A 144,179-nucleotide genomic window follows, 5' to 3' on the forward strand; every position below is an offset into this window, starting at 1 on the left:
TCTTTTGGCACCAATATCATGACCATGTGTAACACTACGATCGAGATTCAATAAACCATTGAAGGTGATTATTCAAGCAAATAGAGTAACCATTATTCTCTTTAAATGAATAGTCGTATTGCAATAAACACGATCCAATCATGTTCATGCTTAATGCAAGCACCAAATAAAAATTATTTAGGTTTAAGACCAATCCCGATGGTAGAGGGAGCGTGTTTGATCATATCAACCTTGGAAACACTTCCAACACGTATCGTCACCTCGCCTTTAGCTAGTCTCAGTTTATTCCGTAGCTTTCATTCCGTGTTACTAATCACTTAGCAACCGAACCGGTATCCAATACCCTCGCGCTACTAGGAGTACTAGTAAAGTACACATCAACATCATGTATATCAAATATACTTCTTTCGACTTTGCCAGCCTTCTTATCTACCAAGCATCTAGGGTAGCTCCGCCTCAGTGACCGTTCCCCTTATAACAGAAGCACTTAGCCTCGGGTTTGGGTTTAATCTTGGGTCTCTTCATTAGTGCAGCAACTGTTTTGCCGTTTCATGAAGTATCCCTTCTAGCCCTTGCCTTTCTTGAAACTTAGTGGTTTTGCTAACCATCAGCTATTGATGCTCCTTCTTGATTTCTACTTTCATAGTGTCAAACATCGCGAATTTCTCAAGGATCATTGTATCTATCCTTGATATGTTATAGTTCATCACGAAGCTCTCACAGCTTGGTGGCAGTGACTTTGGAGAACCATCACTATCTCATCTGGAAGATTAACTCCCACCTAATTCAAGCGATTGTCGTACTCAGACAATCTGAGCACACGCTCAACGATTGAGCTTTTCTCCTTTACGTTGTGGACAAAGAATCTTGTCGGAGGTCTCATACCTCTTAACAAGGGCACAAGCATGAAATCACAATTTCATCTCTTTAGAACATCTCTTATGTTCCGTGACGTTTCAAAACGTCTTCGGCGCCTTGCTTCTAAGCCATTAAGTATTTTGCACTGAACTATCGCTTAGTCATCAGAAACGTGTATGTCGGATGTTCACAACATCCACAGACGACGCTCTAGGTGTAGCACACCGAGTGGTGCATTAAGGACATAAGCCTTCTGCGCAGCAACGAGGACAATCCTCAGTTTTACAGACTCAGTCCGCAAAGTTTGCTACTATCAATTTTCTCTAGGAACATATAAAATCAGTAGAGCTAGATCGCAAACTACATCGTAATTCACAAAGACCATTAGACTATGTTCATGAAAATTAGTTCAATTAATCATATTACTTAAGAACTCCCACTCAAAAAGTACATCTCTCTAGTCATTTGAGTGGTACATGATCCAAATCCACTATCTCAAGTCCGATCATCACGTGAGTCGAGAGTAGTTTCAGTGGTAAGCATCTCTATGCTAATCATATCAACTATACGATTCATGGTCGACCTTTCGGTCTCATGTGTTCCGAGGCCATGTCTGCACATGCTAGGCTCGTCAAGCTTAACCCGAGTGTTCCGCGTGTGCAACTGTTTTGCACCCGTTGTATGTGAACGTTGAGTCTATCACACCCGATCATCACGTGGTGTCTCGAAACGACGAACTGTCGCAACGGTGCACAGTCGGGGAGAACACAATTTTGTCTTGAAATTTTAGTGAGAGATCACCTCATAATGCTAGCGTCGTTCTAAGCAAGATAAGGTGCATAAAGGATTAACATCACATGCAATTCATAAGTGACATGATATGGCCATCATCAAGTGCTCCTTGATCTCCTTCACCAAAGCACCGGTATGATCGTCTTGTCACCGGCGCCACACCATGATCCCCATCATCATGATCTCCATCATCGTGCCGCCATCGAGGTTGTCGTGTATGCTATGCTATTACTACTAAAGCTATGTCCTAGCAATATAGTAAACGCATCTGCAAACACAAACGTTAGTTTAAAGACAACCCTATGGCTCCAGCCGGTTGCCGTAGCATCGACATGCAAGTCGATATTAACTATTACAACATGATCATCTCATACATCCAATATATCACATCACGTCGTTGGCCATATCACATCACAAGCATACCCTGCAAAAACAAGTTAGACGTCCTCTAATTGTTGTTGCATGTTTTACGTGGTTGCCATGGGTATCTAGTAGGATCGCATCTTACTTACGCAAACACCACAACGGGGATGTATGAATTAATATTTAACCTCTCTCCAAGGACCTCCTCGGTCAAATCCGATTCAACTAAAGTTGGAGAAACAAACACTCGCCGGTCATCTTTGAGCAACGGGGTTGCTCGTAGTGATGAAACCAGTCTGTCGTAAGCGTACGAGTAATGTCGGTCCCAGCCGCTTCGATCCAACAATAGCGCGGAATCAAGAAAAGACTAAGGTGGGCAACAAATAGCACATCACCTCCGACAAAAACTTTTGTGTTCTACTCGAGATAACATCTATGCATAAACCTAGCTCATGATGCCACTGTTGGGGAAACGTCGCAAGGGAAACAAAAAATTTCCTACGCGCACGAAGACCTATCATGGTGATGTCCATCTACGAGAGGAGATTTGGATCTATGTACACTTGTAGATCGCACAGAAGGAAGCGTTAAGAAATGCGGTTGATGTAGTGGAACGTCCTCATGTCCCTCGATCCGCCCCGCGAACCGTCCCACGAACCGTCCCGCGATCCGCCCCACGATCCGCTCCGATCTAGTGCCGAACGGACGACACCTCCGTGTTCACCACACGTACAGCTCGATGATGATCTCAGCCTTCTTGATCCAGCAAGAGACACGGAGAGGTAGATGAGTTCTCCGGTGGCGTGACGGCGCTCCAGAGGTTGGTGGTGATCTATCCCAGCAGGGCTCCGCCCGAGCTCCGCAGAAATACGATCTAGAGGAAAAACCGTGGAGGTATATGGTCGGGCTGCCATGCAAAGTTGTATCAAATCAGCCCTAATACCTTTGTATATATAGGAGGGAGGGGGAGGGACCTGCCTTGAGGCTCAAGGGAGCCTCAAGGGGTCGGCCGAAAGCGGGGAGGAGGAGTCCTCCTCCAATCCTAGTCCAACTAGGATTGGAAGGTGGAGTCCTTCTCGACTTTACCACTTCCCCTTTTTTCCTTCTCTTTGATTTTTCCTATCTCCTGCGCATTGGGCCTCTTGGGCTGTCCCACCAGCCCAATAAGGGCTGGTGAAGCACCCCTAAGGCCTATGGGCTTCCCCCGGGTGGGCTGGCCGCCCCGGTGAACATCCGGAACCCATTCGTCACCCCCGGTACATTCGAGGTAATGCCGAAAACTTTCCGGTAATCAAATGAGGTCATCCTATATATCAATCTTTGTCTCCGGACCATTCCAGAAACCCTCGTGATGTCCGTGATCTCATCCGGGACTCCGAACAACATTCGGTAACCAACCATATAACTCAAATACGCATAAAACAACGCCGAACCTTAAGTGTGCACACCCTGCGGGTTCGAGAACTATGTAGACATGACCCGAGGGACTCCTCGATCAATATCCAATAGTGAGACCTGGATGCCCATATTGGATCCTACATATTCTACGAAGATCTTATAGATTGAACCTCAGTGTCAAGGATTCATATATTCCCGTATGTCATTCCCTTTGTCCTTCGGTATGTTACTTGCCCGAGATTCCATCGTCAGTATCCGCATACCTATTTCAATCTCGTTTACCGGCAAGTCTCTTTACTCGTTCCGTAATACAAGATCCCGTGATTTACAGTAAGTCACATTGCTTTCAAGGCTTGTGTGTGATGTTGTATTACCGAGTGGGCCCCGAGATACCTCTCCGTCACACGGAGTGACAAATCCTAGTCTTGATCCATACTAACTCAACGGACACCTTCAGAGATACCAGTAGAACATCTTTATAGTCACCCAGTTATGTTGTAACATTTGATACACACAAGGTATTCCTCAGGTGCTAGTGAGTTATATGATCTCATGGTCATAGGAATAAATACTTGACATGCAGAAAACATTAGCAATAAAAATGACACGATCAACATGCTACATTCTTTAGTTTGGGTCTAGTCCATCACATGATTCTCCTAATGATGTGGTCCCGTTATCAAGCGACAACACTTGCCTATGGTCAGGTAACCTTGACCATCTTTGACCAACGAGCTAGTCAACTAGAGGCCTACTAGGGACAGTGTTTTGTCTATGTATCCACACATGTATTGTGTTTCCAATCAATACAATTATAGCATGGATAATAAACGATTATCATGAACATAGAAATATAATAATAACTAATTTATTATTGTCTCTAGGGCATATTTCCAACAGCTTGTACTACTATTGCTACCGTTTAGCGATAAAGTAAAGCATTACATAGCGCTTAATGATTGACACGCAATTCATACAATAATTAAAGACAACCCTATGGCTCCTAACGGTTGCTATAGAATCGACATGCAAGTTGATATAAACTATTACAACATGATCATCTCATATATCAAATATATATCATCATGTCTTTGGCCATATCATATCACAACATACCCTGCAAAAACAAGTTACATGTCCTCTAATTTGTTGTTGCATGTTTTACGTGGCTGCTATGAGTATCTAGCAAGAGCGCTTCTTACCTATGCAAAACCACAACGGTGATATGCAAGTTGCTATTTAACCTTCTAAAAGGACCGCCTTTCTCGAATCCAATTCAACTAAGGTGGGAGAGACAGACACCCGCTAGCCATATTATGCAACACAGTTATATGTTTGTCGATGGAACCGGTCTCTCGTACGTGAACTATTAAAGTTGGTCTGGGCCGCTTCATCCCACAATACCGTTGAATCAGGAAAAGACTAAGGAAGGAAGCCATCTGAATATCAACACCCACAAACTCCTTTGTGTTCGACTCGTGATGTCATCAACGCATAGACCTATATCTCATACCACTGTTGGGGAACATTGCATGGGAATCAAAAAATTTCCTACGCACATACAAGATCTATCCATGGTGGAACACCTACGAGAGGAGTGATCAGATAAATATACCCTTGTAGATCGCTAAGCGGGAAGTGTTATGAAACGCGGTTGATGTAGTCGAACGTATTCGCGATCCAAATCGCAAGCCGTCCCGCGATCCAATCACAATCAAGTGCCGAATGGACCGCATCTCCGCGTTCAGCACACGTACAGCTCGAAGATCTCCACCTCCTTGATCCAGCAAGCGAGGGCAGAGAGGTAGATGAGTTCTCCGGCAGCACAACGGCGTGGTGGTGGTGAACTAATCCGGCAGGGCTTCGCCGAGCTCTACCAAACTAATCTAGAGGAGGAAGACGTTCTAGAGAGGAGAGGGCAGCACGTGGCTTTTCACGTGTGTGTCTGCTCTCAAAACCTCCACTATATATATAGGAGGAAGGGGTGGGAGGAGGCGCCCTAGGGTTTTCCCTAGGGCCTTGGATTCGGCTAAGAGGTGGGGTCCACCTCCAACAAGGAGGTGGGGTATGGGGAGGAGTCCTACTCCAACAAGGACTCCTCCCACCCTCCACCTTTTTCCTCTTGGGCGCATGGGCCCTCATGGGGTAGGCCGCCAAACTCACCAGGGGCTGGTGCACCACCTCTTGGGCCCATGTGCCCCCTCACGATGGGTGGGCCCCCTAGTGGACCCCACAACCCATTTATCACTCCCCATACATTACCTGAGATACACGAAACTTTTCCGGAACCCAAATACCACTTTCTTATATATAAATCTTTACCTCCGGACCATTCCGGAGCTCCTTGTGACATCTGGGATCTCATCCAGGACTCCGAACAACATTTGCTGCCCAACATACATAACTCAATAATACTGAAACGTCACCAAACGTTAAGTGAGTAGACGCTATGGGTTCGAGAACTATGCGTACATGACCAAGACACTCTCCGATAAATAACCAATAGTGGGACCTAGATGCCCATATTGGTTCCTACGTATTCTACGAAGATCTTTATCGGTTGAACCTCTATGTCAAGGACTCAGTTAATCCTGTACACTGTTCCCTTTGTCCATAGGTATGTTACTTGCCCGAGATTCGATCGTCGGTATCTGCATACCTAGTTCAATATCGTTACCGTAAAGTCTCTTTACTCGTTCCATAATACAAGGTCTCGTGACTAACTCTTTAGTCACATTGCTTGCAAGCTTGTTGTGATGCTGTATTACCGAGTGGACCCTGGGATACCTCTCCGTCACACGGAGTGACAAATCCAAGTCTTGATCCATGCCAACCCAACAGACACCCTCGGAGATACCTGTAGAGCACTTTAATCGTCACCTAGTTACATTGTGACGTTTGATACACACAAAGTATTCTCCGGTGTCAGCGAGTTGCATGATATCATGGTCATAGGAACAAACACTTGACATGCAGGAAAACAATATCAATAAACTAACATGATCGTATGCTATGTTCATAGTTTGGGTCTGGTCCATCACATCATTCTCCTAATGATGTGATCTCGTTATCAAATGACAACTCATGTCTATGACCAGGTAACCTTGACCATCTTTGATCAACAAGCCAGTCCTTTACAGGCTCACTAGGGATAGTGTGTTGTCTATGTATCCACACATGTATTTGAGTTTCCAATCAATACAATTCTAACATGGATAAAAACTATTATTATGGACAAGAAAATATAATAATAACCACTTTATTATTGCCCCTAGGGCATATTTCCAACATGTTTTACCACCACATCCTAGTAGTTCATAGCAACAATATTCTTGGATTTTTGATTTTTGTTTCTACTAGTCATGACATGATCCACAGTTGCTAGTTCATGGTCTACTTCGATCGTGGGAGATGTGCCACCACTACAACTGTTACAGAGGTGATAAGAGATCCGAATGCACATGATCAGGTTAATGTTTCTATACCACAATATAATGGACATTTTAGACCTTCTTTATAGATGGAATGTGAGTTTGAAATAAATGATATATTTACTTCCCATAATTTTGCTCAACATAAGAAAGTTAAGGTCGCAGTTGGTTCTTTCACTGGTTATGCTTCAGTTTAGTGGAGCGAATATTGTCCGTTATACCATGATTATATAACTATTACTTGGGATGATATGAAACTTGCCATGAGAAACACATTCGTCCCTCCTTATTGTAGTCGTGACATGATTAAAAAGTTACAAGATTTAAAACAAGGTAGTGACACCGTAACAAAATATTATGATGATTTACAAGCGACCTTGTTGCATTCCTCATTAGAAGAAAGTGAAGAAGATTTTATGGATAGATTTTGGGGGAGGATTAAACCATGATATTCAGGAGACCTAACTCATAAAAGGTGTTATCCTATGGATCATTTGTTTCGTCTTGCTTGCAAACCTGAAGAGGAAACAAAACAATGTGTTGCCCACAAGGAGAACGAGCACAAGGTGCACATTCCAAGAGTTTATAGAGTTGTTCCTTCGACAACTAGGCGTACTATGACAACCACATCAATTGTTGTGACGGCTACATCACCTTCACGATGTGACACATCACCATCTAGAGTGTCTACATCACGTGAGTTCATCATAAGAGGTAATGACAAAGGTACTAATCTTTCACCTCCACATGAGTATGATGCATGCCTTGTCAATTCCAATGTACTGTGTGATGAGATACCCATTACTTTGATCACACCACCTATTTTAGAGGATTATGTTGATGATTTGACTTTCCCATGTGATCCAATAACTACAATATCAACAACTATGAGTGCACCCACTGAATTAGTTATTGATGAGAAAGAACTATGTGAACCAGGGAATAAATCAAATTTGGATCAAATATGTTTGAAAATAATTGTGCCAATGTTTAATCATTTTGATATGACCTCCAATCTTGATGATGATTCTGTGTCAAATGACATTTTGCATGTTTACTTATTTAAGCATGTTGTAGCTTGTAAATTTGAAATAATTCAAGTTTATTTACCGATGTTTGGATGGTTTAATGATGGACATTCTCAATATTTTGATATGAATAAGGCCTTCACTTATATGTGCAGACTGAATTGCAATATTTTCAAGTCTTCTACTTCCCGTGGTAATATTTTGGCTTCATATTTCATAACATATGAAAGTTACTCATGTATACATGTGTCATATGTGCAAAAACCAAGGGAAGTAAAAAAATGATGACATATACATATACAAATGTACGCCTTGTTTCTTTTGTTAGCCACATTTCAGATAAAGAAACATCGTGGATGGCTTTGTTTTCAAGAAGGGGAGGATGATGAGAACATGGCTATCCTAGATACGATCACAAATATTGCATATGCATATTTATTTGAGGTGATTTCTGATAAAAGTTATGCAATAATTTATTTATGTTATACATAACAAAAGTACTTCACCTCTTTTTGTTTAATGCCTAATTGCAGAACTACCGAATATTTATACATTCCACATATGAAGATAAGGGAAAAATATAAGTTTAGGTTCTGTTCAAGAAATTCTCTCACGTCACTTTTAGCCTAAGAAAAAATAGAGTTCAAGTCTTTCACGTTCTGGACTCGGATTCGGACTACACACACATACCTGTCTCAAAACGCCAAGAACTTTGGCATCCGACACCGAATTGGGTGATTCTTTTTTCATTGGGAAGTAGATTTCATGTGTTTTCCAACCCAATTGGATTCACCTTCAAATTCATCCGGAGCGTGGAGATATTGACGAAACAATCTGACGCTCCAATTTTATTTGAGTCAAACTATAAGTCCGAAGGTGTTGTGTCATCTTCACTTGGGCCCATGGGCCTCGTATGACCTGGGGTTAGTTTTAGGCTGCCTTGGGACGTCCTACCACCTTGTTGGCTGCCATCCCTTGCTCATGTATAAGTAGATGAATCTAGTAGTTTTTTTGCTTGAGATTTGTTTACTTAAAAGTTAGCCATTGCAAATTCATGTAAACCGTTTGTGTCCAACAGCCAGACCAAGACCGCTTTTGGATCCCCACCCTTATCAATACTTCATCTATATTCACAATATTTAGATTGCTTTTATCATATTCTTGCTTGTGCTTCGATTGCTTGGAGGAATAGACCTACATGGTCAGGTTGATCGTGCTCCGGTGTGGTCAATAAGCTCCTGGAGTTGGTTTAGCGATATATAAGGCGCAATGTCTTTCACACTTGTAGTCAGATCGTCAAAGCCGCCTCCACCAAATTGATAGTTACCATCTCATCGAAGGATCGAGAACCTCGCCTTTATCAGGCCAATCATGAGGAGGATTTCATTTTCGGTTGAGAAGTATCAAGGCCATACCGCGGTTAGTTCACATACCATGTGTTTAAGCCTATCGAATATGTCAATCACAACTAATCACATTATGTTTTTTCTAATTAGGACCACCCCAAGAACACAGAGTTTCTTGACACATCCATTGAAAACTACTCGTAGATGCAACAAATCTTCTCCTTTGGGCTGGCAACCGACAAATATGCAATGTGTTCCAAGGAACCACTCGGTTTGACTATGCCTCACCGTCCACATACCTAGTAGTCAAAGAACCTTCTTGATGGTCTTGTGGTGATAATTATCGAGGTCAAGAGGGGTGGCTTGATGGACGATGAGATGAACGTCTTCAGTAGCATGTCTAACCATGTCAAGGAGATGGCAACCGCCATTCGCAAGACCAAGCCAGCCGACATCCAACCTGGCCTATACAACATCATCATGGAGCTAGATGGCTTCATTCCCGAAGCTCTAATGGCTTCTATAGGCCACCTGATAGGAAACAAGGCTCATGGTGTTGGGTTCATTGCCATGGGGAATACCCATAGGGTGATGTGCGTAGGTCCTCGCTAGGCAAACACTACTAGTGGTACTATTTTTTGTGATCGTGGTGGTCATAGTGATGGCTGATACGTCTCAAACGTATCTACTTTTCCAAACACTTTTGCTCTTGTTTTGAACTCTCATGTCTACTATGCAACTTTATTGTTGTAGACATTGTTGTGCCTTCAAGGGCACAATTTTGTAGGGAAGCAACAAAATTCCCTCAAGTGGATGACCTAAGGTTTATCAATTCGTGGGAGGTGTAGGATGGAGGTGGTCTCTCTCAAGCAGCCCTGCAATCAAATATAAGAAATCTCTTGTGTCCCCAACACAACTAATACAATGAAAAATTGTATAGGTCCAGTAGTTCAGTGAAGATATGGTGATACAATTGTGGTATGGATAGTAGATATAGATTTTCGTAATCTAAAAATTTAAAAACAGCAAGGTAGCAAGTGGAAAATAGCGAGCAAAATGTTGTATAAATGCTTGGAAATAAGGCCTAGGGTTCATACTTTCACTAGTGCAATCTCTCAACTATGGTAACATGGTAGAATTATATGCTCATCCATCAACGTGCAACAAACAATCACTCCCAAGTTCATAACTAGTGGGGAACATAAGATGAAATTTTTGTAGGCAGCAAACCACCTCAAAGTTATTGTTTTCGATCAATCTTTTGGTCTATTCCTATAAGTCACAAACAACCCTAGAGTTCCTACAAGAATAAAACCCATGATACATATCAATCAACCCTAATATCACCTATATACTCCACTGTCACCTGAAGTATGTGTGAGTTAATTATACGACATGCATAAAAAATAGATTAATCATATTCAAGCCAACACAAAGAACTTCGAAGACTACCCCAAGATTCCTATCGGAGAATGTAGGATGAAAACATGCAATATAACCCCTATGAATAGATCCCCAAGGTCATCCGAATCCACAAGTTGATGCCATAACATATATCAATTGAATTAATAGAATACCCCATTATCACCACGTGCATCTACATGCAAGACATACATCACGTGTTCTCAAATCCAATATTCAATCCAACATAATGAGATCGCAAAGGGAAAGATTCAATTCATCACAACAAGATACTAAGGGAAGAACACCATATGATCCAACTATATTAACAAAGTCCGTGACACATAAAGATCATGACATATCAAGAACACGAGAGCGAGAGAGGGAGAGAGATTGAACACATAGCTACTAGTATATACCCTCAGCCCCGAGGGCGAACTACTCCCTCCCTATCATGACCTATGTCGGGATGATGAAGATGCCCACCGGAGATGATTTCCTCCCTCCGATAGGGCACTCGAAAGGCTCCAGATTGGTTTTTCGTCGATATAGAGAGTTGCGACGATGGAGGCGAAGTTCTCTGTTTATTTCCGAGGGTTTCTCTCTCTATATATAGGATTGTTTGGCGTTGGAATCACGCTAAAAGGAGCTACAAGGGCCCCACAAGCCATCAAGGCACGCCGGGGGGGGGCACCCTGTTGGTTTGTGGCCACCAATTGGCTCCCCTCTAGTGGTTCTTCTCTCCAATATTCCTCATATGTTCCAGAAAAAATCATCAAAAAGTTTTGGGCGATTCCGAGAACTTTCATTTTCTGCACACAAAAAACACCATGGAAATTCTGTTGAAAACAACGTCAGTCCGGGTTAGTTCTAAATAAATCAGAAAATTACATAAAAGCCATATAAAAATATTGTAAACATAAGTGAACATGGCATGAATACTTCATAAATTATCGATACATTGGAGACGTATCATCATCCCCAAGCATAATTCCTACTCGTCGTCGAGTAGGTTAATGATAAAAGAAGTAATTTATGAAGTCTGAATGCTAGCATAGTATATAAGTTTGATCAACGATAATTCCAATCACTTTTTCTAGCATTATAACCAACAACGTTTTTATTAAAATCATCATGGTTGAGTAGCAATAAATTCACATGTCATGGTTCAAACAATGCATTCTCTTGAAACTTAACAACACATGTTCTTAGTGATGAAACAACTTCAATGCATCATCAAGTCTAAGTAAGAGCTCCACATACTCAATTATCATATAGTATTCTATGACTGCTAATATTCAAGGTATATTTTCAGAACAAACAACATTCATCAAACACAGAGAAAGATAGGGGCCTCAAGTTTCACCTCCCAACATACTTATCATAAAGATAATTGTCAACAATAATGAATCATGGTCAAATATATTTGACTGGATTATATGTTTGGATCTTTCCCCGCCACATGGTGCTTGGCAACTAATAAATTGAGGTTGGAATAAGAAGTTGACTCAACATGAAAAGTGAGTAACAGGAAAGTAAATAGATTGTCCCTTCTGAGAGGGAAGAAGGAATTTAGAGAGGTCCTAGAGCTCATTGTTTTAAAAAAGAGATGATTATGTAATTTTGGGTGGTGTGTCTTTCATGTGAACGTCACAACAGAGTTTCCAATATCGTCCATGCTAATCACATTATTGGCGGTTCCCAAACAACAATGAAAATTTACCCCCCTCCACCATTCAAACACATTCCATGGCTAGCCGTATCCACAGGTACAATCCAAACAATCAACTTTCTAGGGGGGTGTTCTTGTATATTTATTTTTGCATTATGCATGACTGGGCATCCTTTTTACGAGCATCTCTCCTGCAATGACAAGTGAATAAACACTCATCTTGAGAATAACTCGCTTAACATGGAAGATAATGACCTCCCCATCGCTCCATGAGCGGTACAAGCACACAAAACGTATGTTTATTTGAATGTTTAGAGGTGGCACATGCAAATTACTTGGAATGACATTGAAATACCGTATATTGGTAGGTAGGGTAGACTATCATGGAAGAAACTTGGATCAAGGATTTGGATGCACAACTAGTAACCCTACTTAGTACGAAGCTTTGGCTAGCAAAAGGTTCTAAACAAGCACCACAAGTTGGAGGATCCGTAACACTATAACTTCTATGCAAATATACCAAAACATAACCATTAGGTTTTATTACTTGTCCAACTTCAACTATTTGATAGAGTTTGAAAATAATTAATGGGTATTCACAATCATAAAAGATGTCCAAGATAATATATTTGGATGTGAAAGTTCTCTTTCTTATACAAATCATTTATGAATTGCCTCTATGACCAATATTCTGGTTGTCAAACTTCAATAGATTTTACTTTCTGAACCAAATTTGAAACTACTACTAAGAATATAGACATTGATAATTTCTGATTTATAATATTTCATTCATTCACAATTTGCTCTCACGATATAAGTGAAGCACAACAGTAAACATCAAACTACTCTCAAAAGATATAAGTGAAGATCAATGAGTAGTCAAGCAATTAAGTAGCTACGTGAGGACTCTCTCTCAATAAAGAGTTTCAGATCTGAGAATTTTATTTAAATAACAAACTAAATAAAAATTCACTCGAAGAATATCGCATATCATGTGAATGAATAAAAACATAGGCTCAGCATAGGTTAACCGATATTTATCGATGAAAAGAGGTGGGATGCATAACATCCCCAAGCTTATATGCTTGGGACTTCTTGAAATATTTACTTAGGGTGCCTTGGGAATCCCAAAGCTTGAGCTTTTGTATCTCGTTCAATCTTCTCATATCCCGGTTTCACCTAAGTCTCAAAACTTGAGCTTTTGTATATTCCGATGACAGGCTTCCTCAAATGAGGAGGTCTTCATGAACAAGGAAGCTGGATGCACACCCACTTAGTTTCAACGGAGCTCTCATACACTTATAACTCTTGTGCATCATTTGCATGGCAATCCCTACTCCTCGCATCAATATCTATTGATGGGCATCTCCATAGCTCGTTGGTACGCCTAGTTGATGTGTGATGACCCACAAGTATAGGGGATCAATTGTAGTCCTTTTGATAAGTAAGAGTGTCGAACCCAATGAGGAGCAGAAGGAAATGACAAGCGGTTTGTAGCTAGATAATTTATGCAAGCACTGAAATAGCGGTAACAAGTTGTTTAATAGCAAGATAACTGAAACAAGTAATGAGTAGAAATAGTAACGATAGGTGCATCAAGGTAGCCCAATCCTTCTGTAGCAATTTCTTATAATAGGAAAAGAGTTCTTGAGGGCGCACGGGAATTTCATCTAGTCACTTTCGTCATGTTGGGTTGATTCACATTCGGTACTTTGATAATTTTATATGTGGGTGGACCGGTGCTTGGGTGTTGTTCTTAATTGAACAAGCTTCCCACTTATGATTAACCCTCCCGGAAGAATCCACAACAACGATAAAAGTATTAAGAATAAATTCTAACCATAGCATTAAACATAGGGATACAAATCAGCCCCTTACGGAATAGCGCATAAACTCGGGTTTAAGTTTGTGTCACTCTCGTAACCCACCATCTAATTACTACTCCATGATGAATCCCCATAGGCCCGAAGATGGTGAAGTGTTATGTAGTCGACATTCACATAACACCACTAAGGGAATCACAACATTCATATCATCAAAATATCGAACGAATATCAACTTCACATGACTACTTGCAACGTGATTTCTCCGGTGGCCTCAAGAACAAAAGTAACTACTCACAAGTGATAAACATGCTCATGATCAGAGTTGTATTAAATAGCATATTGGATCTTAACATATGATGTTCCACCAAATAAACCATAAAGCATCAACTACAAGATGTAATCAACACTACTAGTCACACCCCAGGTACCAATCTGAGGTTTCGTACAAGATTGAGCACAAGAGATGAAATAGGGTTTTGAGAGGAGATGGTGCTGATGAAGATTGGCCTCCCCAAGATGAGAGGATTGTTGGTGATGACGATGGCCTTGATTTCCCCCTTCGGAAGGGAAGTTCCTTCGTCGGAATCGCTCCGCTGGAGGGAAAAGTGCTCCAGCCCAGGTTCCGCCTCGAGACGGCGACGCTTTGTACCGAAAGTCGTCTCTCGATTTTTCCAGGTCAAAATATAGTATATACCACAAGATGGTCGCCAGAGGTGGGTTGGGTGTCTCACAAGCCACGAGGCCATGCGAGGGGGCTGGCTCGCCCTAGTGCCTAGTGGGCACCCGGCAGCCCCCTCTAGTACTTCTTTCCACCTATATTTCTTATATATTCCATAAAAAATCCTCATGGAGTTTCAGCCCATCTGGAGATGTGTAGAATAGTTATCTCCGACGTAGCTTTTTCAGGTCCTGAATTCCATCCGCTGGCATTCTTCCTCTTGGTGTAAACCTTGCATATTACGAAAGAAAATGCATTAGAATTACTCCATAATGTGGTATAATGCATAAAAATACTATAAATAACATTAACCAAACATGATGCAGAATGGACGTATCAACTCCCCCAAGCTTAGACCTCGCTCGTCCTCAAGCGAAAGCCGGTAAAAAAAATCATGATCACATTCTTTGAGAGAGTGGTGTCAATAAAAACAAAATACAAACATAGTAGCATCATGCTCATTATTATAACAACAAGTAGAACTTTATAGAATACTTTATCACGACATTTTCATCATGTAACTTGCATCATAAAGGCTTCTTATAAAGAAGTAAGAATTCATCACAACATTGAAGTATGAAGCATAAACTCTATTGAAAACTAACAAACTATGTTTTTAGTCAACTTTGCAACATAATTCATCTCATTTTCAGGAAGGGCCACATCGGAGCTTTTAAGAAAGTCTACATACTCAACAATCATTTAGTCTTCTATGATTGCTAACACTCACCGCATACATATGAGCAAAAGGTTTCAACCAGACACATAGAAAGATAGGGACTTAAAGTGTTTCCTCCCAATGTATTCACCTCAAGGGTGATGTTAACAATAATAACTCATGACCACCCACATTCAACTTGATATATATGTCTAGATCTTTCCCCACCACGTGATGCTTGCCAAAGGGAAGATAAAGGGGAGTAGAGAAGAATACTTTGACTCTTGCATAAAAGTAAATACATAAAAGTGAAATATAAGCTCTTCGTAGTGGGAAGCACAGGTTGTCATTCGCTTTTTGCTTGTGTGCCAAATCCCTTAGTGCAAGGGAACATTACGTTATATTGCCCCTTATGATGGAAGCCTTTATTATGTGGTTTATTGCTTTTATTATTGTCATCACAATTTCGTACAACGCTTAATTTCCCTTACACTAAATGATCGAACACGTTTAGTGGCAATTTTTATTGCCTTGTGCACCATTGACAACTTACTTGAAGGATTTTACTCAATCCATAGCTAGTTATGTGCACTCTTAAAACATGGATTTGGGTTTAAGGTTTTGGATGCACAAGTAGTATCTCTACTTAGTGCATATATTTGGCTAGCAAAGATATTGGGCAAGCACCACATGTTAGAGGATCTATAACAATATATCCTCTATGTGAATGTGAACAAACATAAATCATACATTGTCTTCCTTGTCCAACATCAACAGTTTTGGCATATTATAATTAATGGGGGGCTCAAAATCCTAAAAGATGTTAAGGATAGTGTATTTGCATGTAAATCTTCTCTTCCCTTATTAGTTATTTCATGTATTGCATCACCGACCAATGCAATGTTTGTCAACCTTCAACAAATTTTACCACTTATACTTTTCCTTATGTGATGTCACTACTTACTATAAGATTAGAATATGATATTTTTCAATATTTTCCTTTATTTTGATTGCGGCGAGAAAGTAAAGAAGCAAAAACTCGAACTAACTTTATTATAGAACTCTCACTCAATTACATAGATAGATAGATAGATATATCACGAAACTAGCACTCAAAAATATTGATCGAACTAAACTTTTATTTGACTAAATCACAAAATAACTAAAGATCGAACTATGATGTATAAAGTTATTAAGAGTGATGGTGATACGTTACCGGGGCATCTCCCCCAAGCTTGGCACAATCCAAGGGGAGTGCCCATACCCGTGTACTCAAGTCTCCTTCTTTGGTGATGAAGATGAAGGTGGTGGTGGTGTACATGATGAGGTAGCGTGGCAATGTAGCCTCAAGAGGTTCTCCAATTTGTGAATAATGCTCGAGAGGCCAATGATTTGGTCCTTTAAAAAAATATTTTCACGATTAAGATATTTATGCTGAACACGAACCGTCTTGAAGACTCTAAAGGCTTCGATTTCAGTAAGGGTGAGAAGCTCATGGTAGAGTTGGAGGTAATCTTCCTCCTCTTTCTTTGCCGGCATGGCCTGCCCTTCTTCTCTAGCTTGACGACCCTTTACTTCCTTGCAATTGTTCTCCTAGGTGTATTCTACTGGTTCCTCCTTCTGCATTTCCATCTTCATTAGCCAAGCATCCTCTTCTCCGCGGTTGGAGGAGGGAAAGACATGATGCCCGACTTGATAGTTCTGGCAGAAAAACAGCACGAAACAAGGGCACAATATTTCTCCGTGGTACTCGGTTCAAATCATTGGGACATATTGATACGTCTCGAACGTATCTATAATTTTTGATGATTTCACTCTGTTATCTTGCCTTCTTTGTATGTTTTATGTACCTTTTTATATCTTTTTGGGACTAACTTATTAATTCAGTGCCAAGTGCCAGTTCCTGTTTTTCCGTGTTTTTGACTCTCTTCAGATCTGATTTTGGAACGGAGTCCAAACGGAAGAAAAACCCCGAAATGATTTTTTCCCGAACGGAAGAAGTCCAGGGGGCTTTTGGGCCAAGCTAGGTGGGCTCCAGGGAGCTCACAAGCCCCCACTCCGCCACCATGGGGGAGGCGGCGGTGGGCAGGCTTGTGGCCTCCGTGGCCGCCCCCCGACCTAGGTCTTTGGCCTATAAATTCCCAAATATTCCGCAAAAAATCAGGGGAGCCTAGAAAATACTTTGCCACCGCCGCAAGCTTCCGTTTCCGCGAGATCTCATCTGGAGACCCTTCCCGGCACCCTGCCGGAGGGGACTTTGGAGTTGGAGGGCTTCTTCATCATCATCATCGCCCTTCCAATGACCCGTGAGTAGTTCACTTCAGACCTACGGGTCCGTAGTTAGTACCTAGATAGCTTCTTCTCTCTCCTGGATCTTCAATACAAAGTTCTCCATGATCTTCATGGAGATCTATCCGATTTAATCTTCTTTGGCGGTGTGTTTGTCGAGATCCGATGAATTGTGGACTTGTGATTAGATTATATATGATATATATTTGAGTCTTTGCTGATTTTTTATATGCATGATTTGATATCCTTGTAAGTCTCTTCGAGTCTTGGGTTTTGTTTGGCCAACTAGATCTATGATTCTTGCAACGGGAGAAGTGCTTGGTTTTGGGTTCTGTCACGTGGTGACCTTTCCCAGTGACAGTAGGGGTAGCAAGGCACACATCAAGCAGTTGCCATCAAGGGTAAAAAGATGGGGTTTTTTATCATTGGTTTGAGATTATCCCTCTACATCATGTCATTTTTCTTAAGGCGTTACTCTGTTCTTATGGACTTAATACACTAGATGCATGCTGGATAGCGGTCGACTTGTGGAGTAATAGTAGTAGATGCAGAAAGTATCGGTCTACTTGTTTCGGTCGTGATGCCTGTAGAAATAATCATTGCATAGATATCGTCACGAATCTGCACAGTTCTATCAATTGCTCGACAGTAATTTGTTCACCCACCGTCTACTTGCTTTCATGAGAGAAGCCACTAGTAAACACTACGGCCCCCGGGTCTATTCACATCCATCGTTTAAAACTCCGCTTTTACTTTGCTTTGTTACTTTGTTGCTTTCAGTTCTCACTTGGCAAACAATCTATAAGGGATTGACAACCCCTTCATAGCGTTGGGTGCAAGCTTTTGTGTTTGTGCAGGATCTTGATATACTCCTTCGCTGGTTTGGTACCTTGGTTCTCAAACTGAGGGAAATACTTACCTCCGCTGTGCTACATCATCCTCTCTGCTTCGAGGAAACACCAACACAGAAGGATTCCTTGTGTCATGAACGTTCCTATTTCTGGCGCCACTTGAAGGTCTTTTGTAATGGACATCAGAAGCATTCCTGACGCCGTTGCCGAGGATACACAACAAACATCAGAAGTATTTCTGGCGCCTTTGCCGGGGAGGAGAAATCAAGATCTATCCAAGTAGGTCTCACAAACTCTTCTCTTGCATTTACTTTTGTTGCCAGTTGCCTCTCGTTTTCCCCTCCCCCACTTCACATTTGCTATTTTCATTCGCCTTTCTCCTTTGCCTTTTTCATTCGCCCTTTTCTCTCGCTTGCTTTCTGTTCGCTTGTGTGGCTTGTGACCTCAATATGCTCGCATCTTCGCATGCTGAAAATCTAGTGATATGGATCCTCATCCACTTGCTAGTCTCTTTAAGAGACCCACTCGTGTGGAACAAATTGCTAGTGCGTTGAGGGCAATTGACTATTTCTTTGGAGTTTTGCGTAAGATACATGAATCTGAAAATTATGAGGAAGAAATTCATGAAGTGATTCACGAGGGCTCCTTGGATGAAAAGCATGATTGCAATGATTTCACTATAAATCCTATTAGTGACAATCATGCTAAAAATATGCAAAACCCTAAGCTTGGGGATGCTGGTCTTGCTATGACCACTACTTGTTGCAATAATCATGATTGGGGTGATGATCTTTCTTATGATCTTGCAAAGTTGTTCAAACCTCATGATGAATATGATATTTGCAACAATACTGAAAGTGGGATTGGAGAAGTCATGACTTTATTTGATGATAATCCCACTATTTTTGAAGAGCGTCAACTTTGCATGCATATGGATCATGAAAAGAATATCCTATGGGATAGTTACATTGTTGAATTCGAATATGATCCCACATGTAATTGCGATGAGAGAGGAAAATATTTTGGTAGAAACTTTCATGTTACCAAATTACCTCTCGTTATGTTGAGATTGCTATTGTCTCTTCCTTCTTCCTTGCATATGACAACTATTGGTTGTATTGACAATCTGTTTTCCTATAAAATGCCTATGCATAGGAAGTATGTTAGACTTAGATGTGGTTTTCACATGCTTTAGGATGTTCTGGTTGTGCTTCAATTCTTGTCTTTTGTGAGGGCATCATTGAATGCCTAGCTAAGGGCGTTAAACAAAAGCGCTTGTTGGGAGGCAACCCAATGAATCTATCTTTTTTTATTTCTGTTTTGTGTTTTCCACAATTTCATAATTCTGTTATGATTGTGTTTTTTGTGTTTCTTTTTGCGTTTGTGCCAAGCAAAACCGTTATGATTAGTCTTGAGGATGATCGTTTGGTCATGCTGGGAAAGACATAAACTTTCTGCTCACGAAAAGAATTTTCATTTTTCTTTCTGTAGGAGCTTTTGAGTTGATTCTTTTTGCTGCTGATTGCTACGCAAATTCTTCAGACTTTCGTAATTTTTCAGAATGTTTGAAGTACCAGAGGTATACGAAACATACATATTTCTACAGACTGGTCTGCTGTTAACAGATTCTGTTTTTGTTGTGGTTGTTGCTTATTTTGATGAAACTATGGATAGTATCGGGGGGTATTAGCCATGGAAGATAGAAAGTACAGTAACTCGACATCAGCACAAGTAGAATTTAAGTTTGCTACAGTACCTAAGGAATTGGTGGTTTGCTTTCTTGTACTAATGTTATCACGAGTTTCTGTTTAAGTTTCGTGTTGTGAAGTTTTCAAGTTTTGGGTGAAGTTCTTATGGACAAAAAGATAAAGAGTGGCAAGAGCTCAAGCTTGGGGATGCCCAAGGCACCCCAAGAGATTCAAGAATGTTGTAAAATCCTAAGCTTGGGGATGCCCCCGGAAGGTATCCGCTCTCTCGTCTTCAATCCATCGGTAACGTTACTTGGGGCTCTATTTTTATTCACCACATGTTATGTGTTTTTGCTTGGAGCGTCTTGTATCATAGGAGTCTTTTATTTTTGTTGTGTCACAATCATCCTTGCTGCACACCTAGAGAGAGAGACATGCACTCACCGTGATTTTGTCGAGTTTCACTTATATCTTTTGGTAGACAATTCAGCTCAGATGTGCTACACTTATATCTTTTGAGCTAGATACTTTTGCTCTATGTGCTTCACTTATATCTTTTAGAGCACATTGGTGCGTGGCTTGGTAGTTGATCTATGCTTTGAAAGTAGTCTCAAAAGGGGTAGTTATCCAAAGGGATACTAAAACTTCCACCTTCATGTGCATTGAATAGTTAGAGAAGTTTGATTCATCTCAATTAGTTTTGAGTTGTGGTTATGGTAATATTGAAGTCATGCTAGTAAGGTGTTGTGGATCTAGAAATACTTGTGTTGAAGTTAGTGATTCCCGTAGCATGCATGTATGGTGAACCGCTATTGATGAAATCTGAGAATGATTAGTATATTGATTGTCATCCTTTGCGTGGCGGTCGGGATCGCGCGATGGTTTATACCTACCAACCCTTCCCCGAGGTGTATGCGTTGAATGCTTTGTTTCGATTACTAATAAAACTTTTGCAACAAGTATATGAGTTCTTCATGACTAATGTTGAGTCCATGGTTTAGATGCACTTTCACCTTCCACCATCACTATCTTCTTAGTGCCGCGCAACTTTCGCCGGTGCACAAAACCCACCATTAGCCTCCCTCAAAACAGCCACCATAACTACCTACTATGGCTTTTTCAAAGTCATTCTGAGATATATTGCCATGCAACTACCAACATGACATGTTCCACCACGTCTACATTGCCTGTGCACGATCTTAAGATAGCTAGCATGATGTTTCCATTGATGTCTATGCCATACTAGATCATTGCCACGGTACACTACCGAAGGCATTCCATATAGAGTCATAGTTGCTCTAAGTTTTCAGTTGAAAGTGTGATGATCATCATTACTGGAGCATTGTCCCATGTGAGGAAATAAAAGAGGCCAAAGAAGCCAAAAAAAAGAGGCCAAAGAGCCCACCAAATTAAAAAAATGAGAGAAAAAGAGAGAAGGGACAATGCTACCACTTTTCCACACTTGTGCATATTAAGCACCATGATCTTCATGATTGAGAGTCTCTCGTTTTGTCACCACCATATATCTAGTGGGAAATTTTCATTATATAACTTGGCTTGTATATTCCAATGATAGGCTTCCTCAAAATTGCCTTAGGTCTTCGTGAGCAAGCAAGTTGGATGCACACCCACTAGTTTTCTTTAAGAGCTTTCACATACTTGTAGCTCTAGTACATCATTTGTATGGCAATCCCTACTCATTCACATTGATATCTATTGATGAGCATCTCCACAGCTCATTGATATGCCTAGTTAATGTGACTATCTTCTCCTTTTTTTGTCTTGCAACCTCCACTACACTCCACACCATCTATAGTGCTATAACCATGGCTCACGCTCATGTATTGCGTGAGAGTTGAAAATGTTTGAGAAAGTAAAGGTGTGAAACAATTACTTGGCCAATACCGAGGTTGTGCATGATTTAAATTTGTTGTGCAATGATGATAGAGCATAGCCAGACTATATGCTTTTGTAGGGATAACTTTCTTTTGGCCTTGTTATTTTGAAAGTTCATGATTACTTTGCTAGTTTGCTTGAATTATTATTGTTTCCACGTCAATAGCAAACTATTGTTTTGAATCTAATGGATCTGAACATTCACGTCACATAAGAGGAATTACAGAGGACACCTATGCTAGGTAGCATGAAAGCATCAAAAATTCATTCTTATCACTTCCCTACTCCAGGACGAGCAGGAGTTAAGCTTGGGGATGCTTGATACGTCTCAAACGTATCTATAATTTTTGATGATTTCACGCTGTTATCTTGCCTTCTTTGTATGTTTTATGTACCTTTTTATATCTTTTTGGGACTAACTTATTAATTCAGTGCCAAGTGCCAGTTCCTATTTTTTCCGTGTTTTTGACTCTTTTCAGATCTGATTTTGGAACGGAGTCCAAACGGAAGAAAAACCCCGAAATGTTTTTTTCCCGAACGGAAGAAGTCTAGGGGGCTTTTGGGCCAAGCCAGGTGTGGAGCCCACAAGCCCCCACTCCGCCACCAGGGTGGAGGCGGCGGTGGGCAGGCTTGTGGCCTCCTTGGCCGCCCCCTGACCTAGGTCTTTGGCCTATAAATTCCCAAATATTCCGCAAAAAAATCAAGGGGAGCCTCGAAAATACTTTTCCACCGCCGCAAGCTTCCGTTTCCGCTAGATCTCATCTGGAGACCCTTCCCGGCACCCTGCCGGAGGGGACTTTGGAGTTGGAGGGCTTCTTCATCATCATCATCGCCCTTCCAATGACTCGTGAGTAGTTCACTTCAGACCTACGGGTCCGTAGTTAGTACCTAGATAGCTTCTTCTCTCTCTTGGATCTTCAATACAAAGTTCTCCATGATCTTCATGGAGATCTATCCGATGTAATCTTCTTTGGCGGTGTGTTTGTCGAGATCCGGTGAATTGTGGACTTGTGATCAGATTATATATGATATATATTTGAGTCTTTGCTGATTTCTTATATGCATGATTTGATATCCTTGTAAGTCTCTCCGAGTCTTGGGTTTTGTTTGGCCAACTAGATCTATGATTCTTGCAATGGGAGAAGTGCTTGGTTTTGGGTTCTGTCATGTGGTGACCTTTCCGAGTGAAAGTAGGGGCAGCAAGGCACACATCAAGCAGTTGCCATCAAGGGTAAAAAGATGGGGGTTTTATCATTGGTTTGAGATTATCCCTCTACATCATGTCATCTTGCTTAAGGCGTTACTCTGTTCTTATGGACTTAATACACTAGATGCATGCTGGATAGCGGTCGACGTGTGGAGTAGTAGTAGTAGATGCAGAAAGTATCGGTCTACTTGTTTTGGACGTGATGCCTATAGAAATAATCATTGCATAGATATCGTCACGACTCTGCACAGTTCTATCAATTGTTCGACAGTAATTTGTTCACCCACCGTCTACTTGCTTTCATGAGAGAAGCCACTAGTAAACACTACGGCCCCCGGGTCTATTCACATCCATCATTTACAACTCCGCTTTTACTTTGCTTTGTTACTTTGTTGCTTTCAGTTCTCACTTGGACAACAATCTATAAGGGATTGACAACCCCTTCGTAGCGTTGGGTGCAAGCTTTTGTGCTTGTGCAGGATCTTGAGATACTCCTCCGTCGGATTGATACCTTGGTTCTCAAACTGAGGGAAATACTTACCTCCGCTGTGCTACATCATCATCTCCGCTTCGAGGGAACACCAACACAGAAGGATTCCTGGTGTCGTCAACGTGCCTATTTCTAGCGCCACTGGAAGGTCTTTTGTGCAGTAGCATAACGGACATGAGAAGCATTCCTGGCGCCGTTGCCGGGGATACACATCAAACATCACATATATATAAATAATTGTTATAAATGGAAATACTTGTCCTACAACAAAACGGAGCCACGAAGGTGCCAGAGGGCCCCACTACCCACCAAGTCTCGCTAGGGGGGCTGGCTCGCCCTGGGGCCAAGTGGGCACCTAGGTTGCCTTCTTGTGTGTTTATCAATTTCTTAAATTTTCAAATAATCCAAACTAGCAGAATATATTTCTGCGGATTTTTCGGAGTCCGTTTACTTACCGTATCACATAGCTCTTCCTTTTAAGGGTTCTGGAGTGTTCTGGAAGGTCTCCTTTATGTGTTCCTCCGGTGTCATGGTTTGAATAATATTTGTTTTAACATTAATAGGTGTACCTGAAATATAATGCTTTATTCTTCGTCCATTGACCACCTTCGGGTTAGTGCCTTCGGGATTATTGATCTTAATGGCTCCAGACCGATAAATTTCTTCGATGATATATGGTCCTTCCCATTTTGAGAGAAGTTTTCCTGCAAAAAGTCTGAGATGAGAGTTGTACAATAGAATATATTCACCGACTTTGAATTCCCGCTTTTGGATTCTTTTGTCATGCCATCTTTTTTTTTGAATAGTTTGGCATTTTCATAAGCTTGGGTTCTCCATTCTTCTAATGAGCTAATATCAAATAACCTATTTTCACCAGCAAGTTTGAAATGATAGTAGAGTTCTTTAATTGCCCAATAAGCTTTATGTTCTAACTCAAGACGTAAACGACATGCTTTTCCATAAACCATTTTATAATAATACACACACATAGGATTTTTATAAGCTGTTCTGTAGGCCGACAATGCATCGTCTAATTTCTTGGACCAATTCTTTGGGACCTATTGATAGTCTTTTGCAATATTAATTATATTTCTCTATGGTTAATTCTACTTGACCACTAGATTGAGGATGGTATGGAGATGCAATTATATGGTTAACATCATATCTAGCAAGCAACTTACAAAAAGCACCATGAATAAAATGTGAACCACCATCAGTCATTAAGTACCCAGGGACTCCAAAATGTGGGAAAATATCGTCCTTAAGCATTTTAATAGAGGTGTTATGATCAGCACTATTGGTTGGAATAGCTTCTACCCATTTAGTGACATAATCAAGAGCAACCAAAATATGTGTATACCCATTAGAGGAAGGAAAAGGTCCCATATAATCAAATCACCAAACATCAAATGGTTCAATAACAAGTGAATAATTCATAGGCATTTCTTGACGTCTACTTATATTAACAATTCTTTAACATTCATCACAGAAGAGGACAAACTTACGAGCATATTTGAAAACAGTAGGCCAATATAATCCAGACTATAATACCTTGTGTGAAGTTCTATCTCCCGCATGGTGTCCTCCATAAGCCTCGGGGTGACACTTCCGAAGGATTTGTTCCTGTTCATGCTCAGGTATACAACATCAAATAATACCATCTACCCCCTCTTTATAAAGATGTGGGTCATCCCAAATGTAATGTCTTAAATCAAAGAAGAATTTTTCTTTTGCTCATAGGTGAAACTAGATGGTATGTATTTAGCAACAAAGTAATTAGCATAATCAACAAACCACTCTGTGTTATGAGAAACATTGAACGTAGCTAGTTGTTCATGAGGGAAGCTATCATCAAGAACATTTTCTCACCTAGACAACTTATCAGCTACGGGGTTCTCACCTCCTTTCCTATCAATGGTATGCAAATCAAATTCTTATAGCAAAAGAACCCACCTAATAAGTCTAGCCTTAGCATCTTTCTTTTCCATAATATATTTAATAGAGGCATGATCTGTGTGAACAATTACTTTAGAATCAATAGTGTAAGATCTGAATTTATCACAAGCAAATACTACTGCTAAGAATTCTTTTTTAGTGGTAGCATAATTTCTCTGTGCACTGTCTAGATTTTTACTAGCATAATGGATAACATCTAATTTCTTATAAAATCTTTGTCCTAGAATAGAACCAACAACATAATCACTAGCATCACACATATTTTAAAAGGCAAGTTCCAATCACGTGGTTGAACAATAGGTTCAGAAGTTAAGGCTTTCTTAAGTGTTTCAAAGATTTCTACACAATCATCATCAAAATCAAAAGGAACACCCTTTTTTAATTAATTAGTAAGAGACCTAGAAATTTTAGAGAAGTCTTTAGTAAACCTCCTAAAGAAACCAACATGACCAAGGAAACTACGGATACCCTTAATATCTTTTAGACATGGCATTTTCTCGATTGCATCAACTTTAGCCTTATCCACCTAAATACCTCATTTGGAAATTTTATGACCCAAGACAATACCTTCATTTACCAAAAAGTGGCACTTCTCCCAATTCAAAACAAGGTTAGTTTGCTCACATCTCTGCAAAACTCGATCAAGGTTGCTTAAGCAATCATCAAAAGAAGTTCCATAAACGAAAAAATCATCCATGAAAACCTAAACAATCATTTCACAAAAATCATAGAATATAGAAGTCATACATCTTTGAAAGGTATCATGTGCATTGCATAGTCGAAAAGGCATACGTCTATAAGCATAGGTTCCAAAAGGGGAAGTAAAGGTGGTTTTCTCTTGATAAGATTGTGACACACGTATCTTAGAAAAACCAGAATAACCATCTAGAAAGCAAAAATGTGTGTGCTTCGATAATATTCCTAGAGTTTGGTCCATGAAAGGTAAAGGATGATATTTTCTAGTATCTTTGTTTAATTTTCTAAAATCAATTACCATTCTATAGCGAGTCACAATTCTTTGTGGAATACGTTCATCTTTATCATTAGGGACAATAGTAAGACCTCCTTTCTTAGGAACATAATGAACATGACTTACCCATCTACTATCATCTATGGGATAAATTATACCAGCTTCCAGAAGCTTGAATATTTCATTTCTTACAACTTCTTTCATTGTGGGATTCAGTCTCCTTTGGTGATCAACAACGGGTTTAGCATGTGGTTCCATATTAACCTTCTGCTCATAGAGAGTATGACTAATGCCCTTAAGATCATCAAGAGTATACCCAATAGCATCTTGGTGCTTCCTTAAAGTTCTTAACAATCTTTCTTCTTCATGCTCTCTAAGGTTAGCACTGATAATAGCAGGATATGTCTTCTTTTTATCAAGATAAGCATATTTCAAAGTGTCACGTGATTGCTTTAATTCAAACACAGGATAACCCTTGGATGGTGGAGGACCTCCTAGAGTTTCAACAGGCAAGTTTTGTTTAAAGATAGGCTTTTTCTCAAAGAACATATTATCGAGTTCATTTCTTTCACGCATATGCATAGCATTTTCATGGTCTAGCAAATATTATTCTAATGGATCAGTCGGAGGAATGGAAATAGAAGCAAGACCAATTAATTCATCTTACTAGGCAATTATTTATCATGGGGTTGCTTATTGAACTTGGAGAAATGAAACTGATGAGACATACCACCAAAATTAACACAGACAGTTTCCCTTTTGCAATCTATTTGAGCATTGACAGTGTTCAAGAAGGGTCTTCCAGATATTATGGGACAAAAATCATCTTGTGGTGATCCAAGTGCTAGAAAATAAGTAGGGTACTTTACTTTTCCACACAAGACTTCAACATCTCTAACAATCCCAAGTCGTGTGATGGTGTGTCTATTAACAAGTTTAATAGTACCATCTATCTCTTCTATTTCAACGGGTGCTATATCATTCATAATTTCTTGATATAAGGTAAAAGGAATAGCACTAACAGTAGAACCCATATCACATAAACCATGATAACAATGATCTTCTATTTTGACTGAGACGACACACATGCCAACAAGAGGTGTATTCTTATCTTTAGTATTAGGTTTGGCAATTCTAGCAACTTCATCACAGAAATAAATAGTATGCCCATCAATATTATCAACCAAGAGATCCTTAACCATAGAAATACTAGGTTCTACCTTGATTTTCTCAAAGGGTTTGGTTTTTCTAACATAACTTTTGTTAACCACAGTTGAAGCTTTAGCATGTTCCTTTATCCTAATACGGAAAGGTGGTTTCTCAATATAAGAAGTAGCACAACTGGGTCAACATTGTAAATCATAGTTTAATCCTCAACTTTAATTGGTTCTTAAACTTTTTCTTTAATAGATGGCTGATATTTAAACCATTTCTCTTTAGGGAGATCAACATGAGCAGAAAAGGTTTCACACAATGAGGCTACTATCTTAGAGTCAAGTCCATATTTAAATCATTGGTATTTATAAAAGATTTAACACAACAAAACTTAAGTTCTATACCTGACTCTTTACCTTCATCGAGTTACCAATCTTCAGAGTTGCGTTTAATTCTTTCCAAAAGATCCCGCCTGAATTCAATAGTCTTCTTCTTAAAAGTACCAGAACAAGAAGTATTGAGCATGGTTTGATCATTACGAGAAATCCGAGCATAAAAATTACGAATAATAATTTTCCTCCAGAGCTCTTGATTGGGTCATGAATATAACATTGAGTTCAGCCTCCCCCGACCTAGAGCGATACTTTCTCCTTCATGAGGCCGAAACTTATAGATAAAATTCCAATCACGCTGAATAAGATGCATAGGATAGAATTTTTGGTGATACTCCAATTGCAATCAATTCCAGTTCCTCGATTCTATATCACCACATAGCCTATACCATGTTAATGCTCCCCCCAAATATAAAGGGAAAACCTTGTTCTTGACTTCATCTCTAGATAAACTTGCAAGATTAAACAATCCGCAAATTTCATCGACATAGATTAGGTGCATATCGTGATATTTTGTTCCATCTCCTGCATAAGGATTATCTAGCGGTTTTGCCATCATACCCGAAGGAATTTCATAATAGAAAAATTCAGTAGGTTCAGAAGGTTGAGGGACAACTCTTGGTTTTCTGGTCGAGTTGAAGATACCCCGAACAAACCCCTCAAAGGATTACTTTCCATAGTGACAAGTAACAGTAAATTTCAGGACGTAATACAAATTTTCCATTACCAAATTCCGCTTAACAAAGGCGCTTCACTCCCCAGCAACTACTCAAGAAAAGAGTCTTGATGACCCACAAGTAAAGGGGATCAATCGTAGTCCTTTCGATAAGTAAGAGTGTCGAACCCAACGAGGAGCAAAAGGAAATGACAAGCGGTTTTAAACAAGGTAATTTCTACAAGCACTGAAATAGTGGTAACAAGTTGTTTGATAGCAAGATAATTGTAACAAGTAATGAGTAGCAACAGTAACAATAGGTGAATCAAGGTAACCCAATATTTTTGTGGCAAAGGACAGGCTGGAACAATTTCTTATAATAGGCAAAGCGTTCTCGAGGGCACACGGGAATTTCATCTAGGCACTTTCATCTTGTTGGGTTGATTCGCGTTCGGTACTTTCATAATTTGATATGTGGGTGGACTAGTGCTTGGGTGTTGTTCTTACTTGAACAATGTTTGCACTTATGATTAACCCTCCCGCAAGCATCCGCAACTACGAGAAAATATTAAGAATAAATTCTAACCATAGCATTAAACATAGGGATCCAAATAAGCCCCTTACGGAATAGCGAATAAACTGGGTTTAAGTTTGTGTCACTCTCGCAACCCATCATCTTGTTACTACTCCACAATGAATCCCGATAGGCCCAAAGATGGTGAAGTGTTATGTAGTCGACATTTACATAACAACACTAAGGGGATCCCAACATTCATATCATCAAAATATCGAACGAATATCAACTTCACATGACTACTTGCAACATGACTTCTCCCGTGGCCTCGAGAACAAAAGTAACTACTCATAAGTGATAAACATGCTCATGATCAGAGAGGTATTAAATAGCATATTGGATCTCAGCATATGATCTTCCACCAAATAAATTATAAAGCATCAACTACAACAACACTACTAGTCACACCCAGGGTACCAATCTAATGTTTCGGTACTAGATTGAGCACAAGAGATGAACTAGGGTTTTGAGAGGAGGTAGTGCTGATGAAGATGTTGGTGAAGATTGGCCTCCCCAAGATGAGAGGGTTGTTGGTGATGACAATGTCCTTGATTTCCCCCTCCGGGAGGGAAGTTCTGTTGGAATTATGCCCTAGAGGCAATAATAAATATAATTATTATTATAATTCCTGTATCAAGATAATCGTTTATTATCCATGCTATAATTGTATTGAATGAAGACTCATTTACATGTGTGGATACATAGACAAAACACCGTCCCTAGCAAGCCTCTAGTTGGCTAGCCAGTTGATCAAAGATAGTCAGTGTCTTCTGATTATGAACAAGGTGTTGTTGCTTGATAACTGGATCACGTCATTAGGAGAATCACGTGATGGACTAGACCCAAACTAATAGACGTAGCATGTTGATCGTGTCATTTTGTTGCTACTGTTTTCTGCGTGTCAAGTATTTATTCCTATGACCATGAGATCATATAACTCACTGACACCGGAGGAATACTTTGTGTGTATCAAACGTCGCAACGTAACTGGGTGACTATAAAGATGCTCTACAGGTATCTCCGAAGGTGTTAGTTGAGTTAGTATGGATCAAGACTGGGATTTGTCACTCCGTGTGACGGAGAGGTATCTCGGGGCCCACTCGGTAATACAACATCACACACGAGCCTTGCAAGCAATGTGACTTATTGTAAGTTGTCGTATCTTGTATTACGGAACGAGTAAAGAGACTTGCCGGTAAACGAGATTGAAATAGGTATGCGGATACTGACGATCAAATCTCGGGCAAGTAACATACCGAAGGACAAAGGGAATGACATACGGGATTATATGAATCCTTGGCACCGAGGTTCAAACGATAAGATCTTCGTAGAATATGTAGGATCCAATATGGGCATCCAGGTCCCGCTGTTGGATATTGACCGAGGAGTCTCTCGGGTCATGTCTACATAGTTCTCGAACCCGCAGGGTCTGCACACTTAAGGTTCGACGTTGTTTTATGCCTATTTGAGTTATATGGTTGGTTACCGAATGTTGTTCGGAGTCCCGGATGAGATCACAGACGTCACGAGGGTTTCCGGAATGGTCCGGAAACGAAGATTGATATATAGGATGACCTCATTTGATTACCGGAAGGTTTTCGGAGTTACCGGGAATGTACCGGGAATGACGAATGGTTTCCGGGAGTTCACCGGGGGGGGGGGGCAACCCACCCCGGGGAAGCCCATAGGCCGTTAGGGTGGCGCACCAGCCCTTAGTGGGCTGGTGGGACAGCCCAAAAGGGACCTATGCGCCATACAAAGGAAAATCAAAGAGAAAGAAAAAAAAAGGAGGTGGGAAGGAAGGGAAGGACTCCCACCCACCAAACCAAGTCCAACTCGGTTTGGGGGGGGAGCCTTCCCCCCTTGGACTCGGCCGACCCCGTTGGGGCTCCTTGAACCCCAAGGCAAGGTCCCCTCCCTCCCACCTATATATACGGAGATATTGGGGCTGATTTGAGACGACTTTTCCACGGCAGCCCGACCACATACCTCCACGGTTTTTCCTCTAGATCGCGTTTCTGCGGAGCTCGGGCGGAGCCCTGCTGAGACAAGGTCATCAGCAACCTCCGGAGCGCCGTCACGCTGCCGGAGAACTCTTCTACCTCTCCGTCTCTCTTGCTGGATCAAGAAGGCCGAGATCATCGTCGAGCTATACGTGTGCTGAACGCGGAGGTGCCGTCCGTTCGGTACTAGATCGTGGGACTGATCGCGGGATTGTTCGCGGGGCGGATCGAGGGACGTGAGGACGTTCCACTACATCAACCGCGTTCACTAACGCTTCTGCTGTACGGTCTACAAGGGTACGTAGATCACTCATCCCCTCTCGTAGATGGACATCACAATGATAGGTCTTCGTGCGCATAGGAAAATTTTTGTTTCCCATGCGACGTTCCCCAACAGTGGCATCATGAGCTAGGTTCATGCGTAGATGTCTTCTCGAGTAGAACACAAAAGTGTTTGTGGGCGGTGATGTGCGTTTTGCTGCCCTCCTTAGTCTTTTCTTGATTCCGCGATATTGTTGGATTGAAGCGGCTTGGACCGACATTACTCGTACGCTTACGAGAGACTCGTTTCATCGTTACAAGTAACCCCGTTGCTCAAAGATGACTGGCAAGTGTCGGTTTCTCCAACTTTAGTTGAATCGTATTTGACCGAGGAGGTCCTTGGATGAGGTTAAATAGCAACTCATATATCTCCGTTGTGGTGTTTGCGTAAGTAAGATGCGATCCTACTAGATACCCTTGGTCACCACGTAAAACATGCAACAACAAAATTAGAGGACGTCTAACTTGTTTTTGCAGGGTATGCTTGTGATGTGATATGGCCAACGATGTGATGTGATATATTGGATGTATGAGATGATCATGTTGTAATAGAAAATATCGACTTGCACGTCGATGGTACGGCAACCGGCAGGAGCCATAGGGTTGTCTTTATACTAACGTTTGTGCTTGCGGATGCGTTTACTAGTTTTGCTAGGATGTAGCTTTAGTAGTAATAGCATGAGTAGCACGACAAACCCGATGGCAACACGTTGATGGAGATCATGGTGTGGCGCCGGTGACAAGAAGATCGTGCCGGTGCTTTGGTGATGGAGATCAAGAAGCACGTGATGATGGCCATATCATGTCACTTATGAATTGCATGTGATGTTAATCCTTTTATGCACCTTATTTTGCTTAGAACGACGGTAGCATTATGAGGTGATCTCTCACTAAAATTTCAAGACGAAATTGTGTTCTCCCCGACTGTGCACCGTTGCTACAGTTCGTCGTTTCGAGACACCACGTGATCGGGTGTGATAGACTCAATGTTCACATACAACGGGTGCAAAACAATTGCGCACGCGGAACACTCGGGTTAAGCTTGACGAGCCTAGCATGTGCAGACATGGCCTCGGAACACATGAGACCGAAAGGTCGATCATGAATCATATAGATGATATAATTAGCATAGGGATGCTTACCACTGAAACTATACTCGACTCACATGATGATCGGACTTTAGCTAGTGTAAGTGGATCATGAACCACTCAAATGACTAGAGAGATGTACTTTTTGAGTGGGAGTTTAGCAAATAATTTGATTAAGTTAAACTCTAATTATCTTGAACATAGTCTAAGTCCACTTTGAATATATTTGTGTTGTAGATCATGGCTCACGCGACAGTCACCCTGAATTTTAATACGTTCCTAGAGAAAGCTAAGTTGAAAGATGATGGAAGCAACTTTGTAAACTGGGCTCGTAATCTTAAGCTAATCTTACAAGCTGGGAAGAAGGATTATGTCCTTAATGCTGCGCTAGGAGATGAACCACCCGCTACGGCTGATCAGGATGTTAAGAACGCTTGGTTAGCACGTAAGGAGGACTACTCAATAGTTCAATGTGCAGTCTTGTATGGCTTAGAACCGGGACTTCAACGTCGCTTTGAGCATCATGGAGCATTTGAGATGTTCCAGGAGTTGAAGTTTATCTTTCAGAAGAACGCCCGGATCGAGAGGTATGATACCTCCGATAAATTCTATGCTTGCAAGATGGAGGAAAACTCGTCTGTCAGTGAACATGTGCTCAAAATGTCTGGGTACTCAAACCGTCTAGCTGAGCTGGGGATTGAACTCCCGCAAGAGGCTATCACTGACAGAATCCTTCAATCACTGCCGCCAAGCTATAAAGGCTTTGTGTTGAACTACAACATGCAAGGGATGAACAAGTCTCCCGGCGAGTTGTTTGCGATGCTGAAAGTCGCAGAGTCTGAACTCCGTAAAGAGCATCAAGTGTTGATGGTGAATAAGACCACTAGTTTCAAGAGAAACGGCAAAGGCAAGAAGGGTAATTCGAAGAAGAGCGGCAAGCCTGTTGCCAATCCGACGAAGAAGCCCAAAGCTGGACCTAAGCCTGAAACGGAGTGTTACTATTGCAAGGGTATGGGTCAATGGAAGCGCAATTGCCCCAAGTATCTGGCAGATAAGAAGGCGGCCAAAGAAAAATCAGGTATATTTGATATACATGTTACTGATGTGTACTTAACCGGCTCTCGTAGTAGTGCCTGGGTATTCGATATCGGTTCTGTTGCTCATATTTGCAACTCGAAACAGGAACTGCGGAATAGACGAAGGCTGGCGAAAGATGAAGTGACGATGCGCGTAGGAAATGGTTCCAAGGTTGATGCAATCGCCGTCGGCATAGTGTCACTTCAGTTACCATCAGGATTAGTGATGAACTTAAATCATTATTATTTAGTGCCTGCATTGAGCATGAACATTATATCTGGATCTTGTTTATTGCGAGACGGTTACTCTTTTAAGTCAGAGAATAATGGTTGTTCTATTTCTATGAGTAACATCTTTTATGGTCATGCACCGAATGTGAGAGGATTGTTCATATTGAATCTTGATAGCGATACGCATATACATAACATTGAGACCAAAAGAGTTAGAGTTAACAATGATAGCGCCATATTTTTGAGGCACTGCTGCTTAGGTCATATTGGTGTAAAGCGCATGAAGAAAGTCCATGCTGATGGACTTTTGGAGTCACTTGACTTTGATTCACTTGACACGTGCGAACCATGCCTCATGGGCAAGATGACCAAGACTCCGTTCTCCGGAACAATGGAGCGTGCAAGTGACTTGTTGGAAATCATAGATACCGATGTGTGTGGTCCGATGAGCGTGGAGGCACGCGGCGGATATCGTTATTTTCCAACCTTCACTGACGATTTGAGTAGATATGGTTATGTCTAATTGATGAAGCACAAGTCTGAAACATTTGAAAAGTTCAAGCAATTTCAGAGTGAAGTGGAAAATCATCGTAACAAGAAGATCAAGTTCCTACGGTCTGATCGTGGGGGTGAATATCTGAGTTTCGAGTTTGGTACTCACTTAAGACAATGTGGAATTATTTCACAGTTAACACCGCCTAGAACACCACAGCGTAATGGTGTGTCCGAACGTCGTAATCGTACTCTATTAGAGATGGTGCGATCTATGATGTCTCTTACTGATTTGCCGTTATCGTTTTGGGGTTATGCATTAGAAACAGCTGCATTCACTTTAAATAGGGCACAATCAAAATCCGTTGAGAGGACACCATACGAACTGTGGTATGGCAAAAGACCAAAGTTGTCGTTTCTTAAATTTGGGGATGTGATGCTTATGTCAAAAAGCTTCAGCCTGAAAAGCTGGAACCCAAAGCGGAAAAGTGCGTCTTCATAGGTTACCCAAAAGAGACAGTTGGGTACACCTTCTATCTCAAATCCGAGGGCAAAGTGTTTGTTGCTAAAAACGGAGCTTTTCTCGAGAAGGAGTTTCTCTCGAGAGAATTGAGTGGGAGGAAGATAGAACTTGACGAGGTTGTCGAACCTCTCATCCCTCTGGATGGTGGCGCAGGGCAAGGGGAAACCTCTGTCGTTGCAACGCCGGTTGAGGAGGAAGTTAATGATGATGATCATGAAACTCCAGTTCAAGTTTCTGTCGAACCACGCAGGTCGACGAGACCACGTGCTGCTCCAGAGTGGTACGGTAATCCCGTCTTATCAATCATGTTGTTAGACAACAATGAACCTGCAAATTATGAAGAAGCAATGGTGGGCCCAGATTCTAACAAATGACTAGAAGCCATGAAGTCCGAGATAGGATCCATGTATGAGAACAAAGTGTGGACTTTGGAGGTACTACCTGAGGGCCGCAAGGCTATTCGGAACTAATGGATCTTTAAGAGGAAGACGGACGCTGACGGCAATGTGACCGTTTATAAAGCTTGACTTGTGGCAATGGGTTTTTCACAAGTTCAAGGAGTTGACTATGATGAGACATTCTCACCCGTAGCGATGCTTAAGTCCGTCAGAATCATGTTAGCAATAGCTGTATTTTTCGATTATGAAATCTGGCAGATGGATGTCAAAACGGCGTTCCTTAACGGTTTCCTTAAGGAAGAGTTGTATATGATACAAGCCGAAGGTTTTGTCGATCCTAAGAATTCTAACAAGGTGTGCAAGCTCCAGCGATCCATTTATGGACTGGTGCAAGCATCTCGGAGTTGGAACAAATGCTTTGATGAGGTGATCAAAGCATTTGGGTTTATACAAGTGGTTGGAGAATCTTGTATTTACAAGAAAGTGAGTGGGAGCTCTGTGGCGTTTCTAATATTATATGTGGATGACATATTACTGATTGGAAACAACGTGGAGTTTTTAGAGAGCATAAAGGATTACTTGAATAAGAGTTTCTCTATGAAGGACCTAGGAGAAGCTGCTTACATTCTAGGCATTAAGATCTATAGGGATAGATCAAAACGCGTGATAGGACTTTCACAAAGCACATACCTTGATAAAGTTTTGAAGAGGTTCAAAATGGAACAGTCCAAGAAAGGGTTCTTGCCAGTTTTACAAGGTACGAGATTGAGTAAGACCCAGTGCCCAGCAACTAATGAAGATAGAGAGCATATGCGCTCCGTCCCCTATGCTTCAGCCATAGGTTCTATCATGTATGCAATGCTGTGCACTAGACCGGATGTTAGCCTGGCCATAAGTATGGCAGGTAGGTTCCAGAGTAATCTAGGAGTGGATCACTGGAAAACAGTCAAGAACATCCTAAAGTACCTGAAAAGGACTAAGGAGATGTTTCTCGTGTATGGAGGTGACGAAGAGCTCGCCGTAAAAGGTTACGTCGATGCAAGCTTTGACACAGATCCGGACGACTCCAAGTTGGAAACCGGATACGTATTTATTCTTAATGGGGGTGCGGTAAGCTGGTGCAGTTCCAAGCAAAGCGTCGTAGCAGATTCTACATGTGAAGCGGAGTACATGGCTGCCTCGGAGGCGGCTAAGGAGGGTGTCTGGATGAAGCAGTTCATGACGGATCTTGGAGTGGTGCCAAGCGCACTGAATCCAATAACCGTGTTCTGTGACAACACGGGTGCCATTGCCTTAGGAAAGGAACCACGGTTTCACAAGAAGACCAGACACATCAAACGACGCTTCAACCTCATTCGCGACTACGTCGAGGGAGAGGACGTAAATATATGCAAAGTGCACACGGATCTGAATGTAGCAGACCCGCTGACTAAACCTCTTCCACGGCCAAAACATGATCAACACCAGAACTGTATGGGTGTTAGATTTATTACAATCTAATCCACATGATGATGTGAGGGCTAGATTATTGACTCTAGTGCAAGTGGGAGACTGTTGGAATTATGCCCTAGAGGCAATAATAAATATAGTTATTATTATAATTCCTGTATCAAGATAATCGTTTATTATCCATGCTATAATTGTATTGAATGAAGACTCATTTACATGTGTGTATACATAGACAAAACACCGTCCCTAGCAAGCCTCTAGTTGGCTAGCCAGTTGATCAAAGATAGTCAGTGTCTTCTGATTATGAACAAGGTGTTGTTGCTTGATAACTGGATCACGTCATTAGGAGAATCACGTGATGGACTAGACCCAAACTAATAGACGTAGCATGTTGATCGTGTCATTTTGTTGCTACTGTTTTCTGCGTGTCAAGTATTTATTCCTATGACCATGAGATCATATAACTCACTGACACCGGAGGAATACTTTGTGTGTATCAAACGTCGCAACGTAACTGGGTGACTATAAAGATGCTCTACAGGTATCTCCGAAGGTGTTAGTTGAGTTAGTATGGATCAAAACTGGGATTTGTCACTCCGTGTGACGGAGAGGTATCTCCGGGCCCACTCGGTAATACAACATCACACACAAGCCTTGCAAGCAATGTGACTTAGTGTAAGTTGCGGGATCTTGTATTACGGAACAAGTAAAGAGACTTGCCGGTAAACGAGGTTGAAATAGGTATGCGGATACTGACGATCAAATCTCGAGCAAGTAACATACCGAAGGACAAAGGGAATGACATACGGGATTATATGAATCCTTGGCACTGAGGTTCAAACGATAAGATCTTCGTAGAATATGTAGGATCCAATATGGGCATCTAGGTCCCGATGTTGGATATTGACCGAGGAGTCTCTCGGGTCATGTCTACATAGTTCTCGAACCCGCAGGGTCTGCACACTTAAGGTTCGACGTTGTTTTATGCGTATTTGAGTTATATGGTTGGTTACCGAATGTTGTTCGGAGTCCCGGATGAGATCACGGACATCACGAGGGTTTCCGGAATGGTCCGGAAACGAAGATTGATATATAGGATGACCTCATTTGATTACCGGAAGGTTTTCGGAGTTACCGGGAATGTACCGGGAATGACGAATGGGTTCCGGGAGTTCACGGGGGGGGGGGGGGGGGGGGGCAACCCACCCCGGGGAAGCCCATAGGCCATTAGGGTGGCGCACCAGCCCTTAGTGGGCTGGTCGGACAGCCCAAAAGGGCCCTATGCGCCATACAATGGAAAATCAAAGAAAAAGAAAAAAAAGGAGGTGGGAAAGAAGGGAAGGACTCCCACCCACCAAACCAAGTCCAACTCGGTTTGGGGGGGAGCCTTCCCCCCTTTGACTCGGCCGACCCCCTTGGGGCTCCTTGAGCCCCAAGGCAAGGTCCCCTCCCTCCCACCTATATATACGGAGATATTGGGGCTGATTTGAGACGACTTTTCCACGGCAGCCCGACCACATACCTCCACGGTTTTTCCTCTAGATCGCGTTTCCGCGGAGCTCGGGCGGAGCCCTGCTGAGACAAGGTCATCACCAAACTACGGAGCACCGTCATGCTGCCGGAGAACTCTTCTACCTCTCTGTCTCTCTTGCTGGATCAAGAAGGCCGAGATCATCGTCGAGTTGTACGTGTGGTGAACGCGGAGGTGCCGTCCGTTCGGTACTAGATCGTGGGACTGATCGCGGGATTGTTCGCGGGGCGGATCGAGGGACGTGAGGACGTTCCACTACATCAACCGCGTTCACTAACGCTCTGCTGTACGGTCTACAAGGGTACGTAGATCACTCATCCCCTCTCGTAGATGGACATCACCATGATAGGTCTTCGTTCGCGTAGGAAATTTTTTGTTTCCCATGCGACGTTCCCCAACAAGTTCCTCCGACGAAATCGCTCCGTCGTAGGGAAAAAGTGCTCATGCCCATGTTCCGCCTCGAGATAGTGGCACTTCTTCCCGGAAGTCCTCTTTGGATTTTTCCAGGTCAAAAGAGAGTATATACTAGAAGATGGTCGCCAGAGGTGGGCTGGGTGGCCCACTAGCCACCAAGCTACGCCAGGGGGTGGCGCGCCCTGGTGCATAGTGGACACCTGGTAGCCCCCCTCCGGTACTTATTTCCTCCAGTATTTCTTATATATTGCATAAAACATCTTCATGAAGTTTCACCCCATTTGTGAGATGTGCAGAATAGGTATCTCTGACATAGCTTTTCCAGGTCCATAATTCTATGTGCCGACATTCTCCCTCTTTGTGTAAACCTTGCATATTATGAGAGAAAAGGCATTATAATTACTCCATAATGTAGTATAATGCATAGAAATACTATAAATAACAGTAACAAAAAAAGATGCAAAATTGACGTATCAATGTGAGACTATCTTCTCCACTTTTACCCCTTCGAACCCTACCACCATATTCTATTCCACCTTTATGCTATGTACAATGGTTCACGCTTATGTATTGCATGAAGAATAAAAAGTTGATCCATATTCAAAAAGTACAATCCAATTGCCTGACTTGGACACCATGGTGCTTGACATTTGTATTAATGTGGTGAAGATGGAGCCATGCCTTGTTAATAAAATAGTTATTATTATATTTCCTATTTCAAGATAATCATTTATTATCCATGTTGTAATTGTATTGAATGGAAACATAGATACATGTCTGGATACATATAAAATCATGTCTGTAGTAAGCCTCTAGTTGACTAGCTCGTGTTGGGGAACGTTGCATGGGAAACAAAAATTTTCCTACGCACACGAAGACCTATCATGGTGATAATCATCTACGAGAGGGAGATCGGATCTACATACCCTTGTTGACCGCTAAGAGGGAAGCGTTAAGAAACGTTGTTGATGTAGTGGAACGTCTTCGTGATTCAAATCACCGTCGTCCCACGATCCGTCCCGATCTAGTACCGAACGGACGACACCTCCGCATTCAGCACACGTACAGATCACTAACGATCTCCGCCTTCTTGATCCAGCAAGAGAGACGGGGAAGTAGATGAGTAATCTGGCAGATTGATGGCATGCCGGTGGTGGAGGTGATCTATTCCTGCAGGGCTTTGCCTAAGCACCACAACAATCTGATCTAGAGGAAGAACTACGAACTAGAGGGGAGCGTTTCACGTGGCTGAAATTGTGTCTCAAAAACCCTAAAACCTCTAGTATATATAGGAGGAGGAATGAGGCAGCCTTGCCCACCAAGGTAAACCCCTTTGCGTCGGCCGAACCAAAGGAGGGAGGAGTAATGCAATCCTACTTGGATTAGAACAACTTCCCAAATTGTCCACCACTTTTGGATTTTGCACCTTTTTCCACATGGGCTTTCTTTGGTGGACAAGAAATCCCACTAAGAGCTATTGCGCCACCATCAAGTCCACGTGGCCCTCTAGGGGAGTGGTGGGCCCACCTGGCGGGCCCCCGGTACCCATTCGTCACTCCCGGTACACTGAGGGCAATGCCCGAAATTCTTACGGAATCCAAATATCAACATCCTATATATTAATCTTCATTTCCGGACCATTCCGGAAATCCTTGTGACGTCTGGGATCTTATCCGGGACTCCGAACATAACTTCGGTCACCAGCACCTATAACTCAACTATACTGAAACATCATCGAACCTTAAGTGTGCATACCGTGCGGGTTCGAGAACTATGCAGACATGACCTGAGATACTTCCCGGTCAATATCCAATAGTGGGACCTGGATGTCCATATTGGATCCTACATAATCTACGAAGATCTTATCGGTTGAACCTATATGCCAAGGATTCATATAATCCCGTATACCATTCCCTTTGTCCTTCGGTATGTTACTTGCCCGAGATTTGATCGTTGGTATCACTATACCTATTTCAATCTCGTTACTGGCAAGTCTCTTTACTCATTCAGTAATACAAGATCCCATGACTAACTCTTTAGTCACATTGCTTGCAAGGCTTATATGTGATGTTGTATTACCAAGTCAGCCCCGAGATACTCTCTGTCACACGGAGCGACAAATCCCAGTCTTGATCCATGCTAACTCAACGGACACCTTCGGAGATGCCTGTAGATTTCCTTTATAGTGATCCAGTAACGTTGCGACGTTTGATACACACAAGGCATTCCTCCGGTGTCAGTGAGTTACATGATCTCATGGTCATAGGAATGAATACTTGACATGTAGAAAACAATAGCAATAAAATGACATGATCATATGCTACGTTCGTAGTTTGCGTCTTTTCCATCACATCATTCTCCTAATGTGTGATCCCATCATCAAGTGACAACACTTGTCCATGGCTAGGAAACCTTAACCATCCTTGATCGACAGGCTAGTCAACTAGAGACTCACTAGGGACACAGTTTTGTCTATATGTCCACACATGCATTTATGTTTCCATTCAGTACAGTTATAACATCGATAATAAGCGATTATCTTGAAATAGGCAATATAATAATAACTATCTTATTATTGCCTCTAGGGCATATTTCCAACAGTCTCCCACTTGCACTAGAGTCAATAATCTAGTTCACATCACTATGTGATTGTAATGAATCGAACACCCATACAGTTCTGGTGTTCCATCATGTCTTGCTTGTGAGAGAGGTTTTAGTGAACGGGCCTGAACCTTTCAGATTCGTGTTTGCTTTACAAATCTCTATGTCATCATATAGATGTTGCTACCACGTGCCATTTGGAACTATTGCAAATGACGGCTCCACTATATGAATCGGGTTTATTTCTCAAAGACATCCGAATTAGTGTCAAAGCTTGCATCGACGTAACCGTTTACGACGAACTCTTTAATCACCTCCATAATCGAGAAAATTCCTTAGTCCACTAGTTACCAAGGATAACTTTTGACCGCTGTTTTAGTGACTCAATCATGGATCACTCTTTGTACCCCTTGACAGACTCATGGCAAGGCACACATCAGGTGCGGTACACAACATGGCATACTTCAGAGCCTACGACTAAGGCCTAGGGGACGACCTTCGTCCTTTCTCTTTCTTCTGTCGTGGTCGGGTTTTTGAGTCTTACTCAAATTTGCTCCTTACAACACAGCCAAGAACTCCTTCTTTGTCGATCAATTTTGAATTCCTTCAAAAACTTGTCAAGGCATGCATTTCATTGAAAGTTTTTATCAAGCGTCTTGATCCATCTCTATAGATCTTGATGTTTAATGTTCAAGTAGCTTAATCCAGGTTTTCCTTTGAAAAACACTTTTCAAACAACCCTATATGCTTTCTAGAAATTATACATCATTTCCGATCAACAATATGTTAACCACATATGCTCATCAGAAATTCTATAGTGATCCCACTCACTTTCTTGTAAATACAAGTTTCTCATAAACTTTGTATAAAACCAAAATCTTTGATCACTTATCAAAGTACTTATTCCAACTCCGAGATGCTTGCTCTAGTCAATAGAAGGATCGCTAGAGCTTGCATACTTGTTAGCATCCTTATGATCGACAAAACCTTTGGTTGTGTCACATACAACCTTTCCTCAAGGAAACCATCGAGGAAACAATATTTTGACATCCTATGTGCAATATTTCATAAATAATGCAGCAACTACTAACATAATTCCAACAGACTTTTGGCATCGCTACGAGTGAGAAATTCTCATCATAGTCAGCTCTTTGAACTTGTCGGAAATAACTTTGCGACAAGTCGAGCTTTCTTAATGGTGACTATTCACCATCATCGTCTGTCTTCCTTTTAAAGATCCATTTGTACTTAACAGTCTTATGACCATCAAGTAGTTCTTCCAAAGTCTACACCTTGGTTTCATACTTGGATCCTCTCTCGGATTTCATGGCCTCCAGCCATTTGTTGGAATCCGGGCCCAACATTGCTTCTCCATAGCTCGTAGGTTCATTGTTGTTCAACAACATGACCTCCAAGACAGGGTTACCATACCACTCTGGAGCAGTACGTGATCTTGTCGACCTATGAGGTTTGTAGTAACTTGATCCCAAGCTTCATGATCACTATCATCAGCTTCCACTTCAATTGGTGTAGGCGCCACGGGAACAACTTCCTGCGCCCTACTACATACTGGTTGAAGTGACGGTTTAATAACCTCATTAAGTTTCCACCATCCTCCCACTCAATTCTTTCGAGAGAAACTTTTCCTCGAGAAAGGACCCATTTCTAGAAACAAACACTTTGATTCCGGATCTGAGACAGGAGGTATACCCAACTGTTTTGGGTGTCCTATGAAGATGCATTTATCCACTTTGGGTTCGAGCTTATCATGCTAAAACTTTTCCACATAAGCATCGCAGCCCCAAACTTTTAAGAAATGACAACTTAGGTTTCTCCATACCATAGTTCATACGGTGTCATCTCAACGGAAATACGTGGTGCCCTATTTAAAGTGAATGTGGTTGTCTCTAATGCATAACCCATAAACGATAGTGGTAATTCGGTAAGAGACATCATAGTATGCACCATATCAACTAGGGCGCGGCTATGACGTTTGGACACACCATCACACTATGGTGTTCTAGGTGGCATGAGATGTGAAACAATTTTTACATTTGTTTTAATTGTGTACCAAACTCGCAACTCAGATATTCATCTCTATGATCATATCGTAGACATGTTACCCTCTTGTCACGGCCATCTTCAACTTCACTCTGAAACTACTTGAACCTTTCAATAATTCAGACGCGTGTTTCATCAAGCAAATACACTAGGATCTACTCAAATCATGTGTGAAGTAAGAACATAATGATATCCACTTCATGCCTCAGCACTCATTGGACTACATACATCCAAATGTATTACTTCCAATAAGCTACTTTCTAGTTCCATCTCACTAGAAAACGAGGCCTTCAGTCATCTTGCCCATGTGGTATGATTTGCATGCCTCAAGTGATTCAAAATCAAGTGAGTCCAAACGATCCATCTGCATGGAGTTTCTTCATGTGTTTATACCAATAGGTATGGTTTGCATGTCTCAAACGTTTCAAAAATGAGTGAGTACAAAGATCCATCAACATGGAGCTTCTTCATGCATTTTATACCAACATGACTCAAGCGATAGTGCCACAAGTAAGTGGTACTATCATTACTACTTTGCATCTTTTGGCATCAATATTATGAACATGTGTAGCACTATGATCGAGATTCAATAAACCATTGAAGGTATTTATTCAAGCAAATATAATAACCATTATTCTCTTTAAATGAAAAATCCTATTGCAATAAACACGATCTAATCATGTCCATGCTCAACGCAAACACCAAATAACAATTATTCAGGTTTAGCACTAATCCTGACGGTAGAGGGAGCGTGCGATGTTTGATCACATCAACCTTAGAATTACTTCTAACGAACATCGTCAACTCACCCTTGTTAGTATCCATATAATCTGTAGCTATAATTTCGAGTTACTAACTGAACGGTATCTAATACCCTCGTGCTACTAGGAGTACTAGTAAGGTACACATCAATATCAGGTATATCCAATATACTTTTGTCGACTTTGCCAGCCTTCTCATCTACCAAGTATCTAGCGTAGTTCCGCCTCAGTGACTGTTCCCCTCATAACAACAACACTTAGTCTCGGGTTTGGGTTCAACCTAGGTTTCTTCACTAGAGCGACTGGTTTGTCGTTTCATGAAGTATCCCTTCTTGCCCTTGCCCTTCTTGAAACTAGTGGTTTTACTAACCATCAAAAATTATTGTTCCTATTTGATTTCTACTTTCGCGATGTCAAACACCGTGAATAGCTTAAGGATCATCATATCTATTCTTGATATGTTATAGTTCATCACGAAGCTCTAATAGCTTGGTGGCAGTGACTTTGGAGAACCATAACTATCTCATATGGAAGATTAACTCCCACTCGATTCAAGCGATTGTAGTACTCAGACAATCTGAGCACATGCTCAACAATTGAGCTTTTCTCCCTTATTTTGTACACAAAGAATCTCGTCGAAGGTCTCATACCTCTCAACAAGGGCACGAGCATGAAATCCCAGTTTCATCTCTTGGAACATCTCGCATGTTCCGTGACATTCAAAACATCTTCGGTGCCTCAGTTCTAAGCCATTTGAGCATTACACACTGAACTATCATGTAGTCATTAAAAAACGTGTATGTCAGATGTTCCCAACATCCACAGACGACGCTCGAGGTTCATCACACCAAGCGGTGCATTAAGGACATAAGCCTTCTGCGCAGCAATGAGGACAATCCTCAGTTTACGGACCCAGTCCGTATAATTGCTACTATCATCTTTCAACTAAATTTTCTCTAGGAACATATCAAAAATAGTAGAGCTACAACGCAAGCTACAACATAATTTACAAAGATCTTTTGACTATGTTCAAGATAATTGAGTATAGCTAATCATATTACTAATAACTCCCACTCAAAATAGACATCCCTCTAGTCATTCGAGTGGCGCATGATCCAAATCCACTAATTCAAGTCCGATCATCACGTGAGTTGAGTATACTTTCAGTGGTGAACATCTCCATGTTGATCATATCAACTATATGATTCATGCTCGACCTTTCGGTGTCTTGTGTTCCGAGGCCATGTCTGTACATGCTAGGCTCGTCAAGTTTAACCTGAGTGTTCCGCGTGTGCAACTGTTTTGCACCCGTTGTATGTGAACGTTGAGTCTATCACACCCGATCATCACGTGGTGTCTCGAAACGACGAACTGTCGCAACGGTGCACAGTCAGGGATAGCACAATTTTATCTTGAAATTTTAGTGAGGGATCACCTTATAATGCTACCGTCGTTCTAAGCAAAATAAGGTGCATAAAAGGATTAACATCACATGCAAATCATAACTGACATGATATGGCCATGATCTTGTGCTTCTTGATCTCCATCACCAAAGCACCGACATGATCTTCATCGTCACTGGCGCGACACCATGATCTCCATCATTGTGCCGCCATCGAGGTTGTCATGATATCTATGATATTACTTCTAAAGCTACTACCTAGCAATATAGTAAACGCATCTGCAAGCACAAACGTTAGTTTAAAGCCAACCCTATGTCTCATGCCGGTTGTCGTAGCATAGACGTGCAAGTCGATATTTAACTATTACAACATGATCATCTCATACATCCAATATATCATATCATGTCTTCGGCCATATCACATGACATGCATACCCTACAAAAACAAGTTAGTCGTCCTCTAATTTGTTGCTGCATGTTTTACGTGGCTGCTATGGGTATGTAGTATGATCGCATCTTACTTACGCAAAGACACAACGGTGATATGCAAATTGATATTTAAACTTCTCCAAGGACCGCCTTGGTCAAATCCGATTCAAATAAAGTTGAAGAAACAGACACCCGCCAGTCATCTTTATGCAACAAGTTGCATGTTAGTCGATGAAACCGGTCTCTCGTAAGCGTACGAGTAAGGTTGGTCTGGGCTGCTTCAATCCAACAATACCGCCGAATCGAGAAAAGACTAAGGAGGACAGCAAATCGAACATCGATGTCCACAAACTCTTTTGTGTTCTACTCGAGATATCATCTACGCATGAACCTAGCTCATGATGCCACTATTGGGGAATGTTGCATGGGAAACAACCTACACACACGAAGACCTATCATGGTGATAATCATCTATGAGAGGGAGATCGGATATACATACCCTTGTAGATCGCTAAGCGGGAAGCGTTAAGAAACGCGGTTGATGTAGTGGAACGTTTTCGAGATTCAAATCACCGTCGTCCCACGATCCGTCCCGATCTAGTACCGAACGGACGACACCTCCGCGTTCAGCACACGTACAACTCGATGACGATCTCCGCCTTCTTGATCCAGCAAGAGATACGGGGAAGTAGATGAGTTCTCCAGTAGTGTGACGGCGCGCCGGCGGCGGCGGTGATCTATTCCTGGAGGGCTTCGCCTAAGCACCGCAGAAATCCGATCTAGAGGAAGAACTAAGAACTAGAGGAGAGGGTTGCACGTGCCTGAAATTGTGTCTCGAAAACACTAAAACCTCTAGTATATATAGGAGGAGGGAGGAGGCAGCCTTTCCCACCAAGGGAAACCCCTTGGCATTGGCCGAACCAAAGGAGAGAGGAGTCCTCCTCCAATCCTACTTGGATTAGGACTCCTTCCCAAATTGTCCACCTCTTTTGGGTTTTCCACCTTTTTCTACATGGGATTTCTTTGGTTGACTAGACAAACCACTAAGAGCTATTGCACCACCATCAACTCCATGTGGCCCTCTTGGGAGTGGTCGGCCCACCTGGCGGGGCCCCGGTACCCATTCATCACTCCCGGTACACTCCGGCAATGCCCGAAATTCATCCGAAATCCAAATATGAACTTCCTATATATGAATTTTAGTTTCCGGACCATTCCGGAACTCCTCGTGACGTGCGGGATCTCATCCGGGACTACGAACATAACTTCGATCACCGGCACCTATAACTCAACTATACCGAAACGTCATCGAACCTTAAGTGAGCAGACCCTGCGGGTTCGAGAACTATGCAGACATGACCTGAGACACTCCCCGGTCAATATCTAATAGCGGGACCTGGATGTCCATATTGGATCCTACATATTATACGAAGATCTGATGGGTTGAACCTCTATGCCAAGGATTCATATAATCCCGTATACCATTCCCTTTGTCCTTCGGTATGTTACTTGCCCGAGATTTGATCGTCGGTATCTCTATACCTATTTCAATATCGTTACCGGCAAGTCTCTTTACTCGTTCTGTAATACAAGATCTCATGACTAACTCTTTAGTCACATTGCTTGCAAGGCTTATATGTGATGTTGTATTGCCGAGTGGGCCCCGAGATACCTCTCCGTCACAGGAGTGACAAATCCCAATCTTGATCCATGCTAACTCAAAGGATACCTTTGGAGATGCCTCTAGAGGACCTTTATAGTCACCCAGGAACGTTGTGACATTTGATACACATAAGGAATTCCTCCAGTGTTTGTGAGTTACATGATCTCATGGTCATAGGAATGAATACTTGACACGCAGAAAACAATAGCAACAAAATGACACGATCATATGCTACGTTCGTAGTTTGGGTCTTGTCCATCACATCATTCTCCTAATGATTTGATCCCGTCATCAAGTGACAACACTTGTCCATGGCTAGGAAACCTTAACCATCTTTGATCAACAGGCTAGTCAACTAGAGGCACACTAGGGACACAGTTTTGTCTATATATCCATACATGCATTTATGTTTCCATTCAATACAGTTATAGCATGGATAATAAACGATTATCTTGAAACAGGAAATATAATAATAACTATTTTATTATTGCATCTAGGGCATATTTCCAATAGCTCGTTGATCCAAGATGGTTAAGGTTTCCTAGCCATAGACAAGTGTTGTCACTTGATAACGGGATCACATCATTAGGAGAATGATGTGATGGACAAGACCCAAACTATAAACGTAGCATGTGATCGTGTTATATTGTTGCTATTGTTTTCTGCATGTCAAGTATACATTCCTATGACCATGAGATCATGTAACTCCCTGATGCCGGAGGAATGCCTTGTGTGTATCAAACGTGAAAATGTTACTGGGTGAGTATAAATGTGCTCTACAGGTATCTCCAAAGGTGTTCGTTGAGTTAGCATGGATCATGACTGGAATTTGTCACTCCGTGTGACGAAGATGTATCTTGGGGCCCACTCGATAATACAACATCACAAACAAACCTTGCAAGCAATGTGACTAAAGAGTTAGCCACATGAATTTGTATTACGGAATGAGTAAAGCAATGTGACTAAATATTGAAATAGGTATGAGGATACCGACGAACGTATCTCGGGCAAGTAACATACTGAAGGACAAAGGGAATGATATATGGAATTAAATGAATCCTTGACATAGAGGTTCACCGATAAGATCTTCATAGAATATGTAGGATCCAATATGGGCATCCAGGTCTTGCTATTGGATATTGACCGGAGAGTGTCTCGATCATGTCTACCTAGTTCTCGAACCCGCAGGGTCTCCACGCTTAAGGTTCGGTGACGTTTTGGTATAGTTGAATTATTGATGTTGGTAACCGAATGTTATTCAGAGTCCCGGATGAGATCCCGGACATCATGAGGGTCTCCGGAATGTTCCAGAAATGAAGATTGATATATAGGATTGTGGCATTTGGCTTCCAGAAAGATTTCGGGCATTGCTGATAAAGTACCCGGAGTGATGAATTGGTTTCGGGGTTTTACCGGGAGGGGCCACCCACCCGGGAGAGGACGTAATAGGCCCATGGATGGCGCATCAGTCCTTAGTGGGCCGGTGAGGCCAGCCCAATAAGCCTATCTCGGCTGAAAGCAAAATAAAATGAAAAAGCGGAAAAAGGAAGGAGGTGGACAAGATGGGACGGAGTCCTCCACCATACCAAATTGGAGAAGGACTCCTCCCTCTTGGGCTCGGCCAAGCCCTCCTACTTGGAGTAGGAGGCAAGCCACCCTTCCTCTTGTTCCTCCTATATATAGTGGAGCTTTGAGAGGCTTTTTGTACCCCAATCCTTTGTGCAACCCTCTCTCCCTCCACTACTTTGTGACACCCCGCAGCTAGTTCTCTACGGCACGGCGAAGCCTTGCCGGAATAGCTCCACCACCATTACCGCCACACCGTCATGCTGCTGGAGAATTCAGCTACCTCTTCGTCTCTCTTGTTGGATCAAGAAGGCGGAGATCGTCATCGAGTTGTACGTGTGCTAAATGCGGAGGTGTTGTCCGTTCGGTCCTAGGTCGGGACGGAGTTCGTGGGATGGATCTTGTTCGGACCACGAAGACGTTCGACTACATCAACCGCATTTCTTAATGCTTCCCACTTAGCGATATACAAGGGTATGTGGATCTAATCTCCCTTTTCGTAGATGATCATCACCATGATAGGTCTTTCGTGAGCGTAGGAAATTTTTTGTTTCCCATGCAACGTTCCCCAACAGTGGCATCATGAGCTAGGTACATGCGTAGATGATATCTCGAGTAGAACAAAAAAGAGTTTGTGGGCATTGATGTTCCATTTGCTGCCCTCCTTAGTGTTTTCTTGATTCGGGGGTATTGTTGGATTGAAGCGGCCTGGACCAACATTGCTCGTACGCTTACGAGAGATCGGTTTCTTCGACTAACATGCAACTTGTGGCATAAAGATGACTCGCGGGTGTCTATTTTTTCAACTTGAGTTGAATTGGATTTGACCAAGGCGGTCCTTGGAGAAGGTTAAATTGCAATTTGCATATCATAGTTGAGGCTTTGCGTAAGTAAGAAGCGATCATTCTAGATACCCATAGCCGCCACGTAAATTTTGCAACAACAAATTAGAGGACGTCTAACATGTTTTTGCAGGGTATGCATGTGATGTGATATGACCAAAGGAATGATATGATATATTGGATGTATGAGATGATCATGTTGTAATAATTAAATACCGACTTGTACGTCGATTCTACGACAACTGGTAGGAGACATAGAGTTGTCTTTAATTATTTTTGCGCTTGGTGATGCCTTGCTTTATCGCTATTAGTAGCTTTAGTAATAACAACATAGTTAGCGCGACAACCTCGATGGCAGCACAATGATGGAGATCATGGTGTGGCGTCGATGACGATGGAGATCATGTTGGTGCTTTGGTGATGGAGATCATTAGGCACAATTTCATGGCCATATCATGTCACTTATGATTTGCATGTGATGTTAATCCTTTTTTGCACCTTATTTTGCTTAGGACAACGGTAGCATTATAACGTGATGTCTCACTAAAATTTCAAGATACAATTGTGTTCTCCCCGACTGTGCACCGTTGCGACAATTCATCGTTTCGAGACACCACGTGATGATGAGGTGTGATAGACTCAACGTTCACATACAACAGATGCAAAACAGTTGCACACGCGGAACACTCGGGTTAAACTTGACGAGCCTAGCATGTACAGACATGGCCTCGGAACACAATAGACCAGAAGGTCGAGCATGAATCACATAGCTGATACGATCAACATAGAGATGTTCACCATTGAAACTATAATCAACTCACGTGATGATCGGACTTTGGATAGTGAATTTGGATCATGCTACACTCGAATGACTAGAGGGATGTCAATTTGAGTGGGAGTTTATTAGTAATATGATTAGCTAAACTCAATTACATTGAACATAGTCTAAGTAGTCTTTGCAAAATTTTATGTTGTAGATCAGTGGCTCGCGTAGTAGCAGCCCTGAATTTTAATGCGTTCCTAGAGAAAGCTAAGTTGAAAGATGATGGAAGCAAATTTGTTGGCTGGGCCCGTAATCTAAGGCTTATCCTTCAGGCCGCCCAAAAGTCATATGTCCTTGATGAACTGCTAGGTGATGAACCACCCCAACCTGTCTTGCCTGATGTTATGAACGTCTGGCTGACGCGCAAGGATGACCACTCGTTAGTTCAATGTGCAGTTTTGTATGGCTTACAACCGGGACTTCAAAGATGTTTTGAATGTCATGAAGCATACGAGATTTTCCAAGAGTTGAAGTTTATCTTTGAGAAGGATGCACGGATTGAGAGGTATGAGACCTCCGATAAGTTCTATTCTTGCAAAATGGAGGAGAACGGGTTTGTCAGTGAACATGTGCTAAGAATGTGTGGGTACTTTAACCGTCTCGCTGAGCTGGGAATTGCTCTCCCTCCGGAGGTTATAACTGACAGAGTTCTTCAGTCACTGCCGCCAAGCTACAAAGGCTTTGTGTTGAACTATAACATGCAAGGGATGAATAAGTCACTCGCCAAGTTGTATGCGATGCTGAAAGTTGCAGAGTCGAAAATCCAGAAGGAGCATCAAGTGCTGATGGTCAATAAGACCACTAGTTTCAAGAAAAACGGCATGGGGAAGAAGGGTAACTCCAAGAAGAGTGGAAAAGCTGTTGCCCCTCCGATGAAGAAACCCAGGAATAGACCCATGTCGGAAACCGAGTGCTACCATTGCAAGGGGACTGGTCACTGGAAGCGGAACTGCCCCAAGTATTTGGCCGATAAGAAGGCGACCAATGCCAACCTAGGTATATTTGATATACATGTTATTGATTTGTACCTCACCAACTCTCGTAGTAGTGCCTGGGCATTTCATACTTGTTCTGTTGCTCACATTTGCAATTCAAAACAGGAACTGCAGAATAAACAAAGGTTGGCGAAGGATGAAGTGACGATGCACGTAAGAAATGCTTCCGAGGTTGATGTGATCGCCGTCGGCACAATCTCACTTCAGTTACCATTTGGATTAGTGATGAACTTAAATAATTGTTATTTAGTGTTTGTGTTGAGCATGAAAATTATATCTGGATCTTGTTTATTGTGATACGGTTACTCATATAAGTCATAGAATAATGATTGTTCTATTTATATGAGTAATATCTTTTATGGTCATGCACCCAGTGTGAGGGGTTTGTTCATATTGAATCTCGATAGTGATGACACTCATGTCCATAACATTGAGACCAAAAGATGTAGAGTTAATAATGATAGCACCACTTTCTTGTGGCACAGGCGCTTAGGTCATATTTCTGTAAAACGCATGGAGAAACTCAATGTTGATGAACTTTTGGAGTCACTTGATTTTTACACATGCGAACTTTTGTCTCATGGGCAATATGACTAAGATTCCTTTCTCCGGAACAATGGAGCGTGCAAGTGACTTGTTCGAGATCATACATACTGATGTGTGCGGATCGATGAGCATAGAGGCGCGTGGTGGATATCGTTATTTTCTCACCTTCACTGACGATTTGAGTAGGTATGGTTATTTACTTGATGAAGCACAAGTATGAAATGTTTGAAAAGTTGAAGGAATTTCAGAGTGAAGTTGAAAATCATTGTAACAAGAAGATCAAATTCCTACGATCTAATCGAGGAGGTGAGTGATACGTCCATTTTGCATCATGCTTTCATGTTGATATTTATTGCTTTATGGGCTGTTATATTACTTTGTGGTACCATATTTATGCCTTTTCTCTCTTATTTTGCAAGGTTTATTTGAAGAGGGAGAATTCAGGCAGCTGGAATTCTCGACTGGAAAAGGAGCAAATCTTAGTCCACTATTCTGCACATCTCCAAATGCTGTGAAAAGTTACGTGGATTTTTTGGGAGTATATAAAAAATACTGGGCTAAAGAAGTACCAGAGGGGGGCTACCAGGGCGCCACAAGCCCTGCCACCGCCACCTCCTGGTGGCGGATGGCAAGCTTGTGGGCTCCCTGACGGCCCACTAGGCCCCCTCTTTTGCTATATGAAGGGTTTCGTTCCAGAAAAAATCAATCAGGATCTTTTTCATGGTTTCGCCTCTGCCACGAGGCGGAACTTGAGCAGATCCAATCTAGAGCTCCTGCAGGACGATCCTGCCGGGGAAACTTCCCTCCCGGAGGGGGAAATCGTCGCCATCGTCATCACCAACACTCCTCTCGTCAGAGGGGAGGCATCTTCATCAACATCTTCATTAGCACCATCTCCTCTCCAATCCCTAGTTCATCTCTTGTAACCAATCTCCGTCTCACGACTCCAATTGGTACTTGTAAGGTTACTAGTAGTGTTGATTACTCTTTGTAGTTGATGCTAGTTGGATTACCTGGTGGAAGATTTTATGTTCAGATCCTTGATGCTATTCATTACAACTCTGATCATGATTATGATTATGGTTTGTGAGTAGTTACTTTTGTTCCTGAGGACATGGGATAAGTCATGCTGATAATAGTCATGTGAATTTGATATCTGTTCGGTATTTTGATATGATGTATGTTGTTTTTCCTCTAGTGGTGTTATGTGAACGTCGACTACATAACACTTCACCATACTTCGGCCTAGAGGAAGGCAATGGGGAATAGTAAGTAGATGATGGGTTGCTGGAGTGACAGAAGCTTAAACCCCAGTCTATCTGTTGCTTCGTAAGGGGCTGATTTGGATCCACTAGTTTAATGCTATGGTTAGACGTTGTCTTAATTCTTATTTCCTAGTTGCGGATGTTTGCGAGAGGGGTTAATCATAAGTGGGATGCTTGTCCAAATAAGGGTAGTACCCAAGCGCCGGTCCACCCACATATCAAACTATCAAAGTAATGAACGTGAATCATATGAACATGATGAAACTAGCATGACAGAAATTCCCGTGTGTCCTCGGGAGCGTTTTTCCTCCTATAAGGCTTTGTTCAGGCTTGTCCCTTCCTACAAAAGGGATTGGTCCACTTGCTACACCGTTGCTACTACGTGTTACTTGTTACTTTTCGCTTGCTACGTTTCACCTCATTACACCATCACTTGTTACCGCTACTTTCAGTGCTTGCAGTTATTACCTTGCTGAAAACCATTTATCACAGCCTTCTGCTCCTCGTTGGGTTCAACACTTTTACTTATCAAAAGGACTACGATTGATCCCCTATACTTGTGGGTCATCAAGACTCTTTTCTGGCGCCGTTGCCGGGGAGTGAAGCACCTTTGGTAAGTGGAAATTGGTAAGGAAACATTTTTATACTGTGCTGGAATTTATTGTCACTTGTCACTATGGAAACTGTTCCTTTGAGGAGTTTGTTCGGGGTATCTTCACCATGAACGGAAGCACGAGGAGTTGTTCCTCAACCTGAGGTACCTACTGAAAATATCTTTTATGAAATTCCTTCGGGTATGCTTGAGAAACTGCTGGCTAATCCTTTCACAGGAGATGGATCTTCACATCCAGACTTGCATCTGATCTATGTAGATGAAGTTTGTGGTTTATTTAAGCTTGCAGGTTTGCCTGAGGATGAGGTAAAGAAGAAAGTCTTTCCTTTATCTTTGAAGGATAAGGCGTTGACATGGTATAGGCTATGTGATGATACTGGATCATGGGGCTACAATCGGTTGAAATTAGAATTTCATCGAAAGTTTTATCCTATGCATTTAGTAGATCATGATCGGAACTTTATTTCTAACTTTTGGCCTCGTGACAGGGAAAGCAAAGCTCAAGCTTGGGGGAGGCTTAAATCAATGCTATATTCATGCCCCAATCATGAGCTCTCGAGAGAAATCATCACTCAAAACTTTTATGATCGGCTTTCTCATGAAGATCGTACCATGCTTGACACTTCTTGTACCGGTTCTTTTATGAAGAAGGATATTGACCACAAGTGGAATTTATTGGAGAGAATCAAACGTAACTCTGAAGATTGGGAGCTGGAGGAAGGTAAGGAGTCAGGTATGAATTTCCAGTTTGATTGCGTTAAATCTTTTGTTGAGACAAACACTTCTAGAGATTTTAGCGCTAAGTATGGACTTGACTCTGAGATAGTAGCTTCTCTATGTGAATCTTTTGCTGCTCATGTTGATCTTCCCAAAGAGAAGTGGTTTAAGTATCATCCTACTGTAGAAAGCAACATAGCCAAAACCAATCTAGTTGAGGAGAAAGTCATTGCTTTTAGTGATCCTGTTGTTCCTTGTGCTTACACTGAGAAACCACCATACCCTGCTAGGATAAAGGATTATTCTAAAGCTCCAACTGTGATACGTAGGGGTTACATTAGACCACTAGCACCCCCTAAGGAGATTAGAGTTGAACCTAGTGTTGCTATTATCAAAGATCTCTTAACCGAAGACGTAGACGGGCATGTTTTCAAATTCTTAGAGGACTCCGCTAGAATTGCTAAACCTCACGCGAAGGACAAATACAGACATGTAGTTGGCCTGCCCGTTGTTTTTCTCAAGATAGGAGATCACTGTTACCATGGTTTATGTGATACGGGAGCTAGTGTTAGTGCAATACCCCATTCCATATATGATGAAATCAAAGATGAGATTGCACCTGCTGAGTTTGAACCCATTGATGTCACTATCATGCTAGATAATAGAGACACTATATGCCCTCTGGGAATTATGAGAGACGTAGAAGTCATGTGTGGTAAGACGAAGTATCCTACTGATTTCCTCGTCCTTGGTACTGCACAAGATAGCTTTTGTCCCATCATATTTGGTAGACCCTTTCTCAACACTGTCAATGCTCACATATATTGCATTAAGCAGACTGTCACTATTAGTTTCGAGGCTGTGTCTCATGAATTTAACTTCTCCAAGTTTGGAAGACAACCCCATCAAAAAGAGTCGTCTGGTAGGGATGAAATTATTGCTCTTGCCTCTATTGTCGTACCTCCTACGGATCCTTTAGAGCAATATCTGCTTGAGCATGAAAATGATATGCATATGGAGGAGAGAGATGAGATAGATAAAATTGTCTTAGAACAATATCCTATTCTCAAGAATTATCTACCTGTTGAACTGCTTGGGGATCCTCCCCCACCGAAGGGTGATCCTGTGTTCGAGCTTAAACAGTTGCCTGATACTCTTAAGTATGCGTATCTTGATGAGAAGGAGATATATCCCGTTATTATTAGTGCTCGCCTCTCAGAGTACGAAGAGAATAAGTTACTAAAAACTGTGAGGAAGCACCGTGCTGCTATTGGATATACTCTTGATGATCTTAAGGGCATTATGCCCACTCTATGTCAGCAGAAGATTAAAACCGATCCTGATTCTAAACAAGTTGCTGATCATCAAAGGAGATTAAATCCTAAGATGAAAGAGGTCATTAGAAAAGAAATATTAAAGCTTCTGGAAGCAGGAATCATTTATCCTGTTGTTCATAGTGATTGGGTAAGTCCAGTACATTGCGTACCTAAGAAGGGAGGTATCACCGTCGTTCCTAATGATAAGGATGAACTAATCCCACAAAGGATTATCACTCGCTATAGGATGGTGATAGACTTTCGGAAACTGAACAAGGCAACCAGGAAAGATCATTATCCTTTGCCATTTATCGACCAAATGCTAGAAAGGCTATCAAAACACACACACTTCTGCTTTCTAGACGGTTATTCAGGTTTCTCGCAAATACCTGTTGCACAATCTGATTAGGAGAAAACTAGTTTCACCTACCCCTTCGGTACCTTTGCTTATAGACGTATGCCTTTTGGCTTATGCAATGCACCTGCCACCTTTCAAAGATGTATGATGGCTATATTCTCTGACGTGAAAAGATTGTCGAGGTTTTCATGGATGACTTCTCCGTTTACGGGTCTTCCTTTGATGATTTCCTCAGCAACCTTGATTGAGTCTTACAGAGATGCGAAGATACCAACCTCGTCTTGAATTGGGAGAAGTGCCACTTTATGGTTAATGAATGTATCGTCTTAGGACACAAAATTTCTGAAAGAGGCATTGAAGTTGATAAGGCTAAGGTTGATCCAATGGAGAAAATGCCTTGCCCCACAGATATCAGAGGTATACGAAGTTTCCTAGGTCATGATGGTTTCTATAGAAGGTTCATTAAAGACTTCTCTAAGATTTCTAGGCCTCTTAGCAACCTCTTGCAGAAGGATGTTCATTTTGTTTTTGATGAGGATTGCGAGGAAGCTTTCGAAATACTTAAGAAGGCTTTGATAACCACACCTATTGTTCAACCACCTGACTGGAACTTGCCCTTTGAAATCATGTGTGATGCTAGTGATTATGTTGTTGGTGCTGTTCTAGGACAAAGAGTTGACAAGAAGTTGAATGTTATTCACTACGTTAGTAAAACTCTAGACAGTGCCCAAAGAAACTATGCCACTACGGAGAAGGAATTTTTAGCAGTCGTGTTTGCATGTGAAAAGTTCAGATCTTATATAGTTGACTCCAAAGTCACTATTCACTCTGATCATGCTGCTACTAAGTACCTTATGGGGAAGAAGGACGCTAAGCCTAGGCTGATCAGATAGGTTCTCCTGCTACAGGAATTTGATTTCATGTCGTTGACCGAAAGGGTGCTGATAACCCTGTAGCAGATAACTTGTCTAGGCTAGAGAATGTCCTTGATGACCCACGACCTATTGATGACAACTTTCCTGATGAGCAATTAAGTGTCATCCGCACTTCACATAGTGCACCGTGGTATGCTGATTACGCAAATTATATCGTAGCCAAATACATACCACCCAGTTTCACCTATCAGCAAAAGAAGAAATTCTTCTTTGATTTGAGACACTACTTTTGGGATGATCCTCACTTTTATAAGGAAGGAGTAGATGGTGTTATTAGACGTTGTGTGCCTGAACATGAACAGGGACAGATCTTGCAGAAGTGTCATTCCGAAGACTACGGAGGACACCACGCTGGAGATAGAACTGCCCATAAGGTATTGCAATCAGGTTTCTATTGGCGCACTCTCTTCAAGGATGCCCGTAAGTTTGTCTTGTCTTGTGACGAATGCCAAAGAATAGGGAATATCAGTAAGCGTCAGGAAATGCCTATGAACTATTGACTTGTCATTGAACCATTCGATGTCTGTGGCTTTGATTATATGGGACCCTTCCCGAGTTCCAATGGGTACACTCACATCTTAGTTGCTGTGGATTATGTCACCAAGTGGGTAGAGGCTATTCCCACTAAAAATGCTGATCACCACACCTCTATTAAGATGCTTAAAGAAGTCATTTTCCCAAGATTTGGAGTCCCTAGATATTTGATGACTGATGGCGGTTCACACTTCATTCATGGTGTTTTCCGCAAGATGCTCGCTATGTATGATGTCAACCATAGAGTTGCATCTCCTTATCATCCTCAGTCTAGTGGTCAAGTGGAGTTGAGTAATAGGGAGATCAAATTGATCCTACAAAAGACCGTCAATAGATCTCGAAAGAATTGGTCTAGCAAACTTGACGATGCGCTATGGGCTTATATGACTGCTTATAAGAATCCCATGGGCATGTCACCGTACAAAATGGTTTACAGTAAGGCCTGTCATTTACCTCTTGAGATGGAACACAAAGCTTATTGGGCAATCAAAGAGCTCAACTTCGATTTCAAACTTGCCGGTGAGAAGCTGTTGTTTGATATCAACTCATTAGATGAATGGAGAGCCCAGGCATATGAGAATGCCAAGTTGTTCAAGGAAAAGGTTAAGAGATGGCACGATAAACGAATACAGAAACGAGAGTTCAATGTAGGTGATTATGTCTTGCTATACAATTCTCGTTTAAGATTCTTCGCATGCAAGCTTCTCTCTAAATGGGAAGGTCCTTACGTTATCGAGGAAGTATATTGTTCCGGTGCCATCAAAATCAATAACACGGAAGGAAATTTTCCTAGAGTGGTAAATGGGCAAAGAATCAAGCATTACATCTCTGGTACTCCCATAAATGTTGAGACCAATATCATCAATGTCATAACTCGAGAGGAGTACATAAGGGATGTTTATCAGCCTGTTTCAGACCCTAAAAACGAAGAGGTATCTGTTTCGGTAAGAAATTGGACTCCGATGCTTTTCCAATAGGAAATTTCCTCCATTTTGGAATTTTTGGAAAATTAGAAAAATAAAAAAGCAGTCCGGAGAGCGCACGAGGCGGCACAAGCTTGGACGCCGCAACCTACCCCCCTGGTGGCGGAGGGAGAGCTTGTGGGCACCTCGTGCGCCACCCGGACTCCGTTTTCTTGCGGAGAACTACTTCTGGTCCAGAAAAAATCAATATATATTCGCCCAAAGGTTTTGATCTCTCTATCACGCAGTTTTCCTCTGTTTTTCGTTTCGAGCTTGTTGTCTGTCGCAGATTTAGAGCAAAGATGTCTCAGGAATCTGTTGGGGAGAATGATCTTCACCAAGTTCATGAAGAAGTAGATGCTGATCTGAAAAGAGTAGAAGTCACGGAAGCTAGGGACCAAGCTAAGGAGAAAACCCAAGCTAGGGAGGAAGTTCAACCTATGTTCAAAATTGAAGACGTTGAAGGAGTAGATTTTCTCCAACCCTTCCTCCGCGTGCTGTCTCCATCCTTGATTGAACTCTTGAGGTTTTGCAAAACAACTCGTGCTCGCAATATTTCCCTTTCTCGTGAAGTTGTCTTGCTGGAAAACCATGTCACAGATCTCAAAGGTATAAATCGAAGATTGATAGCTCTCTTGGAATCAAAGGCAACAACTCCACCACCTTCACCACCAAAGGAAGACAACTAAGCACTGGTATGGGCAATCCCCTTGGCTTCTGCCAAGCTTGAGGGAGTTGCCCTGGTATCGTATCACCTTTATATCTTTTGCTTTTACCCTTGTTTTAGTTCTTTCCTTTTTTAGTTTTTATTTCTTCTCTTAGAGGAATAAGTCTTTAGTGTTTAGTTTGAGTCTTTTGCTTTTGTCTCTCCCCCGATGTATTCGAGCTTACGAATTATATAATAAAGAGTATGTTAGTCAAGGGCTTTGCTTTATGCCATGATCAAAAGTATGAAAAGAACGATAGCATGAAAGATCATGAGACGATCTTATGGAAAGTGATAACTTCACATATGACACGTATGATGATTGAAACTTGTTGGAAATAAATCAACATAGACCTCAGTCATTGTTGCAATTAATAAGAAGTAATAAGGAAAGAGAGGTTCACACATAAATATATCATCTTAGACACTTTTTACAATTGTGAGCACTCACCAAACTATTACATGCTTAGGAGTAGATGTTGGACAAGGAAGACAACATAATGAATTGTGTTTGCTTGGTTCCAAACAATGTTATATGATTAGAGATCCATTAGCATGTGACGATTGCTTCCACCTCATATTAGCCAAAACTCCCGCACCAAGTAGAGATACTACTTGTGCATCCATAAACCTTCAACCCAGTTTTGCCATGAGAGTCCACCATACCTACCTATGGATTGAATAAGATCCTTCTAGTAAGTTGTCGTTGGTGCAAGCAATAAAAATTGCTCTCTAATATGTATGATCTATTAGTGTGTGGAAAATAAGCTTTGTACGAACCTGTGATGAGGAAGACATAAAAGCGACAGACTGCATAATAAAGTTCTTTATCATAGGAGGCAATATAAAGTGACGTTCCTCCGCGCTAAGAGGACACGCATTCAAACCTGAAAAGCGCATGACAACCTCTGCTTCCCTCTGCGAAGGGCCTATCTTGTACCTTTACTTTTTGCGCTTGTAAGAGTCATGGTGATCTTCACCAATTCCCTATTTTTGCCTTTGTCTTGGCTACTCTCACATGCTTGGGAAAGATCTATATTCATATATCAACTTGGAGTTGAGTACTTATGCTTTATTATTGTTCACTTTACCCTTGAGGTAAACCATTGGTAGGCAAAACTATAAGCCTCTATCTTCCTCTGTGTCCAGCTGAAACTTTGACACCATGAGTATCACGTGAGTTGTAACAATTGTGGAAAACAAAAGAGATGATTGAGTATGTGGGTTTGCCTTACAATCTCTTATTTGACTCTTTCTGATGTTATGATAAATTGCAATTGCTTCAATGACTATGGACTATTGTTGGTTACTTCTCGGTAAGGTTTTTGCTTCATGCTTTGCTTTGTGAAGGAATTGTTACTTTCCCATAAGAATCTTTATGACGTATTGCTGTTCTATGTGTGATCATGATGCCCTCATGTCCGTATTATGTTTTATCGACACCTTCGTCCGTGGACATGTTTATGGAACTTGGTTTTCTCTTAAGGACAAGCGATGTCTAAGCTTGGGGGAGTTGATAAGTCCATTTTGCATCATGCTTTCATGTTAATATTTATTGCTTTATGGGCTGTTATATTACTTTGTGGTACCATATTTATGTCTTTTCTCTCTTATTTTTCAAGGTTTATTTGAAGAGGGAGAATTCAGGCAGCTGGAATTTTGGACTGGAAAAGGAGCAAATCTTAGTCCACTATTCTGCACATCTCCAAATGCTCTGAAAAGTTACGTTGAATTTTTTGGGATTATATAAAAAATACTGGGCTAAAGAAGTACCAGAGGGGGGCTACCAGGGCGCCACAAGCCGTGCCACCGCCACCCCCTGGTGGCGGATGGCAAGCTTGTTGGCTCCCTGAGGGCCAACTGGCCCCCTCTTTTGCTATATGAAGGAATTCATTCCAGAAAAAATCAATCGGGAGCTTTTTCGTGTTTTCATCGCCGCCACGAGGCGGAACTTGAGACGATCCAATCTAGAGCTCCGGCAGGACGATCCTACCGGGGAAGCTTCCCTCCCGGAGGGGGAAATCATTGCCATCGTCATCACCAATACTCTTCTCGTCGGAGGGGAGGCATCTTCATCAACATCTTCATCAGCACCATCTCCTCTCCAGTCCCTAGTTCATCTTTTGTAACCAATCTCCGTCTCACGACTCCGATTGGTACTTGTAAGGTTACTAGTAATGTTGATTACTCTTTGTAGTTGATGCTAGTTGGATTACTTGGTGGAGGAGTTTATGTTCAGATCCTTGATGCTATTCATTACACCTCTGATCATGATTATGATTATGCTTTGTGAGTAGTTACTTTTGCTCCTGAGGACATGGGATAAGTCATGTTGATAATAGTCATGTGAATTTGATATCCGTTCGGTATTTTGATATGATGTATGTTGTTTTTTCCTCTAGTGGTGTTATGTAAACGTCGACTACATAAAACTTCACCATACTTGGGCCTAGAGGAAGGCATTGGGGAGTAGTAAGTATATGATGGGTTGCTGGAGTGACAGAAGCTTAAACCCCAGTCTATGTGTTGCTTCGTAAGGGGCTGATTTGGATCCACTAGTTTAATGCTATGGTTAAACATTGTCTTAATTCTTCTTTCATAGTTGCGGATGCTTGCAAGAGGGGTTAATCATAAGTGGGATGCTTTTCCAAGGAAGGGCAGTACCCAAGCGCCGGTCCACCCACATATCAAACTATCAAAGTAATGAACGCGAATCATATGAACATGATGAAACTAGCATGACAGAAATTCCCGTGTGTCCTCAGGAGCGTTTTTCCTCCTATAATACTTTGCTCAGGCTTGTCCCTTGCTACAAAAGGGATTGGGCCACTTGCTGCACCGTTGCTACTACTTGTTACTTGTTACTTTTCGCTTGCTACGTTTCACCTCACTACACCATCACTTGTTACCGCTACTTTCACTGCTTGTAGTTATTACCTTAATGAAAATAGTTTATCAGAGCCTTCTGCTCCTCGTTGGGTTCGACACTCTTACTTATTGAAAGGACTATGATTGATCCCCAATACTAGTGGGTCATCAGTGAGTATCTGAGTTACGAGTTTGGTGCTCACTTAAGACAATGTGGAATTATTTCATAGTTGACACCGCGTGGAACACCACAGTGCAATGGTGTGTCCGAACGTCGTAATCGTACTTTATTAGATATGGTGCGTTCTATGATGTCTCTTACCGATTTGCCGTTATCATTTTGGGGCTATGCATTGGCGACAGCTGCATTCACTTTAAATAGGGCACCATCAAAGTCCATTGAGACGACACCATATGAGCAATGGTATGGCAAGAAGCCAAAGTTATCGTTTCTTAAAGTTTGGGAATGTGATGCTTATGTCAAAAAGCTTCATCGTGAAAAGATAGAACTCAAAGCAGAAAAGTGCGTCTTCATAGGTTACCCAAAAGAGACAGTTGGGTATACCTTCTATCTCAGATCCGAGGGCAAAGTGTTTGTCGCTAAGACCGAAGCTTTTCTTGAGAAAGAGTTTCTCTCGAAAGAGTTTATTAGGAGGAAGATAGAACTTGATGAGGTTTTAGAACCTCTGCTTCAACAAGATGGTGGCGCAGGGAAGAAAGAAATTTCAGTCAAGGCAACACCAGTTGAAGAGGAAGCTAATGATGGTAATCATGAAGCTTCAGATCAAGTTGCTATCGAACCTCGCAGGTCGACAAGGGCACGTACTGCTCTTGAGTGGTACGGGAATCCTGTCTTGTCAATCATGTTGTTAGACAATAATGAACCTACAAATTATGGAGAAGCAATGGTGGGCCAAGATTCCAACAGGTGGTTAGAAGCCATGAAATACGAGATATGATCTATGTATGAAAACAAAGTATGGACTTTGGAAGTATTACGTGAAGGCTGAAAGGCTATTTAGAACAAATGGATCATTAAGCAGAAGACGGACGCAGACAGTAATGTGACCGTTTATACAACTCGATTTGTGGCAAAGGGTTTTTCACAAGTTCAAGGAGTTGACTACGATGAGACATTCTCACCCGTGGCGATGCTTAAGTCCGTCTGATTCATGTTAGCAATAGGTGCATTTTTCGATTATGAAACCTAGAAGATGAATGTCAAAATAGCATTCTTAACGGGTTTCTTAAGGAAAGGTTGCATGTGATGCAACCCGAAGGTTTTGCCGATCCAGAGAATGCTAACAAAGTATGCAAGCTCCATCGATCCATTTATGGACTGGTGCAAGTATCTCGAAGTTGGAATCAGCGTTTTGATGAGGTGATCAAAGTGTTCGGGTTTATACAAGTTTTTGGAGAATCTTGTATTTACAAGAAAGTGAGTGGGAGATCTATAGCGTTGCTAATATTATATGTGGATGACATATTGCTGATTGGAAACAATATAGAATTTTTGGCGAGCACAAAGGATTACTTGAATAAGAGTTTTTCAATGAAGGACCTGGGAGAAGCTGCTTACATATTAGGCATCAAGATCTATTGGGATAGATCAAAGTGCTTAATAGGACTTTCATAAAGCACATACCTTGATAAGGTTTTGAAGAAGTTTAAAATGGAAATATCCAAGAAGGGGTTCTTGCTTGTGTTACAAGGTATAAAGTTGAGTAAGACTCAATTCCCAGTAAGTGCAGAAGATAGAGAAACAATGTGTGTCATCCCCCATGCTTCAGTCATAGGGTCTATCATGTATGCAATGTTGTGCACAAGACTGAATGTCAACCTTGCCATAAGTATGACACGCAGGTTTCAAAGTGATCCAGGAGTGGAGCACTTGATAGAGGTCAAGAATATTCTGAAGTACCTGAAAAGGACTAAGGAAATGTTTCTCGTTTATGGAGGTGACGAAGAGCTCGTCGTAAAGGGTTACGTCGATGCAATCTTCGACACTGATCCGGATCACTCTAAGTCACAAACCAGATACGTATTTATTCTTAACGGGGGTGTGGTAAGTGGTTCTACATGTGATGCGGATTACATAGGTGCCTCAGAGGCAGCTAAGGAGGGTGTGTGGATGAAGCAGTTCATGACAGATCTTGGGGTTGTGCCAAGCACACTGGATCCAACAAATATGTTCTATGACAACACTAGTGCCATTGCTCTAGATAAGGAACCAAGGTTTCACAAGAGGACACACATAAAACGACACTTCAGTGCCATCCGTGAATACATCAAGGAGGAGGGCATAAATATTTGCAAAGTACACACGGATCTGAATGTTGCACATCCGCTGACTAAGCCTCTTCCATGAGCTAATTATGACCAACACCACAACTATATGGGTGTTAAATTTGTTACATTGTGAATCACATAGCGATGTGATGCTAGATTATTGACTCTAGTGCAAGTGGGAGACTATTGGAAATATGCCCTAGAGGCAATAATAAAATAGTTATTATTATATTTCATGTTTCAAGATAATCGTTTATTATCCATGCTATAATTGTATTGAATGGAAACATAGATACATGTGTGGATACATAGACAAAATCCTGTCACTAGTAAGCCTCTAGTTGACTAGCTCGTTGATCAAAGATGGTTAAGGTTTCCTAGCCATAGACAAGTGTTGTCACTTGATAACGGGATCACATCACTAGGAGAATGATGTGATGGACAAGACCCACACTATAAACATAGCATGTGATCGTGTTATTTTGTTGCTATTGTTTTCTGCATGTCAAGTATACATTCCTATGACCATGAGATCATGTAACTCGCTGACACCAGAGGAATGCCTTCTGTGTATCAAATGTCGCAACGTTACTGGGTGCCTATAAATATGCTCTACAGGTATCTCCGAAGGTGTACGTTGAGTTAGCATGGACCAAGACAGGGATTTGTCACTCCGTGTGACAGAGAGGTATCTCGGGGCCCACTCGGTAATACAACATCACAAACAAGGCTTGCAAGCAATGTGACTAAAGTGTTAGCCACGGGATCTTGTATTACGGAATGAGTAAAGAGACTTGCCGGTAACGAGATTGAAATAGGAATGAGGATACCGATAATCGTATCTCGGACAAGTAACATACCGAATGACAAAGGGAATGATATACGGGATTAAATGAATCCTTGACATAGAGGTTCAACCGATAAGATCTTCATAGAATATGTAGGATCCAATATGGGCATCTAGGTCCCGCTATTGGATATTGACCGAAGAGTGTCTTGGTCATGTCTACATAGTTCTCGAACCCGCAAGGTGTGCACACTTACGGTTCGGTGATGTTTCAGTATAGTTGAATTATTGATGTTGGTAACCGAATGTTGTTCGGATTTCCGGATGAGATCCCGGATGCCATGAGGGTCTCCATAATGGTGCGGACACGTAGATTGATATGTAGGATTGTTGCATTTGGCTTCTGGAAAGATTTCGGGCATTGCCGATAAAGTACACGAAGTGACGAATGGTTTCGGGGTTTTACCGGGAGGGGCCACCCACCCGGGAGAGGACCTAATAGGCCCATGGGTGGCGCAACAACCCTTAGTGGGCTGGTGAGGCCAAGCCAATAAGCCTATTTTGTTTGAATGCAAAATAAAATGAAAAGGGAAAAAAGGAAGGAGGTGGACAAGATGGGATGGAGTCCTCCACCAAACCGAATTGGAGGAGGACTCCTCCCTCTTGGGCTCGGCCGAACCCACCTACTTGGAGTAGGAGGCAAGCCACCCTCCCTCTTGTTCCTCCCATATATAGTGGAGGTTTGAGAGGTTTTTTGCACCCCAAGCCTTTGTGCAGCCCTCTCTCCCTCCACTACTTCGTGGCACCCCGTAGTTAGTTCGGTATGGCACAGTGAAGCCCTATCGGAGTAGCTCCACCACCATCACCGCCACGCCGTCGTGCTTCCTGAGAATTCAGCTACCTCTTCGTCTCTCTTGCTGGATCAAGAAGGCGGACATCGTCATCGAGATGTACGTCTGCTGAACGCGGAGGTGCCCTTCATTCGGTACTAGATTGGGACGAAGTTCGTGGGACGGATCGTGATCGGATCGCGAAGACGTTCGACTACATCAACCGTGTTTCTTAATGCTTCCTGATTAGCAATCTACAAGCATCTGTGGATCCGATCTCCCCTCTCGTAGATGATCATCACCATGACAGGTCTTTCGTGTGCATAGCAAATTTTTTGTTTCCCATGCAACGTTCCCCAGCAGATACGTCTCCAACGTATCTATAACTTTGGATTCTTCCATGCTGATATATTATCATTCTAGAATATTTTGGGGGTATTTATTTACCATTTTATATTATTTTTGAGTATTAACCTATTATCCCACGGCCGAGTGCCAATCGTTGTTTTCTGCGTGTTTTTCACTTTTCAGGTTCTCCATACCAAACGAAGTGCAATTGCCCTAAGTCTTTTTGGTGATTTTTTTGGACCAAAAGAATGCCACCGAGCATTGGAAGAAGGCTGGAGGCATCACGAGGGTCCCACAAGCCAATAGCGTGTCGCCTCGGGGCGTGCGCTAATGGCTTGTGCCTCCCTCGTGGTGCTCCCGACTCCGTTCTTTGGCTTATAAATTCTCATCTACCCTGAAAACACCAGAGGGAGTCCCGAAACACTTTTACGCCGTCATAAGTCCTAGTTCAAACGGGAGGCCATCTGGAGCTCCGTTTCGGCACCCTGCCAGAGGGTGGATCGATCACGGAGGGCCTCTTCATCAACCTTGTTGTACTCTAGATGATGTGTGAGTAGTTCACCATAGACCTACGTGTCCATTGCCAGTACCTAGATGGCAATCTCTCTCTTTGATCTTCAATACAATGATCATCGCTTCTTCGCTTTGATGCATATGATATAATTCATTTTCTGCGCTGCATTCATTGGGATCCGATGAATTCTGGGTTTATGTCCATATTATTCATGATAAATATTTGAGTCTCCTGTAAATACTTATACGATTATTATGTGCATGATTATGATAGCTTCGTAATTCTCTCTGATCTATTGAAATAGTTTGGTCAACTAGATAAATATTTCTTCAGTGAGAGAGGTGCGTTGTCGTCGGTTGAACCTGGGGAATTTATATAACCTAGTGACAGAAGGGGACAAAATGCGTATTTGTGTTTCTACTACTAAGGATAAAATGATGGGTTTTATTCATATTGCTTGAGTTTACTTTATCTACATCATGTCATTGTTCTCCATGCACTACTATGTTTTACTTAATACTCTAGATACATGTTGGATAGCTGTCAATGAGTGGAGTAATAGTAATAGGTGCAGGAAGGAGTCTGCCTATTTTTTTATGAACAAGATGCCTATATACACATGATCGTTGCCGTGAATATCGCGTAACTATCCGCTTTTCAGTCAATTGCCCAAAGTAATTTGTTTATCCACCATATGCTATTTTTCATGAGAGATGTCATTAGGGAAAGCTATGGCCCCCGGATCTATTCACAACATATTGATAAAACCTTCATTACCTTGCTTCCATTTACTTGTTTTTATTTTATCTTTCTATCTACAATTATGTACAAACCTCTCTTGCTTGCAAATGACAAGATAAGATGATTGACAACCCTCTTGCCCGCGTTGGGTGCAAGTTGTTTGTTCTTTTGATGCATCCGCTGAAGATGATTGTGGTTGATATTCATATTGTTTTGATAAACCTTGGTTTCATAACTGAGGGAAATACTTACCCACATTATGCTACGATAACCCATTCCTCTTCACGAAAAACCCAACGCAAATCACAAGTATTAGGAAGGATATCTCACGCCGTTGCCGGGGAATATCATCACCAACTACCAAGTAACTCCACAAAAAATTTCATTCATTTGTTCCTCTTTATTTGCTGGTATAATTAATTTTTCTCATAAATAAATTAAAATTATATTTATCTTTGTTTGCTTAGCTTGTCACTAGATTGCATCTTCGTTCTCTACTTTGCTTGTCTTGCTTGTTACTTTGCTTGCTCACCATGTCTCAAGATACTACTAAGTTGTGTGACTTCTCAAATACTAATAACAATGATTTTATTAGTACTCCTATACCAACTACCACTAGTGCGGGTGCGTTTGATATTAATGCTGCATTGCTGAATCTTGTCATGAAAGAGTAATTTACCGGAATTCCTAATGAGGATCCTGATTCACATATCAATAACTTTGTTGAACTTTGTGATATGAAAAAAAGGATATGGATGATGGTATTGTGAAATTAAAATTGTTTTAATTTTTAGTAAGAGAAAAATATAAAGCATGGTTTTCATCTTTACCACGCAACAATATTGGAACATGGGATAAGTGTAAAGATGCTTTTATTGCCAAGTATTTCCCTCCTCCTAAAATCATCTCCCTTAGAAATAAAATAATGAATTTTAAACAGTAATATCATTAACACGTTGCACAAGCTTGGGAGAGGATGAAATTGATGATAAGAAATTGTCCAACGAATGGCTTAAACTTGTGGATGATTATCCAAAAAAATTATGCTGGACTAAACTTTGTGTCTAGAAATCTTCTAGATTCTACCGCATGTGGTACCTTCATGGAGGTGATCTTAAGAGAGGTCGCCAAACTTCTGGACAACATGATGGCGAACTATTCTCAATGTCATACCGAAAAGAGCTCCAACTGGTAAGAAGGTAAATTCTGTTGAGGAAATCGCTCCCTCGAGTGAAAAAGTGGATGCTCTTATGAATTTGGTTGATAATAAAAATACACGTGTTGATCCTAATGATATGCCCTTGTTTACCATGATTGAACAAAATAATGATGTTACTGATGTGAACTTTGTCTCGCGAAATAATTTCAACAATAATGCTTATAGGGGTAACTTCAATGCTAGGCCGTATCCCGATAATTGTCCCAATGGTTATGGAAATTCCTCTACAATTTCTAATAGGATACCCTGTGACCTTGAGAACACAATAAAGTAATGCATTAATTATCAAAAGGTTTTCAATACTATGGTAGAAGAAAAATTGCATGTTGTTGATACATTCGCTAAAAACATGGATAGGGTTTTTCTTGATATAGAAACTCTTTCAAAAGCTTTGCCTCCTAAGCATGATTTTAATGAGACTATTAAATCTTTCCAAGTTTCTATTGATGAAATTATGGAGAGGACCGCTAAGTTGAAAGCTAAGCGGGAATTCCTAGAAAAGTTCTTCCACCCGGTTTTTACCGTAATCATGATGAAGATCTTAAAACAATTGGTACTGCTCCTATTAAATATTTGTTTAATTATCTGAATGTAATGATAAAGGTACTAGAGGCGAGTCAACTCTAGTAATGGAGCATCCCTTTTGCTTGGAGTGTGGTGATTTTAATGCTAAAACTAAAAGAGTGGGTTTGGAGAGGTCAAAACTTTAACTAGTGATGTGCCCACTATTTTTTTTGACCGGCTACTATAGGGAAAACCCCCCACAGCCTTTTTTCTTTTATTCCCATATAAAAGAGCAGTATGTACAAGAAGAAATTAGAATGTACAAAGGGTAAGAGGAGCTAAGGCTACAAACCTCAAGGAGGCAAAAAGGAAACCCATTTAAGGGGATCATCCCTGAAACTAGCCTTAATTCTATGAGCTAACAGGGAAATGTCATGAATGAAGCCAGATCTCCATTTTCTGAACTTTGGCTGCTCCTGGTTGAAGACCTTTGCATTTCTGATAGTCCAGATGTTCCAACATGCAGTGAAGACCACCTCAGCAAAGAAGGGGTTATGGAAGTCTCTTTTAGCAGCAACAGTAGCACTCCACATGGATGGACCCTGCCATGTGATCTGCAGGTAATTCCATACCCTGGTACTGAAAAGACAGGTGAAGAACAAGTGATCTCTGTCTTCCTTGACTCGAGCATGACATAGAACACAGAGATTGGAGTCCGAAACATTCCAGTGGCGCCGTTCAAGCATGTCCTGAGTGTTAAGCCTGTCCATGATGAGCATCCAGGCAAACATCTTAATCCTCATGGTACAACAGCTTTTCCAGATCCAGTTGAGTAAAGGATTTGGTGTAATACTGCTGTGAATGTGAGTATAGTATCTCTTGGCTGTGTATGCCTTAGCATCTTTTCCCCATACCCATTTGTCAGAGGCCTGATGATCAAGATCCAGGTCTTGAAGCAAAGATTGAACTGAAAGCAGCTCCTGGTAAGCTTGAGCAGACAGTGGAAAGTGGAACATAGAGAGCATGCTATCATCAGAAAAGGCTGTAAAGACCTCTTGAGCTGTGCAGAAAGGATCAGCCACAAAAGAAAATAGTCTTTGGAATCTGGCTGCCAGTGGCCTGATGGAGTTTCCAACCAACCAGGAGTCAGACCAAAACAGGAAGGAATCACCCTTGTTAGGCTGAACATATGTAACTGATCTGAATTTGTCAAGCCGTTTACAGATATCCTTCCACCAAAAAGAACCACAAAGGGCAGTTCCCTGCGGTATTGTGTCATGATAGTAAGTGTTCCAAATCAAGTGAACCCATGGGATATCAGCATGATTTAGAAATTTATCAACATGCTTGAGCAGGAGTGCTTCATTCTGGATTGCTAGGTTCATAATTCCTAACCCCCTTTGTTTTTAGGTCTGCATACCAGATGCCAGGCAGCAAGAGGGTGTGCATGATCTTGCCCATTTCTTCTCCATAGACATTGCCTTTGAATTCTTTCAAGCTGCTTCAGTATGACTGGTGGGATATCCAGACTGCATAGGAAGAAAATAGGCACAGAAGACAGTGCTGAGTTTAAATACTGTAGCCTTCCCCCTGAGCTAGAAAATATGAGCTAGCACTAAGTCTTCTTTCCATATTATCAACAAGTGCCATGAGATCAATGATTCTTGGTTTAGTTATCCCAACTGGAAGGCCAAGGTATGTGAAGGGCAAAGATCCCACTTTGCAGCCAAGGGAGTCTGCGAGATCCTGGAGTTGTTGTGGAGGAGTCTTAACAGGTAGAAGGGCAGATTTGTGATAATTCATGTGTAATCCACTGGACTGGGAGAAAAGTAAAAGCATTTTCTTGAACTGCAACAACTGAGGTTTATCAGCAGGTAGGATGATAAGGGTATCATCAGCATATTGCACTATGGGGAAATCCTTATCATGACAAGGTATGGGTAGCTGAATCAGACCCTCCACCAGAAGTTGGTTAACCAGAGTCTGTAAAAAATCAGCAGCAATAGCAAAAAGCAGTGGGGACATGGGATCTCCCTGCCTGACACCTTTCTTGCACATAAACTTCTTTCCAAGCACACCATTGATGAGGATTGAAGATGAGCCAGAAGTTAGTAGCTGCTGGACCCAAAGTATCCATCTGTCATTGAAGCCTTTGTGCTTGAGAATCTGAAAAATGAACTCATGTTCCACACAGTCAAATGCCTTTTCAAAATCCAGCTTGAGAATGACTATAGGTTTCTTGGATTGATGGCATTGGTGCAGGTACTCGAGAGTCCATCCAACACAATCTTGAATGGTTCTAGACTTGATAAAACCATACTGATTCTTGTGAAGACACTTCACAATCTGTACCTGTAGCCTGTTAGCAATCATTTTGGACAGAAATTTGAGACCCATGCCAGTAAGTGATATTGGTCTGTAATCTCCCACTTGTTCAGGCGATCTCTTCTTGGGAATCAGAGTAATATAAGATGATTTCATGTTCTCAAGTTGAGCATGACCAGCATGGAAAGCAGCAGCAAGTTGATAAAACTCAGGGGAAAATAATGGGCCAGCATTTCTTGAAGAAAAGACCATTGAACCCATCAGGACCTGGAGCTTTGTCAATGGGCATTTACTGAACAGTCTTGTCCATTTCAGACTTAGAAAAAGGGTCTGTGAGAATATCTAGGCCCTCCACCTTATGAAGCATGGATTGTAAATCAAATTCCATGTTAATGCCAAGAGAAGTTCCCATTCTAGCCTTAAAAGATGCCCAAAAGCATGCAGCAATTTGATCATGATCAGATATGAGGGAACCATCATTTAACTTGAGAGATGCAATGGAATTCCTCCTATATCTCTCAGTAGCCATAGCATGAAAGAATTTGGTGTTCTCCTCACGAACTTTAACAATCTGATAGTGGCTCTCTTTTTCTAGTACAAGCACTGGAGATGCAAAAGATGCTCCAAATGTAACTTAACTATTTTTCTAAAGTTAGCCTCTGGTCTGAAAAGTGACCTCAACTCCTCAAGCTCATCCAAACACAGCACAACTTGATTACATCTGGAGATGAAAGTTTTTAACTGAGATAGATTTGTCTGCCACTTTTTCAGAGCCTGCCTAAGATGTTTCATCTTATCCATAATGACAGCAGTAATGTGGGTTTTCCTCGAAGGAATGAGCCAGGACTGCTGAACACATTCCATGAAGCCCTCCATTTCAACCCAGTAGTTTTCAAAGCGAAATAGGTTGCACTTAGGGATGGAAGTGTTGATAGTGACCACACAAGGAACATGATCAGAAGCTGTCTTTGCAAGGGGTAGCACTTGTGTAAGAGGATATGAGGAGATCCAGCTGGCTGATGTGAAAAACCAGTCAAGCTGCTCCAGAAGAGGGGAATCTTGCATATTGGACCAAGTGAAAGATCTGCCTTTAATGGGAAGTTCCAGCAATCCCAGATGCCCAATAATTTCATTGAAGATGAACATGTCATTTACATCAGCCCCAGGAAGGTTTCTGTTATCAGGGGATCTAATGAAATTAATATCTCCAAGAAGCAACCAATTAGCCCGAGTGGGTATATGAAGATTATATAGCCATCTAACAAAAAGATCTCTGGCTTCACCTTGACAAGGACCATAGACATTCTCTAAAGTCCAGGATTCACCAGTGTGATTTGAGGTAAGAGAGATGATCAAGCCATAGGGTGTACATTCAACTAACTGACCAGCAAGAATGGAGGAGTTCCAAAGGGTGATAATCCCCCCTGATGCACCCCTGAAGGGAGAGTAAGCAAACTGATCAAAACGTTTGGGACAGAAACATTTGACTGTACGAAACTCAATTGAATGCATTTTGGTTTCCTGCAAGCACACCACAGCAGCTAGGCTCTCATCAATCTTGTTACGGACCGCACGTTGCCTATGGTCCGAATTTAGGCCACGCACATTCCAACACAGCACACGCCAACTTCTCGTAGAACGACTATCCATTGCACAATATATATATAGAGCAAAAGCAGGGCTATGTAATAGCCAGTGCAACCAAGGTTCAGATAACCAAAAGACAGAGCATGCAGAAGTCTTGCAATACATGAAGCCAGTATAGTAACAAATTAACATAGGTGAATTAAACATCAGCAGACGATGGCGCGGAATCAACAGGATCTTCCATAAGTCGATCCACCGTAAGCTTCTCACGGGCAATGCCTAGTGACTGCCCAACCTCCTGAATCACGGGAATAGGAGTGGCAGGAGGTACTTGCACATCATCAGTCTCCTGCGATGGTAAGGGCATTGGCTTGGCCTTGGGCTTCCTCTTCTTGGGGACGTGCGCTGGCAGCTCCTGCAGGATCGGTTTGAAGCCATCGCGCTTGATGGAGCTGCGAGTACATCGACGGATAGAGGAGTCGACGACAGGAGTGGCCTTCTTGCGGGTCCTTTTCTTCGTTGGAACGGGAGAATGGAAATGTAAGTCCTCCGCAGATGAAGACGGACTGAGAGGGATTACCTCCTGCACTGAGAGAGTGCTGTCAGCAGGCTCTGGTGGTGGTAGCGCGGGAGCATCAGTGTCGAAAGCCGCCGCCCATGATCGCTTGGGGATCATAATGGGCTCCAGAATTGGCATATGCAGTTGGCGAGGCACATGCATAGAAGTAGCAGCTCCCATGAGAGCATCAAAAGTGTGTGCCCAGGACAGAACTGGCGGCAGAGGAGGCCCGTAAAAATCCCTTGCAGCCCCAGCAAAGAGGTTGTTAGTCTGAATGTGAGGGGGTTTGTAGAGGACAATTGCCAGAGGATTGTCATCTTGCGCCTCCTCCATTGGAAGCACCTCCTCCTCCGGCTCAGCATCATGACCCTGGGCAGCCGGTGCCATGCCAGCATCTGGGGCAACAGGATTAGCCACTATCACCTCCATGTCAGGGGCCGGGGGTGGTTGATCAGCAGGTTCCGCCTCCATGTGACCCTGCGGTGGAGGGTCGAGGTCCACAAGCTCATGAACCGAGTCCAAAGAAGAAGGACTCGGTTGATTGATCACCATGGATTCTTGATCCTGAACAGGATCAGCAGCAGGTGCTTCCGGGGCCGCTTCAGGTTCCCATCCTCCTCCATCAGCGGCTGCCGGCGGCTGTCCCCAACCACCAGTATCAGCAGCAGGAGCCACTGGATCTTCAGGTGCTAGTGGCACCGCATTCCAACCCAACGCAGGGTACGGGGGCAGAGCAAATTGTAGATTGTCGTTGACGAGATGTCCAGGGAGCGGGTGAGGGTTGCCATTGAGGGGCATGGGATCCTCATCATTAGGCAGTATTTTGGCAGCCGCAGCCCCCAGGATGTATACCGGTGCAGACCAGGAAACCTTGACCCCCTCCAAGCAGCATATTCAGAGAAGTTGATACTGCGAGGGACTAGTCGGTCATCTGGGAACGAAGCAAACACGATGGAGCGAACTAAATAAGGATCATCACTGACCCAATGGTGGAACTCTTCAAAGGTGTTGACAGCAGCCCTCAGATCTTCAGTATTGCGGAAGTCGAGGGGGACCCCCAGAATCATGAGGCAGCCATGGCGAAAACCCTCTTGCCCACGGAAACCAACTCCCTGATCATGTCTCAGGAAGTGCACCACAGAGTTATGAGCGACTTCCTGCGGAACCATGTGGACCGCAACATAACTTTCCGCCGCATCTCTGAGCTCAAACAGTCCAACGCCCTCAATCCATGGCTAGGCAGACCGAACATGCAACCCTCGGTGAAGAAGAAGAGCAGCTACTTCTTGTCGTACCTGGACTACGTTGTCAGCCGGGCGCGCCGGGTGGACGTCAGCGATTACGAAACACTCATGACGTCTGGTGATGGGGACCGCAGGCGTGGTGTAGGTCCGAGGCAGCCGGTCAGGACCTCCGTCGATGATGTTATGGCCAGGCGGGAGGAAGAACTCCGGATCAAGCTCGAAGTTCGCCATTGCAGGAGGCGGTGGCGGAGTGGCAGGTGGCATCTCGGAGGGAGTTCGAGGATGCGACGGCGATGAGACAGGACGGAACTGTGCTACAGGCGTTGCGGTTTCGCCAAGAGTATCAGCAGTTCCCGAGATATCAACGACAAGGGAGGTGGTGGGTCTCTTACAGATCCAAGTAATACAACTATTACGCGTAAAAGAGGCTCCTCTAGATCGTGCGTGGCCCACAGTGCTGTCAGTGAATCCAGGCGAAGCCGTGGAGTTGGCAGCTAGATGGCCCCGAGCGTTGCAAATCGAGCAAGAAAAGATTTCCTCAACCATGCCATTAATGAGTTCATCAAAGGCTAGATGCACTTCCTGCGAGGATGGAATATCCATCCTAGGATTAGGTTCGGGCTGAGAGAAGGAGGTAACCTCAGTAGGCTCATTAATGAGCATGGAAATCGGCCCAGAATCCAAACTGTCCACCGAAAATTGATTCTCATAATTCAAAATACCATGAATCTCGGCGGGATCAGTTGCAGCACCTTGTTGCACGAAAGAAGTTCCGTTTAATTTGGCAATTTTAAATTCAGCTCCCGGAGATCCGGGGCATGAATCTTGGCAAGAAACTGTGCCGAACGTAATATGCGGTGTGGCTGTCGTCCATCGGAGTTCTGCCGGCGGTGGCGCCGAGATGATGACACGTTCAGGAGAAGGCACCGAATAACCAGCATGTTCAAGCGTGAGTAGCTCCTCGTGGGAAACATGACATCTGTAACCCTTGCAAACTTCATATTGCTGGAGGGATGCGAATGTGAGCTTCTTACGAACAGATGATCCAAATTTAAGAGAAGATTTTAGGGGTCTGGAATGCATCACCATCAGACCTAGAGAGGCTCTCCTCTTAGAAGAACTCACAATAATCCATTCAGCATCACATTGCTTCTTCCACAGAGCGAATTCCCTACGCCAATTAGGACCACCATGACCCCATAGATGGAAAAAGCACTTAAAACTTGAGCATTTGAACGAGCGTAAGTCAAGAATATGAAAACTGACTTGCATGAAGGACACTTTGAAGGAGAAAACCGAGTCTGTCACTTGAGAGACACGAAACTCAATAGCCGATCCCCCAATCATAGATTCCAGAGCTGCGGCGACTGTGTCCGTCGAGAGACGGAACGCATGACGACCAAAAGAAACCACCATGATGAAAGAGAGGCGGTACTTCATGGGGTGCATCGTAACACCAGAGTGACGATAAACCTCATCGGCGAAAGCCAAACCATGCGAAAAATCTAGATCCAACGTAGAACCACCCATGCAAGCCATGCACGACCATAGGAGGGGGGTCGGGAGGGTTCACCTGAGCAGAGGAGCGGCGAGGAGGGAGGATACGCCGGCTAGAGCGCCAGATCGCCATTGGGTCGCCGCGGTGGGAGGTGGGAGGTGGGAGTCGCCATTTTGAACATACAGGGTATATCGCATAGCAGTTTTCAAAGTCGTGCCCACTATTTTGGATTACAAGGACTCTAATTATGATAATTGATCTTTAGTGGAATGTACTTCCTTTCTGCAATCCATTATTAGCTCACCAATGCTTATAAACAAAACAAAGCTTTTACTTAACATATAGTGGAAGCTATGGTGAAAGATTATGATGAGAAACTTGAGCTTGAAGTTTCTATTCATAGAAAGTTGCATCATGAGTGTGAAACTAATATCAAAATTAAGATAAATAAATATTAATGCAATGCTTTGTGTGACCTTGGTGCTAGTTTTTCGACTATACCTAAAACTTTATGTGATGTGCTTAGTCTCACTAATGTTGAAGAATGTTCCCTAAACTTGCATCTTGTGGAATCTACCATCATGAAACCCTTGGGTATAATAAATGATGTCCTCATATTTGCATATAAAAATTATGTGCATGTAGATTTCATTGTTCTTGATATTGATTGCGACCCTACTTGTCCAATTATACTTGGAAGACCCTTCCTACGAACTATAGGTGCAATCATTGACATGAAAGAGGGAAATATAAGGTTCCAATTTCCATTAAATAAAGGAATTGAACACTTCCATAGAAATATAATTATGCCACCATATGAATAAATCATGAGGGCCCCTTATGGGGTGAGTGTCAAAGATGAAAACACTTGAATCTGTGCAATATGCCTAGCTAGGGGCGTAAAACAATAACACTTGATTTATTTTATGTTAGTTTGTGATAACATGAGTATTGCCTCGGTAATGCTTGTGTTTTTATGTTTTAGTTAGTGTTTGTGCAATAAAGCCTTTGGGATGATTTGCATGATGAGTAGAATCGATATGGTGCAAAACGAGAAACTTTGACGTCCAATGCAGAATTCCCCTGATTTTACTCGAATGTGTTTTAAGCTGAATTTTTTACACATTATTTCTATACAAATTCCTCATGTAGTCCTAATTGTTCAGAAATTTTGGAGTTACAGAAATATAGCTTCATTACATATTACTACATATTGTTCTCTCTCAGCCAAATTCTGTTTTTGCATGTGTAGTTTGCTTGTTTTGATGATGCTATGGATTGTATCAGGGATATAAGCCATGGAGGAGAGAAAAAGTACCCTATGACAAAATAAAATAATACTCAACTTGTAATGTCACCTTAAAGTATTTGATATGTTTCTTATACTAATAGATCTCACAGAGTTTTGTTGAGTTTTATGTGATTGAAGTTTTCAAGTTTTGGGTATTTCCCCGATGGACAAAGGATTGAGGATCAGCAAAAGCCTAAGTTGGGGATGCCCAAGGAACCCCCATGGTAATATTTTAGGAATACTCAAGCGCCTTAGCTTGGGTATGCCCCGGAAGGCATCCCCTCTTTTCATCTCAATCCATCGGTATGTTACTTGGAGCTATATTTTTATTCATCACATGATAGGAGTTTTGCTTGGAGTGCCATTTGCTTTTGTTTTCTTTTACTTTCAGTTAGACACAATCATTGTTTTCTGGAAACACCTAGTTGAGAGAGATATCACATCATCACAATTTGTTAGCTTAGAAGTTGCTCTATGTGCTTCACTTATATCTTTTGAGCTTAGAAGTTGCTCTAGTTCTTCACTTGTATCTTTTTGAGCACGGTGGCATGTAGATTTTATAGAAATATTATGCTATCGTTCTTCACTTATTTTTTTTGAGATCTGTAAAAATAGTGAAGATAATTTTCATGGGTCATAAGACTAGATAAAAAATAATAAGTATTCAATGAGTGACGATAAAAACCATCATGTAGCACATATAGTGAAATTGTGGGTTAATGATATTGATGTGGTGATATGAAAAAGGTGTGACAACATTATTGTTAATTAAGATAGGTGTCAATATTAAGAGATATTAAACTTATTGTTCATCTAAAAAATTAAAAGGGCATGGTGATGATGTGTGAGCATATATATTCCTCGTTGAAATCCTAGTGTTGCATTAGGTCAGAGTCAAGCGATAGTTAATTCCTACCAACCCTCTCCCTCGGGACATGCGAGTAGTACTTTGAATTGCGATAAAACTGATAGAAACTTTGCAATAAGTATATGAGTTCTTCATAACTAATGTGACACCATGGATATACACACTCTCGCCTCCTCATATTTTCTAGCCTCTTCGACACCGTGCATCGCCCGTTCTCACCTTGAGGATCCATGCAACTTTCGCAGGTGCATCCAACCCCCATGACATGACACACTCTATGGCACATAAAACTTTTTATATCCTCCTAAAAACAGCCACCATATCTACCTATCGTGGCATTTCCATATCCATTTCGAGATATATTGCCATGCAAATGCATCATTACTTCACGTGACTAGTTCGTTCATCATCATAATGCTTTGCATGATCATATAGAGAGGACATAGTATTTGTGGCAAAGCCACCGTTCATCATATTTTTTATACATGTGACGCTAGATCTTTGCACATACTGGTACACTGCCAGAGGCATTCATTAAGAGTCATATCGTCCTATCAACTTTCATATTGAGTTGTAAGTAAATAAAAGTGTGATGATCATCATTATTAGAGCATTGTCTGGGTGAGGAAATAAAAATGGGGAAGGACAAGTGAGCCCACCATAATAATAAAAAATGAATGAGAGAAAAAGAGAGAAGGGACTTTGCTACTATCCTTTGCCAAACTTGTGCCTCAAAGTGGCACCTTGTTTTTCATATAGAGAGTCTCATGTTATATCATTCATATTCTAGTGAGAATCACTTTTTCATAAACTAGGCTTGTATATTCCGATGACGGGCTTCCCCCAATGCCCGTGGTCTTCATAAGCAAGCAAGTTGGATGCATACCCCACTTAGCTTCATATAAACTTTCATACACTTATAGATCTTGTGCATCATTTGCATGGCAATCCCTACTCCTCACATCTATATCTGTGTTACGCCCAACGCAGACTAACGCCGTTTTCAGCAGAATTGCCGTGATACTTGTGATGTGGGTTGGGTTCTCCATGAAGAGGAATGGGTTATCGCAGAACAAAGTGGGTAAATGGAAGCAATGTAATGAAGGTTTTACTAATATTTTGTGAATATACCCTCGGGGCCATAGCTTTCCCTGATGGCATCTCTCATGAAAAATAGCATACGGTGGGTGAACAAATTACTGTTGGGCAATTGAAAGAAAAGAGGATAGTTATGCGATATTCAAGGCAATGATCACGTGTATATAGGCATCACGTCCATAAACAAATAGGCCGACTCCTTCCCACACCTATTATTATTGCTCCACTCATTGGTCTCTATCCAGCATTAATCAAGAGTATTAAGTAAAACCGAGTAATGCATAGAGAACAATGAAATGATGTAGACAAAGTATACTCAAGTAATATGAATAAACCCCATCGTTTTATCCTTATTAGCAGCAACACAAAGTCGCATCTTGCCCCTTCTGTCACTGGGATATAGAAATTCACCAGGTTGAACCTACCACAACGCACCTCTCTCATAGAATAAATATCGATCTAGTTGGCCAGACTATTTCAATAGATCAGAGAGAATTACGAAGCTATCATAATCATGCACATAAGAATCATATAAGTATCTAGAGGTGACTCAAATATTTATAATGAATAATCTGAACATAAACCCACAATTCATCCGATCCCAACAAACGCACCGCACAAAAGGAATTACATCATATGGATCAAAGCGAAGATGTGATTATCATTGTATTAAAGATCAAAGAGAGAGAGATTGCCATCTAGGTACTTACTATGGACCCATACGTCTGTGGTGAACTACTGACACATCATCATGAGGGCAACAAGGTTGATGAAGATGCCCTACATGATCGATCCCCCTCCGGTAGGGTACCGGAACGAAACTCCAGATGACCTCCCATCAAAACAGAGACTTGTGGCGGCATAAAAAGTGTTTCAGGACTCCCTCTGGTGTTTTTAGGGTAGATGAGAATCTGTAAACCAAAGAATGGAGTCGGGAGGACCACGAGGGAGGCACAAGCTATCAGGGCACCCCTGCCCGACCGTGCCCTATTGTCTTGTGAGCCCCTCGTCAGGACTCCAGCCTTCTTCCGATGCTTGTTGGTCTTCTTTTGTTTCAGAAAAAATCACCAATTTTTTTAGGGCAATTGGACCCTGTTTGGTATCAAAAACCTGCAAAGTGAAAAACACACAGAAAACAGCAACGAGCACTGGGCACTAGGTCAATAGGTTAGTAATCAAAAATAATATAAAATGGTAAATAAATACCCCAAAAGTATGATAGAATGATGATATATCAGCTTGGAACAATAAAAAGTATAGATACATTGGAGATGTATGATACACTCATGGGTTTTGGATGAGATTGATCATGTAATCGAGTTAAGTTGATGGGGCTTTATCCCTAGTATCCATTATGTTCTGAGATTGATGTTGCTACAACTTTCATATGCTTAATGCTTTTCACTACGGACAGGGTGCCATGATTTCAGATCTGAACATATTATGTTTTCTCTGAATATGAAAGTGTTTAGTTCCTATCTTGCAAGTTGTATGCACCTATTACGTGTTATGACCCGCATCCCCCAAGGTCATAATAATTGGGATTCTTTTCGGTGATTGTCGTAGTATGAGGAGTTCATGTTTTCACCATGTGTTAATGCTTTGTTCTGGTTCTCTATTAAAAGGATACCTTAATATCCCTTAGTTTCCATTAGGACCCCGCTATCGTAGGAGGGTCAGACAAAATATGTAATACAAGTTCTTATCGCAAGCACGTATGATTATATACGGAATACATGCCTACATTATATTGATGAATTAGAGCTAGTTCAGTGTCGCTCTAGTGTGTAACTGTTACATGGTGAATGTCAACCATATCTATCCATTCCTGGCCCATGTGCCTACACTTTACATACATTGAATCTTGCTAAGGTACTACTACTGCTGCTACTGTCACGACTGCTACAAAATTATTGCTATCACTCTTACTATTAGTACTATTACTTGTCGTGCTACTAAATGTTTGATGCTTAGATATATCCTAGGTGTACTTGAATTGAAAACTCAACTACTAAGGTAGATAAATATTATTTTGCTCCCCTTGCGTCGAATTAATAAATCAGGGTGAAATACTAATAGCAAAGACTGTTGCGATCCCCTACACTTGTGGTTTATCAAGACCCTTTTCTGGCACCATTGTGAGGGAGCATAGCTATATTTGTTGTGTTAATTTGATGATATCTAATTGCTACTATGAAGAATCAGAAAGATACTCGAACCAAGATCATCCCCTCTCGCAAGAGAGGAGGTAAGGAATTGTCATCTGGCTGTGCTTTTGATTCACCTACTGTTTTGAATCAGCTTATTACACCATTGCATGTTGCTCGTTCTGACATATGGCATGAACTCGATGATGCTACTTCTGAAATTAAGGATCATACTACTGCTATATTTTATGAAGCTAAAATTGTGCCACTGAATGAATTACTTGATGCTCGTATTGCTAAAGCTAAGGAACTTGAAAATGATGAAGATTTTGTATCACCTATTACACCTTGCTCTCCCAATAGATATGAATTGCCTTACGTACCTGAGGGTTATGTTATAGATGGGGAAGTAGCTAGGGATTTTCTTGCTTGTGAAAATAGAGATGACTTGGAGAAACTACTATGCAAACTGAAAGAAAAATCTATGATGGAGAAAATAAAATATGATCCTAAATTTGCTACCTCTCCTATATTTGTTATTGATAAGGATTCTGAATTCTCTATAGACCCTGAGTTAATTCCTATAGTAGAATCTGATCCTTTCCATGGTTATGAAACTCAAACTCTTGTTGGACACCTCACTAAATTGAATGATAGAGTTGTTTTGTTTACTCATGAGGAAAAGATGTGTTACTATTATATCCTTAAGCTTTTTTCCTTTCTCGCTAAAAGACGAGGCTAAAGAATGGTTCCTTTATATTTCTCCTAGTTGTGTGTGTAGTCCCCAGGATATGCTTTATCACTTCCCTAAAAAATATTTTCCTGCTCATAAGAAACAAGTTGCTTTACAGGAAATATTTAACTTTCTGCATATTGAAGAAGAGAATCTCCCTCAAGCTTGGGGGAGGCTTGTCCAGCTACTAAGAGATTTGTGTGATCATCCTCTTAAGAAATATGAAATACTTGATATCTTTTATAATGGACTCTCACATGCTTCTACGGACTACCTAGATAGTTGTGTTGGTTGTGTTTTCAAGGAAAGAATGGTTGAACAAGCTGAAGAATTATTGAACAATATATTACAAAATGTTGATAATTGGACACTTCCTGAGCCACTGCCGGAACCTATTCAAAAGAAGAGAGGTATTGTATTTTTCGGTCCTGAATATATGCCAGAAGCCAAAGGATCTATTTAAGAAAAGGTATTAAAGGTGAATATGTTAAGAAATTACCGCCTATCAAAGAAATACATGGACTTGATATCCCGACACAGGTAGCCGAGGTAAATTATCTCTGTGCCTTTAATGAAAATGATATACCTTATACTAAGACTCCTAGTTAGTGCATGGATGAATTTGATAATTACATCGTTAAGAAAGAACATTTGAATAACTATGTTAATGATCAATTAAGATGTAATTCCATGATGATAGACCGCTTGGGTGACTTGATGTTTAGAATTACTAATGATGTTAAGGTTCTAGGTAAACATGCTTCCATGGTTCATACTCAACTAGATCAAGTTGCTAAGTCACAAAAATGATTTACTTCCTGAAATTGTTGAAAATATGAATGATCATGGTCTTAGAGTAATGATTAGAGGGGGGAAGAATGACTCAGTTAACCCCTTTATCCCGAAGGTCATCCTAAAAGAATTGATAGGATTCCTAGAAAATTAATATTAGCGCACCTAGTCCATTTAAGAAGAAAAAGAAAAATTATAGGACTTTGCATGCTTCTAGTGAAACTGTTATAGAAAAACTTGCTGAGGATCATAATGATGTTTTTATTTGTGATGCTGAGACACAATCTGATAGTGAACATTCACCTAGTTATAATGAAAACAATAATGATAATGATGATGTTCAAGTAAATGATCAATCGAACACTAACCAAGAAATTGGTAATTATGTGGAAATAAAATCTATTGAAGATCTTGATAACCCACATCCTAAAAATAAACGATATGAGAAGAAATACTTTGTTGCTAGAAAACATGGTAAGGAAAGGGAGCCATGGGTTCATAAACCATGCCATTCCCTCGTAAGCCTTCTAAGAGGAAGGATAAGGAAGATCTTGAACGATTTGCTGAAATGATTAGACATGTCTTTTTGCACACTCGTTTGATTGATATTTTGAAAATGCCTCCGTATGCTAAGTATATGAAGGATAGTATTACCAATGAAAGAAACATAAATCAAACTAAAATTGCTAATATGCTTGCTAATTACTCTTTTGATGGTGGAGTGCATAAAAATCCAGGTATACCCACACTACCTTGTTCCATTAAAAGAAATAATGTTAGAACTGCTTTACGTGACTTAGGACTCGTGTTAGTGTTATGCCCTTATCTCTATATAAAAGTTTTGATTTGAGTAATCTTACACCTACTGAGATATCCTTGCAAATGGCTAATAAATCCACTCCTTTACCTATTGGAATTTGCGAGGATGTTCCTGTTGTTGTTGCAAATGTTACTATCTTAACACGCTTTGTTATTCTTGATATGCCTGAGGACAACAACATGTCGATCATCCTTAGTAGACCTTTTTAAAGATTACAGGGAATATTCTTGGTTGCAAAAAAGAAAAGTCACTTTTCATGTCAATGGAAAACAACATACAATCCATTTTCTGAAGAAGCAAACTTTGGTTAACAATATTAATGCCATTGAACCAATTGCCATAGTCATCATTGGAGGTTTTAAAATTCCTCTTGCTACTACCAAGAAGAAGTATTATACCCTTATTGTTGGGGATATGCAAACCCCCATTGAGGTAACTTACTGTCATATGAAAATTCTTCGGTTTCATGTCAATGAGAAACGGTTATTAATGAGACTTGATCAACCTTAATAATGGATCCTTTTTGAAAGACATGTGGTTGATGAATTTAATAAGCACAATTATATATATTATTAGCTTACTCTGTGTCATTCTTAATTGAATAAAATAAAATGTCATGATTATCCTGTTTTCTCTGTTTCCCGTGCAATAAAAATGACCCAAAAATAAGAAGTCTCAGATTGCCACCAAATTTTAACATGAAGTTTTCTGGAATATTTAAGAATTTTTTATGCTGAAAACACATCAGGGAGGAGTACCTGTGGGCATAAGCCAACAGGGCGAGCCCACCCCTCCTCGATGCATCCTGATAGGTTATGGGGCCCACAGGGGCCCCCGCATTATCTCTTCACCCCATGTCGTCCCCTACCTCGAGCAATAATTCATTCAAACTCTCTCTCTTCTGTTCTTGCTCTTGAGACTGTAATTTCCGATCTCTCCGTTTTCCGAAAATGTTTTGAGAAATTGCTCCTAGGTTTATGACGCTCCCATTCCTCAAAATAGTTTTTGCTCGAGTGGTTTATATTTTGCACATTTTGCTGCACTTGGTGCTAAAGAAAATGAGCTTGCATGTTGAATTCTTTGGGTTCCAAGTAGTATGAATTCTTTATATGGCCTCTAGGAATCTATATGAGTAGTTGCTACCAATCTTGCAAAGATATATTAACATAATTTTGTGGTCCAAAAATTTTAGAAATTTGTTCACAACAAGATGAGTTTATTTAGGAGGAGCTCTTCGAGAAGACGCTCTTCAGGAGAATCATCGAGCGAGGGATCGGTGTGGCAAGATTACGTCGAAGCCCAAAAAAGCTTGATAGTCATGTCTAACGCTAAATTGTGTTGCTAGCCATGCAAAGAGTTCATGAGAGGTGCACACATTAAAGAAGAGTTTGACCAATACATATATAATACCTACTCCACCGACTTCCTTGCAGATAACTGTGTCCAACACTATAATCTTACTCGTTCATTCACGCATGGGTTTCGATATCATCCTCATACTTCCATAGTGTTACGTAATCTCTATGATAAGTCTTATAGTTTATATCTAGAAGAATTTTGTGATGCATGAAGACTTCCATTTTGGGGCTCCCTAAAAACAACAAAAAACTGATTATAATTTGTTCCTTGAGAGTCTTTGCGTCGGAGAATATAGAGGGGTGATGCAAGCTTGAATAAAAAGTATTCATTTCCCCTCAATTCGCTACTTTGTGTTGTTTAATGGAAAATGTGTAATAGGTAAACAAGATTGCAGTGCACTGTGTGCTTCGGATTTGAGCCTTATTCACATTGCGGTAACTCGTGAAAAACATTATAACCATGGTGCACTTGTTGCTCGGAGGCTGCACCTTAACTCAGGTAGCGGTGACTTATATGGAGGCATTTATGTCCCCCGCGTAGGTGCAAAACTCAAAATTTCATGTTAACTTAATGACCATATGATGCGTAAGAGATACTTAGACTTTGAAGCCATGCGTCGTCATGACTCCATTATAGATAGTGCTAGAGGGTATGAGTACAACTTAATGTTTAATAAATATAAATGTGTTTCTCCTATGTTTCTTGAGCCTGCTCGCTTTGATTTTTGGAATAAACGGAGATACTATGTTCTGGATAGTGAGGCGCAAGAGTACAACGCTCCGGTGGAGGCGGCTCGCTTGGCTGAGAAGGCAGCACGGAGCGCCTCCACGAGTTATCACTCTAATTATTACCCACACCAATCATGGTGGTTACCAAGCTAGACAAAAGCCTAAGCTTGGAGGAGTACGTATTTCCCGTCGACGTTACATTAGTGTTCACACACTTGATATAAATTATCGGTGTTCATCCTATTTCATTGTATATCCATGCTAGCTTTATTTTCTGCTTTATTCCTGTGTGTTTTGAAAAAAAAATCAAAAATATCTCTCGCTTCTTTCTAAGTTTTCTCTCTAGTTTCAATTAGTTTGTAGTATTAAAAGAAAATCCAAATATATTTCATTTGCATGTTGCAAGCTTTCCCGTGTAAACAATTTTTCTCATGTTTGTTGTTCCCTTGTTTATCTGCTTTCTTCGAGGAAAAAAACTCCAAAAATATTTCACTGTGTTTCACTGAATTTATTTTCTTTTCTTTTAGCCATTGAAGGGAGAAGTCCGTGATGAAAATGTTGAGTAGCTCTCATATGCGTTATTGCTGATCTAACAAAAGAGCTAATATTACCTTGCCTTCTCCTTTGTATAAATTGTTTCGTAGATTCTAGCCTAGTCCACGTCGCACTTGCACTATTATCATGTTCACATCATTCAGTCGTGCAAGTGAAAGGCAATAATAACGATATTTGATGAAGTGGTCGTGCTAAAGGAACATGGTATGAACTCTCCTTGTTTTCCATTTTTGTAAATATGTTTAGCTCGTTCGATCCCGATTCAGTATATCATGAGTGAACATGTTTATGATAACAATTAGAGATTATAGCTTCTCATGCCATGCTTAAATAGCTAGGGGTGGATAATGATTTATCTTATGTATCAACATGCATTAAAATGGTTATAACGTGGTATGGTAGTATGGTATTTCCCTCTAAGTAATTCAAGTGGCTTGACTTGTCCCACGTGCAAACACGTAGTTGATTCAAAATCAATGCAGCCTTCATGATGTTTAAATTCAGAGTGTTCACATCCTACCCATGCTAACATCCAATGTTAATTATTCATAATGCATGATTATGACCGTTTTCTCTCTCTGGTTGTTCGCTTCTCAATCTATTGGCAGCCTTCGCATGTACTAAGCGGGAATGCTGCTTGTGCATCCAAACTCCTAAACCCAAGTTATGCCAAATGAGTCCACCATACCTACCTATATGCGGTATTACCATTCCATTCTAAGTAAATTTTCATGTGCCACCTCTAAATATTCTAATAAACACCAGTTTTGTGTGCTCGTACCACTCATGGAGCGATGGGGCAGTCGGTATCTTCCATGATAAGCGGGTTATTCTCAAGATAGGCGTTTACTCGCTTGTCATTGCATGAGAGAGGCTGATAAAAAGGATGCCCAGTCGTGCATACTCAAAATTAAATTAAACAAAACTCCTTGGAACAATTGATATGTTGGAGGCACCCGTGGATTCGGTCAGCCATGGTTTGTGTATGGATGATGGAAATGAATAAACTTTATATTTCTGCTTGGAAGCGCCAATAATGTGTTTAGCATGGAAGATATTGAAAACTCTATTTAACGTTGACACGAAAAGCACACCACCCAAAATTACAATCCATCTATGTTTCAAAACCTTGAGTTCTCGCACCTTTGCCAATTAATGCTTCCCTCTCTGAAGGGCCTTTTTATTTACATTCATGTTATTTTACTTTAGAGTAATCACCTTCTTATTAAAGCACTAGACATGAGAGCACTATTGTCATTCTTATGCATTTAGTCTAGTTAATGTTGGAGGTATGCATGACTAGATCTTTCCTAACCTGATGTTTAGTCGTTGTTTGAATCCGAGAGGTGCTCTGCATTTTTGTTTGTGGTCTTAGAAAGGGCTAGCGAAATACCATGTCATCATACTATATCATGATTGTTTTGACAAATTGTTGGTATGTAAGATATTTTAGTATTGCTTCCTAGCTGGTTATGTATTGCCATGAGTAAATATATAAGGACAAGCAATGAGTTAAGCATAGGCGAGTTGATACATCTCAAACATCTCTACTTATCCAAACACTTTTGCTCTTGTTTTGATATCTAATTTCCATGACTTGAATGAAACTAACTAAGGGATCGATAGAAGATGTGTCTAGAGGGGGGGTGACTAGACAACTTGTCAAGATAAAAATCTAGCCTAACCTAATTTCTAGGAGGGCAGAAATCTAGAAGTTGTAACAAGTCTAATTCACCCTACACATGCAGTTCTCAGAGTATAGAAGTGGAAAGTAAAACATGCAAGTGTAATGTAGAGGAGTAAGGTAGCGAGATCAAACGCATGAGGTTGACACGATGATTTTTGGCATGGTTCCGATAGGTGGTGTTATCGTATGTCCATGTTAGTGGAGACTTCAACCCACGGAGGGTAATGGTTGCGATAGTCCACGGAGGGTCCACAAAGAAGCGGCCTTGTCTATCCCACCACGGCTTCCGTCCACGGCGGACTAGCCTTACTCATAGATCTTCACGAAGTAGGCGATCTCCTTGCCCTTACAAACATCTTGGTTCAACTCCACAACACGAAGTAGGAGGCTCCCAAGCAACACCTAAACAATCTAGGAGGCACCACCCTCCAAAAGGTAATAGATGGTGTAGATAAATGAACTACTTTCTCTTGTGCTTCTAAAGATAGTCTCCTCAACACAAGTCACTCTCTCATAGAATATGAATGGGTAGTAGAGGTTGATTTGGTGGAAAGCAGTTTGGGGAGGCTAGAGATCAAGTTTCAAAAGATTGGATTGGAATATCTTGGTCTCAACACATGAGTAGGTGGTTCTCTCTCAGAAAATGGATCGGGAAATGAAGTGTGTGTTATGAGTGCTTCTCCCACGAATGAGAGGTGGGTGAAGCGGTATATATAGGCAGCAGCCAAAATCCAACCGTTACAAACAAAAGTGCAAACTCGGTGACACCGAAGTGGACAACTCGGTGGTACCGACTAGTACTAAAAGTGTGAAGTTTTGAATCTCGATGAGACCGATATAAACAACTCGGTGGCACCGAAAAGGTGACTAAAGGTTAGATGGACAAACTCGGTGGCACCGATACTCAAACTCAGAAATTCTGATTTTGTGTGTCTTGGCAATAGAATGTTGGTCACACTGAACTCGGTAGCACCGATGCAGTTTTGGTTGCACCAATTTGGTGGGAATGGCTAGGGTTATGTTTGAGGTTCAAACTCGGTTGGTCCAATGTGAAAATATTGGTGACACCAAATTTTTGAATGTGGAACTTGAGAGAGTGGATGTGTGGGAAAAATGACTGGGTGTTTTCGTGGCTAACTTTGAGCATTTGAGCAATCAGTTCATTTTACCACCTCGCCCCCTTTTAATAGTGTTGGCTTTTCTATGGAATCAAAAGTGATTTCTCACAAATATAAAATGAAGAGTCTTCTAGCTTGAAGCTTGAGCCAATATTATTTGGTTTCTTGCATCTAGGGGTATCTCCACATAAACGTTTAGCCAACACTCTCTATGGACTTTTCCTAAAATATCTAGGTGAAAGTGTTAGTGCAAGAGACAATGTATGTTGTCATGAATTATCAAAATCACCAAGGGAGCATATGTGCTTTCAATCTCCCCTTTTTTGGTAATTTATGACAACATACAATCAAAGCTTCAAATAAAGATACTCATAAGGATATGATAGCTTTTAAGGAAATATGACTAGTACAAGCTCCCCCTAATTGTGTGCAATCCCTTTAAAGGATAGTTTCTTTGGAATGCATGGGCACACACATGGTAGAAGGACAATACAAGTCATAGGAATCTTGGCTACATGCATCAAACATATGTGAATGAAAGACTTCCATGTTTACGACTCCCTCTTGCAAATGGTATGTGCAACAAACAAAAGGTCATCATGAACAAGGATATGATGCATATACTTACCTTGAGCATCTTGAACGTCTTGACAAAGGAGTACACTTGGGAAAACAAATGTTAGATAACACAAGAGTACCCAGTTGTAAAGATGCAAAATAAATTCAAAAGTACCAAGAAATTGAAGACATAGTTAAGATAGGATTTGATGAAGGAATATGTCTTCAAGGAACAAGAACTTTTCTCCCTTAAAAATGAGTATGTAAAGTTTCCTCTCCCCCTGAATCATGGCATATAGATATTAGGAGTATGTAGGGAAAATAAGTTCAAACCCAAAAAAAGAGCCAATTAAAATGGTATTTATCTCTCTCTCCCTTAATGTGTAGGGTATGATACAAGCATCTCCCTTTAGTGTTATTGCTCCCTCTTTTGTATAAGCTTCTTATAGTATATGATAGTATTTCATAAATAGCACATCGAAACCAAAGTCTGCTGGTCTAGATACAGAAATAAGATTGTAGCCAAGAGATTCAACAAGCATGACATTTTGAATGGAACGATCATGAGATACGGCCACCTTACCAAGACCAAGTACCTTACCTTTGGAGTTGTCTCCAAAAGTCACATACTTCCTAGGTCCACGGTTTGGTGTAATCTCATGAAACATGTCTTTATCTTCGGTCATGTGATCGGTGTGTCCTCTGTCGAGAACCCACACCTTACCACCGGCCATGTATTATTTAAGGTTAGCCATAATACTAAGGTTCTTCATGGTCTTCTCATACTCGGTGTCGAAGTTCTCATCATCATTGTAGTAGCCATGTTCAGCATAGTCATCATTGGATGAAGTTTCCTCGTAAGAGACAAAAGTTTCATCAGAAATTTAAATATTACAGTGTTCAAGTTTATGCATTCGAATGGCTTCAACAATGTTATTGTTGATGGTAATGACATTTCCTTTAGCACGCATGAGGTCACGAAGCTCAAATAGGCATTTATCGAAGTTTGGATCGGTTGGCTTCATCTTATGGAAAGCAATGTACTTGTGGACAATGATATCAAGATTTTTCAAGGAATAATTTGGATATGTTTTCTCTAAGTCTCTCCACAAGGTATGAGCACACTCAAAGTTCTGCAACTGATTAAGCACATTTCTTGGTAAACCTCTAATGATAATATTGACAGTGTTAAGGTTACTGATATGTCTCCGTCGTATCTACTTTTCCGAACTCTTTTGCCCTTGTTTTGGACTCTAATTTGCATGATTTGAATGGAACTAACCCGGACTGACGCTGTTTTGAGCAGAATTGCCATCGTGTTGTTTTTGTGTAGAAATGAAAGTTCTCGGAACGTCGTGAAAATTTACGGAGATTTTTTCTGGAATAAAATAAAAATACCTGCACAAAGATCCACGTGAGGGAGCGTGCCAGTGGTATTCTATTCCCAAACCACCTCCTAAGCCAACTCCGAAGGATAGAGGTATTCTATTCCTCAGTCCTAAAGATATGCAAGAAGCCAAGAAATCTATGCGAGAGAAAGGCATTGAATATGAAGATGTCAAAAATGTACCACCTATCGAAGAGATCCATGGTCTCGATAACACAATACAGGTAGTAGAAGTAAATTCTCTGCGTAGGTTTGATGAGAGTGATATTCCTTTTGATAAACCTGCTAGCTTATGCATGGATGAATTTGATAACTTTGTTGCCAAACAACAGAGTCTCAATGATTATGTTAGCAGACAATTGGAACAGAATGCTCATGTGCTTAGTCATTTAAGTGCTTGTGTGGACAGAAATGTCAATGATCTTAAGCTTATGAGTAAACATGCCTCTATGGTTACTACTCAGGTAGAACAAGTACTTAAAGCTCAAAATGACTTGCTCAAAGAGTTGAATGACAATGCCGTCAGAGTCGTTACTAGAGGCGGTAGAATGACCCACGAACCTTTGTATCCTGAGGGTCATCCGAAAAAAGTTGAACAAGATTCTCAAGGAGTTAGCACTGATGCACCTAGTCATCCTAGAAAGAAGAAGAAAGATGATAGGAACATGCACACTAGCAACCCTGTTGCTGCTACCCCTGAGAGTCCAAACGATGTCTCTGTCTCTGATGCTGAAACACAATCTGGTGATGAACATGAGCCTAATGATAATATCAATACTGATGTTCATGAAGATGCTCAACCTAGCAATGATAAGGATGTGGAAATTGAACCTAGTGTTGATCTTGATAACCCACAACCTAAGAATAGAAGATACGATAAGAATGACTTCACTGCTAGGAAGCACGGAAAAGAAAGGGAACCTTGGGTTCAGAAACCTATGCCCTTTCCTCCCAAACCATCCAAGAAAAAGGATGATGAGTATTTTGAGCGATTCGTTGAAATGATCAGACCTATCTTTCTGCAGATGCGTTTGACAGATATGCTCAAGATGTCTCCGTATGCTAAGTACATGAAAGATATTGTGACTAATAAGAGAAGGATACCTGAGGTTGAGATTTCCGCCATGCTTGCCAACTATACTGTCAAGGGTGGAACTCCGAGAAACTAGGTGATCCCGGTGTGCCCACTATACCTTGCTCAATTAAAGGCAACTACGTTAGAACTGCGTTATGCGACCTTGGAGCCGGTGTTAGTGTTATGCCTCTATCTCTTTATCGTAGACTCGAGCTGGATAAGTTGACACCCACTGAAATCTCTCTGCAAATGGCCGACAAATCAACTGCTTTCCCTATCGGCATTTGCGAGGATGTGCCTGTTGTGGTTGCTAACACCACTATCTTAACAGACTTTGTTATCTTGGATATTCCCAAGGACGATGCCATGGTTGTCATCCTCGGAAGATCCTTTTTAAACAACGCAGGGGCTGTTATAGATTGCAACAAAGGCAACGTCACTTTCCATGTCAACGGTAATGAGCATACGGTGCACTTTTCGAAGAAACAATATCAAGTACATTGCATCAATGCTATCAAAAAAACTTCATCGATTCTTATCGGGAGCTTTGAATACCCTATTCCTCGTGTCAAGATGAAGTATGATTTGCTTGTTGGGGAGATACACATCCCCATTGAGGTGACCTGGTGACTATTCAAAAATTCTCCGTTCTCTTTTGTGATTCGAAAAGTTTTGTCGAGGGGATTTGATCAACCCCATTGACGGATTTCTTTCGATGACCATGAGATGGATGAATCGAGGAGTCACAAACCTCTGTTTCAAGATTTCACTTTAGGTTGCTTAGAAGAAAAATGATAGGTTTAGTTTAGTTTTCCATGTTTTCTGTTTTAGCGTCCGGTAGAAAAATACCCCGAAAATAAAAGTTCTTCGAACGCTGTGAAAATCTAGTATGATTTTTTATGGAATATTTGAAAAATAATGGGACAAAGAGTCTGTCTGGGGGCCACACTAGTGGGCCACAAGCCCTAGGGGCACGGGCACCCCCATGGCCGCGCCACCCAGGCTTGTGGGGCCCACAGGCACCCCCTCCACTCATTCTTGCTCCCATCCAGTTCTCGTACCTCGAGAAAAAAATCATTTCGCAGCTCAAACCCGTGTTCTTGCTCCTCTTGCTTGGATTTTCGATCTCTTTGCTCAAATCACCGTTCTCTGAACTGTTTTGGGGAAATTACTCCTTGGTAAGTGACTTCTCCATTGGTCCAATTAGTTTTTGCTCTCGTGACTTGTACTCCGCGTATTTTTGCTGCCTTTGTGATCATGTTCTTGAGCTTTGCATGCTAATTCTAGCTGGTCCCAAGTAGTTTTGATGCATAATACGGTCTCTAGGCACTTGTGGGAGTAGTTGCTACAAGTTTAGTTGAACCTTGTTCACCTTTCCTTTGGGTCACTAAAAATTTCAGAAAAAGGAAGATGTTCAAGAGAAACTATCATGGTGGTTCCTCAAGCAAGAGAGGTCCCCGTCTTGCAATTCGGGAGCCTGATCCTTACCAACCTAGGGACGCGCAGGTACAACCATGTGAATGGCCTTCTGATGAATTTATGATTGAGGCAGGCTTTAAAGATGAGTTTGATGCATTTGTTCGCAACGTCAGACTCAAAGAATTCATCTCCGGTAAATGTGAACAGTATGTTGCTCTCACTGCTTCTTTTGTTCGTAGATTCAAATTTTCAGCTGGCCGTGAGCCATCGGTACTGTTTGATCTCTATGATAAATCGTATACCATGGATTTAGAGGATTTCAGTAGAATTTGCAAAATACCTATTTGGGGTAACCTCAATGATCCTCCTAAATCTTCGGTTAGAGATTTTTGTGCTAGTATTACGGTTGGAGAAACTAGAGACATTACGTAAGCTACCATGGGCAGTATTCATTTTCCTGCCTTGCATTACTTTGCCCTCTTCATAGGAAGATGCATTAATGGCAAGATTGAGCATTGTCACCTCTGCGCACCCGACCTTAGTTTCCTTAAGAGCGCAGTGACGGGTGACAAAAGCTTCAACATGGGAGCTATTATAGCAAGGAGGCTGAATAAGAATGCTATTGATGGGGATTTCTTTGGCGGCATCTATGCCACTCACATAGCAAATTTTCTTGGAGTACCCATCCGCTCAGGAGATCCCCCGCTCCATACAGCTTTCCTTGACCGCGTCGCTATGACACGCTACCAGTTCCTTGAGAGGGATGATGAATCCCTCCTATACCGATTGATATTTAACCGGCAGCGTGTTTTCCATATTACCCTTCCTGCTCCCACTCTCTTTGACTTTCAGGTAAACCAGCGATATTACATAACCACAGGAGAGGCAAAGGAGTAAGAGAGGGAGTCGATGGCTGCTCGTCTCCGTGAGGCAGCTATTCAGGCAGTGGCTGCAGCGCTTCTGTATAACCTAGATTATGATTTTGGGTTTCGACAGGACCGTCCTTGGGAGTAGACCAAGTTAGGCCAAAAGCCTAACCTTGGGGCGAGTACGTGTTTTCACCGACTTTACATTCTTGCTTATGCTTTCACTTTGTTAGCCGGTGTTCACACTTTGCCACTGTATTATCCATGCTAGTTTATTTTCTTTTTCTTGTTTTCTTTTCGTGTGTGTGTCTAGTTTGAGAAAAACCAAAAATATTTTCTTTTTCTTCTTTTGCTTGTTGGGAACTTTCCCGTGTAGATAGTTTTCTTTCTCTTTGGGTCAAGGTAGAAGATATTGGTTACAATGTTTAGTGGCTCTTGCATGCATACCTGTTTAGCTGTCATAGAGCCATATTACTTTGTCTTCTCCTTTGTGTTTGCCTGCAGATTCTAGCTTTAGTCCAATGCACGAGCACGCTTATTATTGTTCACATCGTTCGGTCATGCAAGTGAAAGGCAATAATGACGATATATGATGAAGTGACTGAGCCTTGAAAAGCTGGTATGAACTCGATCTACTTTGTTTTTGTAAATATGACTTGCTCATCATGCCTGATTCAGCTTTGTTGTGAGAGAAACATGTTTGCAATGACAACTTCGAGATCATAGTTGCTTATGCCATCCTTACTTAGCTAGGAGCTTATAATGGTTTGTCTTGGTTGCCAACATGAATGTTGAGATGACTATGATGTAGTATGATAGGATGGTATCCTCCTTTGAACGTTTCAAGTGGCTTGACTTGGCGCATGTTCACGCATGGAGTTGAAACAAAATCAACATAGCTTCTATGATGTTCATGTTCATGGTGATTTATGTCCTACTCATGCTTGCACTCAATGTTAGTTACTCTCAATGCATTTTGATGACTGTTGTCGCTCTCTAGTTGGTCGCCTCCCAGTCTTTTGCTAGCCTTCACTTGTACTAAGCGGGAATACTGCTTGTGCATCCACCTCCATAAACCCAAAGTTGTGCCATATGAGTCCACCATACCTACCTATGTGTGGTATCTACGTGTCGTTCCAAGTAAATTTGCATGTGCCACTCTCTAAATCTTCAAGAAATAATCTGTTTTGCATGCCCGAACCGCTCATGTGGTGATAGGGGACTATTGGTATCTTCCATGCTAGGTGTGTTATCCTCAATATGTGTTTATTCACTATCATTCACGAGAAAGGGGTCGGTAAATGGAATTCCCAGTTCCATGCTCAAATCGAAAAGATAATTGCAAACAAAACTCCCCTAGGATTGTTGTTGGTTTGGACGGTACCCGAGGATTTGGCTAGCCGTGGAGTGTGATTGATTGGTGGTGGGGGAGTCAAAACTTTACTTTTCTGTTTGGGAACCGCCTCTAGCATATGTAGCGTGGAAGATGTTGAGAACTCTTAGTCATTGCGTTGACAATGAAAGCATGCCACCCAAAATTATTATCTTTGTTTTAAAAAGCTTGAGCTCTGGCACCTCTGCAAATCAATGCTTCCCTCTGCGAAGGGCTTGTTTATTTATGTTCCTCTTGAGTCATCCTCCTCTTACAAAAGCACCAATTAGAGAGCACCTGTGTCATTTTTATGCTTTGCTTTTAACTGTGTTGAGTATGACTATGACTGGATCTTCATTGCCATGAATTACAATGTTTAGTCAGCCCTTGGTCTTTTAATGTGCTCCGCATTAATGTTTTGTGGTCTTAGAAAGAGCTAGCGAGATACCATCTATTCATACTGCTTCATGTTGTTTTGATTGAAGTGTTGACACTTGAGGCTTATTATTATTTGCTCGCTAGTTGATTATGCCATTTATATGAGTTTACCGTGAAACCTAGATGTCATTTGCTTATGTGGTTTGATTGTGATGTTGCTGAAATTCTGGTTGTGATTTAGACATAGTTGCAACAACAAGATCAAACAGAGTTCGTCAAAGTTTTTCTTTTGTCTCTCTCAGTTTGTCAACTGAGTTGCTTGACAACAAGCAAGGCTTTAAGCTTGGGGGAGTTGATACGTCTCCGTTGTATCTACTTTTCCGAACTCTTTGGCCCTTGTTTTGGACTCTAATTTGCATGATTTGAATGGAACTAACCTGGACTGATGTTGTTTTTAGCAGAATTGCCATGGTGTTGTTTTTGTGCAGAAATGAAAGTTCTCGGAACGTCCTGAAAATTTACGGAGATATTTTCTGGAATAAAAGAAAAATACCTGCGCAAAGATTCACGTGAGGGGGTGTGCCAGGGGGCCACAAGCCCCTGGGCTGCGGCCACCCCCTATGGCCACGCCATGAGGGCTTGTGGGGCCCACGTGGCACCACCGCCCCCAATCTCAGTCCTCTATCTTCCGTTACGCCTGGAGAAAAAATCAGAGAGAAGGTTTCATCGCGTTTTGCGATACAGAGGCGCCGCCACATCCCGTTCTTCATCTGGAGGGCAGATCTGGAGTCCGTTTCGGGGTCTGGAGAGGGGAAATCGTCGCCATCGTCATCATCAACCTTTCTCCATCGACAATTCCAGGATGCTCTTAATCGTTCATGAGTAATCTCATCGTAGGCTTGCCGGACGGTGATGAGTTCGATGAGATCTATCATGTAATCGAGTTAGTTCTTGACGGGGATTGATTCCTAGTATCCACTATGTTCTAGATTGATGTTGTTACTACTTGGCTATGCTTAATGCTTGTCACTAGGGCCCGAGTGCCATGATTTCAGATCTGAACCTATTATGTTGTCGCCAATATATGTGTGTTTTAGATCCTATCTTGCAAGTTGTAGTCATCTACTATGTGTTATGACCCGGCAACCCCGGAGATACAATAGCCGAAACCACTCCCGGAGATGACCATAGTATGAGGAGTTCATGTATTCACCGCGTGTTAATGCATTGGTCCAGTTCTTTATTAAAAGGAGAACCTTAATATCCCGTAGTTTCCATTAGGACCCCGCTGCCACGGGAGGGATGGACAATAGATGTCATGCAAGTTCTTTTCCCTAAGCACTTATGACTACATACGGAATACATGCCTACATTAGATTGATGAACGGGAGTTAGTCACATATCTCTCCGTGTTATAGTTGTTACATGATGAATCACATCTGTCACACTCATCCATCACCGATCCGATGCCTATGAGTCTTTTACTACTGGTCCTCGCTATGTTACTTTGCCTAGGCTTGTCCCTTGCTACAAGAGGGATTGGGCCACTTTGCTGCAGTCACTTTGCTGCTACTGTTGCTACTGTTGTTACTTGTTACTTTGCTGTTGCTGCTACTACTGTTCCATGCTACCCTGCTGTTACTTGTTGCAAGACTTTGCTGGCACTGTTGCTGAAGCTAGGTAGGCGGTACTGACAATCTCGTCAACCAAGGCTTTTTTTACACCGTTGCTATCATACTACCTTGCTACTGATACTTTGCTTGCACACACTAATCTTTCACGTGTGGTTGAATTGACAACTCAGCTGCTAATACTTGAGAATATTCTTTCGCTTCCCCTTGAGTCGAATCAATAAATTTGGGTTGAATACTCTACCCTCGAAAACTACTGCGATCCCATACGCTTGTGGGACATCATTTGCCAAGCATATTAACTTTATCATCATGAGAAGTATGTATGGGATCAATGGGAGGCGCATAGGGATATTCAATATACTTGCGCAAATGGAACTCGTTGAATATATCAAGCATTTCATATTTCCATTGTCTAAAGTACTCCCCATCAAGAATAGGCACTCTACAACCAAAAATCTAGGAACTAGTCACATTCATCTTCCTCCAATGGCGATTAAACCAAGGTTTTGGAGACCTTGCTCTGATACCAATTGAGGGATCGATATAAGATGTGTCTAGAGGGGGGTGAATACACTACACCATGACACTCAAAGCAACTTCAAACAATGTGTCGGCATAGGTCACCTAAGGCGACACATTTAGCGTCGGCAAAGACCTTTGTCGACAGAAAAGAACTGCCCCCTATAGTCCTGCCGGGAAAGGTCTTTGCCGACACAAAAACTTACTCCGACAGATAGTATGACGGTGTTGGTTAGATCTATGGTGATAGACATTTTTATACCGACAAACAAATCCATATCAACGGTTGATCTGACAATGTCCAAGCCCGACAGATTCTATGACACCATATCTACGCCAACAGTTTATATGATACAACATGTGCCGACAGAAAGTGCGACGACCAATACTTCTACCGACACATTTGTTGCCAGGGTTCTACATTTCAGCATAATTGCAAATAAAATCTATTTTAACATTAAATCACATTCATAATATTTGATTCATGTTCACTATTCGGTCCATATACAAACTATTGCACTCTTCTATTCTTCACAAGATGTCATTCATCCATACATTCATTCAACATATATTCAGATTCATTTGTTTTGTTTGCACAAGTTAGCTACAACCACCGAGGAAATACATAAGTTGACATATAAGACAAGTTGCACAATTTGATGGTAAGGTCCTAAGAGAACAAAAGTTTGATCACTTGACTGCTACAAAATATTGTGGAACACACCAAGTCTTCGATCGCCATGCCAACATCAACCTCCGTATCAACAAAAGGTGTCAACCATGCTATTTTCTGCCATTTGTCCCTGCAAAAGAATTTACTGCCTTGTTGGATAAAAGCACCAAATAGTCATAAAAGAGGGGGGAAACTTTACACAATCTACAGAGTAATAAATATATCACGGCATGTCACCTTTGAAGAAACCAATGGAGCTCTATTGCCAGGTATAATAACAGGAGGAATAGAACTGTTTCAAGCAATAAGGGACATACTTGTTCTAGCTTGATGTAAAGTATCCAATAGTTTCTACATAAGGCAAAAAAAATATGGTTGTAAGCTCGCACATATGCGAGCGTATAAAACATAAACATGACAAATTATTTTGTGATGAAAATAAGTAGTGTGTGATCCGAAATATATACCAGTATATGTTAGCAATGCAAATGATATAGTTGTCAGAATATAAAAAGCACACACACGAGGACAGAAAGACCGGGATACACATACTGGGACACATGATATAACATTTTCCAAAACAGCCATACGGGGATACGACGTATATATATAAACTAAAATAATAATATGACATATAATATAGTGTTAAGACAAAAGTTAATGAGAAAGATATCAGAAAAGAGAATATTGTCCTATTTGGTGTCTCTTTTATCAAGTGCTCAATTGATCCTCGTCCTCCCATGCCATGCTACCTGACAACATGCAGTACAAGCAGCAAGCATTCATCAATCGTTGTTCATGTTCAATACCAGCACAAGCATTCAACTAGCAACTGGAAACTAGCAAACATGTAGCAACATGCAACAAATAGTAGGTCGGCAGCAGCAGCAGTAGGCCAGCAGCATAAGCATTCAAAGAGCGGCATGACTACTATAAGCATTCAAAGACCAGAAAGCACAACATCTAGCAGCTTTATGAAAGAGATCGGAATAATTGAGATGAAGAAGTTTAGGAGAGATTGTTGGATTTGTGAATTGGGAGGGTTACCTACCATTGGTCGGAGAGGTCATTGCTTGCCCGTGCAGGGGTAGCGGTCGCCAGTCAAGTATATGATAATAATACAATGTCATTCTTGACATGACTAGTGAGCCTATTTTGGACGGTTAAATATGTAAATAGCAAGCAAACATAAAAGGAACAGGGAAAGTATCAATGCATTGTTTCTTTTGCAATATCCTGTCCGAATAAAGATACTAATTTTTGGATAGCAAGCTTGAGGTGGTCGCTGCTCTTAAACTGGCTAGTAGGAAAACACAAATAAATGCTCTCTCGAAAGCTTAAGATGTACATTACAACTTCTATTTAGAGACTAACTCGAAATTCAACATGTATCAAACAGAATATGGTTCCTTTTCATTGATAGAGAATACTTTGCTTTCACTATCATTTGTAAACATGCGCTCTAATTTAGTCGTATTTGACATGCTTCTATATCTACTATTTTCACAGAATTATCTATCAGAAGCATGCAAAAAAAATACAAAAGAAAATAACAGAACAAATTCTCATACAATGCAATATATCACCTGACTTACTAAAGCACAACCTTCCTAGGCTTATGATTTAAGATAGCGAGAACCTTGTGGGAGCGGTAATTCTTCATGCCTAGGAAGAAGTTGCGTCATCACAAGTGTCCAACTCCATGGTCACCACAAATTACTTGTTAATGAAACAACCTGCATGGTTGACAAAGAAGCTTGACCCAAAACTTACGAGTACACAAAATTAGGAGGTGGCTGCATGATTTATGTGCACGTGGTGGAGAGTTTGCAAATTCAGTAGTTAGACAAGGTGCCACAAAGAATCTGCACTATGTGATAGTCTTCTTATGGGTTGAACCGTTTTACTATAATTGTCCAGCTATGTGCGGATGGTGTGTGATGTAATGAGACAAGGGAACACACTGTCAGTTATTCCCCATCTGTCAACACTTGTTATTATATCATAGTGCCCTTGATTTTTTGGCCTACCTGTACTGATCATCATAATTGAATATTGAATTCCACATATCTTTTAAACATGCTTATCTATTCTCTTGTTCTTCAGCATAAGATATCTATATTTTCCTTTCGTGACACACTAGCATAGTGACAAATTAATTAAATTGACCTGCACTACTTAGTGACTACCAATCAAACTACCAATATCTAAATTCCATTGCGGATAATAAACAATAGAATGAAGTCAAACACATGGATCCAGCCCACCATTCAAATGCCCTGCAATCGCCGTGACCTTGCCATGGAGCTCGTCTCGTCTTGCTAACTGCTCGCATCAATCCACTTCTAGTATGGATGAGAGACATCGATGTGGATGTGGGCATATTATTATTATTACTTTCAAAACCTTAGGAACTATCATTATTAGAGATCAATGTTCATCAACTATTATTATTTCTAGTAGGGATGAACATATATATACTGTATATTACCATTTAATGAAGTAAACAAGTATTCATCTTGTTGTATCGCAGGGAGAGAGATGCACACATATGATGCAGCCACGGGATACTGAAGACTATCCGCCGCTGCATAGACGGGGTCCGTACGGACGTCCTGCTCATGACCTATCACAAAGAGCAGAACTACAATGGCAAGATGGTCTTCTCTTGGGACGACCACCACCGGATCAACCTCGAAGTACCCAAGCATGCCCCATGCAGCATCGGCATCCTCACTGACCCCCTGCTCCGTAGGGGCCATTCAATCAGGGCACTGGCCGGCCTTGAGGCCTGCACGGCAGCAAGCACCCATGGAAGGTTCAGGGGCATTGTCCGGGTGCGCCGTCGTCGCACACAAGGACCTCACATTATTTTCCTATCTCTGTCAGCTTTTTCCCTACAAATGACACATATTAGAACATGATTTTAGACAATAGTGGATACAAATCACTAAATTTTATATGAATCAAAATTCACATGTGGAAATATCGATTAGACAAGTGGTCCACTATGTCACCGCCATGAACCAGGCCGCATGTGCCCACCTACATTGACACATGCGCTCCCTTACAGTTCGTACAAGCCTAAGCCGTTCCTAAACAACCCTAAAATTACCCAAACTCAAACAAGCCGACATAAACTTGTTCAAACTAGATAGATATAATGGGAAATCGCAACTTTGGAGGAGAAAATTATGAGAATCAACGATGAAGCTTACCTGGCAGGTCGCCTCGACTGTAGAGTACCTTCCCGCGAAGGCCATAGCGACAGGAGGCGGATCTGGGATGGAGCCATGGCCATGCAAGGCAGAAGAGTTGGTGGCTCAAGGCTGGTCAGGGCTGGAGGTCATGGTCACGTGAGGTAGGTCGGAGACTCGGGCGGTGGCGACGCGAGGCAACTCGAGGACGGCACATACGGTTGTGCAACCAAATCGGCTGACAAGGCGGCGGAGGCGGCATGTGGCTTTGGTTTCACTGAGGGGATATGTGGTGTGAGTGGGAGAAGATATGGGAGATTGGGGGAACACGGAGACCTAGCGAAAATTTTGTTGGCGGGTGGTGCCACGCGCGTGCGGTTGGAAAATGGTGGGTCAGGTAGGAAGAAACGCCGACACTTTTTGCATCACAAAGAATTACCGACACACAATCTAGTGGTAAATAAACTTATGCCAACACATGGTACGTCCACAAACCATTATGCAATGCCGATAGATAAATTGTCAGAAGTATAGAGTGACATCAATAATCAATGTGTCGGTATAGTTTGTGACAAAAAGAGTGTCGGCGATGCACCATTTTGCCAATAGATGCGTTGGGTAACGTAGTAATAATTCAAAATTTTCCTATGTGTCACAAAGATCAATATAGGAGATGCTAGCAACGATAGAGAGGGAGATCATCTTCATACCGTTGAAGATCGCTAAACGGAAGCGTTACTATGAACGCGGTCGATCGAGTCGTACTCGTGGGATCCGATCCAAGCACCGAACGAACGACGCTTCTACGTTAAACACACGTACAGCCCGGTGATGTATCCTCCTTCTTGATCCAGAAAGGAGGAAGGATAAGTTGAGGAAGAGCTCCGGCAGCACGACGGCGTGGTGACGGTGGAGCTTGTGGTTCTCCGGCAGGGCTTCGCCAAGCGCCGCGGAGGAGGAGAAGTGGAGAGGTAGGGTTGCACCAAGGGGAGGGGTTCACGGGTGTTCGCAACCCTCCCAACCCTCCTTTATTTACAGGAGGAAGGGGACAGGGGCACGTCCACCCTGGGAAACCCTAGGAGGGGGCGGCGACAGCACTAGGGGTGGCTTGCCTCCCAAGTTAGAGGGAGGTGCCCCCACGCCCTAGGGTTTTAGCCTTAGGCGCCTTGGGCCCCCTTGGTGGCTCGCACCAGCCCACCAGGGAGCTGCTTCCCTCCCACTTTCGTCCCATGTGGTCCTCTGGGACAGGTGGACCCTCCCGGTGGACCCCCGGTACACTTTCGGTGGTCCCAATACAATACCGATAAACCCCGAAACCTTTCCGGTGACCGATACTGGACTTCCCATATATAAATCTTCATCTTCGGACTATTCCGGAACTCCTCGTGACATCTGGATCTCATCCGAGACTCCGAACAACTTTTGGTAACCATATATACAATTCCCATTACAACTCTATCGTCACCAAATCTTAAGTGTATCGAGCCTACGGGTTCGGGAACCATGCAGACATGACCGAGACACCTCTCCGGCCAATAACCAATAGCGGGATCTGGATACCCATATTTTCTCCCATATTTTCCATGATGATCTCATTGGATGAACCACGATGTCAAGGATTCACTCAATCCCGTATACAATTCCCTTTGTCTATCGGTACGATACTTGCCCGAGATTCGATCGTCGGTATCCCTATACCTTGTTCACTCTCGTTATCGGCAAGTCTCTTTACTCGTTCCGTAACACATGATCTTGTGGCTAACTCCTTAGTCACATTGATCAAATTATGATGATGTATTACCGAGTGGGCCTAGAGATACCTTTCCGTCACACAGAGTGACAAATCCCAGTCTCGATTCGTACCAACCCAACAGGCACTTTCAGAGATATCGTAGTGCACCTTTATAATCACCCAATTACGTTGTGATGTTTGATACACACAAAGCACTCCTACGGTATCCAGGAGTTGCACAATCTCATGGTATAAGTAAATGATACTTGACATTAGAAAATCTCTAGCAGACGAACTACACGATCTTGTGCTATGCTTAGGATTGGGTCTTGTCCATCACATCATTCTCCTAATGATGTGATCCCGTTATAAATGACGTCCAATGTCCATGGCCAGGAAACCTTGACCATCTATTGATCAACGAGCTAGTCAACTAGAGGCTCACTAGGGACATGTTGTGGTCTATGTATTCACACATGTATTACGGTTTTCGGTTAATACAATTATAGCTTGCACAATAGACAATTATCATGAACAAGGAAATATAATAATAACCATTTTGTTATTGCCTCTAGGGCATATTTCCAACAGTGTCCCACTTGCACTACAGTCAATAATCTAGTTACATTGTGATGAATCGAACACCTATAGAGTTTTGGTGCTGATCATTTTTGGCTTGTGGAAGAGGTTTAGTCAACGGATCTGCGAAATTAAGATCCGTATGTAGTTTACAAATATCTATATCTCCATCCTGAATGTATCCATGAATGGAGTTGAAGCGGCGCTTGATGTGCTTGGTCTTCTTGTGAAACTTGGGCTCCTTGGCTATGGCAATAGCTCCAGTGTTGTCGCAGAACAGATTCGTCGGGCCCGACGCACTGGGAATCACTCCTAGGTGGGTGATAAACTCCTTCATCCAGACTCCTTCATGTGATGCTTCCGAAGCAGCTATGTACTCTGGTTCACATGTAGATGCCGCCATGACGCTTTTCTTGCAACTACACCAGCTGACTGCCCCACCATTCGAAATATACACGTATCTAGTTTGTGACTTGGAGTCATCCGGATCTGTGTTAAATCTAGCATCGACATAACCCTTTACGACAAGCTCTTTGGCATCTTCATAAACGAGAAACATATCTTTAGTCCTCTTCAGGTACTTAAGGATATTCTTGACCGTTGTCCAGTGATCCACTCCGGGATCACTTTGGTACCTCCCTGCCTAACTTATGGCAAGGTGCAAATCAGGTTTGGTACACATCATGTCATACATAATAGAGCCTATGGCTAAAGCATAAGGGATGATACTCGTATTTTCTCTATCTTCTACCATGGTCGGGCATTGAGTTGTGTTCAATCTCACACCTTGCAATACAGGCAAGAACCCCTTCTTGGACTTATCCATATTGAACTTCTTCAATATCTTGTCAAGGTATTTGCTTTGTGAAAGACCAATGAGGCGTATCGATCTATCTCTATTGATCTTTATGCCTAATATGTAAGCAGCTTCTCCAAGGTCCTTCATTGAAAAACACATATTCAAATAGGCCTTTATGCTTTCCAAAAGTTCTATATCATTTCCTATCACCAATATGTCATCCACATATAATATGAGAAATGCTACAGAGCTCCCACTCACTTTCTTGTAAATACAGGCTTCTCCATAAGTCTGTACAAACCCAAACGCTTTGATCACCTCATCAAAGCGAATCTTCCAACTCCGAGATGCTTGCACCAGCCCATAGATGGAGCGCTGGAGCTTGCATACCTGGTTAGCATTTTTAGGATCGACAAAACCTTCCGGCTGCATCATATACAATTCTTCCTTAAGAAAACCGTTAAGGAATGCCATTTTGACGTCCATTTGTCAGATCTCATAATCATAAAATGCGGCGAGTGCTAACATGATTCGGACGGACTTCGGCATCGCTACGGGTGAGAAAGTCTCATCGTAGTCAACTCCTTGAACTTGTCGATAACCCTTAGTGACAAGTCGAGCCTTATAGATGGTCACATTACCATCTGCGTCAGTCTTCTTCTTCAAGATCCATTTATTTTCTATGGCTCGCCGATCATCGGGCAAGTCCACCAAAGTCCATACTTTGTTCTCATACATGGATCCTATCTAGGATTTCATGGCTTCCAGTCATTTGTTGGAATCCGGGCCCGCCATCGCATCTTCGTAGTTCGAAGGTTCACCGTTGTCTAACAACATGATTTCCAGGACAGGGTTATCCTACCACTCTGGTGCGGAACGTGTCCTCGTGGACCTACGAAGTTCAGTAGTAACTTGATCTGAAGTTGGATGATCATCAACATTAACTTCCTCTCTAGTCGGTGCAGGCACCCCGAAAACATTTTTCTTATGTTGCGCTACTTTCCGGTTCGATAGGGGGTACAACTACCTCATCAAGTTCTACTTTCCCCCCACTCACTTCTTTCGAGAGAAACTCTTTCTCTAGAAAGGATCCATTCTTGGCAACAAAGATCTTGCCTTCGGATCTAAGATAGACGGTATACCCAATAGTTTCCTTAGGGTATCCTATGAAGACGCACTTTCCCGATTTGGATTCGAGCTTTTCAGGTTGAAGTTTCTTGACATAAGCATCGCATCCCCAATCTTTAAGAAACGACATCTTAGGTATCTTCCCAAACCATAATTCATACGGTGTCGTCTCAATGGATTTAGACGGTGCCCTATTTAAAGTGAATGCGGCAGTCTCCAATGCATATCCCCAAAATGATAGCGGTAAATCAGTAAGAGACATCATAGATCGCACCATATCCAATAGAGTGCGATTACGATGTTCAGACACACCATTATGCTGAGGTGTGCCAGGCAACGTGAGTTGTGAAACAATTCCATATTTCCTTAAGTGTGTGCCAAACTAGTGACTCAAATATTCTCCTTCATGATCAAATCGCAAGAACTTTATTTTCTCGTCACGTTGATTCTCTACCTCACTTTGAAATTCCTTGAACCTTTCAAAGGTCTCAGACTTGTGTTTCATTAAGTAGACATACCGATATCTGCTTAAGTCATTAGTGAGGGTTTTGAAAACATAACAATAGCCACCGCGAGCCTCAACGCTCATTGGACCGCATACATCGGTATGTATTATTTCCAACAAGTTGGTTGCTCGCTCCAACCGGAGTCTTGGTAATCTTGCCCATGAGGCACGGTTTGCACGTGTCAAATGATTCAAAATCAAGAGACTCCAAAAGTCCATCTGTATGGAGTTTCTTCATGCGTTTGGCACCGATATAACCAAGGCGGCAGTGCCACAAGTATGTGGGACTATCAATGTTAACCTTACATCTTTTGGTACTCACACTATGAATATGTGTAAGATCACGCTCGAGATTCATTAAGAATAAACCATTGACCAACGAGGCATGACCATAAAACATATCTCTCATGTAAACAGAACAAACATTATTCTCAGATTTAAATGAGTAGCCATCTCGCATTAAACGAGATCCCTATACAATGTTCATGCTCAAAGCTGGTACTAAATAACAATTATTGAGGTTTAAAACTAATCCTGAAGGTAGATGTCGAGGTAACGTGCTGACGGCAATCACATCGACCTTGGAACCATTCCCGACGCGCATCGTCACCTCGTCCTTTGCCAGTCTCCGCCTATTCCACAGCTCCTGTTTTGAGTTACAAATGTGAGAAACTGCACCGATATCAAATACCCAGGAGCTACTATGAGCACTGGTAAAGTACACATCAATAACATGTATATCATATATACCTTTGACGTTGCCGACCTTCTTATCCGCTAAGTACTTGGGGGCAGTTCTGCTTCCACTGACCGTTTCCCTTGCAATAATAGCACACAGTCTCAGGCTTGGGTCCATTCTTGGGCTTCTTCCCGACAACTGGTTTATCGAGCGCGGCAACTGATTTTTCGTACTTCTTGAAGTTCTTCTTACCCTTGCTTTTCTTGAAACTAGTGGTCTTATTCACCATCAACACTTGATGTTCCTTTTTGATTTCCACCTCCGCTGATTTTAGCATTGAATACAACTCGGGAATGGTCTTCTCCGTCCCTTGCATGTTGAAGTTCATCACAAAGCTCTTGCAGCTAGGTGGAAGCGACTGGAGGATTCTATCAATAACCGAGTCAACCGAAAGATTAACTCCCAGCTGAGACAAGCGGTTTTGCAACCCAGACATTTTAAGTATGTGCTAATTAACTCACAGAACCATTTCTCTCCATCTTACAACTAAAGAACTTATCGGAGACTTCATATCTCTCGACCCGGGTATGAGCTTGGAAAACCAGTTTCAGCTCTTTGAACATCTCATATGCTCCATGTTGCTCAAAATGCTTTTGGAGCCCCGATTCTAAACTGTAAAGCATGCCGCACTGAACCAGGGAGTAATCATCACTACGCAACCGCCAGTCATTCATAACGTCTTGAGCCGCTGGGAAAATGGGTGCATCTCCTAGCAGTGCATCAAGGATATATATTTTCTTGGAAGCTATGAGGATGAGCCTCAAGTTACGGACCCAGTACGTATAGTTGCTTCCATCGTCTTTCAACTTGGTTTTCTCTAGGAACACGTTGAAGCTCAGGGGAACATTGGCGTGGGCCATTGATTCTACAATATAGATTGTAAAGACAATTTAAGACTAAGTTCATGACAATTAAGTTCATCTAATCAAATTATTTAATGAACTCCCACTCAGATAGACATCCCTCTAGTCATCTAAGTGATACATGATCCACATCAACTAGGCCGCGTCCGATCATCACGTGAAACGGACTAGTCATCGATGGTGAACATCTCCATGTTGATATTATCCACTATACGACTCATGTTCGACCTTTCGGTCTCTCGTGTTCCGAGTCGATGTATGTACATGCCAGGGTCATCAAGTCAACCTGAGTGTTTCGCTTGTGTAAATCTTGCTTACAGCCGTTGTATGCGAATGTTGTAATCTATCACACCCGATCATCACGTGGTGCTTCGAAACAATCATCCTTCGCAACGATGCACACTTAGGGGGAACACGTTTCTTGAAATTGTAGTGAGGGATCATCTTATTTACTACCGTCGTTCTGAGCAAATAAGATGTAAAAACATGATAAACATCACATGCAAATCATAAAGTGACATGATATGGCCAATATCATCTTACGCCTTTGATCTCCATCTTCGGGGCGCGGCATGATCACCATTCTGACCGGCATGACACCATGATCTCCATCGTCAAGATCTCCATCATTGTGTCTTCATGAAGTTGTCTCGCCAACTATTACTTCTACTACTATGGCTAAGGGTTAGCAATAAAGTAAAGTAATCACATGGCGTTTTTGATTGACACGCAGGTCATACAATAAATTAAGACAACTCCTATGGCTCCTGTCGGTTGTCATACTCATCAACATGCAAGTCGTGATTCCTATGACAAGAACATGATCAATCTCATACATCACATATATTTCATCACATCCTTTTAGCCATATCACATCACATAGCATACCCTGCAAAAACAAGTTAGACGTCCTCTAATTGTTGTTGCAAGTTTTACGTGGCTGCTATGGGTTTCTAACAAGAACGTTTCTTACCTACGTCATAGCCACAATGGTGATATGCCAATTGCTATTTACCCTTCATAAGGACCCTCTTCATCGAATCCGATCCGACTAAAGTGGGAGAGACGGACACCCCCTAGCCACCTTATGCAACAAGTGCTTGTCAGGCGGTGGAACCAGTCTCACGTAAGAGTACGTGTAAAGCCGGTCCGGGCCGCTTCATCCCACAATGCCGCTGAATCAAGATAGGACTAGTAACGATAAGCAAATTAACCAAATCATCGCCCACTACTACTTGTGTTCTACTCGTGCATATAATCTACGCATAGACCTGGCTCATGATGCCAAAGTTGGGTAACATAGTAATAATTCCAAATTTTCCTACGTGTCACCAAGATCAATCTAGGAGATGCTAGAAATGAGAGAGAGGGAGAGCATCTTCATACCGTTGAAGATCGCTAAGCGGAAGCGTTAATATGAACGCGGTCGATGGAGTCGTACTCACTGCGATCCGATCCAAGCACCGAACAAACATCACATCCGCGTTCAACACACGTGCAGCCCGGTGACGTCTCCTCCTTCTTGATCCAGCAAGGAGGAAGGATAAGTTGAGGGAGAGCTCCGGCAGCACGACGGCGTGGTGGCGGTGGAGCTTGTGGTTCTCCGGCAGCACGACGGCGTGGTGGCGGTGGAGCTTGTGGTTCTCCGGCAGGGCTTCGCCAAGCGTCGTGGAGGAGGAGAAGAGGACAGGTAGGGTTGCGCCAAGGGGAGAGGTTCAGGGGTGTTCGCAGCCCTCCCAACCCTCCTCTATTTATGGGAGGAAGGGGAGAGGGGTCCGGCCACCCTAGGAAACCCTAGGAGGGGGCGGCGGCAGCCCTAGCGGTGGCTTGCCTCCCAAGTTGGAGGGAGGCAGCCCCACGCCCTAGGGTTTTAGCCTTAGGCGCCTTGGGACCCCTTGGTGGCTTGCACCAGCCCACCAAGGAGCTGCTTCCCTGCCACTTTTGGCTCATGTGGTCCTCCGGGACAGGTGGACCCTCCCGGTGGACCCCCGGTACCCTTTCAGTGGTCCCGATACAATACCGATACTGGACTTCCCATATATAAATCTTCATCTTCGGACTATTCCGGAACTCCTCGTGACGTCCGGGATCTCATCCGAGACTCCGAACAACTTTCGGTAACCACATATACAATTCTCATTACAACTCTAGCGTCACCAAAACTTAAGTGTGTCGACCCTACGGGTTCGGGAACCATGCAGACATGACCGAGACACCTCTCCGGCCAATAACCAATAGCGGGATCTGGATACCCATATTGTCTCCCACATGTTCAACGATGATCTGATCGGATGGACCATGATGTCAAGGATTCACTCAATCCCGTATACAATTCCCTTTGTCTATCGGTATGATACTTGCCCAAGATTCAATCGTGGTATCCCTATACCTTGTTCACTCTCGTTATCGGCAAGTCTCTTTACTCGTTCCGTAACACATGATCTTGTAGCTAACTCCTTAGTCACATTGAGCTCATTATGATGTTGTCTTACCGAGTGGGCCCAGAGATACCTTTCCGTCACACGGAGTGACAAATCCCTGTCTCGATTCGTACCAACCCAACAGGCACTTTCGGACCGAGTTAATCAATGATTGGGCCGAGTTACAAATCACTGAGGAAAGACCAGATCTTACATATTGGACCATCTATTTTGATGGATCCAGACAGTTGGAAGGCTCGGAGGCTGGCGTGGTGATAACGAAAGATGTTATAAATTGTATACGGGAAAGGTATCTCTAAGCTCAATGTGGCTAACTCCTTAGTCCTTAGTCCTTTCCAACATCATAATGAGCTCAATGTGACTAAGGGGGCTGGCGTGGGCCCAAAACGTCGTAACCACATAAGATGAGATCGTCATAACTTTTACGATGATTATTAAAATGTCGTAACATGTTCTAACTATGTTGACATGTCACTCGTGGGTCCATTCCATCATACCTCATCCTAGTTTGTGAAGCAACCTACGATTCTATCATTCGAAAAAATCTCGAAAAATTCTCATAAATACTTTGGGTCATAAATTCCTCAAATATGTGAAAACCCTTCCTTCCATGGTTCAAAAATAATTCACCAATATTCATTTTCTTATTTTGTTCAGAATACACGAAATGTGGCCTAGTATTTTAAAAAATTGGGTTGGTCCAATTTTGCAACAAATATATGGTAGGTCATTCACAAAAAAAACTCATTTTGGGTACTTGAAAAATGGAAAAATGAATTTTTTGTCCAAAGAAAATGAAAACTGAATTTTCCATCCAAAGAATATCACATCATTTGAACAAACTATGTCATTAATTTGGCCATAAGATTAATCATTTTTGGGCACCCGAAAAATGAAAAACGAATTTTTTTCGAAAGAAAATAATAAACTCACTTTTGACATGTAACCATTTGGCCAATTGCGCATAAATTATGGTCTAATATTTTTGAAAAATGGTGCGGGTCAAATTTGTAAGAAAGATTTGCTAGGTTCTTCACAAAAAGTTGAATTCTAACAAACTGTTTTCACAGAAATTATAAGAAATTGAAAATATCCCAAATCGCATTGTTTGTCATCCCAAAGTAGACACATATGCATAATATTGGTTAATTATGACAAACTATTTGTTTACCCCGAATAAGAGGATGAAAAATATAAGAAAAACAAAAGAAAAAGCAAAAAAATTACACAAGCTTAAGTCTGATTGGTAGAATGAATTTTGACATGGATCGCTGACATGGCAAACATCCACCCATCCATCCATTCATCCACCCGTCCATCCATCCACCCGCAGCAAACCTCACCCAACCCATCGTGCCCTCCTCTTCGTCTGTCTGCGCGAACCCTAGCCGTCGCCTCCCTCTCTCCCCCGATCCGTCTGCCACCGCCCCTCCACCCCTTCATTCCCTCTCCCATCCGCTTCCCTCCCACCCGATACGGATCGCCCAACCCTAGCCGCCGCCGTGATCTGACCCAGGGCGGCCGCGACGGCGACGCGGAGAGGAGTGCCGCCCCGCAGAGTGACTGCGCCGTCCGTGTGGAGGTCGTCGCCCAGGAGGGCAACGACGCCGGTGGCATGGTGGCCACTGCGGAGGGCAGCGACTGTGCTGCCCTGGAGACGGTCGGCGTTGGCGCCGAGGAGGGCGTCGCCCTGAAGAAGAACGGGGTCTGATCCTGTGGCCAGAAGGAGGTCAGCTCCTCCCGCCGCCAGCTCCTCCCGCCCGCCCCTCCGCTTCATTGCCGCCGCCACCGCCGCCATGTCCTCGTCCTCCTCCTCCTCCACGCCCGGCGGCAGCCGGAAGCCGAACCTAGGCATGACCTCGATCTACTCGTACCCGCGCCCATGACCTCGATCCGGCTGCCATCGGCGGCGGCGGCGCACCCGGGGGCGGACTGGTACCGGACGAGCCAGTCGATGACTATGTCCTCGATCCGGCTGCCATCAGCGACGGCGCATCCGGGAGCGGACCCACGAATACACCTAGGATGTCTATTTTAAAAAGAGCAAATCCAACCGTCGTGGCTCCGACAGGAGAGATCGTCGTGATGAAATTTGATGGCTCCTCAATACCGTCAGCCGGGCAGTTGAAGGTTGTCGCCGAGCTCGTCCATGACATCTCCACCCACAAGAGTCCAGTAGTGCTTCTCTCAGGAATGGGAAACACCGAAAACAACATCCTTCAGGTGGTAGCACCTCCTTGTAACTCTGTTATCTATATTTATCCATTCCCATGCTAATTTTACAAATACATCAATGCAGGTCCTAGCAAAAGCGCTGATGTACGACAAGGACCAGAAGCTGGCCGAATACAAAGAGTTCTCCATCTCGCAGCAGCTGTACCTTAGGTATGTTGTTTTGTTCCGTCCCTCGATCAGTGAATATCATGTATGCGTATTCCTGATAAAAGACCTCTGCTTCGTTTTGCTCTTCTCAGTACGGCTCGAGAAGTTGAATTGAATAGCCTAATTGTTATAGGTATAGTTTCATGTTTTCCAGTCCTTTTGCACCACCAAAATTTATCCCGTCATGTAGTTTGTATTTTGTTCTTTGAGAATCAACCAAGAGCTTTCATTAATTAAACAACATACTTACAATCTTGTGCGACAATATGAAGGATGCTTTCAAGCAGCTGCTTTACTGGCTCTTAGCACAGTCCATATCAGATTGAAAAGAAAATTTAGCTAGTTCATGGGCTACATTAGGCAATATACTGACTTGATGATGATCCCTTGATTTCCATTCTGCAACCACCTCAATCATTGATTTACATAGGATGGCTTAATATTCTTCAGAAGTTTAGCTACATCTCTACATGCAAGAATTTCATCTGTTAATACATCAGCAAAATAATCATGCCTAGTACTACCTGTCACTACAGCAGAACCATCATGGTCTCTTGTTATATCTCCTAAATACCAAGCAACGTCAATGTTAACCTTGTAGCTTCCTTCTCGTGCTCACTTCCACTGAATTTGGCTATGCGATTTAACGTCTGAATGAGAAGGCTTTGCATTTATAATTAAATCTGCTGCAGTTTCCGAATATCCCTCGGTTCTTACTATCATCCATTAGAAACTTTCTATACTCCAGGTACTAGTACTAGCATGCATTCTTACTATCAGTTCACCTGCATGTTGATCTAAGTATCTTGTTGACGCCTCCTCGTATTTACTTGGCATTTTTTTTTTGGAATGTCATTGGTCGTTTGACCTCTTATGCTTGTATAACAGACATTAGTGGTGGAAACAAACGAGTTGAAGCTGTGAAGCATCCATGGTGGACACAATGGGCACGATACACAAAACAATTGCTTAGTTAGATATGCTATTGTGATGTATTGGTTGAGCAGGTAAGCTTATCTTCTGCATGCAAGTTGAGGTATATGCACTGTTCTTATATGAAAACAAGCTGGTCGATTGTCAACTTGTGATCGGTTTGAGTGAAAAATTAGGACTTGAGAGAGCGTGATCTGGTTACCGGAGTGAAATCTCCTGGTATAATGAGTATATTCATATTCCCTTTGTACAAATTCCTGAATGGAGCAAATAATATCCTTTGTACTAAAATTTCTTTTGTCATAAAAGAATTTGACGGACCAAAAGGGGTGTATATGTTTCCATTCCTTATCATTTTCTCATAGATTCATATTTTCCCTAGGTTTTTGAATATATTATAAATACATCTGGATTAAGAAATCTTCATGAAAGAAATGCCTAATGGGCAAACTGATTATTACTGTTTGAAGTACACACTATTACAGTTTTTGAATATATTATACATACACAGCTTGACTGAAGATCATTAAAAAGGTTAGTTACTGCTATCAAAGGAAATTCTGCAGTAATACTAATTCATGTACAACTGCCTACTAGCATTATTACACCATTTTCCCTCAAAATTGGCTTGGTAATGCTGAATTTAGAATAACCGCATCTAGCTAAACAAATCTTGGTAATGAAATGCCCAATACTCCGATATATCAGCAGCATGACTTTGGATGCACTAAAACTCGAACAGCTCATGTCAATGGTGTAGCACCCAACGAGGACAGCAGCAAGGCAACGCTGCATCATGCTCCCGTGATCGACTGAGGCGCCTGCTCTACTGCTTCAAAGTACGATCTCTTGTTGATCTGACGATCTCCACATCTGTTAGGCGAATCTGCCATTTGAGAAGTCGGTGCTTATAGATTGTTGTGTGTTCCTCCAATTGGGTATACTAAAATTCATCACTTGAAGTATTTAAATGTTTGACCAACTGAACTTCTAGACTTACTCAATTGAATTTGTTGGCTAACTGACAGGCAAATCTGAAGATGTTTTGACAGTTGTGCTAACCACACAAAGTGTGTGACTAGGCTGTATAGCTTTTTATTACCAGTAATTAACCTATAGGAGTTGATGTTAACTTGTTAGGTTAGGATAGGCATCTGGCATCATTTTAATCAGTATATATAGTATTACATTTGAGGCATGCTTCTTGTTCAACTCATGCAGGAGACTGCACAAGCACTGACTGAAGGCAACCGATAGCGCGTACAGATGGCCGAGATTGACACAAGGCCCCTAGAATCCGTACAGTCTGCCCTGAATCTCTTTGAGCAGAGAAGTGACCACAGCAGATTCAGCAGCCCTGACAGAAACATACGTGGTTGAACTGCATATATATCAGGTCCTGCTGAAATCCGTCGATCTTTTCTCTGACGCATGTTGTTTGCAAGTGTAGGAGCAGGAGATCGACATCGTGGCCAAGGAGCTGGTGACCTGCAAGTTGCAGCTGGAGGCCAAGGAGAGCGTGAACAAGCAGGCGAACATGAAGCTGGAGGCGCAGCGGAAGACCATGTAGGACCTCTCAGAGAAGTATGACCAGGTGTTGGACACGGTCGTTGGTTTCTCTCCTTGTTTTTTTGGCAACAGGGGAAGAAGGAGGAGGAGGAGTTCAGGATGGGGCCCCTCTCCATTCTCATGCTCAGCGTCAAGAACAACACCCAGGTTGGTTTGGTCGACTTCTTGCCTCTGTTGATTGAGATCTCCGCTTATCAAGGGCATATTTTATGTTCTAGTGGTACTTCCGTCCGTGTGCATATCTATTTGGATTGACTATCTATGCTTGAGAGAGCTCTGTTGCTATCAGTTATTTGTTTGTTGGAAATGTCCTGAACCTCAGTTTTTTTAAATGACTTGTCCCAGCATCCTAATTATATATATATGTGGCAGGTCTGCCCTGAAGCATCTCAAAGAAGAGCGAGTGAAGAAGTTTGACTAATGCATGCCTTGTAAGCTGAATTTTGATTATTTCCATAGGCCTACTTTGTGTCTTCTGAAATATCAGTTGTTGTTTTTTGATCATGTGGTTCCATTTCTGTACTTATCCTTTCTTGGATCAGTCCAAGAATATGACCACGACTATGTCTTACTATAATATTTTGCAATACATGATCACAACTATGTCTTCATTTAATGTATTTCTTGGATACAAAGCCTTTTACTGATCGTTTTACGTTTCATTGGGATGCCACTTCATTAGGATTTTGATGCATGCTTAGTTTGCTGATTCTCTTCTGCTGTACCAATGACATTTCATTTATAAAAAAATCTGTAAATGGGTTCGTGTTTTAAAAAGCACAAGGCAGGTTATGGTGTGGTGTCTATATCCTAGCACTCTTAGAACTGTGAATGGTGGGGCATATATTTAATCATTGCATAAAACTTCATATTGGTGGATTTGAAACAATTTGGTCACATGAAGAACCCACCATACCCTCTTTCTCTCTGTCGATTTGACACCCGTGGTTTCCTCACGCAAATGTTGGTCTGTTTCCCAGCGTTCATGCTGCTCGCTCTTTGTTCTGTAGTCATCATGACCAACACGCGGTGCATGATGTTTCTGTGAATGGATTTAGATATATGAGTTTAAGTTAGGCGTGAATCTTATACGAAGAACCCTGTCTACTTTCATATACTGGTGTTGTTGTTGTAAGTTTTTTTCAGGGATAGATAAGTGTGACAGGAATGAGTACCAAATAAACTACCAAAATGCTATTTTAGGTGTGAATCTTATACGAAGAACCCTATCTAGTTTCATATACTGGTGTTGTTGTTGTTAGTTTTTTTCAGGGATAGATAAGTGTGACAGGAATCAGTACCAAATGAACTACCAAAATGCTATTTTTGATTTCTCTAAGTTGGTCTGATGCGTTGCAATTTAGTTGTCCCGTCTTACTTTTTTTCGATGCATACAATTGTTCTTCATTTGCTACTAGTATCACATCATTTTTCCTGTTTGACCTGTATGAGTATCGCAGTACTGCTTGTGATGCTGTCGTCAAAGCTCTTACCGGAGATGGAAGTCAAGGAAACTACAAAGAGGGAACAGTTGTTATCTGGAATAATGAATCTACCTGTGCCTTCTCAAATGGATTTATGTTTGTTTTTGCTAGTGGAATGAAGTCCACTGTAGTGACAATAGCAGATGTTTTTGCTATAGTGACAGTAGTCCATTGTAGTGACAGTAGCAGATGTACCAGAGATGGAAGTTGAGAGTGGAATGAAGTCTATTGTAGTGACAGTGGCAGATGTAAGGAAATGTATTTAGGAGATGACTTATTGTGTTATGTAAACCTGGGAGATGTCCTATTTGATGTTATATGATGGATGATTTCAATTAGACTTGGAGTTTTCTTGATTTGAATATGAAATAGTGTCGGATTTAATATTGGACAAATAATTGGGTTGAAAAGGCCCAATAAATAGAAATGAAACCGAGTTCTAGAACAAAAAGTTGCTGAATTCAAAAATGAAAAAAGGCCAAAACTGAAACTGGATCAAATGTATTTGGGCACTAAAAGGCTAGGGCCCAAATTATAATGATACAACAAAGTTCGAAAAAAATACTAAAGTGGTTGTAAATAGGCTAAGGCCCAAACAGAAGTCCAATAAGAAAAAGCCCAAAAAAATAAAACCAGCCCATGTGATCAATTGAAATGGGTTGGGCTGATTTCAACCATGATGTTTTGATTTCGTCGTAATTTTGCCACGTAGGACTGCCCCGTAGGACTGGGTTTGATTGCCAACGATGATTTAGGATCGTCGTAAATATTACGACGATCCAAGAATCGTCGTAAAAGTTACGACGATTTTGATCAAAACATCGCTGCTGTTCATTTGTGATGCTCCGTTTTCGACGCTTGGTTTTTCGTCGTGAGATCGTCGTAAATTAAAAACCGTGACGATGTAGCGACGAAAAAATAGTGTCGTGTATTAGCGTGTTCCTTGTAGTGTTCGCCTCACGGTGACAAGTTTTGCTATGTCCTCCGACTCATGTTCCCATGTACTAACAATGCAGCAGAATACGAAGCTCTGCTTCATGGTTTGCGACTCGCCAAGGAGATGAATCTCACGAGAGTGCGATGCTTGGGCAATTCCGATCTGGTGGAGCAACAGGTTTCTGGCACCTGGGATTCACGAGACCCTTTGATGGCGGCTTACAGACGGGCTGTGTCAGATGTGGCGGGTCATTTCAGTGGCTATCAAGTGGATCACATTGATCGACGGCTTAATGAAGCAGCGGACGCTCTTTCCCGCCTTGGTTCACAACGTAAGCCGGTTCCTCCAAATGTCTTTTTGGATATATTGTATAACCCTTCAGTAAAACTACCTTTGGAAGAAGACCTGGCGGTACCAGACCCTGAATCTCAACTCGTGGCGGCTCTTCACGCTACTCCGGACTAGGCGATTCCCTACATGGTGTATCTCACCAGAGGCGAGTTACCTGCCGACGAGCTGCTACCTCGCCAAGTTGTCCTACGGTGCAAATCTATGGTCATACACAATGGCAAGTTACATAAGCGAAGCACCATAGGGGTATTTCAAAGATGCGTTTCTTCTGAGGAAGGATGTATGATCCTCAATGAGATTCATGCGGGCGACTGTGGTCATCATGCTGGATCCCGATCCTTGGTTTCTAAAGCCTTCAGGCATGGGTTTTATTGGTTGATAGCTCACGCAGACGCGGAGCAGATCGTCTGCCGATGTGATGGCTGCCAAAAGTTTGGACGTCAGATGCATGTACCGGCTCAGGAATTGTGGATGATACCAATCACTTGGCCGTTTGCAGTCTGGGGGCTTGATATGGTCGGCCCTTTCAAAATGTCTTCTAATAAAAAGACTCATCTATTGGTGGCGGTTGACAAATTTACCAAATGGGTGGAAGCAGAACCTGTTAGCAGTTTTGACGCTGATACGGCCGTTAAATTCTTGAAGAAGCTAATTTTCCGGTTCGAATATCCACATTGTATCATTACAAACAATGGTACTAACCTATCCAAAGGTGCAATGCAAGAGTTCTGCTCACGAGAGCATATCCGACTTGATGTTTTCGCGATGGCGCATCCCCAGTCTAATGGACAGGCAGAGAGGGCGAATCAGGAAATATTACGAGGGATTAAGCCTCGACTCATGGTACCTTTGGAACGCACGCCAGGATGTTCGGTCGAGGAGTTGCCATCAGTTCTGTGGGGTATCAGGACGACTCCAAACCGCTCCATGGGTTTTACTGCTTTCTTTCTGGTCTACGGGGCGGAGGCAGTGTTACCAAGTGACATCAAACATGATTCCCCGCGAGTCGCCGCTTCCGTGGAGCAGGACAACGAGTCAGCACGACAAGACTCGCTGGACGCCTTGGAGGAGGAACGTGACTTGGCTGCGTCATGGTCGGCGATTTACCAACAGGATTTACGCCGTTATCATCGCCGTCGGGTCAAGAGCCGAGGTTTCCAAGAAGGCGACTTAGTGCTCCGTTTGATTCAAGATCATACCGGTATGCACAAGCTGTCACCTCCATGGGAGGGATCGTTTGTCGTCAGCAAGAATCTTCGGAACGGCTCATACTGTTTGATGGATCTTCGTCCAGATCAGCCAACTACGGAGGTTGAGACAACTCGCCCCTGGAACATAGCCCATCTGCGGCCTTACTATACATAGAGCCATGAGCTCCCTTTCTTTCTTTTATCAAGTTTTTGTAATCCATAAATTATGAAAGCAATAAAGCCGGCACCCACAAATTTCGGGGTCCTTTGCCGTTTCAGCTTTTGAAAGCATGAGTCTTTATTGTTCTATAAGTCGCCCAAACATGGACGCTATCAGTATCAAAGAGAATAAGTCGCCATGCTGCACTTATTTCAAAACTGGATACTGGTAAGCCAAAGAGGACCAAAGTTGCCACGTCGCACCGTTCAAACATAGGCGCCTTATATGGTTTTTGAGAAGTAAACCGGCTTACTTGGGGGCTACTAGTCCCCAAGTCTTTTTGCAGTAAGAGCGTATACACTTCTGTAATCCTATGTCTGGTTTCTTCCTAAACCGTAGGTCACTTGGGGGGCTTCCACTCATTGAGTTCAGCCTGAATACCCTCTTGGCTAGCGAAAAATTACCGCATTACAAATGGTTATACTGGACTATGTGTTGAACAAGTCGCCACATGGACCTATGTACTCAAGGCGAGTCAATCCGTTATTTGGACCCTGAACTCGTCTTGGTTAAAACATAAAGGGTACCGGCCAGAGTCACACATGGAAAATAGAGAAACCATCGGTTCATTGAACCTGCTTCACAGAAGCTTGACTCGTGCCTGATCAGCCGGCCTAAAACAACGAGGCTTTTTTGCAAAAAGCTTCCTAAGGGTAACACTAGAGTTTTGCAGATTCGTCTTATCCTATCGAAACTCATTGAGTCAATAAATTTTTCCTTTGAACTGGTTTTGATTATAACTCGCCCTGGTTCATATTTTCCCCTAAGCCGGGGGTTGATTTATCTCTTGCCATGATTCAGGGGGCTGGTTTATTCCTGGACACGCACTTGCTGAAATAAGCTACTGTTTTCCTAACATACCAGGACAAATTTGGAGCCATTTCTTGGTTTATGAACAAGTTGCAGGCGAGTCATGCATAGAATTCAAGGACAACAAATGGTTATATCCAAAAGATAATACGGCATGTTTGGTGTTACACACACACTAGCAAGATAATTACATGTCTCGCATGGCCAGAATGGGTATCATTCCCTAGCAAAGGAAGGATCCATGGGCGAGTCAGGCCGCCGCCGAGTTGCCTTGCCTTGAGCATTCTCCGCCTTCAATTCGTAAGTCTCCCAGCTTCCAGTTACACTTGGACAAAGCGATGAACTCGTCTTCCTCAGCCAGGAAGTGAGACAGTTCCAAGTCAAGATTAAAAGGATTCCTCGGGCGGATGGGGACCAGGATAGCAATTTGATATGAAGGAGGCGTCACCTTCTTTTTGTTTTCGTCATAGGCGGCTTGATACTTCTTCGGATCCAAACTGGCCGCTAGTTGAGTCGCCGCATAGCGAGATTCTACGATGGTCCGCTGATAATCCACCTCGGTGAATTCTGACCCATCGACCTTCAGCTCAGGGTAGCCGGCGACTATTTCCTCGGTTTTGAGCTCCGGGGCGTATGCTAGGAACCGACTCAGGGTGTTCAACACTCCCGTTCGGGCGGCCGATCTCTTTAATTCTTCTATTTCAGGAGGCAGCGTGGACAAGAAGCCGAGCATGTGCTTGATGGTCATTGTTGGTACCTTACTGCCCATCACTGCCTTGATTGATAACACGCCTCCGGTGTACAGCTGCTCAGCAAAGGTGTATTTGGCTCTCAATTTAAGCAGGGAGTCATCTGGCAGATTGACAGCTCGGGCACTTGCAAAAGGGACATAAGTATTTGGTAATTTTTTATCCCAACCTGGTTAGTTAAAAAAGTTCAACGATCAAACTTACCAAACATGGCGACTGTCATATTGGCCACATACTTTTTTAAGCCAGTCAGCTCCTGTTGGGCGGCTTCTAGTTTCTCTTCTGCTTGCTCAGCGCACTTCAAGGTGGCGGCTTGGTTGGCATTGGCTTTTTTCTCAAAAAATTTCTGGTGAGCCTTTATTTTTTTCTAAATCGGCCTGCAGCAAGCGGAATTTTGCCTCCAACTCAGAGTAAGCATCCTGTTGACCAGCCAAGTTTTTCTTTAAGTCTGCTACCGCCGCCTCACTGTGGGCCATAGACTCCTGCACATAATAATTGGGGAGACAAGTCTCAGAATTTTTGCAAGCAATACTCTTGACACTTGGGGGCTAATATATGATTTTTTATCAAAAGTCATACCACATACAAGACCCGGCTCATCTTCTAAAAAGATGACCCGGCCCTTGGGGGCTACAGGTTGAAGTTTTCTAATGCAAGACCCAGCTCATCTTCTAAAAATATGACCCGACCCTTGGGGCTACAGGTTGAAGTTTTCTAATACAAGACCCGGCTCATCTTCTAAAAAGATGACCTGGCCCTTGGGGGCTACAGGTTGAATTTTTCTAATGCAAGACCCGGATCATGTTCTAAAAAGATGACCCGACCCTTGGGGGCTACAGGTTGAAGTTTTCTAATGTAAGACCCGGCTCATCTTCTAAAAAGATGACCCGGCCCTTGGGGGCTACAGGTTGAAGTTTTTTAATTAAAGACCCGGCTCATCTTCTGAAAAGATGACCCGGCCCTTGGGGGCTACAGGTTGAAGTTTTTTAAAGACCCGGCTCATCTTCTGACAAGATGACCCGGCCCTTGGAAGGCTAAATACAATAGGAAAATACATCCACATACCTCGTGTTTGGTCCTCATAAGGTGGAGCAGGATTTTGTTCAGCTCAATATCCTTCTCCAGGTGACTTGTGAAGCCGGAGCAAAGCTGGTCGAATTCCAGCTTCTCGTATTCTGGGAGTTTGAGGGGTTCTGCGTCGCCATCAGGGGAAAGGCGACTTACCTTCGAAGTATGTTTGGAAAGCACGACCCTTAGGGGAGTAGAGAAGCCAACGCCGATAACCACGATGTCTGGATCGTCGGCCGCCTTGAGAGGGCTTGGCGGGTTACTCTGGCCAGCGGTCTCCTTTAAAATGAGTGGCGAGTCATCCCGGGCGTCGGGAATATCGCCTGCAGGAATGTCGCAAGCCGCCTTTTGCTCTTCTTCAGCCTCAGGAACAGAGGTGCCCGTGCCTAAGGCATCAGATGGTTGGTGTGCAGAAGGAGAGTCGCCGGTTTTTCTCTTCTTCGCTTCTGCCCTGCGACGAAAGCACCAAGGTTAAAAGCACATGTCATTGTTTAGAAAAATTGGGTTAACAAAGAAGACTTACCCTTGTACACGAATCATCGGCGGGAGAGCAGAGATAGCCGAGTCGCCAGATGTGGGAGGAGAAGTCTGACAGGACAAAGACTTGAAGTTCACAAAACATGGCGGGTTACATTTCACATGGCAAAAGATATAACAAAACAAAGATGTACCTCATTGGTCCGTTTCCGACCGGTTGTCTTCTCGGGTAGTCCAGTGATCAAATCGCCAGAGCGACTACGGGTCTTGCGAGAGGGGGTGAATCTTGCCTTCTTCAAAAGGAAATCGGGGTCCATATAAGCATGAGGATAAGACATGGGCACTTTTCCATAGATCCGCCTGGCTGGTCTAGGGGAAGAAGGAGGTGAGTCGGAAGAAATGGAAATTACCTCGACTGCATCATTCTTGCTCTCATCATCATCGCCCTACATGTAAGGATATATGGCATAAGCTTAAGTCGGAACATATAGAGAAGGGACAAGGAAAAAGCCTTACCTCAGAATGTGCCTCGTCTGCATGAGAGTCGCCAACAAAAGATGAATCTTTTGTGGCGGTTTTCTTCTTGCTCACCGTTTTCTTCTTCTTGGTTGGCACCTTGGTGGACTTTGGGGCGACAATTTTTGGGCCCCTCCGCCAAACCACATCAGTTTTCTGATAGACAGAGGCAGGTCTTTAACCACAAAGGTTGTTAAGTATAAACAAGACAAGTGGCGGCTTAGATTCTTACTGGTGGCACCGGGTTGGCCTTTAAGGCCGATCTTTGTGCATTCTTCCAGAGACTCGCCGGTCAGCTTCTTAATTACTCCGACGATTTCGCTCTCTGAGAGTTGGCGACGACTGGCGCGCTGTGGATGGTCTAAAGTACCATCATACTCGTACATCAACCCGTCGCGATGGCTTAAGGGAAGGATATTCCATTCTATCCAGCAGCGGAACAGGTCGAGCTCGATGAGCCCATTGTTGTTCAGGAATTTCAGATCTGAAAAGAGCGGGATGAACTCCAACTCTTGTTCTTCAGTGAGCTTGTCAGGGAATTTGAAATCCATAGGCAAGCGGTCTGCTCTGAAACCCGGAAGAGGGTTCTCGCCTGGTGGAGAAGTATTTTGGCAGTAGAACCATGACTCGGCCCATCCTTTGGGATGGCTGGGCAAAAGAACTGTCGGGAATCCCCGCTCGCGGCATCTCTGGACAATGACTCCTCCAAGCTCATGGTTGGGACCGTTGGGGAACTCGGTCTGGCGGTTTAGGTGAAAGAAGTTCCAAAACAAGGGGATCATGGGTTCTCTCTGCAAATACACTTCACAGAAGACCTGGAACTTGCATAAATTGCTGATGGAATTGGGTCCTAGGTCTTGAGGATGGAGGTTGAGAAAGTGCAGGACGTCTCGGAAAAACTTTGACCTAGGCGGCTTGAATCCGCGCTCAAGGTAATCGGTGAAGATCACCACTTCTCCTGGAGCAAGGTTGGGAATCAACTCGCCAGGGGTGGTTCTCCAACCAATAGTTTCCTTACTATCGAGGAGACCCGCCTTAACATATTTCTCGAGCGTGGCATCGTTGACTTTGGTTGGCAACCAATCACACCTCGTGATGGCCATAACTACAAAAAAAATGGAGTACGGGGCGACTCAGCAAAAAACTAGAGTGTATTTTTACCCGCTGGTACGGACCCATGATGTTCACAAAGGGTTTGTTGACCCACTAAAATATTCGAACCCGCTGGTACGGGCCTATGGTGCTCGCAAAGGGTTTGATAACTCGCCAAATAGTTGATGTGCATCGTAGCCCGTTATCTGGGCGATCTACGAGTATATCTTCGGGGGTTGTTCTAACTCACCCTCCAGACTCGAAGAAAGGGCATCTTGGCTACAGTAATGAAACTGAGTCGCTATGAAGGTTGAAGTTAAAAGGCGACTCTCAAAAGTGTTCTTTTCATTAGAGATATCCTCAATAGGTGAATAAACATGTTTCTACAAACGGGCGGTAAATTATGGATCTATGGATAGAGTAAAATAAGAAGATATCGCCTAAAGTAATGGCGATGAACTACGCATATAGTACAAACTATAGTGTTGGTCAACAGAACATGGGTTTGAACTAACAGGAGGACGTGATTAAAATGGCCGACGCATGTTGCTTTCTAAAGCTAATCGCTGGAGCGGGGAGCAGATCTAAAACAGTTTGAAGTGTTCATCCTGATATGGAGCTGGCTCGCAAAGGAGCTACAGTCATGGTGTTCTCGGTGTAGACTTAAGAGGGGAAGGTGTGTACCTGTCAACAGAAGATCGCCGCCGGGAGCAAAGGCTCGGAGCTTCGTGTTCCTTGCCGCCCGGAGAGTTGCGGTCGATGGAGAAAGACTCCGGGAACCGGGGACGACGCCGGGGTGCTGGAGCTCGAAGATGGTGCCGGGATGTCGATGCGCGGAGATGAAGAGCACGGGAAAGACGAAGATGAAGATGAGATGGGGGTTGGTGACGAGGTTTCTCTCCCCCCCCATTTCTCTCACTATTTAAAGGGCAGGAACGGAAAACGAGGCTATCAAGGCGCAGATCGAGGCGACAAGCCGGTAAACGCAATGATGGCGCCTAGATTTTCGGGATAAGCAATTATGGGTGAAAGATTCGCTGACAGTTACAGTGCTTTGGGACTAGAGCCGGGGAGATGAGGCGACAAGCTTTAATACTGTATGGCGACTCAGGTTAAGTACCACGGATGGCTGCTCAACGTTTACAAGAGGCCGGAAATGAGGAGAGTCGCCCCAAATTTGATGGGAGTTTATTGACACGAATGAATTCACGACAATCTGGGGCCTAATGTTGGGGATATTACCTATGGGTAACCCGCCCTTAATGGGCCGAGTCACCAAAGGGGCGACTCACCTTTGATTATGTGTCCAGTGGCCCAGGAGTCGTAGGGCGGTTCAAAAGGCCATGTGGATGATGGAACGTCAAGGAAGCTCCTGGTCGTGAGGGACACGACGACTTAGATATAAGGAAAACTACCAAGAGTAGGATGGCAGGACTTCGTAAACCCTAGGGCCTCGACCTGTATATAAAGGCGAGTCCCAGGGAAAGGTCGGGCGAGTTAGAGAGAATCGAGAGCAAGGTCACGCGAGTTACGCCCTCCTTGTAATCGAAACCACCATTAATCTACACAAAGCAGGACGTAGGCTTTTACCTCCTCACGAGGGGCCGAACCTGGGTAAATCTGAGTCTCGCTTTCGCTCACCCCCTTTGAGTCGCGACCAAGGTGCGATGGCTCCATCTTTAGGTCCTTTCACGAGGACATCTGCCATGATAAAACCACGACAGATACCATAGTGCACCTTTATAATCACCCAGTTACGTTGTGACGTTTGATACACCCAAAGCACTCCTAAGGAAATGATACTTGACATTAGAAAATCTCTAGCAGACAAACTACACGATCTTGTGCTATGCTTCGGATTGGGTCTTGTCCATCCCATCATTCTCCAAATGATGTGATCCCGTTATCAACGACATCCAATGTCCATGGCCAGGAAACCATGACCGTCTATTGATCAACGAGCTAGTCAACTAGAGTCTCACTAGGGACATGTTGTGGTCTATGTATTCACACATGTATTACGGTTTATGGTTAATACAATTATAGCAAGAACAATAGACAATTATCATGAACAAGGAAATATAATAATAACCATTTTATTATTGCCTCTAGGGCATATTTCCAACTAGATGCATGTCGCCCTTGTGGTGTCGTGGTGTAGTGATAGACTACTTTTCAAGATAAAAATCTAGCCTAACCTAATTTCTAGGAGGGCATAAATCTAGCAGTTGTAACAAGTCTAACTCACCCTACACATGCAGTTCTAAGACTATAGCAGCAGAAAGTAAAACATGCAAGTGTAATGTAGAGGAGTAAGGTAGGGAAATCAAACGCATGAGGTTGACAGGCGATTTTTGGCATGGTTCTGATAGGTGGTGCTATCATACGTCCATGCTAGTGGAGACTTCAACCCACGGAGGGTAACAGTTGTGAGAGTCCACGCAGGGCTCTACCCACGGAGGGTCCACAAAGAAGCGACCTTGTCTATCCCACCACGGCTTCCGTCCACAAAGGACTAGCCTTACTCACGGTAGATATTCATGAAATAGGCGATCTCCTTGCCCTTACAAACATCTTGGTTCAACTCCACAACACGAAGTAGGAGGCTCCCAAGCAACACCTAACCCATCTAGGAGGCACCACCCTCCAAAAGGTAATAGATGGTGTAGATCAAGGAACTCCTTGCTCTTGTGCTTCTAAAGATAGTCTCCTCAACAAAAATCACTCTCTCACAGAATATGAATGGGTAGGAGAGGTTGATTTGGTGGAAAGCAGTTTGGGGAGGCTAGAGATCAAGTTTCAAAAGATTGAATAGGAATATCTTGGTCTCAACACATGAGTAGGTGGTTCTCTCTCAGAAAATGGTTCTGGAAATGAAGTGTGTGTTCTGAGTGCTTCTCCCACGAATGAGAGGTGGGTAAAGGGGTACATATAGGCAGCAACCAAAATCCAACCGTTACACACAAAAGTGCAAAGTCGGTGACACCGAAGTGGACAACTCGGTGGTACCGACTAGTACTAAAAGTGTGAACTTTTGAATATCGGTGAGACCGACATAAACAACTTGGTGGCACCGAAAAGTTGACTAACGGTCAGATGGCCAAACTCAGTGGCACTGATACTCAAACTCGGAAATTCCGATTTTGTGTATCTTGGCAACAGAATGTTGGTCACACTGAACTCGGTAGCACCGGTGCAGTTTTGGTTGCATCGATTTGGTGGGAATGGCTAGGGTTCTGTCTGAGGTTCAAACTCGGTGGGTCCGATGTGAAAATGTTGGTGACACTGAATTTATGAATGTGGAACTTGAGAGAGTGGATGTGTGGGAAAACTGACTGAGTGTTTTGGTGGCTAACTTTGAGCATTTGAGCAATCAGTTCATTTTACTACCTCACCCCTTTTAATAGTATTGTCTTTCCTATGGACTCAAAAGTGATTTATCACAAATATAAAATGAAGAGTCTTCTAGCTTGAAGCTTGAGACAATATTATTCCTTTCTTGCATCCAGGGGTATCTCCACATAAACCTTTAGCCAATACTCTCTATGGACTTTTCCTGAAATATCTAGGTGAAAGTGTTAGTCCAAGAGACAATGTATGTTGTCATGAATGATCAAAATCACCAAGGGAGCATATGTGCTTTCACTAACCCAAGACTAACGTTGTTTGCAGCAAAACTACCATGGTGTTATTTTGTGCAAAAATAAAAGTTCTTGGAATTGGACGAAACAATTTGTGAATTTTTTCTAAATATATAATAAATTATGGAGCGAAGAACCACCAGAGGGGGGTTGTAAGTGGGGCACAATCCATCAAGGCGGGCGCACACCCCTGGGCGCGCTCTGGGGACCCCGATCCTAAGTCATAAGAACCCAGCCTGTAACACCTCACATCACCTTGCGGCCTCACGCACGGTAAACTCCAGGGCTGCCACCTTACCTTGGTCGGGACCGTTTGCGTGTTTTGGCTCACGTATGTGAATGTGTCGCTAGCATTCGAACAACAAAGAACCCGGGTCGACATGACTAGTTATAAACCCAAGTGGCACATCCGTACAGGGACAGGCATACATAACCCAGCAAAGCAGGTGTCGGTCATCAGCGGGTGTAGACGAGTTGTAGCAAGCTACATGGACTCCATTTCCCCGAGGCGACAGACACAGCAGCACACAAGGATACATGCCGGTCAATCAATGTGTCCGGAGTAGTAGCAGGCTACCAAGGCTCGACGGAAGAACAAAGAGGCATTTCCCTGTAAAGAGTACTACTAAGGGCACATAACTAGGTGTCGAATCCCACACATATAATGCATTTCATAACATACACACAATATGCACGATATGTGTAGATACAACATGGCATAACAACATAACTCTATGACTCAAGCTTTTATTAAAGACTCATAAGAGTCAACATAGTATGATATTACAAACAGGGGTCACAAGACCCAACACTCAAGTCATACAAACAACAAGCGGAAGCAACATGTCTGGGTACAGACAACTAGAAAGTAAAAGGATGAGAAAGCCTGTCTATCTACAAGACCTTCCATAGGAACCAGACCTGTGTCTAGGATTCCCAAGCTACCCAGTCAACATCGATCTTACCGTCGTTACCACTAGCAAGACTGGGGTCGCCTCTGCAAAAACATAAATTAAGCAACAGTGAGTACAGAGGTACTCACCAAGACTTACATCAGAACTAACTATAAATGCATCAGTGAAAAAAGGGGATGGTGGGGTTCAATGCAGCAAGCCAGCTTTAACTCCGTGGCTATCATGTACTACAACTACGAGTAGTTTAAAAATGTGAGAAGGCGCACACGAGTCCACTAACTAGTCTCCACAACAATACACTGATGACCCACAAGTGTAGGGGATCTATCGTAGTCCTTTCAATAAGTAAGAGTATCGAACCCAACGAGGAGCAGAAGGATCTGACAAGTGGTTTTCAGCAAGGTATTCTCTGCAAACACTGAAATTATCTGTAACAGATAGTTGTGTGATAAGATGATTCGGAGCAAGTAGCAAGTAACAATAGTAACAACGGTGCAGCAAAGTGGCCCAATCCCTTTTGTAGCAAGGGACAAGCCTAGACAAAATCTTATAGGAGGTAAAGCACTCTCGAGGACACATGGGAAATTCTGTCAAGCTAGTTTTCATCATGTTCATATGATTCGCGCTCGCTACTTTGATAGTTTGATATGTGGGTGGACCAGTGCTTGGGTGTTGCCCTTACTTGGACAAACCACCCACTTATGATTAACCCCTCTCGCAAGCATCCGCAACTACGAAAGAAGAATTAAGATAAAGTCTAACATAGCATTAAACTAGTGGATCCAAATCAGCCCCTTACGAAGCAACGCATAAACTAGGGTTTTAGCTTCTGTCACTCTAGCAACCCATCATCTACTTACTACTTCCCAATGCCTTCCTCTAGGCCCAAATAATGGTGAAGTGTTATGTAGTCGACGTTCACATAGCACCACTAGAGGAAAAAACAACATACAACGCATCAAAATATTGAACGAATACCAAATTCACATGACTACTTATAGCATGACTTATCCCATGTCCTCAGGAACAAAACTGACTATTCACAAAGCATAATCATATTCATGACCACAGAGGTATTGAATAGCATCAAGGGTCTGAACATATAATCTTCCACCGAGTAATCCAACTAGCATCAACTACAAAGAGTAATTAACACTACTAGCAACCTTACAGGTACCAATCGGAGTCGCGAGACGGAGATTGGTTACAAGAGATGAACTAGGGTTTGGAGATGAGATGGTGCCGATGAAGATGTTGATGGTGACGACTCCCCTCCGATGAGAGGAGTGTTGGTGATGACGATGGCGATGATTTCCCCCTCCGGGAGGGAAGTTTCCCCGGCAGGACGACCCTGTCGGAGCTCTAGATTGGTTCTGCTCAAGTTCCGCCTCGTGGCGGCGGCAGTTCCTCCTGAAAGCCTCCTCTTGGTTTTTTTCTGGAACGAAACCCTCCTTATAGCAAAAGAGGGGGGCCAGAGGGCCAGCAGGGAGCCCACAAGCCCCCTAGGCGCGACCAGGGGCATAGGTCGCGCCTAGCAGGCTTGTGGCCTCCTGCAGGCTCCCCTCTGGTACTTCTTCGACCTAGTATTTGTTATAAATTCCAAAATAAATCCTCGTTGATTTTCATGGCTTTTGGAGTTGCGCAGAATAGGTATATCAAACTTGCTCCTTTTTCAGGCCAGAATTCCAGCTGCCGGCATTCTCCCTCTTCATGTAAACCTTGCAAAATAATAGAGAAAAGGCATAAGTATTTTACCGTGAAGTGTAATAACAGCCCATAAAGCAATAAATATCAACATAAAAGCATGATGCAAAATGGATGTATCAACTCCCCCAAGCTTAGACCATGCTTGTCCTCAAGCGAAAGCCAAGATCAATAAATATGCCCACATGTTTAGAGAGAGAGGTGTCGACAAAACAAGATACAGACATGCAGGCATCATGATCATAGTCATAACAGCAATATCATCATATAATATCTTATGCTAAAGTGATAATTCATTCACAACGTAAAGTATGGATCAAGAACCTTATTGAGAATTAACAACCAATAGCCTTTAGTCATTGAAGCAATTGCAATTTATCATAACATCGGAAAGAGTCAAGTAAGAGCTTGTAAAGCAAATCCACATACTCAATCATCCTTTCGTCTTCTAAAATTGCTACAACTCACGTTCTACTCATGAGATCAAAGTTTCAGTCGGACACAGAGAAAGATAGGGGCTTATAGTTTCGCCTCCCAACTATTTACCTCAAGGGTAATGTCAACAATAATAATTCATGAATACTTACTTCCAAGTTGACATATGAATATAGATCTTTCCCTAGCATATGATGTTAGCCATGAAAAAGACGAAATAAGGAATTGATGTAGATCACCATGACTCTTTCAAGGGCAAAAGGTAAAGGTACAAGATAGGCCCTTCGCAGAGGGAAGCAGAGGTTGTCATGCGCTTTTGAGGTTTGGATGTGTGTCCTCTTAGTGTGAAGGAACGTCACTTTATATTGCCTCCTATGATAAAGAAATTTATTATGCAGTCTGTCGCTTTTATGTCTTCCTCATCACAGGTTCGTACAAAGCTTATTTTCCACACACTAATAGATCATACATATTTAGGGAGCAATTTTTATTGCTTGCACCGATGACAACTTACTTGAGGGATCTTATTCAATCCATAGGTAGGTATGGTGGACTCTCATGGCAAAACTGGGTTGAAGGTTTATGGATGCACAAGTAGTATCTCTACTTGGTGCGGGAGTTTTGGCTGATATGGGGTGGAAGCAATCGTCACATGCTAAGGGATCTCTAATCATATAATCATTGTTCGGAACCAAGCAAACATAATTCATTATGTTGTCTTCCTTGTCCAACATCTACTTCTAAGCATGTAATAGTTTAGTGAGTGTTCACAATCATAGATGGTGTCAAAGATGATATATTTATATGTGAACCTCTCCTTCTTTATCACTTCCTATTAATTGCAACAATGACCAAGGTCTACGTTTGTCCACGCTTAACAAGTTTCAATCAACATTCTTTTTATATGTGAAGCCATCACTTCCCATAAGATCGTTACATGATCTTTCATGCTTTTGTTTTTTATCATTCTCTTGATCATGGCAAGAGGCAAGGCCCTTAACTAAAACTCTCTTTATTATATGACTCACGAACTCGAATACATCGGGGGTGACACAAAGAAAAACTCAAGCCTAAAACACTAAGAACTTTATTCTACTAGAGAAAGATAAAACCAAAAAGGAGGAACTAAGAAAAAGGTAAAAACAAAAGATGTGATGGTGATACGATACCGGGGCAACTCCCCCAAGCTTGGCACAAGCCAAGGGGATTGCCCATACCCGTGCTTAGTTGTCTTCCTTCGATGGTGATGATGGTGGAGTTGTTGCAACCTGGGTTTGATCATCCGTCTTCCAAGGCATAGGTGCTCCATCATGGAAAGATGACCTAGTCTCCGGAACCGTCAAATCTGCAGCCAACCGTATTGATTTAAATCTATACTCATACTCACAGTTTTGGTTCTGCAGGTCATAGATCTGGGCTTGGAGGTTATCAATTTTGTCATAGAGCCTGGAGGGGTGCTTCCCGATGTCATTAGCATCGATCTTGTGCTTGTTGGTGAACTCCGTGATCATCATGTGGTTGGAGTTGAGTCCACGCTCCACCATCCCTTGGCACTTGAAGACTTGTTGCTCCATTGCTTCGAGCCTCGCCTCCACGCTTCCGGTCTTCTTGGGCCCCTCAACATCACAGATGTGCAGCATCCCCTCACGCATCTCGATAGATTGAGTGTGTTGCAGCACTCCCGCTAGGTAGGGATTGATGACCTGCTTGAAGATCTTGTCCTTCGGAGCTTTTGGGGACGCCATAGCGATCTAGATCTGTCTGCACAACAGCTCGAAATGAAAACAGAGGAAAATTGCATGATACGAGGGTCAGACCTTTCGGGAGAATATATAATGATTTTTTCCCGACCAGAAGGAGTACTCCGCAAGAAAACGGAGTCCGGGAGGCACACGAGGTGGTCACAAGCCCCCCAGGCGCGGCCAGGTAGGTGGCCCGCGCCTAGCAGGCTTGTCGCCTCCTCGTGCGCTTTCCGGACTACTTTAAATTTTTCTACTTTTCCAAAAATTCCAAAACAGAGAAAAATTCCTACTGGAAAAGTTTTGGAGTCGGTTTACTTACCGAATCACATACCTCTTCATTTTCGGAGTCTGAAATAGGCTGATAAATATCCCTTATGTACTCCTCCGGAGTTATGGTATTGATAATATTGCTTTCAACATTTTTGGGAGTACCTAATATATAATGCTTAATTCTCTACCCATTTACCACTCTCGGAAAATTACCTTCCGTGTTGTTGATCTTGATGGCACCGGAACGATATACTTCCTCAACAATGTAAGGACCTTCCCATTTAGAGAGAAGCTTGCCTGCAAAAAATCTTAAATGATAATTATATAGCAAGACATAATCACCTACATTGAACTCACGTTTCTGTATCCTTTTATTATGCCACCTCTTAACCTTTTCCTTGAACAACTTGGCATTTTCATATGCCTGAGCTCTCCATTCATCAAGTGAGCTAATATCAAATAACCTCTTCTCACCAGCAAGTTTGAAATCAAAGTTGAGCTCTTTGATTTCCCAATAAGCCTTATGCTCTAACTCAAGAGGTAAATGACATGCTTTGTCGTAAACCATTTTGTACGGAGACATGCCCATGGGATTCTTATAAGCAGTTCTATAAGCCCACAGTGCATCATAGAGCTTCTTAGACCAATTCTTTCTAGACCTATTGACAGTCTTTTGCAGAATTAGTTTAATCTCTCTGTTGCTTAGCTCTACTTGACCACTGGACTCAGGATGATAGGGAGATGCAATTCTATGGTTGACATCATACTTAGCAAGCGTTTTACGGAAAGCACCATGAATGAAATGTGAACCACCATCAGTCATCACATATCTAGGGACTCCAAATCTAGGGAAAGTAACTTCTTTAAGCATCCTGATAGAAGTGTTGTGATCAGCACTGCTAGTTGGGATAGCTTCTACCCACTTAGTAACGTAATCAACAACTACTAGGATATGAGTATACCCGTTGGATTTTGGAAAAGGTCCCATATAATCAAAGCCCCAAACATCAAATGGTTCGATGACAAGAGAATAATTCATAGGAATTTCCTGACGTTTACCGATATTACCTATTCTTTGACATTCATCACAAGACAAGACAAACTTACGGGCATCCTTGAAGAGAGTGGGCCAATAGAAACCTGATTGCAATACCTTGTGTGCAGTTCTGTCTCCCGCATGGTGTCCTCCGTAAGCCTCGGAGTGACACTTCTGTAGGATCTGTCCTTGTTCATGTTCAGGTACACAACGTCTAATAACACCATCTACTCCTTCCTTATAAAGGTGAGGATCGTCCCAAAAGTAATGTCTCAAATCAAAGAAGAATTTTTCTTTTGCTGGTATGTGAAAGTAGGTGGTATATATTTGGTAACGATATAATTCGCATAATCAGCATACCATGGTGTAGTTCGTGAAGTATTGATGACATTCAATTGCTCATCAGGAAAGCTATCATCAATAGGTTGTGGGTCATCAAGAACATTCTCCAACCTAGACAAGTTATCTGCTACTGGGTTCTCAGCACCCTTCCTATCGAGAACATGTAAATCAAATTCTTCTAGCAAGAGAACCCATCTGATAAGTCTAGGTTTAGCGTCTTTCTTTTCCATGAGGTACTTAATAGGAGCGTGACCAGTGTGAATAGTGACTTTGAAATCAACATTGTAAGACCTGAACTTTTCACATGCAAACACGACGGCTAAAAATTCCTTTTCCGTAGTAGCATAGTTTCTTTGGGCACTGTCTAGAGTTTTACTAGCATAATGAATAACATTCAACTTATTATCAACTCTTTGTCCTAGAACAGCGCCAACAGCATAATCACTAGCATCACACATGATTTCAAAAGGTAAGTTCCAATCAGGTGGTTGAACAATAGGTGCAGTTATCAAGGCCTTCTTAAGTATTTCGAAGGCTTCCTCGCAATCAACGTCAAAAAGAAAAGGAATATCCTTTTGCAAGAGAATGGTAAGAGGCCTAGAAATCTTAGAGAAGTCTTTAATGAACCTTCTATAGAAACCAGCATGACCAAGGAAGCTTCTTATACCTTTGATATCCGTGGGGCATGGCATTTTCTCGATCGCATCAACCTTAGCTTTATCGACTTCAATACCTCTTTCAGAAATTTTATGTCCTAAGATGATGCCTTCATTAACCATAAAGTGGCACTTCTCCCAATTCAAGACAAGGTTGGTATCTTTACATCTCTGCAAGACTCGAGCAAGGTTGCTAAGGCAATCATCAAAAGAAGACCCGTAAACGGAGAAGTCGTCCATGAAAACCTCAACAATCTTTTCACAAAAATCAGAGAATATAGCCATCATACATCTTTGAAAGGTGGCAGGTGCATTACATAACCCAAAAGGCATACGTCTATAAGCAAAGGTACCGAAAGGGCAGGTGAAAGTGGTTTTCTCCTGATCAGATGTAGCGACCCGACTCAAAACGAGTCAAGCCTCTGTGTAGTTGTGCCATCCCTGGATCAGTATGCTGGCACACACAGTACATCAATGTATATATCAAAGTGCAATCACATGTAAATAGCGTAAAACTGATATATACCTTAAATATCTCAGCGGAAGCAGTCAAGGGAGTGGAGTCCCAATAAACACCAACGACAAGTTGAGTGTAGACCGTAACCCTGAATCGTACTCTTACTCGTCGAAGAAAAAAATATCGGCAACATAAGACGTTGCAGCCGTGTAGGTCAGCATATTGAATATGCCGGCAAGTCACATATCAGAGGGGGTAAAATATCATCTATACTATATGCATATATGGCAGGTGGTGTTGTAAGTTTTAGCGTAAAGCAAATTTTCTCCTACAACAAGAGAGGGCTAAAAGCAAAATGTTACTACATTGTTGGTTGTTAACGAGATGGTTCCACCAACCAATTCTTGTACCCATGTTGTTAATAATACCCACATCAATATTATTATTTGTGTTGAGAATTTCAGATAACTTCAGTTCCTTTGGCTCAAATTGTCCATGACCGTGGACACGGCTAATCGATTAGGTTTAAGTACTCTGCAGAGTTTTGCACACGTTCCCCACAAGATTTGATCGCCTCCGTGTATGTCCTCGCACTTCAGGGTGTTTGAAGACCGGATGATCAAAACATGGTCTTTCAACGGGTCCCTCTGAATACCTGTCGGTGCCCATCCAATCCTACCGTTCTTCTACATCTGCTAGCACCGCCTGTCCAGAGTCGCCGCGTTGTCCAACCAAGCCAGAGCCCATAATGACTTGTGGTTGTGCAGGTAAGCCTTGGGTCTTGAAAATATCCGTCCGTCTCTTTGAGCCTGGGTGAAGCTTTCCGCGAGATGTCATGGCCGTCTCCAGCATCCCGGGTCATCCACTGGTTTCTCCAGGGAGCCGATGTAACATCCCAAAATTATAAATTTTGGAATGTTAATATAATTATTAGATTGATTGTTTGTTTGTGTGCTGAGTGATTGAAAATTGTGTGAAATTTGAAACTTTCCGAAACTTTTGAAAGAGAGGGAATAAAATGACTTTCCCCTTCTCTAGTAAATTCAAATTCAAACTTTTAAAAGCCAAGAGAGAAGATGACATGTCTTCTTCAATTATAAAGAATTTGAACGGAGATATTTGCATTGAATTATTTTTGCATTTTCATTTTTCCTCACGCGAGAAATGCCCGGAGAAAACTCTCTTGCACGCAAGAGAGAGAGCGGAGGAAAATGACCCTCCAAAGTGCGGGCAAATTTTTGAAATGTTTGAGCCAAGAAAAACCCAAGGTTTATTGGCAAAAATATTTGCAAAGAGAAATAAAGCAATTTAGTGAATTTCTGAAAAAAAAACATTTTTTAAAGTTTTTATTTTGGTTTTAAAAAAATGTTATTCGGGTAGAGATTCTTTTTCTGATTTTTTTGATATATAATACCATATATAGATATTTTGATTTATTTTCTTTTTTTAGCTTTTATATTTCTGTTTTGGAAAAACTTAGAAATTAGGAAAGGGTTCTTTTTTTTCTTTCTTTTGCCACCCTGGGCGCTAGATAGCTGGGCCCGAGCCCATTTTTCCCTGGGATCGAATCCCTTGTAACCGGCCACCGCACCCCCTACCTTTTCCCTCCCTCCTCCTCACTGCCAGTGGCCCCCCCACCACCCGAGCATCTTCCCCACGTCGGCCTTCTTCTTTCTCCCTCCCCCTTCCTATTCTCTGCACCCGACCGAGCCTCCCCAGGGAACTCCCGATTCCCTTCCCCACCGCCTCCCTCTCCTTCCTTAAGCTCCCTCCCCCATGGCCTATATAAACCGAGCCCTCTCCGCAGCCCCGTTCCCACCCCCGCCGCCACCTCCCCTCTCCCCTCGCCGGCCGCGACATCCCTCGCCGGTGCAAGGCTGCACCACCCCTCGGCCTCGCCACGGAGCACCCCGAGCCCCCCTCTGTCTTCCCCGAGCGCCTCCCCCCGAGGAGGAGCACCCCGCCGCCGCCTTCCCCGAAGCCCTCCACCGCCCCGGAGCCCTCCTCCCTCGCCGGCCAGCCATCCCCCGTCGGAGCAAGCTGCTGCCAGCACCCAGCCACGGTAATCTCCCCCTCCATCTCTCTGTATTTCATGTTCTGTTGTTTATAACCGTTGGATCTAGGAAGTAAGGCTTAGATTAGAACTGAGAATACCCCTTCGGTCTAAATAAGAAAACCAGTGGGTTTTTTTCATCACTTATGTTTTAACCAGTAGTTTTTTTAGAGATAGGTCGTTTGCCCATAGCGTTGAAACAAACAGCACCCGCAGCCAACCGTAGCTTGCCACGTGTACCTCATAGTTAGCTAGTTATTTTCAGTTTTCTGTCAAAAAATTTCAAAAACAGAAACTTTCTGTTTTGTTTTGGCCACAACTTTTTATCCCTAAGTCCAGTGACATTGATTATTTTTCCAGTAGCTCACAAACTTCCTGTAGTTTTTAAAAACATATAATTTGTCTATGTTTGAAATTTTCAAATATAAGTTAGATCAGATTTAGTTTAAACCTTGTTTTGCCTATTCCAGGAGTTTTAAAATAGCTTTTAATTTGATTCCTTTTGGTACTGATCACTAGTGATCTTAATTATCAGTGGTAAAATTTCAGTTTTGTTTGAGTATTTTAGCTCACTGTTTCTTGTGAAACAATTTCTGTTTCACCGCTTTTAGGATTTCGGCTAATTCCTTTTCTACTTTTGATTTAAAATATTTTCTTTATTATTTCAGAAACATTATTATTGTTTTGTTTATGTTAGTTAACTGTAGTTTTGCAACAAGTTTTTATTTTATTTTGATTTGTTTTCATGAAATCAATTCAAGTTCCGTAGTAACGTGCAATTGTTTTCACCATCGTTTCAAATCCCGTTTGGGAATACTTTCAAAAAGTTTTGTGGAAAAAATACTTTATTTTTAAACTTATAACTTAGTTCCTTGTTATTATTTTCTGTTAGACAAAAACTATTAGTGTTTGACGTAGTAGAAGACTCCCTAGTTTTATTTGAAGTTTCTTTCAGAATTCCTATTTGCTCTCGCTTTTGTTTTGATTGCTAGAATGATTGCTAGTATGAGTGCTTATGTGAATGATATGTTTGCTATATAGATTTCATCGGAGAGTGACGAGTAGTCTATCAAGTTATTTTCTCGAGAAATTCTTCTTCGTCAACATCACAGGCAAGTCACTTTGATCATACTAACACCTATGTTTTATGCATTGTAGTTCTACCATCCTATGCCCAATTGCATGCTGCCTAGGTACTTGGAAACTTTAGCATAAGTTGTAGTATCATGTGGTAGGAACACAACAACCCCGATACTTGGCCCCGGGACGACAATTTCTTAATGCTATGCTTGAGTAGACGGGTTATCGGTTGAGTGTATACCACGAGTGATGCGAGGTTGATATAATAATCAAGACCGGACTAAGACAAGATTTTCAAGACCTCGGACGCAATGCAACACTGGGTGAAGGACGGTTGATCGGCTCCCTGGAAAACCCAGTGGATGCCCAGGATGCTGGAGAGGCCATGTCATCCTGCGGAAAGCTTCACCCAGGCTCAAAGAGACAGACGGATATTTTCAAGACCCAAGGCTTACCTGGACAGCCACAAGTCATTATGGGCTCTGGCTTGGTTGGACAACGCGGCGACTCTGGACAGGCGGTGCTAGCAGATGTAGACGAACGGTAGGAATGGATGGGCACCGACAGGGATTCAGAGGGACCCGTTGAAATACTATGTTTTGATCATTCGGTCTTCAAACACCGTGAAGTGCGAGGACATACACGGAGGCGATCAAATTTTGTGGGGAACGTGTGCAAAACTCTGCAGAGTACTCAAACCTAATCGATTAGCCGTGTCCACGGTCATGGACGACTTGAGCCAAAGGAACTGAAGTTATCTGGATTTCTCAACACCATTATATAAATTTGATGAGGGTAATTATGGACAACTCGGGTACGAGAACTGGTTGGCGGAACCATCTCGTTAACAACCAACTATGTAGTAACATTTTGCTTTTAGCCCCCTCTTGTTGTAGGAGAAAACTTGCTGTTTCGCTAAAACTTATAGCCCCACCTGCCACATATGCATATAGTATAGATGATTACTTTTCACCCCTCTCTTATGTGACTTGCCGGCATATTCAATATGCTGACCTACACGGCTGCAACTTCTTATGTTGCAGATCTTTTCTTCGACGAGTAAGAGTACGATTCAGGGTTACGGTCTACACTCAACTTGCCGTTGGTGTTTATTGGGACTCCACTCCCTTGACCGCTTCCGCTGAAATAATTAAGGTATATATCAGTTTTACGCTATTTACATGTGATTGCACTTTGATATATACATTGATGTACTGTGTGTGCCAGCATACTGATCCAGGGATGGCACAGATACACATAGGCATGACTCGTTTTGAGTCGGGTCGCTACAGAGATGGTATCAGAGCACATGTTGACTGTAGGACGTGACCCTAGAAACTAGAAATTTCTTAGGAAAGGATCTCTGAAAAAATTTATTTTCAAGAACATCCTTTACTTCTCATCCCTTCTGATTTCATCAAATGTTCCCTCTCACCTCAAATAGTTATACAATCCCCTTACCCCTTTGACCACGTGAAGGATCAACCGACTCCCACTTCAAAGTAAAGAGGATTTCATCATGCAATTGAAGCTACACCAATTGAAGACTCTCAAGACCCGAAGAACTCGAAGACCCTGAAGCGTTCGAATATTTATATGACCATTAGAAGTCCAAACCCCTGTTATATACCCACGTTAGATACGATGATTTGTGAGCCGTCATTGGTGTGTGTTTTCCGACGGCCACAAATAAAGCCTATTCTCAAAAATATTGTTTGTATTGTGTGTATCTCCCTCTCTCTTAACAGTCTCATCCCCAAAACCTCAACCCTACCAGATGGAGTATGAACCTGGACTTGTAGTCTCTGGACCAATGACCCAACTGGAGGCTGATTTATGGATTCAAAACATGGAGAACCACTTCGGGAGCAACTTGATCTCAAGGAAGTATGAAGTGGAACACGCTCTCCAGTACTTTACCCAAAGTGCTGCAATCTGGTGGAAAATGCATCATGCCATACAAGGATTTAGTGGAGCAAAAACCTGGGACGAATTCAAGAAGACTCTGTTAAGATCCCGTCTTATTCAGAAGTGCTATGATAATCCGAAGAAGAAGACTTGTGCATGCAAGATCTGTGGAGAAATAGGAAACCCTCAGGAGGAGCACAAGGATGGATGCACTCATTGTAAAGAAAATCACCCAGCTGAGGAATGCCCAACTAGTCAGGTGACTTGTTTCTTGTGTGAAGGAACCACCCACTACCCAGCTCAGTGTCACATTTACCCCAAGGTGCAACAAGTTGTCAAGCAGCAGAAAGATGCAGTGAAGGAAACCCTCAAGAAGAAGATTCTAGAAGAACCGGTGATGAACGAAAATATTGAAGACCCTGATGGACAAGGTCTGACCAGATTTTTCTCCAATGCATGCTACTCATGTGGAGAAGAAGGACATTATTCACAGGATTGCACAAAGAGAAGCCAAGAGTATCTGGGAAACTTCCCGACGGAAGAAGTGGAGTTTGATCCACTTGAAATAGAAGAATTGGCCAAGATGAAGGAGTCCGGAAAGAAGAAAAAGTACCCTCGGAAGAACCAAATCTCTGCAGACATAGACCTGAGTCATGTCAGATGTTACAAGTGTATGAAATTTGGCCACCACAAATACATGTGCTCAGGAAGGAAGCCGGGAACCCAAGGAGCAAAGGCAAACACTAAGACGCCTCGAGACTTGTCAGAAATCATTTGCTTTTGTTGCAAGGAAGAAGGACATTTTGCCAGCGATTGTCCACAAAGGAAGAAAGCTAGAACGGAGTAGTTAAGTTTTGACCATGGCAATAAGTGTAATCTGAAGCACTCTTGTTTTTCATAAGATCATGGAGTGAAATTTTTTGTAACAGAAGTCCCTGAGATTGTAATAACATCATAAATAAATGGAATTTATTATCTCATGATTGCCTATGTTGAAACTGTATGCGTTGTTTCTCTCCGAACAAATATCTCGGAACAATTATGAGGATATGAGAAAATATGGTCTATGCAGGCATGAGTATAATTCATTTTAAGTGTGGTAGTAATCGGTAAACCCACAGGCTCCATTGAGTAGGAGTGTACCATGATTACCAAGGAGACATATACATTCGCCTGAGTACCTATTTACTGACACGTGCAGATGACAACTCTCTACGAGTCATTCCTCAAGGGCCCAGAAACGATCATGACCCTAACAAGTGACCATGATTACCCAAAAATCCTGAAGGACATGATGAAGCACATTCATCTTGAAGGAGATGCAGTCTACAAAGGCTACCCATTCATGCGAAGTGGAGTAGAACTTTGGTATGTGGAAGTACACCTCCATCATGTGAAAGAAGTTTGTCCAAAGACTATGGGGCAATACTTTTTCATTTCGTGTGTACCACGAGCAACCTTCTTTGATGTTGTTCGTGAAGCTGCCATGGAAGCCATACGTCAGATTGGAGAAATACTTGAACCAAGACTCCGTCATACCCAGGAATACCTGAGT

Source organism: Hordeum vulgare, chromosome 2H (assembly GCF_904849725.1).
Source record: "Hordeum vulgare subsp. vulgare chromosome 2H, MorexV3_pseudomolecules_assembly, whole genome shotgun sequence".
Classification (NCBI taxonomy): Eukaryota; Viridiplantae; Streptophyta; class Magnoliopsida; order Poales; family Poaceae; genus Hordeum; species Hordeum vulgare.